Raw genomic sequence first — 121,896 nt, forward strand, 5'->3', positions numbered from 1 at the left:
CTGAAATGGTATAGGGTTTCCTGCCTGAGCAGGGGGTTGGACTAGATGACCTCCCTTCCAACATCATCATCATTATTATTATTATTATTATTATTATTATTATTATTATTATTATTGTTGTTGTTGTTGTTGTTGTTGTTGTTGTTGTTGTTATTGTTATTGTTATTGTTGTTGTTGTTGTTGTTGTTGTTGTTGTTATTCGCACAGTCAGCCAGATGTTCAGACTGGATTTGGCATTTTTGTCTACCTATCGAATCCTTACCAAGGCCCTGGGATAGGCAGATGTGGATGTTTGATGGTATTACAGATATTGTTGCAGGATGGAAGCAGTTCCTAGTAAGGCCACCTTTTGCAGTTGACTAATGGCGAATTTGTCAATGCCAGTGGTGTTCAAGTGGTGCTCCAGTTGTTTTGGGATTGCACCCAAGGCGCCTATAACTATTGGTACTACCCTTGCTTGCCTTTGCCACAGTCTTTCTATTTCTATTTGTAGGTCTTTGTATTTTATTATCTTCTCCAGTTCTTTCTCGTCTGTTCTGCCATCTCCAGGCACTGCCACATCCACTATCCAGATTTTTTTGTCTTTCTTATCGACAATTGTTAACTCTGGGGTGTTATGTTGCAGGTGCTTGTCTGTTTGAATTCTGAAGTCCCAGAGCAATTTAACTTTATCATTTTCTATTACTTTCTCTATTTTATGATCTCACTAGTTCTTGCTTACAGGCAAATGATATTTCTTGCAGATCTTCCAATGCACCAGGTCCTTGGTAAGGATTCGATAGGTAGACAAAAATGCCAAATCCAGTCTGAACATCTGGCTAACTGTGCAAACAACAACAACAACAACAACAACAACAACAACAACAACAATAATAATAATAATAATAATAATAATAATAATAATAATAATAATAATAATAATGTTGGAAGGGAGGTCATCTAGTCCAACCCCCTGCTCAGGCAGGAAACCCTATACCATTTCAGACAAATGGCTGTCCAATTTCTTCTTAAAGACTTCCAGTGTTGGAACATTCACAGCTTCTGGAGGCAGGTTATTCCACTGATTAATTGTTCTAGCTGTCAGGAAGTTTCTCCTTAGTTCTAGATTGCTTCTTTCTTTGGTTAGTTTTCATCCATTGCTTCTTGTCTTGCCTACAGGTGCTTTGGAGACTAGCTTGACTCCCTCTTCTTTGTGGCAACCCCTGAGATATTGGAACACTGCTATCATGTCCCCCCTTGTTGCTACTTTGTCATGCTGCTGCTTGTAGTCAGTCTGTGCGATCTTCTTGCAGCAGCTTACCAGATAGTCCACTGTTTCTTCAGCTTCTTTGCATAGGCGCCACTTACTGTCTGTTGCTGTCTTCTCAGTTTTGACTTTGTGTGCATTTGTCCTTAAGGCTTGGTCTTGTGCAGCCAGAATTAATCCCTCAGTCTCTTTCTTCAACTTTCCTGCTGTTAGCCATTGCCGGGTCTTGTTATTATCTGCTTTCCAGCTATTTTTTTTAATGTACTGGCCATGTAATGCTTTGTCTTCTCATGCCTCTATTCTGTTCTTCATTTGGTCTTTCTTGTAGGCCAGTTTGGTCTCTCCAGTAGTCAGTAAGCCTTCCTGATATACTAATTTCAGTGCATCTTCATCATTGTCCTTCAGATATTCTTCCAAAGCCATTTTTTCTTTTTCAACCATCTGATGTACTTGCAGCATTCCATGTCCATCTATTTGCCTTGGTAGATAGAGTCTGTCAATGTCACTGCATGGATGAAGGGCATGATTCATTGTCATTATTTTTCTGGTCTTCCTATCCATTGCTTTTAGTTCTGCTTGAGTCCAGTCCACTATTCCAGCTGGGTATCTAATGACTGGAATTGCCCAGGTGTTGATTGCCTTCACGATATTTCCTCCATTGAGTTTGGACTTTAAGGTCTTCTTCACTCTCTTGATGTATTCACCTGTAATCTTGTTCTTGACTTCATTGTGCTTGATGTTGTCAGCTTGAAAGATACCCAAGTATTTGTAGTAATCTTCCTCATCCAGACTCTTAATGTTAATTCCTTGGGGCATCTTTATTCCTTCAGTTTTCACTATTTTTCCTTGTTTGAGAGTAAGTGTGGCACATTTGTCCAAGCCAAACTCCATTGCAATATCTTGGCTATATATACGGACAGTGTTCAGCAGGGATTCTATTTCAGATGATGTTTTTCCATACAGCTTCAGATCATCCATGTAAAGGTGGTGGGATAGTCTGGCAGATGTTTTTGATGTTTGGGAGCCATGTCCTGAGTTATTCAGTATTGTTGACAGAGGAAACAGTGCAATAACAAATAGTAGTGGTGATAATGAATCTCTTGATATTAACCTCTCCCAGTCTTTCACCATTGACCTGCAACTGTGTCTTCAATTGTGCCATCGATCTTTGCACAAATTTTCTGATGTTTCTACTGATTCCTGTTATTTCTAGGCACTTGATTATCCAGTCATGTGGCAGAGAGTCAAATGCCTTTTTGTAGTCAATCCATGCCACATTCAGGTTGGTCTTCCTTTTCTTGCAGTTTTCCAAGATCATTTTGTCTATTAGGAGTTGATCTGGTTCCTCTGCTATTGGGGTGGTTTCCTTTCTGTTCAGGTGGAAAGAGATTGTTTTCAACTAGATGCTGTTGTACTGCATCAGCTACCACACCAGTTAGCAATTTGAAAGTTGTTGGTAAGCAGGTAATTGGCCTGTAGTTGCCTGGTGTTGCCCCTTTTGCTGGATTTTTCATTATTAGGTAGGTTTTCCCAGTTGTTAGCCACTTTTCAATTTCTCCTCCTTGTAATATATTGTTGAACTGCTTGGCAAGGAGTGGGTATATAACAGTTAAATGTTTCAACCAAAACCCATGCAGTTCATCTTCACCTGGTGCTGACCAATTTTTTTATCTTCCTTGCTCTTTTTTCTACCATTTTTGTTGTTATTACTAGTTCTTTCATTTCAACTTCTGTTTTATTTGCATCTACCTCTTTTAACTAAGCTGCATCCTTGTTGTGTTTCTTTGGGTTATCACATATCTGCTTCCAGAACTGCACTGCTTCTTCCTTGAAAGGTACTGACTGATTTCTCTATTGATGGATTGGTAGAAACATTTCTGATTGGATTGAAATTGGAGGTTCTGCCTATAATTTGCAATTCAAGCTTTATATCTACTGATTTTCCTGGCTATAGCTGCTGCTTTATTATTTCCAGTGGTTCCTTGATCTTCCTTGTTTCTAAGTGGTATTTCTTGATTAGGTATTCTTTGGTCTTCTTGTTCTTCAGCTTCTTTTCTTTCATCTGTTCTAGCTTGCTTGCATGTAATCTTAACTTGCTGATCTTATTTTCTAGTCTAACCTTCCATTTTTGTGGTGTACTGTTTGTTTGTTTTTCTTCTTTGTTGATTTTGCATCCCAGGTATTCAGTTATAACTGCAGCTGTGCTGTACATTGGTTGGTTTGTTTCTTGCAGTGAATTGGTGCTTATACTTGATATTGCAGTATTTGCATCTTTTAATGCTTGTGCTAGCTGTTTCTTTGGAACAAGCTTCAATGCAGGCAGCCCTATTCTGTTGTTTTTGTGCTTTTCTAGATGTTCAGTTATTCTTTGTTTCAATTCTTTTATTTCTTTAGTTAGAGGGCTTAGTTCTTCCTGAGAAAGAGGTGCCTGGTTTCCAAATGAGAACAGTTGTATATCTCTGCTGGATTTCTTCTCTGCCAACTCCCCCTTGCTTGCCTCTACATTCTGAATTACATCTGGCAAGGCTTTGATTTCTCTGCCCTGGGTAAACCTTTGCAGTTCGTCCAATTCTGTTTCTGTGAATACTTTATTTCATATTATAAATTGGCGTTGATCTGCTAGTCTCTGTTCTGTTATTTCTGATTCTGGATGTTGTTCTTTCCAGAACTGGTGCATTCATTTTAGATATCCTCTTCTTGTTGGACTTAATCTGTAATAACAGATCATTATTTCTTTGTTTTCAATCACTGTGTATTTGCGACGGGTAAACACCTTTTCTTCCAATAGTTCTGCAGCTGCTGGCCCTGGTTGCTCAGCCAACAGTCCTGAGTCCTGTAACCCATTTTTCACCAGATATCCAGGAATTCCAATATCTAGTGCGGACCTTGTTAACCCGGGTGACATCCGAGCCGGTATGGCATTCTGAAATTTACGTCTCACCATATTTTTTATGGGAGAGACACTCTTTGTCTGACCCGCTGATGAGACCTGTCCAGTATGGTTGAACCTCTGGCATAGCTCTCATCTTCCTCACTGGGGGATGATGATGATGATGATGATTCTCTTACTATCCTATTTCTTCAAAATCCAACTTTTGCTTTCATGCAGGAAATATTATTGTTTGCATGATTCTATAGGGACTTTTTTGGGAGGAAAAACTATCATGTTTGCTAGTAGCTAGTGGGATCCATGAGCCATAATTTAATTTTCTTTTGAAGATATTTATATTAGAAGCTTTCACATTAATTAAGTTTATAACATAAGGGAAAAAATGTAACTTTGTTTTGTCTTGAAGTTCTTTTTGTGTTTTTGGATCATTCTGAATTTGAAAATGCTTACTTTACAAAAATCATTAAAACATCATTAGTTAAATAGGAAGCTAAAAAGCAACAAATTAATAAAAGCAAATATAAATATAAATAGCATTCTTGAAAAAAAACATTTTAAACATCCATATTCAATATTAATTCCTAAAACGATACAATGAAGTCTTGGAAAAAATTTTCTTAATATAATGGTGACCAAATTTTCTGAATTATTCTTTATTGTAGAGACTTATAAAGCATTGTTGTACTGTTATCTTCATGACCAAAGTAGCTTCTTATTTTTAAGTATCTATATTCCAATAAAAGATTATAATTTTATGTTTCCAGTGTCTTACACCTTTTGAGTATCTGAGAAAGTACTTATCACACTTATTGTTTTAGCTGCATGGTGATGCACTTTCTGCAATATTGCTGTTCATATGGGATTATTAAAAGCCTCTTGAGAAGTTTGTATGTTTGTGCCATAAATGTAATCGTACTGTCACTATTTGATGTTCAATCCCTGTCTAAAAATCCATAACATTTTTTTTCTTTTAATACCATGCCATAGCATGAACTATTTTCTACATTGTTGTAGATATTATACCTTTTGGTCTCATTTATCTCATAAATGGCAACTTTACCTAAGTGGTGAGAAATCTGGAAAGAAGAAAACACTCATAGAGACTCTACCTTAATCAATTTACTATAAATGAAACTGGGAAATTCTTCTTAAGAATTTCTAGGAATCTATATTAATCCCTGACAAGCACTAAACATACCTTACTGAAGTCTCTGTTGCTCTTGACTCCTTAATCTTGTCCAGTTGCATGAGGTTTGACAATACAGGTAGCAATCACAATTGAGACTGGCAACTTGATTGTTAAGCAAAGCCGTTGCTAAGCAAAACCTGCAACTGTGCTTAAAATCTTACTTCAGGTTTCCTAATAGTCACTAAATGAGTACATACTAATTTGCTAACAAAAAAGTTCTTGCAAGTAATCACTCTCTCTCTCTCTCTCTCTCTCACAGACACAATCTCAATTGCAGAACTAAACCCTAGAAACTTAATTAAATAGCTGGTTAAGGAGTTTATGGATTATGTAGCATTAGTGGAAAAAAGATGGTCTGTATGTCATGAAATCAGTAAAACATTGACAACTTTTGTGTAATATGGGTATATTAATATATTAAAATAAGAATACATTAATGTACTAATTCTTCAAGGATCATGGCAGATAAACTGAAATAAAAAAATAACAGATTAAATGATCGTCACATACTATATTTAGCCTTTTAGGAATCAAGACACAATTTATAATATTTCTACTTTTATTACCACTTAAAAGGTAAAGGTAAAGGTTCCCCCGCACAAGCGTGCTAGTTGTTTCCAACTCTAGGGGCCGGTGCTCATCTCCGTTTCAAAGCCAAAGAGCCAGCGCTTGTCCAAGGACGTCTCCATGGTCATGTGGCCGGCATGACTAGACACCAAAGGCTCAGGAGCGCTGTTACCTTCCCACCATAGTGGTCTCTAGTTTTCTACTCACATTTTTATGTGCTTTCGAACTGCTAGGTTGGCAGAAGCTGGGACGAATAACAGGCGCTCACTCTGTTACGCGGCACTCAGGATTTGACCTACTAAACTGCCGACCTTCTGATCGACAAGCTCAGTGTCCTAACCCACTGAGCCACTGCATCCCTCTTTTTATTACCACTTACTTATTACTAATTACTAAATTTATTGCTAATAAGTCTAATCACACTTGGCCAAATAAAGTATTATATTCTATTCTTTAAAAACTTTATTTACTGTTTTTTAAAATAATCAAAATAATTATTTCCTGTCCATGTTTCTGGATTAGGTAATCATTTTTAATAAGGTGGATAAAAATTATATTCAACATGTGTCCATCTTGACTGGCACTTAAGTTGTTTTGAGAAGTAGAAATATCCATAAAAAACTTGTTCTTCTAGCTAGCCCATAAGGTAATTCATACATTTCTGGACGTTTTAGGATCACCCACTATATTGCATAACATCCAGTGGTTCCTTAAACCTCCATCCTGATCTCCAAGATTGACAGTGAACTTTAATAACCATGTTTTGTGATCACTTTTTCTCTTCCATTATTTTCCATTTTCACTTGAATAGTATGCTATTCTTCTACTACAATAACAATGCTTTCTGTATAGTCTTCAGGGATTAAATTGTTTCACTTTTGCTTTTTATTCATTTTTAAATTGAATGGGTTGTTGACTCATTTCTCCTTCCATAATTCTTTTTTTTTGGTGTGTGTGTGTGTGTGATAATAACTTACTTGCTTTCTTTAAGGCTTTTTTCAAGTCAGTGAAGGTTATTCTTAAAAAATGTGCTTTGAAATACTGCACAATGTTATATAGTGCAGTTCTATCCTTGAATTGCAACTGCTGCATGAACAGATTACTATTAAATAAATCCTTTTATGTCACTAGAATATAAAAATAGGCTGGCATAATAAATTTATAGGCATGAAGATACGGAAAATATAGAATAAATGTAATGGAATTTGGATGTAGGTGCTTACAGAAGGATTATGACTTAGTCAAAATTGTATGTGCATTCTTGATTAAGTCCATCTCCAAAATCCATTCTTGTAAATAAATTGGGGAAGTTGAGTTGCACTTTTAATGTGAAATTTTTGTCTGGATATTTGGATTGCTCTTTCCTTTAGGGCAGGGGTGTCAAACTCAATTTCATTAAGGGCCGCATCAGCATTGCAGTTGCCCTCAAGGGGCCAGGTGAGTATGGCCAGGGTGGGCGTGGCCTACTGGGTGGGTGTGGCTAGACTGTGTATGGCCTACTGGGTGGGCGTGGCTAGAGTGCGTATGGCCTACTGGGTGGGCGTGGCCAGCTCTACATCGTTCGCATCAAGGGTGCCTATGGGGGCCTTGGCAGGAGTGGGACAGATCTGAGGGTCTCTGGCAGAAGGAGGATCTCTGGGCCAGGGCCAAGGCAGTGGGGGCCGTTCCCTCACTGTTTCCAGGATGGCTTCGCAGGCCACATGAAACCACTTCGCAGGCCGGATCCGGCCCCCGGGCCTTGTGTTTGACATGTCTGCTTTAGGGATATAATTAAAAATTAACTCCAACACTGGAAGTTTTTAAAGAGACTGGACAGCAATTTATCCGAAATGGTATAGGGTTTCATGCCTGAGCAGGGGGTTGGATTAGATGACCTCCAACGTCCCTTCCAACTATTATTATTATTATTATTATTATTATTATTATTATTATTATTATTATTATTATTATTATTATTAATAATAATAATAATAATAATAATAATAATTTATTGGTAGGGATTCTACACAACTCAAATGTCCTACATAGACTGTATAATGGACTTTTTTTTATCTACACAAAGAATTTTATTTGATGAACCTTTCACTTGTATATCTATAGAGCTTTACATTACTGGTCTTGATATATATATACAAGCAACAGCTATGCCCTTTGTGGAGTGGGCTTTGCATACTGACGATCAGTACCACTCATGATATGGTAAATTACTAGCTCTTGAATTACTTGGAATTCTGGTAATCCTAATTTGGTATTGGGACAATTCTCTAAAAATATGTTGTATTGCAACAGAAGTAATATTACTTCACATTAATTTTTGCAAGTTTATTATGCCATTAGTAATATTTGTCCTAATATTTCATTGTATGTTAATTTATTCCTTGCCTTATTGTCAACTTGTTTTTAATGCCGTGACACATTTATTCTGGGAAATGGCAGAACAGAGATGTTATATAATATTTTAAACTCAGAACAGTCAACTTAAATATAGGTGTTATATGGGAAAAGGCCCCAGAAGGAAAATTCATACTAAATCAAGCTAAAATATGGTGTTCATAAAAATATTTGCATAATGATACAATTCAAAAATCAGGAAAATACAGTTTTCTTTCTTAACAGCTGTCACCATTTGCTATTTTTCCATTGACTCACCTGAAACTTTTACTAAGGCTTCTACTACTGAACTGTTTACTGTTGTTAACTGCATGCTTTTTTCAGTGAAAACTAGCTTTCTTGATTCTTCTTCAAACTTCTTCTAACCTATATTGGGAATCAGGATGTTTCATCTTTTAATAAAATGGTACAGAATGATGTTTCATTATATCTATTGAAAATAACCCTCTTTCTACTCTTAACCTAATATTCTTTCTACTGATAATTTAAAAGGATTTTTGCTTCCTAATCTTTAGGAACAATGCATTTTCTATCCATGAGTTCAGAAAGTATAACTGACAAATGGCATCTGTGACAATCATCCACCCCTTTTTTTTAACCAATAAGCGTATATACTCTTACTGTGATTTAAAAAGTGGATATGAATAAATTTGTTTTCTAGTTTTGTGGCACTTCATTTCATGGCTCTGATTTCCTGTCAGCCACTGACCTCCCGATGAAACTACAATATCAGCCTTCTTTGGCTCATTTTTGCTATAATTTCCAACAACTTCCCATTTTTACATCTTTTTTTAAACTATAGGTCTTTCAGGCTAAATTCTTTCAGTTTAGAAATACCCAATCTGAAGATAACTCAAAACTGCTCATTTAATTGAAAACACAATAGATTTAGGTTAACTTCATAATCTATTCTAAACCATGTATCTTACCCTTAATTAATCATGTATTTAAATTGTGTACCAAGTCCTACCCAACATTTCTTTACTTTGGTATATGAACATCCCAGTGGGCTCCGTGGTTTTCTGCGGAGCTCCGGGAGATGAAGCGTCAGAGACGGGGCCTAGAGAGCTGTTGGAGATCCAGCCAGTCTGAATCTGACCGATTGCAACTAAGAACCTTTACCAGGTCTTACCTCGCGGCGATGAGGACAGCGAGTCTAACCACTTCACTGTCCTCATCGCGTCCGCAGATAATCGCCCAGCTGCCCTGTTTAGGGTGACCCGCTCCCTCCTCAATCAGGAGGTGAGGGGGGATCCCTTGCAGGCTATTTTGAACAACTATTGGCAGGAGGGCAGAGGTCGGCCTCGAGGCCTCTTGTTTGTGGAGTCACTCAGGGGTCGGTCCTCTTAACTCTCCTGTTCAACATCTATATGAAACCGCTGGGCTAGATCATTCATGGTTTTGGAGTGGGGTATCATCAGTATGCTGATGATACCCAGCTTTTCATCTCTACCCCAAACCACCCCAGTGATGCCCTCGATGTGATGTCCCGTTGCCTGGAGGCGGTTCGGGTCTGGATGGGGAGGAACAGGCTTCGGCTTAAGCCCGACAAGACTGAGTGGTTGTACGTACCGGCATCTCGGGAAATTCAGTTCATTCCATCTTTAATTATGGGGGGTGAGGTGTTACTCCCCATACATAGGGCTTGCAACTTGGGTATCCTCCTTGACTCACAGCTCAGTCTGGAAGACCACGTAGGAGCTGTGGCCAGGGGGGCTTTTGCCCAGGTTCGCCTGGTGCGCCAGTTGCGGCCCTATCTGGACCGGGATGCCCTGCGTACAGTCACCCATGCGCTCGTGACCTCTCAGATAGACTACTGCAATGCTCTCTACATGGGGCTGCCCTTGAGGACCACTCAGAGGCTTCAACTGGTGCAGAATGCGGCCGTGTGAGTTGTGATAGGGGTTTCCCGATACTCCCATGTAACACCTCTTCTCCGCGAGCTGCATTGGCTTCCAGTTGCCCTCCGGGTGAGATTCAAGGTGCTGGTGATGACCTATAAAGCCCTAAATGGCATGGGTCCGGATTACTTACGGGAGCACCTGCTGCCGGCGTCAACTTCCCTTCGTCTTGTGCGCTCCCACAGAGAGGGCCTCCTCAGGGTGCCGTCGGTCAGGGACTGCTGGCTGGCGGCCCCCAGGGGGAGAGCAATCTCTGTGGGCGTGCCAGCCCTTTGGAATCAATTGCCTGTTGAGCTCCAGATGGCTTCCGACCTTCGCTCTTTCCGCCGTGATCTGAAGACCTGGTTGTTTGAACAGGCCGGCCTGGACTAAGGGGTTGGATTTATTTTTAACTATTTATTGTTAGGGCTAAATTAATTTAATTTTACTTTTAATTTTTGTACGTTGTATTTTATTGCCCTGTACACCGCCCTGAGTCCTTTGGGAGAAGGGCGGTATAGAAATTCAATAAATAATAATAATATTCTTTTTCTGGAAAGAAATCAGATTGTGCATACAATTGCTTTAAAGGTAGCATATGAAGCAGCTTTATTCTTCAGAGAGATAATTTTAGAAGTTTGCTGCATCTTGAGATCAATTTGATTAAGTTATTTTTTTCTAACATTCCATATTTTAGTAGTTCTCTCAAACACTAACAGATATTCCAGAGGAATGAGGCAAACACAACAGGAGTAATACTTTCAATTCACATATCAGTTTATACCATGGTTGTCCAATCTTTTGGCTTGCCTGAGCCACATAAGGAATTGCCCTGAGCCACATACAAACTATATACTATAGTTAATGTATATCAATAATAAACTTCATTTTTTTTACTATCTTGTGAAGCTGCATTACTAGCTGTCCAGGGCTGCATGTGGCCCATGGGCCACAGGTTGGACACCCCTGAATAATACGGTTGATTTATACCGTTGAGCTTTGTCTTTTATCTTCAGTTCTCTGATTTATTTCCCTAAAATCTGCATCTATTCAGTACTTAACTGATTTGGGTTTTTTGTGGTTTAACTTTTTATTAGTTGCATTCTTAATTTTTACACTGATAATGGGATTCTGCAAATGATGTGTGTTATGCAAACATTGCATTGGGGAGGAGTTTGCATATTTTATAATTTTGATTAATCCTCAGATTCTTACAGAAGCCCACAACAATGATTCCCTCATGCTGAATAATCTATTCTTCACATTCCTTAACAGTAGATTTGGATTTTTGGGTTATATAATTTCTTTTCTTAGACTTTTAGCTTTTCTGCTTTTTACTTCTGTTTGTCTCCAAGTTTTCAGTTCAATATCTTCCTCCTCTTGGAATTCATATCTCATATCTAATTTTTAGCATTTACTTTTATATATTCTTTTGGAACTTTTTTTCTTGTTCACTTGTAATTGTTGGATCTTCAGATTAGAACTGCAGTGTAAATTATATTTTTCAACACAGATTTCCTTCATTTGAATATTTAGAACTAAAATGAATTTTTTTTAGAGTTTTGTTTCTTACTAATTAAATTTCATGTTTTCTTTATCCTTCTGTCCCTCGCCCTGGTAATATGGCTTTGTAAAAAAAATTATCTCCTTCTTTGACAGCATAGTTATTCTAGCAGACAGCCATAATGCTCTGGATATAATTTACCTTGATTTCAGGAAACCTTTAACAAGATTTCAAATGTGTCAGACCAGATCAAGAAGATTCCACAGGGAAGAATAAAACTACTTTTTGAGGTAGGCTACAACAGAATCTGGCAAGTCTGATTGTGCTTTACCGACCTTCCCTCTTACATCACAGTCAATTAGGGAGAACCCTGCCTAAATCTATTCTAAATACTACCAAGTTTCCAAGATCTTAAAGGAATGTTTCAGTCTCCTTTGTTAATTTCTTGATTTTGTCCATTTCCCTCCAGGACATACCATGGGTTCTCTACTACACAATGATGTTATTATTAATAAGCTGTAGACAAAATAGGTAAGATGTGGTTTAAAATGCACCACAGTGAGTCCACAACTAGCTAATAGCACTCAAAGAGTAAGCATAAATGGCTTTACATCCAGCTGCAGAATATTTATCTTTATGCTTCTTCTGGGATCTGGATGATGGGTCTCCTTATCAAACTTATAGTTTGCAGAAAATTGGGAGATCTGGCCAAAACCTAGGATCAGATAGCAATATTGCAACCATTCTGGACATGTTGGAGGATTGGGCTCATATGAATAGGATGTCATTTAACAAGGGGAAATATCAGTGAGAAAAAAATGAAGGACATGCATATAAGAGGGATTCATCATGATCATCATTTTAGCTATTATCTATCCACTGCAGGATGAAGGCCTCTTCCATATGTTTCCAAACAATATGATCCCGAGTTTTCTTTTGCCAATTGGGCCCACAATGCTTGCTGATGTCGTCCATCCATCTTGTTTTAGGTCTCTTTTGTGGACGCTTTTTATCAAGTGGGATCCATACTATGACTGCCATAAGAAGGATTAGTGGCCTGAAAATGCTATCTCAAAAAAGATGTGGTGCGGTCATTGACAACAAGATGAATGAGATATCTGCCAGAATTGTTAATGGTTAACATAAATCTAGCTGAATTAAAAGAACTGTATCAGAAAAATACAAAGTTAACATTCCCCTATATTTGACAGTGGAGAACACTGTAAATTCCATGTACCAGTTTTCAAGAAAGATATTGACAGGTTAGAGAGAGGGCAGCAAAACTGATGCAAGAACTTCAGAACGTACCTTGTGATAACAAGCTGAAAAATTCTTAGTGTAGAGAAAGGACGACTTGAGGTGACATACAACAGTCATGTTCAAGCACATAAAGGAAATTACAAGAAAGATTATCAAGAACTACTTATTTCCCATAGCCACAGAAACTAGGACCAAAAATAAGAGATGTAAGTTGTACTAGATTTGTTTAAAGAAAATGACACCTGTACAAAGTATAACAGCCTACCTAGATAGGCAGGCAGGGATTCCATCTCTGGAGAATTTTAAAAGTCTGAACAATCACCTCTCATAGGACTTTTAATTGGTTCTGCTGCACATTGCAAAGAGTTGGACTAGATTATCATGGTGGACTTATTCAGTCTATTCTATGATTCTACCCAATCTGCAACCAGGGACTAACTTCCTGACAAACCAGCCCTCCAATGCTTCAAGCATGGAGAAATGGGACATTTCAAGAAAGACTTGAAGGGAAGGTCTGAGATAACAAAATTTAGTCTAAAACTCATGGATCAGAAAAAAAACCACTACCAATAAAGACTTGTATTTAGAATTAATATATATGAAGTGAATAGATGTATCATAGATACACATCCAGCTGTGGCTTGAGGGAATTCTGGAGCTCCAATGTAGAACCAGGGATTTTGAAAAGTAAATTAAATAGCTCTAGAAAATATTGCTAACAAAAACTCCTTATAGGAGTTGATAAAATACTGTTAGAAGTGTTTTGAAGCACTACTTATAGTTTGTAAGCAGTTATGGAAAACAGTGTTGACCAAACAACTGGAACAGACTAATTTATATAGTTCAAGAGTCAAAGGCACTTCTAAAGAATGCTCAGCTACTAAATAATTGCACATATATAAACAATATATGGAATAAGAACCATTAGCAATAAAAGATTTCAGAGAAAGCAGAGGTACCCATGATCACATTGCAAATTTCCACAGGGTAATGGTAAAAATAGTACATTTTAAAAAGGTAAAAGAGGATTTAAAATATATTTATTTTTTCTGTATTGATTACACTAAAAATTTTAATTGCAGGAGTTGCAGTCTATAATGTATTGTAAATTATCCTTTAAAACAGATGTTATCAGACTACAGCACTTCATCTATATGTATGTTGATTAGGAAGCAATAGAACAGAACATGGAACAATAATTTAAGATTGTGATGAACTGTGTTGAAGTAATGTCTTATTGAAGGTCAAAGTAGAAGTTACAAAAGATGCTCTTAAAGCTCAGTATTTTTAAAATAGGGTCATGCCAACTGTTGAGAGTTAGTTGGTGTAATGCTTAAACTCAGAGACCATGAGTTCTAGTCCTGCCTTAGGCAGAAATCTAGGTGGGTGACTGGGTCAATCATTCTCTCTCAGACCTAAAACATCAAACCAATTCCCAAAATGATACCAAGAAAACTGAAAGAACATGTCCAGGCAGTTTTTAAGACTGACTTGAAGGCAAACAAAGTTAGCTATTATTACCAATCCAGAACAAATACATGAAGAAGTAATGGAAGAAAGAGATGACTTTAGAGCCTTGGTGGAGCAGTGGGCTAATGCCTCCTTAAGTAACACCAGCTGCCTGCAATTAGTGCAGGTTCGCATCCCACCAGGCTCAAGGTTGACTCAGCCTTCCATCCTTCCGAGGTAGGTAAAATGAGGACCCAGATTGTTGGGGGCAATAAGCTGACTTTGTAATAATGCCGCTGGGGGGGGCTAATAAGCCCTAATAAGCAGGCATATACATAGAATGAAGGCTATTGCTAAGCACACTGGTTTGTGCTTTAAATTGTAAGCCGCCCTGAGTCTTCGGAGAAGGGCGGGATATAAATGGGATTAAAATAAAAATAAAATAAAATAAAATCTTCCTGGGCTCAAAAATTGCTGCAATGGAGACTATAACCATGAAACAGAGTGACATCTACTTTTTGGAGAGAAAGACCATTAGAAATCTACTCAAAAAACATACTGAGAGCAATGATTTCTAAAGATATGGTCTTTCCGGTTATAAACCTGAAATCTGAAAAAAATACACATTGATGCCTTTGTAGTGATGCTGGGGAAAACTGCTGAGAGGATTTTTTTTTCCAATAGCATGGTGAATACATCATTAGAATGATTAGATTACAATATAGAATAAAATAGAATGGAATAGAATAATAACTTTATTGTCACTTACAATGTACACTAATCGGCATACATTAAAATGAAATTTCATTGCACACATATATAAGCTGATAGTGAAACTAAGGCTTTTTTATTCATATTACAGAAGCAAGAATTTTTGGAGTAGACTGATGTGTGGAAAAATTAAAGGCAATTTAGAGATGCTGCAGTTGTAATTTGTGCACTATTTTAATTTTCATTGGGAAAGAAACCCAGATTTAAACATGTCAGCTTATGAACTGGAGAATGTGATAGAGATGCCTGATATTATAAAAAAATAAATTACTTGCTTAGTATTAGCAGTCAGTGTGGAACTAAAATGTTATCACCACATACATGGGGCCTAAGACATTAATTTAAATACAACTCCTAGCCTAGGGTATATAGTGTTGTAACTGATGTCCTGTGAAAGGGAACCATACCCGATTCTAGAATTTTATTATTTACTGAAGGTTTTCCAAACTCAGGATATTATATTTAGTACACCTGTCTGTTATTCTCACAACAAATACCAAAGGTGTGAAAGGTGAAAAATAGACCGGCACAGGGAGCTTATCCCCAACAGTGACTTAGCTTTGAGATTCTTCTATTTTAATCAATGCTGAAAGCATATTACTGCAGAGGTCCCCAACCTTTTGGGCACCATGGACCGGTTCTGAGAAAGGTTTTTCCATGGACAGGATTGTGCGAGGTTTTGTGTGCTGTCTGCATCCCACAGATGGGGTTTTGCTTGTTTGTGCAGACCAGTTGCTGGCATGCCGCAGCCCGGTACTGGTCCATGGACCAGAGGTTGGGGACCCCTGTATTATTGGACTTGCTGTATTTTTAGTTGGAAAATAAATCTATCCCTCCTGTATTGAGTAGAAACAGAAAATACATGTCCTTCGATTAACAAACTGCTATTCTGAGGATTGCACAATGTGGTCACATTTTTTTATTTTATTTTTTATTTTAATCCCATTTATATCCCGCCCTTCTCCGAAGACTCAGGGCGGCTTACAATCTAAAGCACAATGTGCTTAGCATTCTTACACAAGTCTTACAACAAAACATTCTTACACAAGTCTTACAACAAAACAAAAATGAGGAAGCAGCCTATCCGCCTCTTGAAATACACCTGTAGGGAGTCCAGGATCGTTATTTACATGTTCAGAAATGTCACTTTGGAAAACATTCCCCAAGTGATTGCGAAATAGGAACTGCAACATATTACAGCTTGGCGGTGGGGGGGGGGAGTTGTCCCCAACTTCAACTCTAAACGTGGTGCAAAACTACGGCCGCCGTGTCTCTGCTTTCCAAACGGCCAGAATGAGCGTGCGCGCGTTAAGTACAGCAGCTTCCTCCTTCCACCGTGTAAAAAAAAGTCCCCCCTCCCCCTTTCCCCGGATGTCTCAGAATCAGTTCGCGGTTCATGCAAGGCCGCTCTCTCGGAAGTTGGGCCCCGAGATCCCGGCGGTGGCGGCTCCACCGCCGTTTCCAGCCGCTCCGGCAGGACAAAGCTCGGCGAGAAAGAGACGCGAATCCTGCCGCGAGCGAAACAGGCAGGCGGCAGGCCTCGTTTCCCACCGGAGCCCCGACGGGAGCGAGTCTTCGGTCGGGGAAGCAGTTCTTAGGCCAGCCTCCCGCGTCTGCCTTCCCGCTTGTCCCGTAGCCGCTGCCGGGCGGCGGCGGCGGGGTCACGACGGCAGTGGTGGGGTCAGAGGGTAAAGGTCGCTCCCCCAGCATCCTCCGTGCGGGGTGCTCAGCCATCTTGGATCCTCGGGACAAGAAAATTCATGCGGTGAGTTCGGCCCTATTATTCTTCCCCCGCTACCACCTCCTCTGCCGCGGCCCAACTACGAATCTGTCCGGGAATCCGCGGTCGGTCGGGGAAGGGCTTCGGTTGGGTCCGGTGCGGTTTGGGCTCCTTGCGGTCTGTCTCATCCCCTCGGTTTCCGTTTGCTTTTGTCTCTGTGAGGGAGCGAGGGGGGGGGGAAGAGATGTGTGAGGGAAATAGGAGGGGGAGGAACACGTCGCGGCGGTGGCGCGACGCTTAGCAGGGGAGTGCAGGAGCCCCGAGGCCCAGCCCGCTTGCCTCCTCCCGCTTTTCCTTCCTCGGCGCTCGGAGCAAGGGGGGAGGCCCCGCCGCGGAAGGCAGCACAGGGGAGCCGCGCTCTTCGGGCTGTGGTCCCGCTTTGGCTGCTGCTCCGGCCCCCCCAGCTGCGTTTCCCGCCACAAGCCGCCTCTCGTCTGCATCGCTTGCGGAGGCAGCAGCGCTCGGCCTACTTGTATCTCGCCTTGCCCTTTATGCCTCCGGGGTGCGAGCGCTGTGCGGGGTCCGCGTCGGGGCATCGCGTTCCCCCTGATGCCTGAAACTCGGGGTAAGAAACAGATAATGCAGAATCTTATGTGAGTTTGTGTGTGTGGTGTGTGTGTGTGGCGTGTGCGTGTGAGAGAGAAAGAGAGAGAGAGAGAGTTGGTTCGTAGGTGGACTATTACTTTCAGGGCCTGCTTTCCCGGTGAAGAAGGCCCGTAACTCGTTGCCCTTAGACCCTGTTGCCTCAAGAACTTCGTCGGACAGCTGTAAAAAAATCTCTTTCCGGCCCAGCGATGTTTGCAGGACAACTTCTAGTTAATCGGTTTCGCTTTTTTTTTTTAATTCGGGACGAGGTGTTGAAGGTCTTGTTTTGGTTTGAAAGCGTTCGTTCTGCAATAAGCACTGCAGCTCCTCGGTGATAAGCTGATACTGGGAGTATGCTTAAATGGGCAAATTTAATATATTTTCTCGCTTGCTGCAAAATGCAAAGCGATCCTTTGTTTGCATTGTTGTTGCATATAGGGACGTGATCAGACTTGTCACATTTTAGGGAACAGGAGTTAGGTTTTGGTGAGACAGATTGTTCAGTGCATCCTCTCAGGTTAAAACGTGATGTAATCATTTTCTTATGTGGCAGGTAAGTAAAGGTTAATACCCTGTATATAACAGAAATTTACTCTACATTGCAGTTCTATGAACAACTGAACGTATTACTGTATTTTATACGAGCTTCATCCACTCTTTCCCTGCTTTTTAAATAATAAGGTGCCTTTTAAAATTAAAATTAGCATGTGTCATGTAGTGTTCTTGGTATCAGTTTTTGCCTCTTAAACTTGGAAAGTTTTCAAGAGTGTCAAAATATCCTACCTAGACAACTACTTTAATGCCGTGCACATTTTTTTTTTGCTTTTGGGGGAAGACACTATTGTTGCAAATGAAGAAGTGCATTGCAGTTCACAAAACCTTGTAACCTGTAAATGTAAAGTGTAGAATTCTGAAGTGCCTGTAGGAGCTTGCTGTATTCTTAACAGCAATTTGTTTTATTGTTTAATTTCCAGGAAGTGTGAGGTGTAAGTAATACTAAATATGAATTGCTTTATGGTTTGTAAATATTTAGCAAAGCATTTGTAAGGAATGTAGTTATCTCTTCTTTAGTTGCTCAAAATCTCCCCTCCCCCCAATAGCTAAACCACAAACAGGGTTTCCCTGTCAAACTGAAAAACTGATTAAAAATCACAACACCAGTTTTTAAAACTTTGTTCAGTTCTGGTAGTATGTAGTGGATTTGGGAATGATGGTAAATAATTTGGAATCTATTTTTTAATCTTTGAACATACAGCTTGAGAAAATCTATTTTTAGGACAGGTACAGAGGCTCTGTGGTTACTGTTTTTCAGCTGTAAGGTATAAGGGTTTTCAGAATCTGAACTAAACAGTTAAGAACCCTTCCTTAGACTTCTAATAGTTTAAAAGCAGTTTAAAAGCAGTTTAGCTGTTAATGTACTAGACAAGAAAATGAGAAAATGGGAGCCCAATCCTGCCTTAGGCATGGAACCTGGCTGGGTGACTTTGAGCACTGTTTCTCAAATCAATTCACCTCACATAGTTGTGAGGAAAATGGAAAGGAGGATTGTATATTCTGCCTTGAGTTGAACAAAATAAAGCCAGGATGGAAATCTAACCAATCTTTATTAATTGTATAGCTTCAATGGCAGTTCAGCAATATTTTTATTTCTTACAAATCTGTAATAAGAATTACTGTTTACATGGATGAAGATATAATTAAATAAGAATTTAAAAATATGTAAAGCTCATAATTTTAAACAACACATGAAAAACTATCAACATAACATTGCAGAAAATTATTAGTGAATATCAACTATTGATTAGGCTGTTCTTACATTTTAAAATTTTTATACTGTAAACATAGATTTTTCTTTGAGGCTTTTCTGTAGATTGAGTACATGGTTTTTTCCCCAGCAAGTTTTACCTTGAAGAATCTATAGTCAGAATTCATTATCTTTCTGCTTACTGTGATACTGGAGTGCAATGTATTGTCTGTTACTGTGTGCTACATTTTATAAAATTAGTCTGTTGGAAATATGAGGAATGGTTTAATACTGTACAAAGATTGATTAGTATTTTAAATGTTTTGTGTTAATACTGATAGAACACTCAAATCATTAAGTTTTTTGTTAAATACAGGCTCTTGCTAAGACATAATGTATAGTAGATTGTTTTTGGTTTTCTGTGTTATTTATTCATTTATCTAATTTATACAACTGCCCATCTCACAAACGAGACTGGCCAGTGTACAACAAAACAAATATCTAAAACCTTTATCATTAAATAATTAAACAATATTTAAAAACTATATAAGACCAGAGCTAAAGCATTAATAATAAAGACATGTTAATAATAATAAAGCCACTTCACTAGTTTATCAGTCAGTCCCCTGGTGTCCCAGATCTGCTAACATAACCATCTTTGGAGATCTTTAGAAGCTCAGAAGAGATGGGAACATTATCACTCCAGGGTGAGAAGATTCCACAACATGGACCGCTGTTATGTGTAAACTATACTTTTTCTTTGTATGTTGCTTGAATCTAGCCAGTTGTGATTAATTTGACAAATCTTAACTTAAGTGTGATAAGTGGTCCAACATAAAAAGTATGTTGCATAATATAATGTTGCTGAAATAAAAACTACTACTCTCATTTGTACCCATTTGTAATATGGCTCTCAGTGTCAGTGGCCCTCTAAATGTTAATGTAACTTTGAGACACCAAATAGTTGTTTCCCCTGCAATAGGGTACGAAGATGCAGTTAGTATAACTGACTTTATTTGAACTGTTCAGATACATATTTTTTTAATGAAACTTGAATATATTAACTAACTCACATACCATGGTACTCTGGTTTGTTTTAACCATGCATATTGCAGGTTGTGAATCTAAGCAGTAAGAGGTTTGCTTAATGAAACACAACATAAATGCATTTCTCTGTGCACTCCTCTGTTATATTGACATTTAACTATTGAATATTACAAACAAATTAACATGACTTGGTTTGTTTGGCGTATGAAGCTCTTTTTTGTTTCATTTTTCTGTTTGCAAATAATGAGCAAAGAGTATGGACTTATTCACACCACAGCTTGTTAAAGCAGGATTCTGTGATATTTTGATAAATTCCTCACAATATTTTCTAAAATTCCTATTGTATTTTTTTCTTTTTTAAAAAAGGATTTAAGGCAGTTTAGTATCTAATAACTATTATTTCTAATACATAGATTGCTACATTCTGTAAACAACATGTTTACAATCAGTACAGTTATGTGTACTGTATATACATTTGGCACTCCTACTATGTGGTTTATATACAATTTTTAATGTGGCTCAAATTTTGTAAATATAAGTTGGAAACAGTACATGTTCTCCAGATTCTCAGGCATTCTGACTTGCTTAGGATGTTCTACAATACATTTGATGTGATAGAGATAATTTTGAGTATAAAACAGATAAGGCTATTTGAATATTGGGATTAAAAAATTGGGAAATATCAAAAATTAACATAATTAAAGAAGAATATCTTGATTTTTTAAATTGCTTCTCTCTTAGTTGCATTTGCCAGAGTGCGTTAGCTGATCAAGTATATTGCATTTTTTGAGTTTTAAAGAATTAGTACAGGAAAGCCTGGAGGAACATTGTCCATAGGGTCGCGATGGGTCGGACACGACTTCGCAACTAACAACAACAACACAATCCTATATAGGTGGTTAAATGGAACTTAGTTTCAAGTAATTCAGTCTAGGATTGTAGTCTGAGGTACTGGTTAACAAATCTTACAACATTTACTTTATTGATGAGTTTCTGAAGAAATATTATTAAACTTCATGATTAGGTATTCTGTACTGATTCTAGATTTGCAGGTAGTTGAAAAATATGTGAACTGATGTTTGCACATAATCAGGTGCATATGTAGTTTCCCTATTTAAAAGATTAATGTTGAAAACTTTTATCTACATGTTAATAATCTAGTTTACAAAGCTCTGGCAGATCCTGTGGTAACTACATTATACACGTATCCTGCTTTTATAGTTCAAATCTTCCTTTTTACTTATTAAAATATTCATATTTTATCTGGTAATATTTCAATACTAAAAATCAGTATTTTTCAGAAAGCTAACCTAAAATTAAGCACAGCTACATTTTAAAAAAAGAAGAAATGTATCTTTAAGTTTATTCACTCTTTTTAAAAAAATACTGTAAATCTGGGCATTTTATTTAAATTGATTGATTTAATTTATTAAAGTTTATTATACTTTCTACAGGAATTGTTTGAAAGGTGGCCATGATGAAGGGATGTCCTTTCTAAACTAAAAAAAATTGTAGGGGCTGGATACTATTTGATGAGAACTTTTTTCAGTAGGTTAAATGATTGCCTTATCTTGGCTGGGAGATTAGTTGCCACAGGACACAATCAGCCTAGCCTTTTTTTCACTTCCTGTGATTTGAAGTAATCACTAGGAAGAAGCTTTTGTGTGTGTGTGTGTGTGTGTGTAACCATTTGCTGATCAAGTCATTGTAAATTATAGAAAAGCAGCTAGTAAAGATAGCTGACAACCCTGCTTATATCCAAGAAAGTACCGTTTCCCAAAAAGTATAGCCTACCCCAAAAATAAGCCCTAGCTTGATTTTTGGGGTGGGCCTAATATAAGCCCTACCCCAAAAATAAGCCCTACTTTTGGGGTGAGGCACACAACAAAAATCAAGCTAGGGTGGGGGGGTGGATCTGCCCCACGTGCCCCGCACCCACTTACCTCGCAGCCAGGCCTCTCTCGCTGTCCACTTCTTCTGCAGCCAGGCCTGCATTTCTCAGTCACAGGCCTTTCCGGAAGGCCTCTGCAGCTGAGAACCAAGCTATGGAAGGCTGCAGTGGCATTCCAGAAAGCCTGACTCTGAAATGCAGGCCGGAATGCAGCTGCAGAATGAAGCTGCTCCTTCGGCTGCAGAAGAAGTGGGCCGGCTGGGCAGGGCGGTCGGTGGCAGAGATGAGTATAAAAGACACCCCCCCTGAAAATAAGACCTAGTGCCTCTTTTGGAGGCAATAAAAAGACCCTGTCTTACTGTCGGGGAAACATGGTATATGACAGCGATGGCGAACCTTTTAGAGACTGAGTGCCCAGACCACAACCCAAAACCCACTTATTTATCGCAAAGTGCCAGGGCCGCATAAGCATTGTGATGCCCTCAGGGGGAGCATGGGGGCTTGGCCCACTGGGTGGGTGTGGCTGCGGTTGTCACGGCAGACTGGGTGGGCATGGCTGGGGTGGGCATGGCCACCTCAATGATGCTTATGGGGGGACGCCTGTGGGGACCAGGCAGGGTTGGGGGAGATCCAGGGGGTCTCTGGTGGGTGGGGTGGTGGGCAGGAGGCCCAGCATAGATGGAGGGAGGCATGCAATCCTAGCCGGGACTGGGGGCTTATGGCGCCAATGGGGATCCGGCCTTCCCTGCTCGGGGTGGCCTTTGGCTTCCTGGGTGTGGGCGTGCTCTACCGCCTCTACTTGGGCTTGCCAGCCGGCCGCTTTTTCTCCTTTGTGCTGGGTGGGGCTGCCGCTCTGGGCAGCAGCCCAATGGACCTGCACAAGCTGCTGGCAGCAGCGGCGCGCATGCCCACAGAGAGGGCTCTGAGTGCCACCTCTGGCACACGTGCCATAGGTTTGCCACCACTGGTATATTTTTTATTTATTTATTTTAATTCCATTTATATCCCGCCCTTCTCCAAAGACTCAGGGCGGCTTACAAGCTTAGCAGTAGCCTTCATTCTATGTATATGCCTGCTTATTAGGGCTTTCATACACCCCCCAAGCGGCATTATTACAAAGTCAGCTTAATTGCCCCCAACAATCTGGGTCCTCATTTTACCTACCTCGGAAGGATGGAAGGCTGAGTCAACACAGATTTGAGTACAACACAGATTTGGTGCTGTAGATTTTATTGTAAATCATCCAAAGAGTGCTGTTGGGTTGTTAAAATTTTAATTAATTAAAAATAGCACTTTTTGTAAATTACATGAGACCTTGAATTAAGAATAGATTCAACAAAAATAGTTAAATAAATCTGCTAATTTAGTGAAAGGTAGTTGTTATGAACAGTAGTTAGGAAAGCGTTTGATTTGTTGAGACATTTCTCATAGAAATAAACTAATTGCTTATTTATATTTGTTTCTGATTAATATTATCAATAGGGTTTGGTTTTAGAGCACCTTATTCAACCCTGATTCTTTGAAGGAGCTACATTTTTTCCCAGGATAAAATGACTGATCTCCACAGGCTACTGCACAATATTGAGAAATTTAAAACTTAAAAGTTTAAATAAGTGCTACATTTGTGTCCCCACACACTAGAACATATTTTTGGAGTTGAAACTGATGTATTGCAGAATCTTGTTGAATATATCTATGAACGTATGCCCAGTAAATATGAACCTTGACTTCATAGAGCGATATAGAAAATTCTTATATAAGTATGTATAAATTATATAGCAGCTTAAAAATCTTCATTTTTCTATATTTCTACACAGTTCTACACACATCTACAGTTTAACATTGATTTGTAATATTAACATGTTTGAGCCAAGTGTATATATATTTCAGGTAGTGATATGTAAGAATATCCTTAGCTTTCATATTAAAATTGATTGTACTTAAATGTGTTTATCTTTGGAATCCTGTGACCTGCTGTTTCTAAAGAAGTATTCAGATACATAACCTCAAATTGATAGGAATTCAAAATTAATGTTAGAAAGTATTACTTCACAGAAAGAGTAGTGGACTGCTGGGTCTTTTTCTGCTGTCAGTTTTCTGTGTTTATGTTCTGGGCTAAAAGTGATGTAAACCATTATTATAAACAGGAAACTTGAAACTATAGGTAAAGTAAAGGTTCCCCCGCACATGCGTGCTAGTCGTTTCCAACTCTAGGGGCCGGTGCTCATGTCCATTTCAAAGCCGAAGAGCCAGCGCTTGTCCGAGGACGACTCTGAGGTCATGTGGCCGGCATGACTAGACGCCAAAGGTGCACGGAACGCTGTTACCTTCCCACCGTAGTGTTCCCTATTTTTCTACTTGCATTTTTACCTGCTTTCGAACTGCTAGGTTGGCAGAAGCTGGGACGAGTAACAGGCGCTCACTCTGTTACGCGGCACTCGGGATTCGACCCGCCAAACTGCCGACCTTCTGATTGACAAGCTCAGCGTCCTAACCCACTGAGCCACCGCGTCCCTCCTTGAAACTATAGTTGAAAATATAATGTTTCATCTATAGAAACAAGTACATTTTCCAAGAAAGTAAATACTATCCCTTTTAAGGATTTCTCAGTAAATATTTGAAATATGAGAATAAGGAGGGAAGTATTCTCATTTTTTATTTGAGGCCCAAAGTGCAAAAAATAAAAGAAAAAAAAAACACTTCCGAAGAGTAAAATACTTAGTGGCTTTTAAAATTACATAACTTTTATATTGCTGCAGATATCTTTGAAGATTTAGATCTAAAGCAGAAATGGTACCCAAATGCTATGGTAATTCTGTCACTGGATCTATTAAATAACATTTGTAAAAGTTGGAAAAAAGTAATTAATAAAATTGCCAATTATAAACATGTTTAGATTCTACAAGTGCAATCTGGAAATCTGCCAAATGTTCAGTAATGTGATAAAGCACATGTGTAGCAGAATCTCTTCTTGCTTTTCATTTTTAGGTACTTATATCTTTTTCATCTAATGGAGGAATTCAAAGATAAAATTTATGTGATCAAAAGATTAAAAAATCATGCAGGAAACATTCTGAAGGTGATTCTTAGCAGAAATTTAAAATTGAAAATGTATTAAACTCATTAAATCTGACCAGACTAGAAATTTTTATTTACGTTTATTTATTTAGTTTTTAATAAGTAAATTTTGCTTGCTGGAATGAAGTGGTATAATAATAAAGTCAGCTAATTTTACATATAATTATTGGGGTAGTTGTTGAATTAAATGAAAATCCATTTAATAATAATACAAATTGTAAATGAATATCTGGATTTCCTCCTTTTATGTTTGACTGCCTCATTACCTCTAATAAAAATTTTCTTTATGTTACATTCCCAATAACATCAAATTTAATTTCCTTGTCTTTCTCATTTCCGTGTGTAACAGAACACCCGCATCTATCAGTTCTGGTCTTGAGCAGATTTCTTCATTTGGTTCTATTTGATAATCTCTCTTCTTCAGTGAAATTTAAATAGATAGGGAAATAGTATTTTAGTGTGCAGTTATTAAGAATCTTCTAATTTTGCTGTTTTGTCATCTTAATGTACAGAAAGAATGGAAAAAGCTATAAAATAATAAAAGCATGTTACCTACAAGAAGTCCTTCAGTTTAGTATTTTAACACTTTATTAAACTGTGACCACACAAAATAATATTGATTGGTCTTGTATTACATTGATAGACAACTAATTCATAAAAAAATAAAATGAACACGCACCAGAGATTCAGGATGTAAACCTGGGATTGCAAATTATTTTTCCAACATTGAAGAGTAATCATGTTTCTGTGCTTTATAAGCCAGTAATTATTCATATGGTAAAGTTTTTAATACCGTGTTTCCCGAAAATAAAACCGGGTCTTATATTAATTTTTGTTCCAAAAGATGTATTAGGGCTTATATTTGGGGAAACACGGTATATAATTTAAATATACTTTCATTTATTTAAACTGTATCAATCACTTTAAGACCATATTAACAAATTTTAATCAAATTTCAAATCAGAATAGGGTCATTATAAGACAAGCCCATATTATGAGAAAGTCCTTCCTTAACCATTTTATACTTTTGCATAATGAAATTAATAAGTCCTTTTAAAACATTTTCTGATATGGCTAATCAATGAAAAAATAGTTGAATTAGACTCCTCTCTAGTTCATAAAGAACATTTTTAATAATTTAAAGGTATTTAGCCATAGATTTGTTAATATGTATATTCTAACTCTTTATTAAGGATTACCTGCAAATAATACATGTAGTTTTCAGTTTATGATTGGTGACTTAAAAACCATTCAAAGTTACAATGGACTTGGAAGTTAAGACTGCTGCCCCACTGCCACAGTCACATGATCACATTTCAAGTGCTTGGCAACTGATGACTGATTGTAATGCTCTGGTCATGTGACTGAATTTTGTGATGATGTTTGCTGTTTTCTGGCAGAACATGCCATTAGATAAGCTGGATTTGGACTTTCAGCCATGATTCTCTTAATGACTATGGTGACTTGCTTAACAAGCATTATAAAATGGTCATAAAATCAAGTCAGCTCAAGGGGTCTCTCGACTTATGACCAAAATTCCAGGTTCAATTGTTAATTGTCAGTTATTATCTATACATACAATCACCGTATTCTTCAGAATCATACTAATAATAATTTTAAATTTTGCTACTGCATTAAGACCGAATTGTGAAATCAAGGTATGATAAATTCAATAATAAAGATCTGGTTTAAAATTTTATGCAATCCAAATTCCTCTTGTAATAAATCATATGGTTAACCAATAATGGTAATAAGCTCATAATACAGATTTATATGGTTAATTATCCTGGACTTTCTTCTCCCCAGTGCTGTTTTCAGGCTCTGGCTGTCCCAAGGGATAGTTTTATCTTGTGAGCAAAGGTCAAAATTACACTTCTGTCCCAATAGCTGCTAAATGTACCTTGTAGCCTTTTATGTACAGTAGAAATCCAATACTGTAGAGTTGTGACTAAATGTAGAGCCAAGACCCTCCCATGTTGTCAAAGGGGATGCATAATAACTTTGTAATTATTCTTTTTTTTTAACCTGATCAGTTATCTTCCATAAAGAGATAGAAAACAGCATTCTAAACTGCTTTATAGAATTTTGTTCCCATTTATCTAGAGAGAAAAAGACTATAATGTTTTTGCAACACAAGAGAATCTTACTTTACTTTCTAAGGTAGGCATGTCAAACTGCCGGCCCACGGGCTGGATGCATCATACTGAAACTGCACCCACCCCATTGCCGGCAATGGGGAAAAAGTTGCGATACGTCGTGCGACGTCATGTGACGTTGCGAGTTTGACATGCCTGTTCTAAGGTAATGCTGATGTGCCTTTTTTTTCTCACTCAGACTTTTTGAACCCACCTTTGCTCAAAAACAAGGTCCAAACTATGACTGCACATGTAACCTAAGGCAACCCCATGGTTGCCATGGACAACATAAACCCACTACTGAAGCAAATCCTGGAGACTGGGATATGAAAATTAAAGTAATCCAATATGAATAATCTTCAAGGGCAGCCACATGTGGAACAAATTATAATAGTCCAGCTGTGAGTTGACAAGGACATAAGTGACCATGTCAAACCTGGCCCATAAAATGTAATTGTGCAAAGGCTCTCCACAAGTTAGCTGAGTCCAGAAGAACTCCCAGGATTGTGACTCCTCCATCAAGAGTGGAAGTATTTCCAGCTGCGTCCATTTTTCTAGGTTTTAGCTAGAATATATTTTCCAACACCCAGGTTCTGATTGTCCCCAAACAACAGATCAGGGCCACTGTTGCAATACTGTTTGGCTTAAGGTGGAAATAAATAATTGAGTATCATCTGTATACTGATGATATTTCACCTCATGCTGATGGACCTCTCCAGGCAGCTTCATGTACAGCAAGAAAAGTGCCAATCCTTCTAGCATCCAATATTAAAGCTCTTGTGAACCCAGCATCTCTCCCTAAATTAAAATGAACCCTCAGATAGGAAGAATATGACTCTAAGATAATGCACATCCCTCCAATCCTTTCTACTGTAAAAGGTTTTCAAGGCCAGCAATATATTTTTATTTATATATGACAAATGTAGCTTTGTAATCATAGCATCTTTTAGAGATAGTTGTAGGTATACTGTATTCAGCAATGAAGGAATCTGTTTCATTAGTTTGAAGTTATGATAAATTCCTAAGATTTCTATTATACAGATTAGCACAAACTAGTAAATTTTGAAGGGCTTTTGTAACACAGATACATGTAGCATCTGTTCTGTGGATCCTCCTTTATAGGTCTTCATTTTTCCCCTCTTCCATTGTTTTTGATATATTGAGATAATAGAATCACAGTCAACCTTGTACTTCAGAAGCAAGCTGAGTCTTCCTCCTATCAGAAAAAATCCTGGTCTCTTGAATTTTGCAAAATAAGTGATGAGATTCCTCCAGATATTTTTTGCTGATGCTCATATTTTTTTGGTGGTTCTGGAGTAATTTGTGTATTTTTTAGCATTTTTTTTTCAAAATAAGGAATAGGCAGATTTTAGAAACAAAGCTTAAATTTTCAAACATAAGGATGTACAGAAGGAAAATATTACAAAAGATATAACATTTTTGTAATATATTCTCATTGAATATTTTTTCAGTTCCTGAGTTTTTGTTTATTTGTGTTTTTGAATATGACTGTGTTATAGATGAAGACCTATTTTTAAGCCCAGCACTTTGTTTCACAGTGGCCACCCATGCGCTTCTCGTATGCTCAAAAGGAGGAGATGGAGACATACTTTTCTACTGTTCCATTACAGTTAATACTTAGAAGTGTAAGATAAGATTGAGGCTGAGCTCTGTCAAATCATGATTTTACTAGTTCTCTTTTAAAACCAATGGTCTTCACTGTGTGGTAATGTTTGCAACAGATTGGTTATACTCTGTAAATAGATGCTTTCTTTCTCTTTTCTAAATCTTACAGCTTTGTTGGGTAGCCCTATTCCTAGTCTTTTGAAAATAGAAAAACTTTTTCTCTTTTTACATTGTCTACCCCAAATATGATTTAATACTTTTCTATTATGTCTCCATTTGGTCCCGTCCCCCCCCCCCCGGTAGAGTCTCAAACATTTTTTTTCTAGAAAGAAGTATTTGAAGCCATGATCATTTTGATTGGCCACTTGCCTTTTTTTCCAGCTGTGTTGCATCTTTTTCCAAATGTGACCAGAAGAATTAATACAGGACAAACCATGTGTTTGTAAAAGAGCATTATAAAATTGGCATTTTTATTTTCTGTAACATTTCTACTAATCCTAATCATGGGATTTCTCCCCCCCCCCAATAACATTGATTTACGTTAAACTTTATGTTTTGTATTTATTTCTTGTAATTTGTTTCAGAGGAATATAAAAGTTTTACAACCTGTCAGCAAAATCAATTAAATGTCAATTCTAAATTCTTTTAAAATAACATACCTTGTTTAGTTTGATTACATGACCTTGTTCAGATCATATAGCAACTAGAGATAACTCAGAACATTCCCCCTAAATACTTATTACAGTGTCTTAAATATAATTCCACCCTGTTTTGATGTCCTAATATTCTTACCATACTATAACTGTATTACATAATGCTAGTCTATGTCACATTGTTTACAGCACTATGATTTTCTCTGAAGCTAAGATGACAACAGAGATGAAAACAATAAAATGCTCCATTTTAAGCTTGCTTGTGGACCTCATGTTCATGGCCAGTTCCTAAAATTAGTTTAATAATTCCAAAAACTGTTTGGAGATTCACTTAAAAATGTTCCTCAAGAATTAGTTATTAGGTGACTTATTAATTATATTAGAACAAGGTAATTTATTCTAGATTATTTTACAATTTAAAGAAAATGAAACTTCTTGAATCTTAATTTTATTATATGCAGTTGTATATGCAATTATTATTATTATTATTATTATTATTATTATTATTATTATTATTATTATTATTAATTATTATTACTATTATTATTACTATTATTATTATTATTACATTTTTATCCTATCTCTTTTATATATAACTCAACGTTCCCTACAACAGCTCTGTGAGGTAGCTTGGGCTAAAAGAGAATGACTGGCTCAAAGTCACCTAGCTGGTTTTCATGCCTAAGGAAGGTCTAGAACAGGGGTGTCAAACTCAATTAATTGAGGGCTGCATCAGCATTGTGGTTGCCCTCAGAGGGTCAGGGGGGCATGGCTGGCATGGGCGTGACCTACCGGGTGGGCATGGCTGGCATGGACATGGCCTGCTGGGTGGGCGTGGCCAGCTTAATGCCACTTGCGTCAGGGGCACCTGTGCGGGGCTTGACAGGACTGGGGCAGATCCAAGGATCTCCAGCAGAGGGGGAGACTAGGGTCCACTGGAGGAGCCTCACTGAGCCTCAGGCCGTGCAGGGGGCCCCTGGATGTTGGCATGGACTGCCCAGAGCCTTGGGTAGCAGAGGTCAAGTGCCCAGCCTGACCCTTGAGCTTCCACGGCACCAGGACCCCACAGCCCTGCCTAGCCTAGCCACACTTCCCTGAGGGGGCGCCCAGCTGCGCTTACCTCCTCCTCAAGGCTGCTACTGCTGTGCTTGCTCTCCTTGGCCAGGTTGCTCATGGTGGGTGCAGAAGGGCAAAGTGCGTCGGTCAGAGGGAGGCCCATGCCTTCTCCATCCGAGGAGACCTGGCTTTGTAACCAAAGCATCCTTAGCAATAGGATGAGAGACCACCAGGGGATGGCGAAAGGGCAGCAGGGCTGCTGGTGGCCAAGTGCTAAGGCAGGACTTCCCTCAGACCTTCCCTCCCTCCCTCCCTCCCTCTCCTTCCTTCCTTCCTTCCTCCCTCCCTCCCTCCCTCCTCTCTCCTTCCTTCCTTCCTTCCTTCCTTCCTTCCTTCCTTCCTTCCTTCCTTCCTTCCTTCCTTCCTTCCTTTCCCTATCTCCTTCCTTCCTTCCCTTTCTTCCTGTTTCCCTCCCCTCCTTCCTTCCCTCTCTCTTTCCCTCTCTGTGCCCAGGAAGGGACGAGGGGAAGGGGAGAGGTTGGCAGCACTTTTCTCAAAGAATAAGAGTTGGAAGAGATGCTTGAGATCTTTAGTCCAAGCCCCTGCTCAAGCAGGGGACCTGTACCATTTCAGACAATGGAATATCCAGTCTCTACTTAAAAGCTTTCAGTGATGGAGCATCCACAACCTTTTCACTGGTTAGTTGTTTTCATAAGTCCTTAGTTCTAGACTGGTTTTCTTCTTGATTAGTTTCCATCTATTATTGCCTTCTGATGCTTTGGAAAGTAGGTTGACCCCTTCTTCTCTGTGGCAGCCATCAAATATTAGAACATTGCTATCATGTCACCACCCCTAGTCCTTTTCACTAAGCTAGACACACCCAATTCCCACAAACATTTGTCATAAGTTTTAGCCTCCAGCCCCCTAAACATCTATGTTTACCATCAATTTAGACCAGATGGTCCCCCTGGTTTGGTTTATAGAACAGTGGCCAGGAGCAGAGCCTTCTCAGAGACAGCACCCCAATTATAGAACTTTCTTCCAAGGAAAATATGAACAGTGCATCACCCGTTTAGAGGCAGTTCCAAACACTGTTCAGCCAGGCGTATGTAGAACAACACCAACCTTTATGGTCAAACAGCACTAAGTAAATTACTACTAATCTTCTTTCTTAAAATACACACTTTTAATATTGTTTTAAGCAGTGCTAGTGATGCTTTACAATAGCTGTGTCTTTGAGAGTTTTCTTGTAAACCACCCTGGATTTCTCAGAAATGTAATTTTGAATTAGATGTTGATTTAATAAATTAGGCAGAAGAAACAAATGTTTAAATACATCTAAGTCCCACAGACCTACTGCCTCCTAGGCGCATACTGCAGAGAAAGCATTGTATTTCTAGCCAGCATAATCACAGGATGATGGGAACTGTGGTCCATGCACCCAAAAGACATTAGTTTGGGTAAGGCTGTGTTAAATTATAAAAGAGTGATGAGGGGAAGTAGGAGCAAGAGTTGATTTGACCTTTTAATTTCAATTCACACCAATTCTTAACTTCCCATTCAATCCAAAGAGTTCTATTATTGCCTGAATTTTAGGGGAGGAGAGGCGGCAAGAATAGACCACAAAGTTTGCTCTCTCGCCTGCCCAGAGAGAGAGAGAGAGAGAGAGAGAGAGAGAGAGAGAGAGAGAGAGAGAGAGAGAGAGAGATCCCCTTTTTGTAAGTTTGCCTACTCTGCAACACTCCCAGTTCTCCACATTTTTGCTTCCCTGCTGGCTCAATCTCTCTCTCTCTCTCTCTCTCTCTCTCTCTCTCTCTCTCTCTCTCTCTCTCTCTCTCTCTCTCTCTCACACACACACACACACACACACACACACACACACACAAACTCTCCCAGCTTTCTCCCCCTTCTCATCCTTTTCCTCAAGCTGCACCTGAACGGAGTGGGAGGAAGTTAAGAAAAAGGGGGAAGCTCCCCTTTTTTGTAAACCTTGGCTTCCTCCTCCTCTTCCCCCCCCTTCTCTCTCTCTGTCTCTCTCTCTCTTTCACACATACACACACACAGAGAGAGAAACCCTTCCTGCTTTCTCCTCCTCACCCTTTCTCTCTAGCTGCCATAGAGGTTCACAGGTTGCTGGGTGCTAGCAGTTCCAGGCTGCGGCTCTGCATGATTGCTGCTTTCCCCTGCCCTACCACATGGCAGAGAGGGCGACTGGGAGCCGGTCCCACACACCCCACACCCACTTACCTTACAGCCAGGCTTCTCTCGCCGGCCCACTTCTTCTTCTGCGGCATCTTCTGTAGCCAGGCCTGCATTTCTCAGTTTCTCTGCAGCTGAGAACCGAGCTATGGATTCAATCCATAGCTCGGTTCTCAGCTGCAGATTCAATCCATAGCTCGGTTCTGCAAGACCTCTGTAGCCAAGAACTGAACTATCTATTCAATCTGTAGCATGGTACTCAGCTGCAAAATGCAGGCTGGAATGCAGCTGCAGAATGGAGCTGCTCCTTCGGCCCCAGAAGTGGACTGACTGGGCTGGGCTGTTGATGCTGGTAAAAGACACCCCTGGTGCCTCTTTTGGAGGCAAAAAAAAAAGTCCCGGTTTCATTATCGGGGAAACATGGTAGTACAACCTTTAACATTGTTTATAAATGGAAAGTTAAAAAGAGAAAAATTGAGAAAGTAAATTATCCAGTATAGGTCATCCTCGACTTAAAACAGTTCATCCATTCAGTTACAATAGGACTGAAAAAAGTGCTGTACAACTGTTGCACCATCCCCATGGTCATGAGATCAGAATTCGGACACTTGGCAACTGACTCATATTTATGACAGTTGCAGTGTCCCAGGGTCATGTGATCACCTTTCGTGACCTTCTGACAAGCAAAATCAATAGGGAAGCCAAATTCACTTAATTACCAAGTTACTATCTTAACAACTTCAGTGATTCACTTAACAACTATGACAAGAAAGATCACAAAATGTGGCAAAATTCACTTAACAAATGTCTCACTTAGCAACAGAAATTTTGGGGTCAGTTGAGGTCATAGGTCAAGGACTACCTGCATTAAATATTTTTGCACTTTATGTATTTATAAATTATGGCAGCACGTATAAACTTATTCCTCAGTGATACTGTAAGTTTGGAGAATAGCTTTTTTTAACAGTGACAGTACACCCTAAACAACACATTTAGAAGTCTGAGAGTTCTTTAAATTAGATTATAAGAAAAAAAAAGTACAGTTAACCTTTGGTGATTAAATTTGGAACAGAGACTGATAAAGACAAATTCATAGATAGCATATTTTTTGAATTGTTACAGTGTTTTGAGTTGTACTTTCAGAGTTCCTATAACAAATAAATTGGTCTTTAGTTTTTTTAGTTTGATGTTTGATTTTTTTTAATAAAATAAAACTTACTGTATTTGATAATGTTGTGAATTCACACAACTTTACTAATAACTCAATCTACTTCATTTACAGGAAGTATCCATCAAAGCTTGCTTGCTTCAACAGACAAAAAAATTAATGGGCAAAATTACGGTTTTTAGGTAGGTAGATATTTTCCTAGTGTGTGTTAGGTGATTCTTTTAGGAAGATTTTTAACTGATTGATAAAGTATTTCTTTGCTAAATATTTGAAGAAGTTTAGGAATAATAAGATAAATATGTTGTATATTTATTTCTTGTGTTAAATATATGTATGGTTGAAAAAATAACGTCTAAATAGGAATGTAGCTCCTGAAATAGATTTAATGTAAGGCCACAATACTAAAATTTAGCTCTCTTTAAACTGAATTGGCAATATCTTATTTGCTGCTGTTTGCATTCTCAATAAATCATACGTAGCAATTGTAATATTTATAATAATTTTAACTTACAGCATTATTTGTACAATATATTAAAAAGCTTAAACTTTCCCAAATGCCCATTTTTCAAGATAATGAATATTTATTTTAATCTTAACATTTATTTGTGTAGTCATATTTGCTAAAATTCCTGAGTTGTTGATTCCTTTATTCCAGGGGAGTTGGTAAATTGTGAAATCAGTATTAAAATTTTTAAAAAAGTCTCCCCCCCCCCTATATATTTTGTCCAATAGAACAGCAGCTTCATATTGCACATCATAGTTGGTCAGGGAAGAGTGATTGGGAATGGAAATTAACATTTCAGTTGTGCAATACTAGTTTTTCTTCTTTAATTGGAAATATAGAAATGGACATTTTCCCTACATTGATCATGAGCACATTGTATTTAATCTGGATCTGTAACTTCTTCTGAGGGAGTCATGATGTATAAACATTTTTTCCTCCAAAGCAGTCCAGACTTGTCAGCATTTTCCAGAAATATCCTGGCTTTTAAATGTAGTTGTATCACCTACTTACGCTACTTAGCCAACATACGCTGGATCATGGAGAAAGCTAGAGAGTTCCAGAAAAACATCTACTTCTGCTTCATTGACTATGCTAAAGCCTTTGATTGTGTGGATCATAACAAACTGTGGCAAGTTCTTAAAGAGATGGGAGTACCAGAACATCTTATTTGTCTCTTGAGAAACCTATATGCGGGCCAAGAAGCAACAGCGAGAGCTGGACACGGAACCACTGATTGGTTCCAAATTGGGAAAGGTGTCCGGCAAGGCTGTATACTGTCGCCTTGCCTATTTAACTTATATGCAGAGCACATCATGAGAAAGGCAGGGCTAGAGGAGTCAAAAGTTGGAATTAAGATTGCTGGAAGAAATATCAACAACCTAAGATATGCAGATGATACCACTCTAATGGCAGAAAGTGAAGAGGAACTGAAGAGTCTCTTGTTGCGAGTGAAGAAGGAGAGTGCAAAAGTTGGGTTGAAACTAAACATTAAAAAAACCAAGATCATGGCATCCGGCCCTCTCAATTCCTGGCAAATAGATGGGGAAGAAATGGAGGTAGAGACAGATTTTATTTTCCTGGGCTCCAAGATCACTGCAGATGGGGACTGTAGTCAAGAAATTAAAAGACGCTTGCTCCTCGGGAGGAAAGCCATGGCAAATCTAGACAGCACACTAAAAAGCAGAGACATCACCCTGTCAACAAAAGTGCGTATAGTCAAGGCTATGGTCTTCCCAGTTGCAATGTATGGCAGTGAAAGTTGGACCATAAGAAAGGCTGAGCGCAAAAGAATTGAGGCCTTTGAACTCTGGTGCTGGAGAAGACTCCTGCGAGTCCCTTGGACTGCAAGGCGATCAAACCGGTCAGTCCTAGAGGAGATCAACCCTGACTGCTCTTTAGAAGGCCAGATCCTGAAGCTAAAACTCAAATACTTTGGCCACCTAATGAGGAGGAAGGACTCACTGGAGAAGAGCCTAATGCTGGGAAAGATTGAGGGCAATAGAAGAAGGGGACGACAGAGAATGAGGTGGCTGGATGGAGTCACTGAAGCAGTAGGCGTAAGCTTAAATGGACTCCAGAAGATGGTAGAGGACAGGAAAGTCTGGAGGAACATTGTCCATAGGGTCGCGATGGGTCGGACACGACTTCGCAACTAACAACAACAACAACAACATCACCTACTTTATATAGTACCTTGAAAGAAGCATTGTCTTGGTTGGCAAGTCCAGTGTTAGAGAAGCTACTTCCAAAGTGGTTACTTGTTTTTACTGGACCTTTAATCCTTGACTGAATGACTTAGATAAACTGGAGAATTATGGAGAAAGAAAATCTTGCATCTGGAGTTTCTGTTGGCTGTTTCATTCATAATTATCTTGCCAGGCTGTCTTATAGTCCAGGGCCATGGTGGCGAACCTATGGCACACATGCCAGAGGTGGCCTTCAGATGGGTTTTATAAAACCTTTTCGCTTTAGGCGTCCGCCACCGTGTACAAAAATAAATAAATGGTGATGTCCATTTTGCGGTATGAGTTCATGGTGACCTAACCCTAACCATAAGTGGAATTTTCCTCCAATGGGATTTTCCCATGTATTTTACCAGGAAACATAGATAGGGCAGCTTAGAAAAGTAAGTGCCCTCCTAACCATACCCAAGCACTCCGGGTTTGTTGGCGATGTCCATTTTCCTGTATGGGTTCATGGTGACCTAACCCTAACCCTAAGTGGAATTTTCCTCCAGTGGGCCATGCCCACTTGGCACCCGATGATACTTAAGTGGGTTTTAGGTCGCAGTTTGGGCACTCAGTCTCTGAAAGGTTTGCCATGATTGGTCCAGGGCTTTTCAACCTTTTCACAGTTTGTACCACTTTTAGGACATGACAATATTCGAGTACCACCAGTGCTTAGCAAGATGTCAAAAACTTGATGACTAAAACAAAAAAGGGAGGGATTTTGGGTTTTACTGATTAGATTCATTTGTTGTTATAGAAATAGCTAGTTTATAATATTATGGAAAAGTAAAAAGTTGAGGTTCAGTGTTAATGCTTCCTTCAACTGCAACAGAGGAAGTCTGTTCTTTTCCCCTGCTTCCCCTCACTTTCTCCCCCTTTTTCCTCCCCACTGTGTCCTAATATTTGCTTTTGTATTTTTTGTTTTATTCTATAATCTAATATTATAAACTGTAGAAAAAAGTAAAAAAGTACCATTTTTAATTTCTTTGGTGGCTGTTGGTTTGCTGAATCACTTTCCCTTTGCACTGACAAATGTATGATGAAATTATCCATGTTTATTAATATGCACCACTACCAGCTAGCTCAGGGGTCTTCAAACTTGGCATTTTTAAGACTTATGGACTTCAACTCCCTGAATTCCTCAGCCATCATGGCTAGTTGAGGAATTCTGGGAGTTTAAGTCCACAGGTTTAAAGTTGCTAAGTTTGTAGACCCTTGAGCTAGCTTGTCAGCTCTTCTTCCTCTCTTCCTTCTGAGTGTAGTAAGAATGCGCACCTTCCCCCCCGCCCCCAATCCCTTCCCTGTACCCTTAAAGACACAGGAATCAAATGCAAAGCAAGAAAGGCTCACAAAATAAAGAAACACATAAACTCTTTTTTCTTCTTCTTTAAGCTGCTTCAGGCGTGTCATGTGTCACAATGTTGCAACCGAGACTGAAAGGCAATTGTGAAAAGCTTTAGATTTAAATTAAGCCTGTTTACCTTCAAAGAAAACTTTCTAAAAGCCATAGACCAGGCATGTGAAACTTGTGATGTCACGTGACGTATTGTGACTTTTTCCACATTGCCGGCAATGGGGCGGGCATGGTTTCAGTATATTTGACATGCCTGCTATAGACAGACCCAATTAAAGGGGGTAAAATTAATTAACATTTGTTTAAAGGGATTAAACCTTTCCCTGTTGTCTTTTTTCCCCTTTCCCGCCCAAACCACCTCCTTTTTTAGCCTTTCCTCCCCCCCCCCTTTTCTTCAGTTCACCTCCAGCTTCAAGCTGTTTTCGGAAGCGCCAATCAGCTGGAGCCCTGTCTGCTCCTGGGGCTTCTGCCGAGCCCAGACAGTCCTGTAGCTGCAGCTACCTCTCCCTCAGACTTGGGTAGCTTCAGCTCATTCCCCCCCCTACACTTCTAGGATGGTCACGTACCACCTGCCACGTGGCAAAGTACCACAGGTGATAAGCGTACCACCAGTTGAAAAGCCCTGTTATAGTTTACGTGTTGTTTGATAAATCCATCTTTGTAACTAGATTTGAGGGTTTAGCTGGTAACTTACCAATATTGAAGCTGAAGATTCTTCTAGCTATAGTCACCGGGATATTTAATGCAGCAGCATCATAGGCCTGAAAGCTGGGAAATAAAATTATGATCATCCATGTTGGCTCTTTCAATCACTCTGGGTCTCTGATCTGGACAAATATGAATTCAGAATATGTAATTTGATTGTATGCATTTATTACATTATTTGGGCAGCACTAACTGAAGAGCAACATTTGGCAATTAAAGATATTTCCACTATAGCAAAGATTATAAAGAAAACAAAAATTGAAATAATTAAATAAAACTAGTATTGGCATCGTCGCATGGTTATGGCATTCTTTGTCTACTAGCACATGATTAATTATAGTTTTCAGGTACCGTATATACTTGAGTATAAGCCGACTCGAGTATAAGCCGAGACCCCCAATTTCACCCCCAAAAACTGGAAAAAGTTATTGACTCGAGTATAAGCCGATCCGCCGTTCTGCAAGCCTCTGCCGCCAGCAGAGGCTCGATCCGCCATTTTGCAAGCCTGAATACACAGGAATACCCTGTGTGGCCGCGGCTCGTCGGCAGGTCTCCGTTCCTCCTGCCGACCTTTGGGGAGGTTTGGGCGCCTCCCCAAACCTCCCCAAACGTCGGCAGGTCTCCGTTCCTCCTGCCGACCTTTGGGGAGGTTTGGGCGCCTCCCCAAACCTCCCCAAACCTCCGCAGGTCTCCGTTCCTCCTGCCGACCTTTGGGGAGGTTTGGGCGCCTCCCCAAACCTCCCCAAACCTCGGCAGGTCTCCGTTCCTCCTGCCGACCTTTGGGGAGGTTTGGGCGCCTCCCCAAACCTCGGCAGGTCTCCGTTCCTCCTGCCGACCTTTGGGGAGGTTTGGGCGCCTCCCCAAACCTCGGCAGGTCTCCGTTCCTCCGCGCAGACCTGCCGACCTTTGGGGAGGTTTGGGCGCCTCCCCAAACCTCGGCAGGTCTCCGTTCCTCCTGCCGACCTTTGGGGAGGTTTGGGCGCCTCCCCAAACCTCCCCAAACCTCGGCAGGTCTCCGTTCCTCCTGCCGACCTTTGGGGAGGTTTGGGCGCCTCCCCAAACCTCGGCAGGTCTCCGTTCCTCCTGCCGACCTTTGGGGAGGTTTGGGCGCCTCCCCAAACCTCGGCAGGTCTCCGTTCCTCCTGCCGACCTTTGGGGAGGTTTGGGCGCCTCCCCAAACCTCCCCAAACCTCGGCAGGTCTCCGTTCCTCCTGCCGACCTTTGGGGAGGTTTGGGCGCCTCCCCAAACCTCCCCAAACCTCGGCAGGTCTCCGTTCCTCCTGCCGACCTTTGGGGAGGTTTGGGCGCCTCCCCAAACCTCGGCAGGTCTCCGTTCCTCCGCGCAGACCTGCCGACCTTTGGGGAGGTTTGGGCGCCTCCCCAAACGTCCCCAAACCTCGGCAGGTCTCCGTTCCTGTTTGGGGAGGTTTGGGCGCCTCCCCAAACCTCCCCAGGTCTCCATTCCTCCGCGCAGACCTGCCGACGTTTGGGGAGGTTTGGGCGCCTCCCCAAACCTCCCCAAACCTCGGCAGGTCTCCGTTCCTGTTTGGGGAGGTTTGGACGCCTCCCCAAACCTCCCCAAACCTCGGCAGGTCTCCGTTCCTCCGCGCAGACCTGCCGACCTTTGGGGAGGTTTGGGCGCCTCCCCAAACGTCCCCAAACCTCGGCAGGTCTCCGTTCCTGTTTGGGGAGGTTTGGGCGCCTCCCCAAACCTCCCCAAACCTCGGCAGGTCTCCGTTCCTCCGCGCAGACCTGCCGACCTTTGGGGAGGTTTGGGCGCCTCCCCAAACGTCCCCAAACCTCGGCAGGTCTCCGTTCCTGTTTGGGGAGGTTTGGGCGCCTCCCCAAACCTCCCCAAACCTCGGCAGGTCTCCGTTCCTCCGCGCAGACCTGCCGACCTTTGGGGAGGTTTGGGCGCCTCCCCAAACGTCCCCAAACCTCGGCAGGTCTCCGTTCCTGTTTGGAGAGGTTTGGGCGCCTCCCCAAACCTCGGCAGGTCTCCGTTCCTCCGCGCAGACCTGCCGACCTTTGGGGAGGTTTGGGCGCCTCCCCAAACGTCCCCAAACCTCGGCAGGTCTCCGTTCCTGTTTGGGGAGGTTTGGGCGCCTCCCCAAACCTCCCCAAACCTCGGCAGGTCTCCGTTCCTCCGCGCAGACCTGCCGACCTTTGGGGAGGTTTGGGCGCCTCCCCAAACGTCCCCAAACCTCGGCAGGTCTCCGTTCCTGTTTGGGGAGGTTTGGGCGCCTCCCCAAACCTCCCCAAACCTCGGCAGGTCTCCGTTCCTCCGCGCAGACCTGCCGACCTTTGGGGAGGTTTGGGCGCCTCCCCAAACCTCCCCAAACCTCGGCAGGTCTCCGTTCCTGTTTGGGGAGGTTTGGGCGCCTCCCCAAACCTCCCCAAATCTCGGCAGGTCTCCGTTCCTCCGCGCAGACCTGCCGACGTTTGGGGAGGTTTGGGGAGGCGCCCAAACCTCCCCAAAGGTCGGCAGGAAGAACGGAGACCTGCCGAGGTTTGGGGAGGTTTGGGGAGGCGCCCAAACCTCCCCAAACGTCGGCAGGTCTGCGCGGAGGAACGGAGACCTGCCGAGGTTTGGGGAGGTTTGGGGAGGCGCCCAAACCTCCCCAAACGTCGGCAGGTCTGCGCGGAGGAACGGAGACCTGCCGAGGTTTGGGGAGGTTTGGGGAGGCGCCCAAACCTCCCCAAACAGGAACGGAGACCTGCCGAGGTTTGGGGACGTTTGGGGAGGCGCCCAAACCTCCCCAAAGGTCGGCAGGTCTGCGCGGAGGAACGGAGACCTGCCGAGGTTTGGGGAGGTTTGGGGAGGCGCCCAAACCTCCCCAAACAGGAACGGAGACCTGCCGAGGTTTGGGGACGTTTGGGGAGGCGCCCAAACCTCCCCAAAGGTCGGCAGGTCTGCGCGGAGGAACGGAGACCTGCCGAGGTTTGGGGAGGTTTGGGGAGGCGCCCAAACCTCCCCAAACAGGAACGGAGACCTGCCGAGGTTTGGGGACGTTTGGGGAGGCGCCCAAACCTCCCCAAAGGTCGGCAGGTCTGCGCGGAGGAACGGAGACCTGCCGAGGTTTGGGGAGGCGCCCAAACCTCCCCAAACAGGAACGGAGACCTGCCGAGGTTTGGGGAGGTTTGGGGAGGCGCCCAAACCTCCCCAAAGGTCGGCAGGTCTGCGCGGAGGAACGGAGACCTGCCGAGGTTTGGGGAGGTTTGGGGAGGCGCCCAAACCTCCCCAAACAGGAACGGAGACCTGCCGAGGTTTGGGGACGTTTGGGGAGGCGCCCAAACCTCCCCAAAGGTCGGCAGGTCTGCGCGGAGGAACGGAGACCTGCCGAGGTTTGGGGAGGTTTGGGGAGGCGCCCAAACCTCCCCAAACAGGAACGGAGACCTGCCGAGGTTTGGGGAGGTTTGGGGAGGCGCCCAAACCTCCCCAAACGTCGGCAGGTCTGCGCGGAGGAACGGAGACCTGCCGAGGTTTGGGGAGGTTTGGGGAGGCGCCCAAACCTCCCCAAACAGGAACGGAGACCTGCCGAGGTTTGGGGACGTTTGGGGAGGCGCCCAAACCTCCCCAAAGGTCGGCAGGTCTGCGCGGAGGAACGGAGACCTGCCGAGGTTTGGGGAGGCGCCCAAACCTCCCCAAACAGGAACGGAGACCTGCCGAGGTTTGGGGAGGTTTGGGGAGGCGCCCAAACCTCCCCAAAGGTCGGCAGGTCTGCGCGGAGGAACGGAGACCTGCCGAGGTTTGGGGAGGTTTGGGGAGGCGCCCAAACCTCCCCAAACAGGAACGGAGACCTGCCGAGGTTTGGGGACGTTTGGGGAGGCGCCCAAACCTCCCCAAAGGTCGGCAGGTCTGCGCGGAGGAACGGAGACCTGCCGAGGTTTGGGGAGGTTTGGGGAGGCGCCCAAACCTCCCCAAACAGGAACGGAGACCTGCCGAGGTTTGGGGACGTTTGGGGAGGCGCCCAAACCTCCCCAAAGGTCGGCAGGTCTGCGCGGAGGAACGGAGACCTGCCGAGGTTTGGGGAGGCGCCCAAACCTCCCCAAACAGGAACGGAGACCTGCCGAGGTTTGGGGAGGTTTGGGGAGGCGCCCAAACCTCCCCAAAGGTCGGCAGGTCTGCGCGGAGGAACGGAGACCTGCCGAGGTTTGGGGAGGTTTGGGGAGGCGCCCAAACCTCCCCAAACAGGAACGGAGACCTGCCGAGGTTTGGGGACGTTTGGGGAGGCGCCCAAACCTCCCCAAAGGTCGGCAGGTCTGCGCGGAGGAACGGAGACCTGCCGAGGTTTGGGGAGGTTTGGGGAGGCGCCCAAACCTCCCCAAACAGGAACGGAGACCTGCCGAGGTTTGGGGAGGTTTGGGGAGGCGCCCAAACCTCCCCAAACGTCGGCAGGTCTGCGCGGAGGAACGGAGACCTGCCGAGGTTTGGGGAGGTTTGGGGAGGCGCCCAAACCTCCCCAAACAGGAACGGAGACCTGCCGAGGTTTGGGGACGTTTGGGGAGGCGCCCAAACCTCCCCAAAGGTCGGCAGGTCTGCGCGGAGGAACGGAGACCTGCCGAGGTTTGGGGAGGCGCCCAAACCTCCCCAAAGGTCGGCAGGAGGAACGGAGACCTGCCGAGGTTTGGGGAGGTTTGGGGAGGCGCCCAAACCTCCCCAAAGGTCGGCAGGAGGAACGGAGACCTGCCGAGGTTTGGGGAGGTTTGGGGAGGCGCCCAAACCTCCCCAAAGGTCGGCAGGAGGAACGGAGACCTGCCGAGGTTTGGGGAGGCGCCCAAACCTCCCCAAAGGTCGGCAGGAGGAACGGAGACCTGGGGAGGTTTGGGGAGGCGCCCAAACCTCCCCAAAGGTCGGCAGGAGGAACGGAGACCTGCCGAGGTTTGGGGAGGCGCCCAAACCTCCCCAAAGGTCGGCAGGAGGAACGGAGACCTGCCGAGGTTTGGGGAGGTTTGGGGAGGCGCCCAAACCTCCCCAAAGGTCGGCAGGAGGAACGGAGACCTGCCGAGGTTTGGGGAGGTTTGGGGAGGCGCCCAAACCTCCCCAAACGTCGGCAGGTCTGCGCGGAGGAACGGAGACCTGCCGAGGTTTGGGGAGGTGCCCAAACCTCCCCAAACGTCGGCAAGTCTCCGTTCCTCCGCGCCCTGCCTGCCTGCTTCTTTCCGCTGCGGAAAGAAGCAGGCAGGCAAGGCGCGGAGTTTGGGGAGGTGCGCGCGCACCTCCCCAAACCTCCCCAAACTTCGGCAGGTCTCGGACGGCGGTGGCTTGGGAGAGGTGCGGGCGATCCCGGAAGCACCAAAGCCTCGGCCGCGCACAAGTCCTCGGTAAGTTTTTTTGTTGACTGGAGTATAAGCCGAAGTGGAATTTTTCAGCCCAAAAAGTGGGCTGAAAAATTCGGCTTATACTCAAGTATATACGGTAATTTTCAAACACAGATCAATGTGCAGCATATTGCCTAGTCCATCCTCTTAGTGGTGAGGGTGTGAGTCACAACAAAATGCAAACATTGGATTGTAAAAATTTTAATTGATAAAAGTCTGACATTGAGATTGATACAGGATTTTGGGGTCAATGTATTTGAGCTTTTCTGGCTAATATTTGGGGACTGTAGTTGAAATGTTAATAACATGTTACGGACATTCTCACAAAACAATTGCTGTGATGGGATGAAAGTCATATAATGCCTTTTTACCAGAAAATTAATAAGATTATGCCCCATCATTTCCTTGATTCTTTTCTTAAAAACAAGTTTTATTAATTTTCTAATTTTACATCCAAATATTTATGAAGCAATGTGGTGATTGGATAGTCAAAAGTCCAATAACAAAATCTTTTTGTACATAGCTCAGGGCACGTCAACAAAAATTCCAATTCCCTTAGTCACAACATCAAAATCAAATTAATATATTTCTGGTTGTGACACTGTCAGAGCAATTATCAATACATTTTCACATATACTTATCCATGTCCTGTTTTTAAGTTTTATCTAATTTAAATACAGTGCTTCAAATTAGCCTATAGTATCTAAAAAACTTAATTTTCGGGTGACCCACATTTCCCCTATTTCATTATATAGTAATTATCATAACTGAAATATGTTCATTTAAGTGCATTCTTGTTTTATTTCAAAAGCATATTCTATTTGTCATCTTTGTAATTCATCAATGATTAACAAAATATCTTTTTATATACATGTTTTATTGATTTTTTAATATTTACACATACATGTATTTGTGAAGCAATATGTTGGTTGGGTAGTCAAAATAACAAAATAACAAATAAGTTGTAAATAGTTCAGGTTGCATCAACAGGGATTCCCTCTCTGATTCCCTTAATTATCACATAGTCAAAATAGTCAAGTTAATACATTTCTAGTTGTAACCCCGTCAATTAACAAAATTTTCAATATATTTTCACTAATACATATCAATATCCTGAATTTAAATTTTATCTAATTGCAATAGAATATTCTAGAATAGCCTATAATGTACGAAAGAAAGCTTAATTTTGGGGTAACCCACAGTTCGCTATTTCAATAAAGAATAATTCTCTTGTCTACAAAACTTACATTGTTCATTACAAAACATTCTTATGTTTTACCGTTAAAATCTAGTTTTCATCTTAACAAATCACCAATTATTAGAAAGATATTTTTTGTCTTAACCGGTTGACTCAGCCTTCCATCCTTCCGAGGTAGGTAAAATGAGGACCCAGATTGTTGGGGGCAATTAAGCTGACTTTGTAATAATGCCGCTTGGGGTGTGTGTGAAAGCCCTAATAAGCAGGCATATACATAGAATGAAGGCTACTGCTAAGCTTGTAAGCCACCCTGAGTCTTCGGAGAAGGGCGGGATACAAATGGAATTAAAATAAATAAATTATTAAAATACTATCTTTTGTATATAAAATTCTAGATTCTATAATATAGTTCAAAAGTAACAACTAATATATTCTATAAGTTGTCTTAACCATACATCAATTGTTAAAATGCTATCTTTCAATATATCATTCCAAATTCTATAATATAATTTAGAATTATATTCTAAAAGATTACTTTTGTTTTACCTTACAGATCTGCAACCTAAATGTAAAATATTTTTTAGAGATTCCCCTTAATCCATTGAAAGGTATTTTATCTTTAGGAATCCCAAAAAAGAAACAAGCTCAGTTTTTTAAATCTAACTCTTGCCTTCCTTTTGTGCCAATCAGGTTTCCCTTTTGGCGTATTTAAATTCTCAAATGTATCTCCCTTTCTTCCTATACCCCTTATTTGAAACCAGGGAGAGTATCCAAATGTCAGTTTTGCAAAGAAAGTGTCCCCTTTGTAACCATTGAAGTTTTGCTTTAATAATTCAGTTTTTGATGATTGATGTAATATAGTTGTCATTAAATCAGGCACGTCTTTTTCTTCTTCCAATTCCATCTGGATTAGGTAGAAAGTAGTAGCTGGTGTGATGGTTGTCATTTGATTAGTTGAATTCTCAATAAATTATATTTGAAGGCCTTTAGTGTCTTCACTCTTAATATTGCTTTCTTCAGGTGCTATTGCTTTTTGAGTTGAAAGCTTTGTAGTTGACATTGAAGTTTGGACTTTAAGATTCTCTGTAGGTTGCATTTGTTGTTCTTTGAAGTCTCCTATTTTAGTGTTAGTTTCCACTTCTTCTATTTGCTCTTGGATTATTATTTCCTCATTTAAGGTCAGAATTTGATTTGGTGGCTTTAAGTTGTCAGATTTTTCTTGCAGTTTGGCTTTAATTTGCTCTGTCATTGCCAAAATCGTGTCCAGTATCAGTTTATAATCAAGTGGTGGGATATATTCATCCATTTCATTGTTGTTTGCAGCTAAATCTTCCATGGAGGCTATTTTAATAATAGTCAAAGATTATCCACCTCCAAGAGTTGTTTTCAGTGCCAGGTGTTCCCACACTTATCTTTAAAAGTAATGTCAAGGACAGCTCTGTTATTCAGTCAGCTCTCACAACAGGAGAAAAATTTACTTGCTGTACCAGGTTTCGCCACAAGATGTCATCAATAGCATATAAAATGCAATGTAAAAATTTTCTTTTTTCCAAATTAATATAAAACTTTTGTAGCATTAGTCCAATTTTTTTCTTTAATTCACAGCTTAGAGAGGAAATAGGGTAGTAGATCCCCACCAAAAAACTAGGAGCTTTTTAGTAAATACAGATAAAATTACTTAATTTCTTTGCTGAATTAAGTTTTTAAGGTTTGTTCCCAAAGTAGATATTTGCCCTTTTTTCAAAAAGTGGGGAAAGAAATTTTCAGGAAAGTCCCACAGGAAAATAGTTAAGGGAGTAAGAAAGGTAAAGTCTCACCCAGGTCCTCCAGATTGCTTCTTAGTGCTAGATAGTGCTTTTGGCTTTCGGTAGGGAGCGCCTTAATGATCGGCCATCTTTATGGCTGGTCTCTTCTTCGGGCCAAAGGAGTTGTCCTGGATTCAAGCGGAGGGCTGCTGCCCTTCCGCAATCACAGAGAAGGCCTCCTCTCGGTAGTCGCCCCTCCAGGGCGATTTTCGACCCTTTTCAGGGTCCTCCAAAAAAGAAAGAACGGACGGCAGGAAGTGGACTGTTCCTGCGTATCCGGAAGCGCCACACGCACAAACCGGAAGCCAATGATTAACAAAATATCTTTTGTATCATTCCAAGTTTTATAATATAATTCAAAGTTATGTTCTAGTAGCTAATTTTCATTCCCTTAGAAATCTAGGTCCTAAATATAAAATCAGTTTATATCTTTTAACAGTTCCCCTTGGCCCATTAAAAGATTTTAAGCTTTATTATTACAAATCCCAACGTTAAGAAAAAAAATCCATTTTTTAAATCTAACTCTAGCTTTCTTTTTTGTGCCACGCAGGCTTCCATATCACTGCTCTTAACTTTTGAAATGTCTCTCCCTTTCTTCCTACATACGTTGTTTGAATCCAGGGATACCATCCAGTTGTCAATTTTTCAAAGAGAGCGATCCCTTTATAGTCATTGAATTGTCGCTCTAATAGCTCAAATCTCCATGTTTGGTGTAGTATAGTTGTCATTAATTCAGTCTGGTCTTCTTCCAATCCCATATGATGCCTTTTTACCAGAAAATTAATAAGATTATGCCCCATCGTTTTCTTGATTCTTGTTGGATGCTTTTAAAATTCATTTTGGGGTGCAGCAGGAGATTAGAGTTCAAGTATTAAACTGGGCCACAGGCTCGTCATAGCTGTCTTTTAAAAATGCCTCAAATGTCTTTGGGGATCCAGTCATATTCTTGAAAATAATGTAAAAAAGTATTCTTTGTGTTTGTGCTTTGCAGCACGGTAGTTTCCTTCTTACTTTTAAAATAAAAGAATATAAGTCAAATCAAGTAGGTGCAGAGATGGAGATGACTTTGGTTGGGTTTCAGGATCCAGCTGACAGGTTCATTTGCCTTTCTCTCTTCCCATAGTTTCTAAGGAATCAGTACCAATTCCAGGACTGTATTATCTAGTTTAGTTCAGGATTTAATTGTCATCATGACTAGTGTCTTTTCACTGAACTGATAGGTATTGGTGTATTGATATGTCTTTAATATGGTTGGATAATTTTTACTGATATTTAGGTTTTCAGGGACTTTTACTGTTTACAAAGGTTGATAATCTGTTTATATCTAATCTGGAATTAAAAGATTGCTGAAGGCTATGACAGCTTTGCTCACCAATACAATTAATAGATTTGTTGAAATCTTAGTTTTTCTCTAGAATGAAGAGAGTTTTTCCATTGAACAGAGTATATATAAATGCACTTACAGTTACAGTTCATAAAAAATAAGAATAAAATTCTGTAATATACACAACTAATTAAAAACAATCAAGCAGTAATACAGAGAGGCATTTCAGGGGTAAAACCCTGCTAAATCCCAAATGCAAGGATAAAAAGCTAAATTTCATCTAGATTCTAGAAGAGAATGTTACTATTGAAGGGAATTTCAAGGCCAGGGTAGCAAAACAAAAGAGTGACATATTTCTTCCAGCTGTGAGACATAGGGATGCCTACATTGAAGAGCTTAACTTCTGGGTCGGTTCATCTTCAAGTAAACTGTTAAACATCACTGCTAGCACTATGAAGTCAAACTGATAGTCTTTGTGAGCTAATAGAGAATTTTAAACCAGTGCTATATAGTTCCTGAAGAGTGTTCTAGAAATAGCTTCACAGCTGCATTCTGTATTTCTTACAATTTTCAAATAATTTTCAAGGACAAATGTACGTAGAATGTATTAGTACAAGAATCCAAAACATGACCATCCCTGTCAAGGGAAGTTTGCTGAATGTATTCCAGACAATGTATGTCACCTAGAGTAATAAAGATACATTCAGAAATTTTACTCAGTCTGTACACTTATTCATTCAGAGAGATTGCATATCTGTTCAAAGACAAAGGCCCTTTAATTTTCCAGACCCATAAACTACAAGTTCACAATGCCTCTACCATTTTAGGATTCAGCTTCATTTGATTGACCACCTAATCATACAACTATTGTCTAGTTTTATTATTTGCAGGATTATTTGTTATTTGTCTATTTGCACTGTAAAGTACGTTTGAGAAAATATTGGGTTCATAGGGTTAAAAAAATAAAAGCCAGCCCAAAACAACATACAAAAATTGGTAGGTTAAAAATAATTTTCACTTAAAAAATTACCTTTGACTGTAAGGATTAAATTTATAAAAATAAGATATAGGTGAGTCTCGATTAGTGTGGTTAATAAATCCCTCAAAATGGTCACTATTGAAATTTGCACTATTCAAAGTAATATTTCTATGGAAAATACGGTAATTGGTTCCAGCTTGTTAAAAATAAGCAATGAAAAGTTTTAGGCATAATTTTTTATATGTATATTAATGAAATTTTACAGTAAAGGATACCAATAATGTACTTACAATTTAAACATATGGTTAACAAAGTAGTTACAGAAAGCCAAAGTAAAATAAATACATTCTACTGTAGTTAGGGCAAAAGGAGAAAGGGATGGTAGAGTATGAGATGATTAGATAGTATCATTGACACAATGAATATGAATTTGAGCAAAGTGAAGGAGAAAGTGGAGGACAGGGAGGCCTGGTGTGCTGTGGTCCATGGGGTCGCAGAGTCAGACATAACCTAGCAACTGAACAGTAAACTGCAGTCAGGCATTCTAACTTTTTATCCTATTTTAGTGTTCCTAACAACACGTTCTTGTTCAATATATCAGATTTTTGCTCTAATGTTCTAGGCTTCTTTTTAAAAAATTGTATTGTTTTCCTCTGAAAGAATCTTCTCCAATTTGCACATATGAAGATTAGCAGTGTCCAAAATCCCAAACCCGACTGTGCACGTGCTAGCCTCTCATTAACTGAATTTTTATTAAATATACTTTGTGTTCCCCTTCTTCCCATCATTCAACAATATTTATTACTGTTAGGTTTTTTTCTTTATTATTTTAATGTGTGGTAGCTTTAATGTTTGTAAGCTATCCAAACATGTCTCTCGTCAAAATGGGGGGGGCGTAAATGAAGGAAAGGAGGAGAGTGACCTGGTATCAATTTATAATTTGCACTAAATCAGATATTGTATTATTTGGATTCACATTAAACATGACCTGACTTAGGTAGCTGAGTACGTAAGCTACCTTAATGTAGCTTAAACATTATTTGAAGAGAAACAAAAGCAAAGTACATAACAAGGAAAATACTTTCTTCCCTTCAAGTAAGGTTATTCCTACAAATGATAGTGGTTTCTTATTGTATCTATATCAGGTTTCTACCAGATTTGAATTCTCACTATAAGTTTTGAAAGACCCCATAAGTAAATATGCATATTTGGTTATTGAGCTGGTTGTAAATTATCTGAACAAATTGTCTAAATTAGAAGAGTAGATTGAATAAAACTTGGAGATCACAAAGCCTGATTAAAGGATTAACAAAATATAACTCTTAGAATTAAAGCTATAATTGATCAGATTTTTGTATATAAACCATACACTATTTTTACTTATAGCACTTTTCAGATACTGTACAACTGCATAGTGGCTACCTTATAAAGCAAATTTTACAGTGAGGGAAAAATCTATTTGGTCTCCTGCTGATTTTGTACATTTGCCCACTGACAAAGAAATGATCTTTCTATAACTTTAATGGTAGATTTATTTTAACTATGAGAGACAGAATAACAACAAAAAAATCCAGGAAAACACATTTCAAAAAAGTTAATGAAATTTTACAGTAAAGGATACTGTTGATTTGCATTTTAATGAGTGAAATAAATATTTCATCCCCTATCAATCAGCAAGATTTCTGGCTCCCAGGTGTATTTTATACAGGTAACGAGGTGAGATTAGGAGCACTCTCTTAAAGGGAATGCTCCTAATCTCAGCTTGTTACCTATAAAAAAGACACCTGTCCACAGAAGCAATCAATCAGATTCCAAACTCTCCACCATGGCCAAGACCAAAGAGCTGTCCAAGGTTGTCAGTGTTCTGTCCCAGCCTATGTACATCCTTGTTAAATGCACAAGGACAAAACCCCTTTTGACAAGTAGACTGGAGACTCAGAAGAAAAGAAAAAACCCCTTTTAATATTGGTAACAAATCTGCCAAATGATCCAAAAACTAAGGCAACAAAACACAATCCAAATGGAGAAAATTGTCTACATGAAACACAATGCACAACAGAATTATTCACCGGCAATACCAACAGAACGTGATCCCATGAAGAACTTTGCAACAGTTGTCTTCAGCAACCAGCACCACCCACACATTCCCTTTTTGTAATTCAGTCCTCAAGGTGTGGCTTCTCAATGCCTTCTCCCCCTCCCCCAGAGTCGCCCCACTGCTCCCTCTGGCCTACTCTCCTGGCCTATCTTTGTTTGTGGGCATCCCTCATGTCCTCCAGCTGTGCATCCTCCGAGTCCGACCCAGCCTCCCCACCCTGTTGCGTCTCATCCTGAGCACAAGCGGAAGGGCCAGGCTCCTCACTGGAATGTAAGTCTTGGAGCTCATCAGAGCCTTCCTCTGACTCCGATGGCTCCCCAGGCCCCCCTCCTCCTCAGATTCCCCGGACTCAGTTCCGGGATCACAGGCTGGCACGGAATCACAACACTATCCCGCAGGGCCCTTCCCCCGGTTCTGCCAGTACAGATGCAGTCAGGATGGGAATTGTTCATGGAAGGCAGTCACCACGGCAGGAGCTTGAACGGCGGTTGCATTCTCCCAGGTGAACTCCTCTGGTCCGTAGCCTTTCCACTCGATCAGGTACTGAAAGCAACCTTTCAGCCAACGGGAGTCCCAAATGCTGGCGGCCTTGTACTCGGGAGCACTGTCTCCGTCACCTTCCGGTGGGGGAGGTTCAGCTCGGAGTGGACATGCCAGTTGCTCAGGAACCAACAGAGACTGGTGAAAGACCGGATATACCTGTAGGGAATGTGGCAGAGTTAAGCAATAGACGACCAAATTGATGATAGCCTCAATTGGGAACAGTCCTAGATATCAGTGGTCTTAATTTCTTGGCTGGCCAGGTTGACGGTAGGTTCCTGATGGACAGCCATACCCGATCTCCCACCATTAGTGGAGGCGTATCCCGCCTCGACCAATCAGCAAACCTTTTGTAGTCGGCCTTGGCCTTCTCTGTCACCGCACCAATCGATGGATCACCTGTAACTCTGCCATGTAGTTGTTCGCTGCTGGCACCGATGAGTCTAGCGGGGAAAGAGAAAAACCGGGGGTGATATCCCACATAGACCAAGAACGGTGTCATCTTTGTGAAGGTATGCTGCAAGTTGTTGAATGCAAACTCAGCTACCACCAGATAGTCTGCCCAATTGTTTTGCTGCTGATTTACATAGCAGCGCAGATATTGCTTGAGGATTCCGATGACTTTCTCGGTCCCGCCATCAGTTCGGAGATGATGCACAGACGAGAGGCAGATCTTGACATCCAACACATCCATCAACTCCTGCCAGAAACGTGCTGTAAATTGAGCCCCTCTATCTGACATGACCCTATCAGGGAGGCCGTGCAGCTGGAACACCTGCTGGATGAACACGGGCTGATGGCACGCCATGGCACGGGATGAAATGTGCCATCTTAGTCAGCATATCCACCACCACGAACACTGTCGTGAATCCAGAGGATGTGGGTAAGTCCATCAGGAAGTCCATGGACTTCCTGATGGACCTTTGGGCGTTGGCAAGGGCTTTTGGGCGTTGGCAAGGGCTGCAATAATCCAGGCAGGGTCCCCATCACTGACTTGGTGTGCCTACACTGGGTACAGTACATGATATAGGCCTGGACATCGGGTCAGACTCGGTGCCACCAGAAGGTACAGGAGACCAAGTTCAGGGTCTTGAGCATGCCAAAATGCCCTTCTGCCAGATTATCATGACACTGGCAGAGCATGAGAACCCTGAGTGGCCCTCTCGGAACATAGAGCTGGTCACGATAGTGGAGAAGTCCATCTGTGACTGTCCATGGGGAATTGGGCCCCACCTCCTCCTTTCGCTGAGCCACCCACACATTCTACTGCTGAGCCTCCTGAATCCGAGCCCGTACCTCTATCGGTTCCTAGAACGCAGCAAAAGACTCAACAGGGAGCACTGTCCTGGGCAGAAGCATGTCTTCTGCTCGGGAATATTTGATCTTCCAGGACAGAGTATCTGCTCTTTGGTTGTGACCGCTGGGTATGTACATTACATGGAAATTGAACCTCACACAAAAAAGAGACCACCAAATTTGGCATTGGTTCAATTTCCGAGCAGTCTGCAGGCTTTCCAAATTTTTATGGTCCATCCGGACCTCGATTTGATGCGCCCCAAGATGATGCCTCCAAGCCTCGAACGCCACTTTGATGGCCAGTAGCTCCTTCTCCCAGATGGTGTAATTGCGCTCCACCAGATTCAGTTTCTGTGAGTAGTAAGCGCAAGGGAAGAGGGCACTGCCGGGTGTCATTGCCTGGAGTAACACCGCCCCAATGGCAGTGTCGAAGGCATCTGCCTCCATGACAAACAGCTGTTGCGGGTCAGGATGTTTCAAGATGGGCTCCTTCATGAAGGCTTTCTTCACAGCCTGGAAAGCCCGTTGTTCTGGAGCATCCCACTGAAACCAAGTCTTTTCTGCAGGAGCCAAGTGAGGGGGGCTGTCATGGTAGCAAAACCGGGGATAAAAGCCCGATAGTAGTTGGCGAACCCAAGAAGTTGCTGGACATCCTTCATACGACATGGGGGTTGCCAACTCTGCCGAGACTCGATCTTACTCAGCTCCATGGCAATGCCCTCAGGAGAAATGCGGTAACCCAGGAAATCGATGGTCGTCTGGTAGAACTGGCACTTCTCCAGTTTGGCATACAACCATTGTACTTGTGCCCGTACCGAGTACCAAACGCCATCTTCCACTTATCACCCGACTGCACCCTGATGAGGTTGTAGGCTCCTCTCAAGTCTAACTTCGTAAAGATCTTTGCCTCCCAGAGCCAGTTCAGGGATGAGGGGCAGTGGGTATCGATTGTGCACTGTGATAGCATTTAATTTCCTGTAATCACAGCACAGTCTCAATTCGCCAGACTTCTTTTTGACAAAAAGTACGGGTGCAGACACTGGCGAGGACGAGGGCCGAATGAAACCCTGAGCCAAATTCTTGCCCAGAAAGTCCCACAACGTGGCCAACTCAGGGTCTGACATGGAATATAAACACCTTACTGGGAGGGACTAAATCGATGGGGCAGTCATAGGGCCTGTGCGGAGGCAATTGATCCACCTCAGTGTCGCTGAGCACATCAGCATAATTTGCCAGTTCGGAGGGCAAGGAGACCCGTGGGGGACCCTCCACCTGGCCAGCACAGATTTGTCGGGTGTGGTTCATGCAATGTAAGCTTGGGAAGGTGACCAAATTCTGTGACCAATAAATCCGTGGGTCATGCATCCATAGCCATGCCAGTCCCAAGACCATGGGGAAATGCAGGTCTGAGGTAATATAGAACTGGATGGCCTCATGTGAACTGATGGCCATACATAACGGTTGTGTGGCGGCCTTAATTGGGCCATACAGGAGCACTCGACCATCAATGGTCTCCACTAACATCGGTGGTTCCACCGGGCACTGGGGAACCGCCTATTTATTTATTTATTTATTTATTTATTTATTTATTTATTTATTTATTTATTTATTTGATTTATATACCGCCCTTTCCCGAAGGACTCAGGGCGGTTTACAGGATATTTAAAAGAAAATCAATACAAAAGTTAAAACAATTTAAAAAAGATTATTTATTTATTTTTTTATTTTAATTCCATTTATATCCCGCCCTTCTCCGAAGACTCAGGGCGGCTTACAAGCTTAGCAGTAATGAAATGAAATGAAATGAAACCCTGAGAGAAAATAAAAACCCCAGTTAAAATTAAAATTAAAAATTCTCAGCCTGGGCCAGAGAGCTCGAAGAGCCAGGTCTTCAGGTCCCGGCGGAATGAACGGAGGTCGGGGGCAGTCCTAAGCTCCGCGGGCAGCTGGTTCCAAAGGGCAGGCGTGCCCACTGAGAAGGCCCTACCCCTGGGTGTTACCCGCCGGCGGCACCCTGAGAAGACCACAAATGCTGCATCCATAAAGTTTGTGGCGGCACCAGTGTCAATCAATACATGGGCGGGAATCCCCTTGGGCAACCTGAGGAGAATATCAGATGCCATGCAGGTCCGTGGGCAGCATCTGAAGGGCGTTACCCAAAACGCCCTTCAGGTCGGTTTCGGGCCATTTCCTGACAGATGAGCAGGTTGCTTTTTCGGGCAAGCTCGGTTACAGACACCCATCCTTGCTTCTTGGAGCAGAAAGCAGCAAAATGCCCATGGTCCCCACTCCAGATCTTAATTCCATAGAAAATCTGTTTAGGGAGCTGAAGGTTCGAGCTGCCAAATGTCAGCCTCAAAACTTTAATGACTTGGAGAGGATCTGCAAAGAGGAGTGGGACAAAATCCTTCCTGAGATGTGTGCAAACCTGGTGGCCAACTACAAGAAACGTCTGACCTCTGTGATTGCCAGCAAGGGTTTTGCCATCAAATACTAAGTCATGTTTTGCGAAGGGGTCAAATACTTATTTCACTCATTAAAATGCAAATATTTTTTTGTTATTCTGTCTCTCACTGTTAAAATAAACCTACCATTAAAATTATAGACTGATCACTTCTTTGCAGTGGTCAAATGCACAAAATCAGCAGGGGATCAAATATTTTTTTCCCTTCACTGTACATATATTAAATTACAATTTTGGGCCCACTAATTGCATTCTTTATATATTATTCAGATGTATAAGGTAAAACAGATCAACTATTTTACATTAAGTGCATTGGATTCACAATCCATACGTTTTCTTAGAAACATGATCCAGGTTTAATTCTGTTTGCAGATGTAAGTCTAGTTACTATTATGGTAAAAATGTATTTTTTTCTGCCACTAATTGAAAATATCCATTTGTCATATAAGAATCTTGTACACATTATAGATCGTAAAAAGATAGATAAATAAGTTATAGTACTCAATCAACTCATACAACTTGGTTCAATAACATCTGTAATATTTCTGACTTTATACGTGGAATTAACATAATGTAGCATTCTTTGTTTTAAGAATTACTGGTCTCAGCAGTCTTAATGGTTGGACAAAGTGGTGGGCTCGACTAACAACTAAGCCATAGGTTTCTATCTGCTGTCATAAAATGCTATTGTGTTCTGTTGATGAAAATATTAAATGCCACTGAAGAGGCCTTGGTTGAAGGGTACCCTCAGCCAAAGAAACTGAGTGAGTGTGTGTGAGCTAGTTATTATGTCACAACCCAGCCTACTAATAGGAATAGCACTGGGGGAAAATTGGAGAACAGAGCACTATATGATGCCTTGAATTTCCAAAGGAAGGTGGGTAGTAAATCTAATAAATCAGATAAGTATCAAGGCTGAATACATGAGAGCAGTTGGAGCTTGTTTTTAATTCAGATATCTGAATAAAATATCATATAATTTTTCCTACCTTGACATTAGTTGTGATTGTTCCCAAATTATAAGCAATAGGAAAGAGTTACCTGTTACAGAATGTTCCCTCTGGCTTAATATATACAGGACAGTACTTTAGTTGTTTCCGATTTTCATCCCTGCCATTAAAGATTTCTCCTCATTACTTTGGCCAGTTAGAATAAAGGAGAAGATAATCCCTGTGGTCTTAAGCATTTCCTTTTGTAGGCAATAATTACATTTGTGCAGTGGGATGTGGTAATCATAAAGTGAAAACATTAGTTAAATGCATTGGAGGAAGATGGGATATGGTTTTCTATAAAATGGAAGTTAAGAAACAATACCTTCAATTAAACTCAATGTCATAGTGACTATGCACAAAAGGAGCCATCCTATTGTAGGCTTGGCTCCATGATTTGGTTTTTCTGATTGTGGTACTACAGAGATGTATATATTAACATATAGCCTTCTTGGCAAACTGGCAAAACTTTGCACACATATATATCTCCATTACTCATCAGCAAAGTAGATGCGATAATTACCTTCAGTAGTATGTTATAAGAACGTAAGATGATTAGAATTCTTTATACATGTATATATGTTATGTTTATTGTCTAATAACCTAGGTTCTCTGAAAAATATATAGTTCTGCAATATAAACGCAATACAGAGAAGCTGTTAAAAAGTAGTAAAAATCCAGCAACCAACCAAATATTAAAAGTAACAAAATGCACAAATAGCCTAGTAACTGCTTATGATGGGTTTTTTTAAAAATGCATACAAGTATGAGTACTTTTAAAAACTGTAGCTAAAGAATTAAATTGCTTCTTATTGTAAAATTTGGCTTTGAAAGAAACTTATAGACAGTTCTAATCTGAAGTTCAGAATCACAAAGCTTTGAACTTCCTTTCTCCTCTGTTATGATCCCCAGCAATTTTTCATGAGGTTTTGCTTCTAGTTTCAATTTAGCTATGGTTTATCGCTCATGTTTAAAACTGGAACAGTGTTAATGTAACTATAATTTAAGGGGGGGGAAAGCCTGAATCATGAAGTCTGAAGTTGCTTATCTTCATTATAATTAAAACTAATTTCTAGAAAGGTGAAATGAGCAAATCTGATTAGTTGAACATAAAACAAGTCCTTGTGGGTGTTACACTGGTACAGAGTTCAAAAACGGAAAGTTTGTTCCTATAATGTTAAGACATACAGAAATACATTACGTCAGACCAAATGTGCCTAAATGTGTACAAATATAATCTATGCAACTTGAATACCTAGGATTTTTTATTCTATAAATAATTAAAGGGAACAATGCTGTATATTATCATCTAGGTGACAAACAGCATGTTTGGTGCTTCAAGAAAGAAGTTTGTAGAGGGGGTCGACAGTGACTACCATGATGAAAATATGTACTACAGCCAGTCATCGATGTTCCCACATCGATCAGAAAAAGATGTAAGTTTTTTGTGCATATTACATTTAATTTTAAAATTTAGGCTTAATGAGAGTAGGTTTTTGTAATATACAGAATTACACTCCACACATACACAAACAAACATAATTACTTTTACTCAATACCACACACTTTACAGAATGGTGGTGCAGTAGTTATAATGCATTATTGCAGGCTGACTCTGCTACTGCCAGGAGTATGATTGACTCAGCCTTCCTTCGTTCAATAAAATGGTCTGTAAAATGAGGGCCCAGATTGCTAGGGACAATATGCTGACTTGTAAACTGCTTAGAGAGTGCTGTAAAGCACTGTGAAGCAATATATAAGTCTAAATGCTATTGCTAAGTGCCATAGTTACTGCTCTTACTCTTATAATAGCAGAACACTCTGCAAGTTTGTAAAAATATAGCATGGTTGTATTACTGAAGATACTATGTTCTCAGTTACTGGATAACTTTCCTCAGTGGCTTTCCTCAGATACAAGGAAGAAGGGGGATGGAGTTTTGAGTCAAATGCTCTCCAGTGGTAGTCCTACAAATAGGACTGCAAACAACATCTCGATTTCCTTTCCTTCTGTACCACTTTAGGAAGTAACAATTGGCAATAGTACAAAATTCAACTTAAGATATCTAAAACATCTAAAGGTAGGACTTGTATTATCTGTGTGTAAAATTAATCAGTTTGTCAATCTAAGGATTTTTACAGTACAGGTAGTCCTTGACTTAAGACAACAATTGAGCCCCAAATTTTTGTGCTAAGCTAAATATTTGTCAAGTGAATTTTCCCCATTTTATGTCATTTTTTGTCACAGTTGTTAAGTGAATCACTGCAGTTTTTAAGTTAGGGTTGTTGCTTCTCCATGACTTTGCTTGTCAGAAAGTCATAAAAGAGGAACACATGACCTTGGGACACTGCAACTGTCATAAATATGAGTCAGTTGGTAGGCACCTGAATTTTGATCACATGAACCATGGGGATCACTACAAGTAAGTGTGAAAAATGGTCATAAGACACATTTTTAGTGCTGATGTAACCTTGAACAGTCACTAAATAAACTCGTAAGTCGAGGACTACCTGTATTAAAAATTTTCAGTTACTTGAACTGATGATTTGAGGCCTGAAGCCAAACTTATAATAGCCTTTCTCTCAGCGCGTATGTAGCTGGCTGGCCATCATTCTTTCTATTACTTTGCTCAAGAAAGTGATATTTATAACAGGATACTAGTTGTTCACATCGTGAATATTCAGGGAACCCCAAGGACAGAACAAACTGCAGTTTCTTTCACAACAGTGGTCATATAATGAACAAAATTCCATTAAATAACAAGGGATTTTATTTTATTTTTTTGTATCCTACTTTTATTATTTTTACAAATAACTCAAGGCAGCAAACATATCAAACATTCCTTCCTCCTGTTTTCCCCACAATAACAACCCTGTGAAGTGAGTTGGACTGAGAGAAAATGAGGTCACCCAGCTTTTATGGCTACCATACTCCTTGGTTTAATTTAAAGTCCCTCCTTGTCACATAATACCGTAATACTAATGTTTAACAAATTGCAGTGCTTATCTTTAAAGTGTTTAATATTTCATAACCACTATATTTTATCGTTGACTAATTTGTTTTACATTTGATTTCCAACTTAGATGCTGGCATCACCATCAACATCAGGTCAGCTGTCTCAGTTTGGGGCAAGTTTATATGGGCAACAAAGTAAGGAATCTATTTTTATAATAGGCCAATGGTTGTATGTGTTTGCAAGTTACCTTAAATTAGATTCATTTAATGTGGCCTTTTTTCTATTGATATAGTTTTTAAAGCTGTTCAAAGTATTTAAAAAAAGATAAAGAGTCTTTGGAGGTCCTGCAGAGCTGCTTTGAAAGCTGTCTTCAGTTATCTACATATGTATCATAGTCAGCTGCTTTGCTTTGTCAGCAAAACTGTTCTTGTGTGCACACATGCAGACAACTGGAAACAAGTTTCAGAGCAGATGCAGAAGTGTTCCAAAAACCACTACTACTTTTGTGCTTTGAAGACAGGTATTTTGCTTGTTAGCATGTTTGGCAAAACACCTCTTTTAATTGCTTTGTACATCCTTAATAATTTCAGCATAACTGCATCTTAAAATTTGATGCAAACCTTTTTCCTATAATATGCTTGCAAGCCGTTGTTTCATTTGAGGGCATTAAAAAAGAACAATTCATAAATATCTTTTTTAATTTTAGCACTTCTACAGAAAATTCAGTTCATATTAGATTTCTATCACTTAAGTTACTGGAGAATAAATAATACTGGATTATGTTTTAGACCTCATCTAACTTGCTATTTCAATTTATGTCAACAATATTTCACAAAAAACCTTATATCTGACAGTAGTTTTTTTCTATAAATGAATAGCAAACATTTATTAGTTCAAAGGGAATGTTATTCATGAATCATATTCTAGGAAGAACAATATCCTCTTGGATTTTAAATAAAAAAACATCAGTACCTAGGGTATTATTTTGCTGGCCCCTTCCTTATAATAAAATGACTCAGAAATGTTTCCAGATATGGGTAAATTACTTCTGCTTCTGTTTAAGAATTTCTGTTTACATTATTAAGTCTGCAACTATCCTACGTGGCTCTCTAATTGAACTGTGAGACTGAAGGTTTTCTTCATTAGAGTTGAAGTGACATATCCAAATGACTCTATTTATATGCTTATATTGCAGTTCTTGACTAGGGTGCTTTAGGAATCCTTACAATTCCAAAATGCCAGTTAAGTGGGTCCTCAGAATGCCTTGTTTCTCTTTTTCATGTCCATGTGTAGAGAGCATGGTAATATATTTTAGAAATTGCCTTTTTTTCTCAGACCTGTGAACTCCATGGAAGACTAGCAGAGAATAGAAAGTCTTGTCAGAACATTCAAGGGGAAATTATGATTTTGACATACAAAGTGATAGCTCTAAGAATTTTACAACAAAGAATATTCATATCCCTAGCAGCTGAACTTAACATCCAAAGATGTTGGGGAGCTGAACTCTCAGATACAGATGAATTAATGTGTCCCTTTAGACCAGGGATTCCCCAACCCCCGGTCCATGGACTGGTACCAGGCCACAGCACACCAGCAACCTGGCTGCACAAAGAAGCAAAGCCTCATCCATGGGATGCAGTCAGCACACAAAACCACGCCCCCTCCGGTCCACGGAAAAACCTCTCCACACGTAACCAGTCCCTGGTGCCCAAAAGGTTGGGAACTTGTGCTTTAGACAACATTGTTGGCAGTGTTCTCATTTATAGAGATGGTAATATGCATAACATTTTTTCATTATACCAAATAACTAACACACACACACACACACAAAATATGTATATATGTATATGCATGTATATGTGTATATGTATATTAAAATTTCAAGACAAATAGTGATGGCTTTAGTCCTTTCCATCTCAGCATTGATAAACATTTCATCTTATTTATCTTTTGTTGTATGCTGCTTCATATTGGTATAAATATCTATAGTCTTACCTTAAATAGTACTTTATAGTTGACTTAAAATAGAGCATAAAATCCAGTTCTCAATTCTTTGTCCTGTTACAAAGGAATTGCTTATATTAGGATGAGCAGTATTTAGATGTTTCTATTTACTACTGTCTATAATATTTTCATGTGATCTTCTTTCTGTCTTACACTCAAGGGTGCCCATCCATGGACATAAATAGACATCTTTCATATATTTAAATACATAAAAAACTGAAAGAAGGAATATGTTTTTAAATATTTTAAGAAAGCAGTTTATATATTTCTGTAACTTGATTAATATGAATAGTTTGATTTGTTACATAAATTAAAATGTAGTTTTGGATCACAAATGTATATTGCCTTGTCTATTATTTTTCTGCCTCCAAAAAAGCAGACTATATGTTACATAAGCTACTAAATCTCAGATGCCACCAGGAAACTTCCATTTGGCCTTTGTAAATTGAGATTTTAAAACATAGCTTGCATCAAAACTAAACGTTTATATTTGTGACCAAAACACAGCACTGTCCTACTCATATTACTCAGGAGAACATAGGGGAAGAGGAATTTCACATCTGTTTCTCTTCCTTTCTCTTTGTTTCTTCCCATCTTATAATTCCCATTGCCTTCCCCCTCTCCAGAAGCTCCCTGAAGAATTATTTTAAGGGGAAAATAGAAAAAAACCATTATGCCAGCAATATCCATTCCACTTGCAGATGGACACCATTGAATTAATTAATAGTACAAAATAATACATTTGATGCAAGTCTACTGTCATTGTTTAGTAAGTTGGCATAGATTTCAGCTGTGACTGTTATTGGAGTGTAAGTGTCATATCTACTAATGTTGGAAATGCAAACTTGTATTGTACTCTGCAAACTATCCTTATCTTTACCAATTGATTGTTGATAATTGATAATCAACAATTAATTAAACAATGTTTAAACTGTATGAAGCAGATTATTGACTAAGAAATTTAGAGAATTCCTCCAGACATAGAAACTATTTAGCTTGGATTTGTTTATTTTTAAAAAATATTTTTGATTCTCAAGTGTTTCTGGGGAAAAAATCACTAAACTACATATTTAATCCATAATTCTCCTACTCGAAAATCCTTTCATTTAATAAAAAATAAAGTTTGGAAATAGAAAACAGTGAATTTAAAATCTGTTTTCATAAAATGGTGGTCTGCTTGTTTAATTTTTTTCTGATATTAAGATATTTGATTGTTAAAGCAAACTGATAAGATTATACCTTAATTCTCTCCATTCCCCTTCTTCTGCTTTTTCCCAATAGGTGCACTAGGCCTTCCAATGAGGGGGATAAGCAACAATACCCCTCAGTTAAATCGCAGCTTATCACAAGGCACTCAGTTACCAAGCCACGTAACACCAACAACAGGGGTACCAACAATGTCACTTCACACGCCTCCATCTCCGAGCAGGTATTTATTGATAACAAATACTTCTCCAGGACATTTTTTATTATACTGTTTTATTTCCTTAGAAGTAGTTTGCATTCTAGTTATTTTTGAAATAATGAACCAGGTGTTTGTTTCCTGGATTGTTGCTTCTGCATTGCAAACGTGTAGGGTAAAAACTTCTAATGCAGTATTGATTCTACTATAGAAAATAATGTATACATTCTGTTGAGGTAGATAGGTGGATACCTTTTAGGAAAATTTTGCAGCATTGATAAAATAGTTGCTTGGTGAGTGAGCAGCTCTATAAATTTAATAAGTAAAATACATTCTATATAGCAGACAAAAGTGTTATTGCTAGCATTATTTGATATTCTCTAATTCTTTAGGATTCCAAATTCAAGTAGGAATTGTAATTTTGTGCATTAGCCTAGGGCAGGGGTAGGCAACCTTGGCTCTTTTATGACTCATGGACTTCAACTCATAGAATTCCTGAATTGTGGGAGTTGAAGTCCATGAGTCATAAAAGAACCAAGGTTGCCTACCCCTGGCCTAGGGGTTCTCAGACTTTTTTGAATTTCAGCAGCCCTGGCAGTTCCCTACCAGAAGCTTAGGGCCCTGCAGTGAACTTATTAACAATTTATTAACAGTTCTCTTAATTAAATAATAAAATATCCCAGTGAGTTTGCTGCAGCATCCTGGGGCACCATAGGGCACAATCTGGGAACTGCAGTATTAGCCTATTAAGCCCATATTGATTTTTCTAAGTCAGTATAGAGCTTTCCTGGAAAATAAGAATCTTGAGCACTATTTTTTTAATGTACAAGCCTAATTGAACTTGGGAATTGTGTGAATCTAAAATTTCAAAAACACTACCAATCACGTTGATACAAATGAAAAACATGGACAGCTGGTGGTCTTCATTATAAGATAACTCATTTCATGTCTATATAAAATGTCCACTTAGAAACAAATTGGCCCGGACAAAGTGAAAATAATGATATGCTGACATACGTCTTGTTGTATCATATTTTTCAGGGGTATATTGCCTATGAATCCTAGAAATATGATGAACCACTCTCAGGTTGGTCAGGGCATTGGAATTCCCAGCAGGACAAACAGCATGAGCAGTTCAGGTTTAGGCAGTCCTAATCGAAGTTCACCCAGCATAATCTGTATGCCAAAGCAACAACCCTCTCGACAACCTTTTACTGTGAACAGGTAAGATAAGTATATCCCATTTTATATGAGGGGCACTCAATCACACAAAGAGCTTCCCTTTTCATTCCTCTTGCATTCCTATGCACACTACTTTTCTGATAAAGAAGTGGACCATATTTCAAGATTTACAGCAGGCAGGAACATTGCATTTTTTAATGGTTGTTTCATCACTGGAATGATATAATATCCTTAGTTCTGAGCAAAGTCCTCATGTTTTACAAATTAATCTTTCCAAATTATTTTGCTATGTCATATGTGACTTTTGAAGCCTGTTTTGGATTAGATTCTCTATTATTATTTTTTTCAATCTGAGCTTTAAAAGTTGTGGGGGGAAAAAGCAAATATTATATAGGAATTCATTATTATATAGGAATTTCTTCTTTTAAATCCCTTAAGTAACAGGCAGATTTTTCCTGCCTTATATTGACTCAGTATATCAGTCTTTGTTACTTGTTGACTGAAAATAGCAACTATTAACATTTGTTTAGGAAAATATCTGTTTCTAAGAAACAGGTGAATGGTGGGTGTTAGAGTTACTCTTGTTTCTTAATACTTTTACCAAGAGTTTCTAATAAGTTGGGAACTTACCAATTGGAGATCCATTTTCAATTAAAGTAATTAAATTAATATTTGTGTTGCATCTGATCTGTTATGGATGACAAGCATAGGTGGTACAAGTAAACCAGTGGTATATTCCTCTTGAATTGTTTTTTATATAAAAAAGAAAGGGCTAAATGAAAAAAAATAAACAGTTGGTGACAGTGAGAAACAGGAAGAAAGATAAAGTGGAAATAGCATTATGCTTATGAATTATATGAGATGTGACATTAAGCAAGTATCTTCATTGTTTGCAAACCATGTGGAGATTGTGGTACACAAGATGATATGTACTGTTGTAACTTCCTGAAGTGGTTTTGGATTTCTTTGATTCTTAAAGGCTTGTGGGGCTGATCATGCTTTACATATCTTCAGAGCTGCATTTTACCTTCAGTTCTGTTTTGTAACAGATCAGCATTATCAGCCCAACATTTTTTTATAACAGCTTGTTTCAAACAATGGTCTTGGAATACATAGAGTGTTAATTTTTAAATGTTTTATATCCAATTCATTTTATATTTCTTGGCATCTTTTGGTGCATAAACATAACAATGTGTAGCTATGTCCTATTAGGAGATCATAGTGGTGAGATTATAATTCCGGGATAACATTTATGGGCCGACTCTTCCATCAGGCTCTTATCTGTGTTTAGGATATAGTCATTAAATGTTCATATCAGCCTATTTCCAGTTTAGAAAAGAGAGTTTAATTTCCATTTGGAGTCAGTAACTCACTTCCTATTTTAGCCAGAGTGTTTATTCACAAATGAGAAGCAATTGCTTCCAATCATATGTTGTTGTTGTTAGTTGCAAAGTTGTGTCTGACCCATCACGACCCCATGGACAATGTTCTAGGCCTTCCTGTCCTCTACCATCTTCTGGAGTCCATTTAAGCTCACGCCTACTGCTTCAGTGACTCCATCCAGCCACCTCATTCTCTGTCATCCCCTTCTTCTATTGCCCTCAATCTTTCCCAGCATTAGGTTCTTCCCCAGTGAGTCCTTCCTTCTCATTAGGTGGACAAAGTATTTGATCAAGACAAGCTATTCTTTTATGTTATGTTTAAACTAATTCATTCAGGAGGAGTGAACATATAAAAAACAGACAACACGAGTAACATGCTAGTTTTCTATAATTTTTTCATCTGCAAGTCAAAATAAGGTGATCTATATTTATTTAGAGGATTATTTAGAGAATATATGTAAACTTTCTTTACTCTTCTGTTTTTGTTTATCTTAGCATGTCTGGATTTGGAATGAACAGGAATCAGGCATTTGGAATGAATAACTCTTTATCAAGTAATATTTTTAATGGAACAGGTAAGCGTATTTTAAATCTTCATTCTTTAGAGTTTCATTTGGTAGCTTATTTTGTGTGTATTTTATGTTCCTTTCCCAGTATTTGTATAGATGTTCATGGTCTTCAGTAGACTTCATTTTCATAAGTGAAAGAGGAGATTCTTCCAGTTTCTCCAAAGCCCCTTGTGTCCTTTGCTCTCCAGTTTTAATTATGAACCAAATCCACTAATTTGTATGTGGTCATAGATGTTCAGTATCTGCAAAGAAGATACTGAAAGAAGCAGAACGTAACAGTGCTGGAATCACAGGCTTTTTAGATTTATTTATTAGATAAATATATAACTCCCAATACATTTGATTATGTTACTGAGCAGTAATAATACAATAATAAAACCAAAACCAAATTCAGATTACAATTAAAACCTACAATTTAAGCAAAAAAAGTGTCTGCTTATTCCCAGCCAGTAGATATTCTCACACTAGTCAGAAACAGAGAGGCCTAGAGTGTATGTCTTGTAGTTTTTGGATTACAATTATTTGTTGGTTTTCATAGATTTGGAAGGGATAATTGAGGTCATTTATTCCTATGCCTGCTTAGAGCAGGATCTGCTAAAGCATTTCAGACAGATGCTTATCCTGCCTCCAGCGAGGAGGACATACAACTTCTTGGGGCAACTATTCCACTGGTTCACAGTTCTTACTGCCAGGAAATTTCTCATAATATTTAATCTGAGACTCATTTCCAGTACTTTCAAGTCATTGATTCAGATCCTGTCTGAATATGGGATAACAGATTTCCTCTTGAGGAACCTGAAGACTGCTATTATGTGCTTCAGTCTTCCCTTCTGTGGGCTAAACATGCACAGTTTTTTTTAACTGTTCCTCATAGGGCTTGGTACTTTCATCATCTTAGTGTCCTCTGATGCACTCCCATACATCAGTCTTTTTTAAAAAAACACTGTGATGCCCAGAACTACGCAAAATACAGTAGTGTACTTCTGATCTGGACTACATGCTCTTTCTAATACATTCCAAAATAGCATTTACCTTTTCAGCCACACTTCATCACACAGTTAGCTTATGTAAAATGTCTATTAGGTCTTTTTCACATGAACTTTCCCATCTTACATTTTTGTGCCTTTCTCAGACGCAAGTTTTTACATTTCTTCCTGTTAAATTTCATCCTGTTTATTTCTTAATCCAGTGTTCAAACCTGTTTAGATCTTCTCTTTCTCTTCTGAAGTATTAGCCATTCCTCCCAGTTTTGTGATATCTAAAATTTTGATCATCATTCCCTCAGTTTCATCTAGGTCATTATTAAAAAATGTTGAAAAGCACATTGTCCAGCACAGAGCCCATTTGATACTACTTCCAATCTAATATGGACATAATGAAGGCCTAATTTCCCTTCTGAAAGAAGACACATATAAAATATGAGCTAAGATGTTCTGCCTTCTCTCCATCATCAATTTATCTCTTTCTGCTCATAGCAGACCTTACTTTGCCTTTTTGTTTCCGATGTATAACTCATTCCCTTTTTGTTGTTTGAAGTATTTACTTGCAAGCCTCAATTCATTCTGCACTTTAGCGTTTCTGTCACATTCCCTACAGTTTCTGGTGACTGCCTTGTATCCTTCCTTACTGCCATTCCTTCCACTTTCTATCCATATTCCTTTTTCTTTTCAACATTTACAAAGCATAAATGTATCCACATGTTCTCTTAAGATGTCTCCAGTTTTTCCTTCTGGTACAAATTGTTTGTAATTGTGCCTTCGGTATCTTGTTTAGTAGGATTTCCCATTCTTTCCAGACACTTTTCTCTTCAGGATTTCAAGCCTGATCCCTCCTACCTTCCGTCTGAATTCAAGAAATCCAGTATACAAGTCTGACTCTTCTCTATTCCTCCTCCCCTTGATATCATGAACTCAAGGATAACATGGCCATTTTCTCTCAAAGTTCCTGTCACCTTCACTTCTTCAATTCCTCCCTGTTGGTAAGGATTATGTCTGGGATATCATACCCCTTTGTTCTTTATACCATCTTCTGACAAGTGAAGTTGGCAGCAAGATAGGACAGGGATTTGTTGGACCTCTGATTCTTGGCATAGCTAGATTTCTAGCGGATATAAGCATATTTTAACTCCCCTGTTTTCCTTCTGATGTGCATCTTTTCTGTTCACCTGCTTACACAGAAGGCAATACCTTTCAAGCTTGTTTTAGAGGGCTAAAACGCTACTTACTTTTTCCTTCCCTCTCCTTTACCCCTTGTCTTCTTTCTCCCAAGCTACAAGTATCGTAACTTGGAAGAAATGGAATATAATTATCACGTTTCTACAGAATTGTCTATTTATGATATGTATGCATGGTTCTACAAATACATTATTGGACATGTATAAACTTGAAAACAACATGTATTTTCTTTTAGATGGCAGTGAAAATGTTACTGGACTGGATCTTTCAGATTTTCCAGCACTAGCAGACAGAAATAGAAGGGAAGGAAGTGGAAATCCAACTCCATTAATAAACCCTCTAGCTGGAAGGGCACCCTATGGTGAGTGTGAATCTGGTATCTTTGCAAAATTGATCATATGATATCTTAGGCATTAGAAACAGCTCTAATGTTGAACTTAAACTTTGGCCTCATGTTGTTATTACTTAATCTGCCTTTTGCCTGAAAAATGAAGGTTCCTAAAAGAAAATTGTAGGTTTTTCAGCTGCCGCCCAAAATCTGTTTGCTGATAGTAAACACATAGAACTGAGTGGAATTTTGAACAGACACGAATAAAATGGTGAGGGTTTATTTTAGTGTCTATTCTTTTCAATTTTTCTCGAAATTTTCTATAACCCAATTATTTATTTGATTTATACGGTTTCCCATCATATGTGTGACTGGGTAGCACCCAACTTTTAAATAAATAAAAATATATACATTTCTAAAATGTATCGAAAATAAAACATAAAACTGTCAGAGAATCATAAAAATCCTTCAACACAACCAGGACATGGGCTCTGTCACATACCTGGTGCCTCAGGTTTGAACAATGTCTTCAGGCCTTACAAAAGGCCAGCAGGGTGGAGGCAACTTAATCTCATAAGGAATGATGCTCCAGAGGTCAGATGCCATGGCATAAAAAGATCTTTTTCAAGATCTTGCTGTCTGACACTTCTTGGCCGATGGTGCCCATAGCATGTCTCTTCTGCCAGAATGTAGGACACGTAGAAAGAAGAAATGGTTTGGTAAATGACTCATCCCCAAGCCATCTGTGGCTTTAAAGGTGACCCCAGCACCTAGAAAACTAATTCGGTATAGTAGTTAAGGCACAAGGCTAGAAACCAGAAGACTGAGTTCTGTTTCCACCTTAGACCCAAAACCAGCTGAGTGACTTTGAGGCAGTCATTCTCTCTCAGCCCTAGGAAGGAGGCAATGGCAAACCACTTCTGAAATTGTGCCAAAAAAATTGCAGGGACTTGTTAGAGAGACAGTAGGAGTCAAATCTAGATGTTCTTGTTATCATGGCATAGCTATATTGACTAGTGGTGATAAAAGTAGGAGCCCGGAATAGATAAGATCCTATTGTAAAGCATATGAAATACTAAAAGGTAAATATAAATAGTTTTTCTTTTTCTCCTCAAGGAACAGTAACAGAAGGCAAAGACTTAGAATCAGGAACAAGCTAATTTCAGAATAACAATCACACAGTCCTCTGAATTTACAAAGGTTCAGCATGAGGGGACTAGGCTAATATAGCCATTTTGTCCAGCTCTACCTTGTATAACCCATATGCATGCATAAACTATACTTTTGGTCTTAGATATGCTTAGTTTTAGTAGTTCAACTATTTTCTTACAATTTTATGCCTATATTTAGTTATTATAAATCATTAGTACAATTTGTAATATTACAAATGATTTGAGTATATTTGAGTAAAAATGTAACAAAAAACCCATTTTGAAAAATAATTAACTGCTAGTGCTTTTTAAAACCTAATTCATACATTTACATTAATTGTATATTTTTCTTTAAAAATAATCTTGTTAGCTTCATAGCTAAAGATTATAATAATGTTTTTGACTGTTTAAAGAAATAAAAAACTGAATAAAGAGTCAATCTATGCGTCTAAATTCAATATTGTTTCTACAAATAGAAGGTTTGAAATGGATATTACATTTTCTACATTTGTTAAAATAAAATCATGCTAGTGAAAATTTTAACTATCAAATTGTACATTTTATTTACTCAATTTCTCTCTTTAATTTACAAATATTTTGAGGCTTTCAACATGAAAATTAAAATTATAATAATAAAATAATACAAATAAATTGAAATAAAATGAAAATGAAAACTATTACAATTTAAACAATTCAGTGTGGTGTATTTATCTTCCAATATAGTTGGGATGGTAACAAAACCAGCAAATGAGCAAACCCAGGACTTTTCAATACACAATGAAGATTTTCCAGCATTACCAGGCTCCAACTACAAAGATCCAACATCAAGTAATGATGACAGTAAACCTGTAAGTTTGCCTTAATTTAAAGAGAGAACAATTCACACGCACGCGCACACACATGTATGTATCTATGTATTTATCTTTAAGAAGGTAGTTAGATCTTGGGTGAGAGCCTTAGCCATGAAAGCCGGCTGTGTGACTTTGGGCCACTGACACTGTCTCAGCCCAACCCACCTCAGAGGGTTGTTGTGGAGAAAATAGGAGGAGGAAGGTGTGTTGGACCTGTTTGCTGCCTTGAGTTATTTGTAAAAATAATGGTGATGGGAAATTAATTAATAAATAAACTAGTCCTTCTTGTCCATCCATATCAAATAACAGAAGTAATTAGCAAAATTGGGGACAACATTCTTCAAATTCAGTGCTATATTTGCTAATGGAAATTTGCTCAATTTCCATTTGCTTCATTTCTGGTTAAAGGGAAGCAGTCAGAGAAATACTTTAGGATAGCAATTCTCGTAGTATGGACTGGGAACTTCTGGGGGTCTCCAAGACCCTTTTGGAGATCTGCAAAGTCAAATAAATATATTAATATTTTTCAATTTTAAGTTCTAATACAGTACTGTTAATAGATATAACCCATGTAAATCTAAGGTCTTTGGAGTCCTCAATCATACTTAAGAATTTAAAGGGGTTAGTCATAGTCTCTTCTGTTTGGCATGTCTACCTTAGCTGTGCATCGCTTTGCACAGAACCTAGATTAGAAACCTATACGTCAAATGGTTGTACACTTTAATATTGGGAGGACTGAAGTTTATTTTCGTTAAAACCATTAGTGATCCCAGACAGTATTTTTTATCTACTGTCTTGCTTGAATTGTACATAATGGACAAGCTGTTTGTTACTAATGTATTGATACATGGATGATCTCACTTCACAAGTCTATATAAATATACAAACATAAGGGAGAGAAATTCTTGGAGGGTGCTCTTTTGTAAACACCAGATAACTAAATTAGCTGGTCATGTATTTTTTAAAATATTTTTATACTGATTTTTTTTCTTTATACCACTTAAGAATTTGAATACATCAGGCAAAACATCGTCTAGTGCAGATGGTCCAAAATTTCCAGGAGATAAAAGTTCAACAACGCAAAACAATAACCAGCAGAAAAAGGGGATTCAGGTGTTACCTGATGGTATGTTTGTTAAACTTGCTGGGTTTTTTTGACTAATGTTTCAGAAGACACTGGTTCTCTATTATTACTAATACTCTTGATTTATGTTTCTGTAGGTCGGGTTACCAACATTCCACAAGGGATGGTGACAGACCAGTTTGGAATGATTGGTTTGTTAACATTCATCAGGGCAGCAGAGACAGACCCTGGCATGGTACATCTTGCATTAGGAAGTGACTTGACAACTTTAGGTCTCAATCTCAATTCTCCCGAGTAAGTGTTTTCAAATTAATATAATTATTTAATGTAAATTCCTAGCTATAGTATCTTTGAATAGCCACACTTCCAAAATATGTACTAAAGTAAACTAAAAATGTAATTATTGTAAAATATGCATTTATGCAGTTCAGCTTCAGGATGTTAATATGTAATTCAACAAGATTTTAATAAATCAGGAATAATAATAATCATAAAAATAATTTTAACACATCAGAAAAACCACAAATTTATGATATATCTGCAACTGTTGACAGTATATTTATTTTATTTTTTTTATTTTAATTCCATTTATATCCCGCCCTTCTCCGAAGACTCAGGGCGGCTTACAAGCTTAGCAATAGCCTTCATTCTATGTATATGCCTGTTATTAGGGCTTTCACACACACCCCAAGCGGCATTATTACAAAGTCAGCTTAATTGCCCCCAACAATCTGGGTCCTCATTTTACCTACCTCGGAAGGATGGAAGGCTGAGTCAACCTTGAGCCTGGTGGGATGCGAACCTGCACTAATTGCAGGCAGCTGGTGTTACTTAAGGAGGCATTAGCCCACTGCTCCACATCTTTCATATTTAGTTTTAATATTTGTTTTATTGGTTTACACTAAATTTCATGTTACTTATCAGATAACTATGAATTGCCTAACCATATTGATATATGGAAAAAAACAGTTAATATAGTTAAATAAACTCTTCTGGAATGGAAAAGTAGTCAGTCTTATATCATATTCCTATCAGGGTGAATAATAATGACTTTTTTAAAAAAAATATAAATCGATTTTTTATTTAAATCAGATTTTTTTATCAAATTTATTTTAATGAAATGCTTTTGGAGTAAAAATCTATCTAAATATAGCTTTCTATTTAAGATACATTAATAATTTAGTTTATTCAGCATGAAATGGAGCTTAGTTATGTAGCATGAGGCTGTATATTCTGCAATATTTACATTTTTGGTAAACTCGTTCAATGAATCCAAGCTTTGCAAGCTGAGATGACATGCAGTGCATTGATGCATTCACACAATTTCACAGTAACTATGAGATAAATCGTAAAACAAAGTTCAGGGATATTCTTTTATCCCATTGTTTTGCAAATCTATGTAGACTATAAACTCTATGATTTGAAGACAAATGCATCTGTACCAGGCTCTAAGTGTTTTAATTAAGTAAAAGAATTTGAGTAGTTCTCCAACTATCGTGTTTCCCCGAAAGTAAGACTCGGTCTTATATTATTTTTCCCTCCAAAAGAGGCATTAGGTCTTATTTTTGGGGATATCTTATATTTTTTGTGCTTTCTTCGTGCATTGCCCCACAGATTATCCACCTGGTGGCAGCCTCCCCCACCACCAACTCTCCCATGGCTTGCACTGTGACCGGGCAGCACATGCCTCCCCTGCCGCCTCCTTCCCCCACCCCTCCTTCGCCACCACTGGAGAAAACGGGGAGGGGAGTGGCTCTGCGCATCGATGCAGAGCAGAGAAGAGCACTTGCTTGCCGCCTGCATCGCCCCATGTCTCCCTTCTCCCTTCTGGAAATGGCAGCCCCGTTTCCTGCTGCTTCTCCCAGCCCTGCTGTAGAGTTTGGTGCACCATCGCCCAGCTCCTCTCTTTTCCCAAAAGCAGTTCTTAATTAACCTGCTTTCCAGCTCTGGTGCATTTATCTCCCGCTGCAGGGAAACAGAGTTTGTGGGACTAAAAAAGTTCAGTCAGACCTTCCAACTTCTCGCGAGATCTCCCCTCCCCCAAGAAGTTGGAAGATCTGACTGAACTTTTTTTAGTCCCACAAACTCCGGTCATGGTGCAAGTCACAGGAGAGTTGGTGGAGTAGGAGTAGGAGGCTGCTGCCGGGCAGATCATCTATTGGGCAAAGCACGAAGAAAGCCCCTGCAGCGGTGCACAGCGGCAACAGAGCCTTTCTCTGTTACCCTCCTCTGGCTCCAAAACAGCGGAAGGGGACCGGGCCTATCCCACCCAACCTCTGTAGCATGAAGTGAAAGGGAAGGTCGCTGAGCAAGGAGTGGCCTGGCTGGGGGGGGGGCATGAAATAAGCAGGTGTGGGGCAGCTCCATCCCCTCCCCCACCTGCCTTTCCTCGTTGTGGCGGCAGCAACGCGACACACACTCTCCTGCCCCATTGTGGCAGTGAGATGGGACGGAGTGGGCTGGGTCCTAACTAGGACTTATTTTGGGGGTAGAGTTTATATTAGGCCCACCCCAAAAAATCAGGGTAGGTCTTATTTTTGAGGTATGTCTAATTTTCGGGGAAACGGTATGTGTGATTAACCTATTAATCTAAAATCGGTTCTGATATGGCTGTTTTACCAACCTGACAGCTTATTATTCTAAATAGGAAACCTTCATTTTGTTTCCAATAATAATATTAATGATTCTAATTACCAGCAAGAATTGAGTCCTTACATTTAAAGAGCACCTGTCATTTCAGGTCCATCATGGCAGTGCCTGTTAATGGGCATCCACTCACCTGCAGCCTGCCCTGTCCCTCACCTTGTTGTGTCATTGCCACATCACCAGTAGTCCCATTAAAGTGAATGGGACTGTCGGTGAGTCAACAGCAAGTCAGAGGAGGAGCCGCTGCAGGACAGAGATGAAAGAGATTTAAATTATGATTTAAATCGAGTTGATTTAAATCAAGCCTTTTTACTAGTGATTTAAATCATGATTTAAATTGACTTGATTTAAATCAAATCCACCCCAATTCCTACACAAATAGCAATAGCACTTAGACTTATATACCACTTCACAGTGCTTTACAGCCCTCTCTAAGTGGTTTATAGAGTCAGCATATTGCCCCCAACAATCTGGATTTAGCTGAATGACCTTGGAAGAATGGAAGGCTGAGTCAACCTTGAGCTGGTGAGAATCAAACTGATGGAGGTTAGCAGAATTAGCCTGCAATACTGCATTCTAACCACTGTTTTCATTAATTTGAGAAAAGAGTGCTTATACAATCCAATTTACATATAATGGAAAGTTTATGCTCCACAAGTCACATGTACTTTCTGAAATCTCCAACTTTGTGCAATTGATGTTTAATGGTTAACTGACCAATAGTACAAGTTTTCTGCAGGTTGGAGTCCAGAGAAGCTAAAAAAAATGCCTTTGCATTTCTCAAAACTCCATTAAATGGACAGATTAGGGGAAGCTGGGAATTCAACCACAGTAATATTGCTTTGCATCTTTATTACATTTTCTGTGATTTTCAGCCATGTAATTCCTGATCACAGAAAGGTTGTTAAATCCCCAAACGTAAAATCAAAATATTTGGTGGGGAACTTAGAAATCATCTAGCTTAACTTTCTACTCAATGCATTATGTATTTAGCATATGGTGATTTTACAGAAAGCCGAGAGTCTACTGCAGGGGTGTCAAACTGCCAGCCCATGGGCCAGTATGCATCGCAATGAAACCGCACCCACCCCATTGCCGGCAATGGGGAAAAAGCTCCGATACGTTGCGCGACATCATATGACGTCGCGAGTTTGACATGTCTGGTCTACTGCATCAGAGACAGTAGATGTTCGGCAGTCAATGGGATTCGGAAGCAGCTACCAAAACACTTCCATGTCTTGAGGTATTAGCTGGGAGATGCCCAAATGGAAGCTTGCCTCCCACTAAAGTAGTACCTGTTCATCTATTTGCATTTTTACATGCTTTTGAACTGCTAGGTGGGCAGAAGCTGGAGCAAGTGTCGGGAGCTCACCCTGCTCTGCAGTACACAGATCCTGAATTTGGGCTTGCCATTAGTCAATCCCCCATTCTAACCACAGAGCAACCGTGCCCCCCTACTCAGTGCATAATCCACTGGAACGTTTTTAAACAATTGATTATGTAGTCTCTAAAGATCTGTAGGGAAAAAGAAATCACCAAGTCACTAGCTGACAACATATTCAGTCAGGAAGTTATTTGTAATATTACATCTAAGTTGTAGTTTTCACCCTCTGGTTCTGGTCATCGTAGCTTTGTATGATCTACAAACATGCTAAGTATCTTCTCATCTCTTTTATCCAAGTTAATTGATAGAAACGTTGAATAGTACAGGACCCAAGCAATAGCCCTGTAGCATTGGAGACTTTCTTCGAAGTTAAAACGAAGCTATTAATGGGCGCTTTCTGTGTATCAGCCAATTGTGAACCCAGCAAAAATTATTGTGCCCGATAAAATTGTCAAAGGCTTTGCACATGTATGGTATGCTTGCAGCATTCCTTTGATCCAGTTAAGTTTATATCAGATCAATAAACACAAATTTCATTCATATTTTGATAGTTAATGCAAGCATATACATTTTTCAAATATTGAAATATTAATTCAGTTAGAATCAAAACAATATGACATATGATTAATGACACACATCAAAAACTAATGTGACAAAAGAAATGTTATATTTTGTTGATATTTGAATGTTAACGATTGACTGCTGCAACAGTGGAAAAATGCAATGACCATTAATAACAAAACAGTAACACAGTGAAACATCCAACTTTATTTTTTCAAAAAATGAAAGAGTCAAATGACATTTAATTGTTGTTGTTGTTAGCTGCGAAGTCGTGTCCGACCCATCGCGACCCTATGGACAACATTCCTCCAGGCCTTCCTGTCTTCTACCATCTTCTGGAGTCCATTTAAGCTCACGCCTACTGCTTCAGTGACTCCATCCAGCCACCTCATTCTCTGTCGTCCCCTTCTTCTATTGCCCTCGATCTTTCCCAGCATTAGGCTCTTCTCCAGTGAGTCCTTCCTTCTCATTAGGTGGCCAAAGTATTTGAGTTTTAGCTTCAGGATCTGGCCTTCTAAAGAGCAGTCAGGATTGATCTCCTCTAGGACTGACCGGTTTGATCGCCTTGCAGTCCAAGGGACTCGCAGGAGTCTTCTCCAGCACCATAGTTCAAAGGCCTCAATTCTTTGGCGCTCAGCCTTTCTTATGGTCCAACTTTCACTGCCATACATTGCAACTGGGAAGACCATAGCCTTGACTATACGCACTTTTGTTGACAGGGTGATGTCTCTGCTTTTTAGTGTGCTGTCTAGATTTGCCATGGCTTTCCTCCCCAGGAGCAAGCGTCTTTTAATTTCTTGGCTACAGTCCCCATCTGCAGTGATCTTGGAGCCCAGGAAAACAAAATCTGTCACTACCTCCATTTCTTCCCCATCTATTTGCCAGGAATTGAGAGGGCCACTTGCCATGATCTTGGTTTTCTTAATGTTAAGTTTCAACCCAAGTTTAGCACTCTCCTTCTTCACCCGCAACAAGAGGCTCTTTAGTTCTTCTTCACTTTCTGCCATTAGAGTGGTGTCATCTGCGTATCTTAGGTTGTTGATATTTCTTCCGGCAATCTTAATTCCAACTTTTGATTCATCTAGCCCTGCCTTTCTCATGATGTGCTCTGCATATAAGTTAAATAGGCAGGGCGACAGTATACAGCCTTGCCGGACTCCTTTCCCAATTTTGAACCAATCAGTGGTTCCGTGTCCAGTTCTCACTGTTGCTTCTTGACCCGCATATAGGTTTCTCAAGAGACAAATAAGATGGTCTGGTACTCCCATCTCTTTAAGAACTATATATGACATTTAATAATTCAAAGTAAATCAAGTTGCATTATTTGTGATTATTATGATTGCCAAAAGTTGGCATTATGTTGTATTGAGGCAAATGACATAATGGCATCATTTCTTCAATGACAACATTACACCAAAATGTAGAATTATATTTAATTGCTCCATCTGGGTTACTTTGGATCCAACAAAATTACTTATCAATAAAGTATTAGTAATATTGATAAGAGAAGATTACAGTATATAGAAATTAGTGAAAATAATTAAAACGTTTTGGCATATCTTTGTATACTGAGCATTAGGTTCTAATTTAATGTTATGTAAATATTGCTATAATATCCTATATTGTTTAAAATCATCACAGATTTCTTCTAGTACTAGATATTTTTAAACGTTTTCTCACTTTTTCTAATCAGTGTTTTGTGTTTATTTTATTGTATTATCTAATTCTTGGTATTAATCTAGATCCAGATAATCTATTGAAGCTAGATGGTGTGTAAATCAGCCTCTGTTTTTGTATTTGAAATAGCATTTTGAGAAGGAATAATCTTTCACAGTTAAGTATCTTTTTTTTCTGTACAGAAATCTTTACCCCAAATTTGCATCACCGTGGGCTTCTTCACCCTGTCGACCTCAAGACATAGGTAAGGTTGATCGATTAATATATCGATATTTAACTTACTATACTCTTAATATTCTTGAAAATCAGTATCATGGATTAAGAATTAAAACACGTCTCATTCCCTTATCCAGACTTCCATGTTCCTTCTGAATACTTAACAAATATTCACATTAGGGATAAGGTGAGTATATTTTATGGTCCCTTAACAGAATACAATAGAACTAAATAAAAATTCTCAGGCTGTTATATTTTTGACAATCAGTATATATAGTGGTATTAACATCAGGTCGCTTGAATAAAGTGTCATTCTACAGTAATATTAATTTAATGAGCTATTTTTCAGATGAAGTTATAAAAAATGCTTTAAAAATCTATATAATTGCTAAATATTATTCCTTCTGAAACACATTTCTATATTATAGTATGCATTTTATATTTTAGAAAAGTTTCTTTAAAATATAAGGTATCTTAATAAATAGTTTTACATTTTTTAAAAGTTTTACTAAATAAAATCACTACATTTGTTCTCAGTTTATATTTTGGGAGGATAGGTGAACATTTTTATCAACATAATAAATTCTACTTTAACAGTATAATCAATCCATATATTGTACAGTTTGGGTATTTCCTCTGAAAAAGTGTTACTGTGTTTTGGAAATGTGCATGTATATAAAAAATGGCAGTCTGATGGAGTGCTCAAAACAATTTTATTTGCAGATTTATTTTATCAAAAGCCAGAATTCTAATTACATACAGACAGAATACAGAATTATAAGCATATGATAGAAAACAAATTCTGAAGTAAATTTTTCCTAATTCTTCACTCAGTTCTCCTAAATAGGTAACGTATGGTAGGATACTTCACACTCTTAATGACTGTATTATTGTCCTACAAGAAAAACATATACTTGGACAGTGGTTTATAATCCACATTCTCTTAGATCCTGTTCAAATATAATACAAGTATGGAGGCTGCTAGTCACCTCTACTTAGTTATGCCTGACAGAAGAATAGCTAAACAGACTGGGAAGTCGTTACCATTGGTTTGTCTGTCATTATATCAGTACTAAGAGGTTTGGTTTCAATCTCCTATCAAGAATTTTAAGTTGTGTGTATGGTCATAATTCTGGCTTATTGAGAAATAGTACTTCTGGTTTAGGTTTAATGCTAAACCATTCTTACTGGATGTAGGTACCAGAATAAGCATTTGGGGAAATTTAGGGAAGCCAATTAAAAATTCTGGCAGCTGTTCTGTCTCTTACCAACTACATGGATGTATATGTGTAACATCAAAGAATTAATTCATTTCTAAGATCTTTATTTTTAAATCATCTCTTACTAATATAAATAAAACTTACATTGGATTTTGAAAGTCTTTTTTTTCCTTTTCAGTTGGCTGCAATAAAGCTTGGTCGCTATGGGGAAGATCTACTCTTTTATCTCTATTATATGAATGGAGGAGATGTATTACAACTATTAGCAGCAGTAGAGCTGTATGTCATTTTTAGTGAATTTTATAAGAAAATATATGGTTTTTAAAATGATGAATATCTTCCATTTTAACAACCAGTTACTGTAGTATGCCATCTGAAGGGGAAGTTTAAGCAACAACTATTCAATTTTTTTTAAAGCTTCCACTTGTAGACTTTCTTCTCTCATGCTTTACATGGTGCAGAACTCTTATATCAGGAGTATGGAATCTTTTAGATTAGTAAACATGCCTGGAGTTTCAAAAAGATTATTATGGATAATTGCAAAAAATGACTACTATTCAGCAGGCTTCTCTATTTATAAATGGTCAGTTTTGATAAGTGTTTCTTTTTTGTATAAAATTCCCAAATACTGTAAGGCAAGCAGCTCCACTTTGAATACGTAAATATTTCCTTCAGTTAATCTACCATTTAATTTAGGTTATGTGCTGCAAGGAAAATTACAGTATAAAAATATTTTTATAAGCTATGTGCACATAAAAGCACATATTTAATATAGGCAAAGGTATTTTGTTAATTACAATTTTATTTTTTAACAAATTTAAATCAGTCCAGCTAATAGAATCTTCTTTTTCCTGATTGGATGACAAAAGATTTAACCGAGACTGGAGATACCACAAAGAAGAGAGAGTATGGATTACCAGAGCACCAGGCATGGAGCCAACAATGAAAACTAATACATATGAGAGAGGAACATACTATTTCTTTGACTGTCTTAACTGGAGAAAAGTAGCGAAGGTATATTTATATATATATGTATTTAGATCTTTAAAATGCATGTTCTTTATTACTATCATAGGGTTGTTTCATTACAAATTCTTATTCGCGAGTATGAAATCTTTTGGATTAGTAAACTTGCTTGAAGTTTAGAAAATACATGGGTAATTGCAAAATATTACTGCTGTTCAGTGGGCTTCTTTATTTATTGAAACTTAAAAATTCGTACCAGGTGAATGAAGGTGACATGTGGCAGAAGAAAAATGTTTTAAATTTATTTAATGTCAGTTGCCTTGGGTGAGTTTCCATTAATTGTGTTTTATTTCAACTGTAACTGATCTTTTATTTCTGTGGGTCAGAAACATGTCCTGAGTCCCTAGTAAATGAAGCTTGTTTTTTTGTTTTCAATTTGCTTTGGGGTTTTTTTAAAATTAAACAGATACTGGATGAGCAGATTCAGCTGAGGTAATAGAAGCTTTGTGTTGTGAAGTTATCAGGGATTGATTTGCACCTGTGAGCCCTGAAGAACTAAAGAGGATCTATTTAGCTTCCTCTGCTATTAGCTTCCACTTATAGATTAGTTTCTTGCTGTATGTAGGAAGGTGAGAAAATGCTAGGTAAATGCATCCTTGAGTGAAGGAGTGGTACCTCCCACTTGAAAGAGGGGATGATATCTCAAGAAACCATAGCTCGACCTAGCAATTTTAGACCACGATTGACCATTCTCTTTTTAGGGACATTTATTAAAAGTGGTTGAGCCATAGTTACAAAGAACCTGGCTATATCAAATCAACTGATTTCAGTCAGGATTCTTTCAGTCAGGATTCAAGCCAGACTGCCATGTGAGATTGAAACCATATTGCTTACTCTCATTGATTGTTGTTGGTGGGATCAGGATACAGGGATTTGACTTGCCTTGATAGGCCTCTCAGCAGCTTTTGGTATCATTTATCATGCCCTTCACTGGGTATCCTCCTTCCTACAGTGAGGGGAAAAATATTTGATCCCCTGCTGATTTTGTACATTTGCCCACTGACAAAGAAATGATCAGTCTATAATTTTAATGGTAGGTTTATTTTAACAGTGAGAGACAGAATAACAACAAAAAATCCAGAAGAACACATTTCAAAAAAAGTTATAAATTGATATTGATAATATGCCATGATGTGTCTCCACCTCAGCCAGGCAAGTGATGTAGTGACCGAAGGCTCTGACCCAGTGCTTGAGGATTGTTAGGGAAAAATAGGAGGAAAAATAGTCTTGGACTAAATCCTACAAAGAGAGAATGTTTATGACTGAAACTGACTGAATATAGAAATAGTTCATCTTTTATTCTGGATTGCCTTTGATAGAACTGGCTTGCAAGTTGGTGGGCCTCTTGGAGTCATAACTTCTAGTTGAACATACGGATTTTATGGCCAGGAGAAACTGCACATTTTTATCTTGTTTACTAATTATGGTCTCTCCTCGATTAGTAGTCCTCATGTTCTTGCCACTTAGTCACCAGCTGGATTATTGCAATTTACTGTAGATGGAGCTACCTTGAAAACAGTTTTGGTTTAGGTAGTTATAAGTGCCCATGCCACAGCAGTATTGTGGAAGCTGTGTTGCTATCAGTTACTTTCTGGATGAAAGTTAATACGCTGAATTGTCACAAAGCCTTATATTGCTTAAGGCCTAGGATATCTCTGAACTGAATTTGCTGTTCTGGCAATATCTGGGAGAAAGAGAACGCCATCTTCAGGGACTTTGGATTTCAGCCTTCTTGATGAAGGCGTCCTTTCTTCTAAGGAATACTGGTCCACTGCTTCCTTAGTACATTTTTGGAGAATTGTAAAAAACATGGCTCTTTGAAAACAATTTGGAAATTAATAAGGTCACACTACTACTAAATAATGATCAGTTGGATTGAATTATTGTAATTGCATCAATTTAATTCTGTTTTTAATTTTATTACTTACTACTATATGCCATTCAGTTTCTAGAAATACAAAGGCATATAAGTTGTGCTAATAAAATGAATAAATTGTCCTTATGTGTAAGTACTTACTTGTGTGTAAGTAATAGAAATGTAGTATTGCCAATGGGAGAAAATTAGTAATATTCTTGAAACAGCCTAATAGTGAAAACCATTTTACTTAATTACCATTCAGAGATATGCCTCTTAATAGGGTGATATTCAACTATAATTAGCACCTTTCTCTGCTTCTTCAAGTATGACTCAAGATAAATGTTTTACAGTACTTTTAGGGGGAAAGATGGAATTGATTTTGTTCTTTGCATAATGAATGTGCAAAAACAATACTGCAAATAGTTACTTGCAGAATATGTACCATTCACTACTTGTTGACTGATCTGACACAAGACTCACTGAACATAGGAAGGAATTCTTTTTTGTGAACCTGAGATTTTTTCAAAAATAAATCTTACCAGAGCCAATTAGCTTTTAGCAAGGACTCCACAGTTCAACCCTAAGCTACAGATATTATCTACTATTGAAAATCATCCCTGATTCCGAAGTAAAGAGAGAAATGTTTGCATTCTTCTGTCTAATTTCTAGCAGTTAGTATTTTTATTAATTGTTTTCTTTCTAGGTATTTTTAAAAGTGTTGATTGGAGTTATAAATACAATTCTGTGAAAAATAGTCATCCATCTTGGATTTTATAAATGGTTGCATATCTGCTGCTAAATATTATCCAAGCTTCATAGGGGATTATTGTTAAGTAAAGGTTGTTTGCTATTGATTTTTTTATTTCATAAATAACATAATCCAATATGCATTGCAAATATGAAAAGTAATTGTCTCCCTGGTTCAGTCAATTCAGTTACACTTTGCAGAAATGAAATACTGTAGTCTATAATAAAAATATCATAGCTGTCAAGCATGGAAGTGGACCTGCCGTGGTTTGAGTATGTTTTACTGCCTTAGAATTTGAAGAATTTATTATTACAGAAAGCTTAAAATTTGGTCAGAATTCCACAAAGAATTCTGTCCATCAGCTGAAGACTTGGTGGGTCATGTAAAACAGGAGTCCCCAACCCCTGGGCTGTGGCCCACTACTGAGCGTGCCCTGTTTGAAACCGGGCTTCGGGAGAAATGGGCAAGTGTGCTTGCAGAGCTCCACTCATGCAGATGGTGGGCAAGTGCGTGCACAAACACAAAACTCCACTCATATGAGCGGAAGGACCTTGCACTCATGAAGCTCCATTCGTGCGAGTGGAGAGTGCTTGCACTAACACACACAGCTCCATTCATGTGAATGGAGCGATGCTCATGAGCGCCCTCTGCTCTCACAAGTGGAGCTTTGCGCGTGAGCACAAGAGCCCTCTCCTCAGGTGCCCTCCACTCACGCGCAAACCTCCATTCATGTGAGTGGAGGGCATGTGCAGACCACTTGCACAAATGGAGCTGTGTGCATGTGCATGCACCTGCCACTAACAACCCCCCCCCCCCCAGTGTTGGGCCAGGCTGCCAAGGGAGGGCAGTGATCCCTAATGAATAAGCAAGGCTACAATGGAATGGAATAAGAGAATAAATTCAGTGGGTTGGAATGGTGAAGTCAAAATCCAGACCTCAGCCTCATAGAAATACAGTGACACAATCTGAAATGGGACTTCATGCTAGAAAACTCTCATGTCACTAATTTAAAATATTTCTCTATTTAAAAAAAATAAAAAACAGGCCAATAGGATATAGTGATGTGAGAAACTGATCACCAATTGCAGGAAGTAATATTTACAGCTAAAGATGGTACAACCAGTTAGTTAATATAAGGGTGTGATTACTTTTCATACTGTCACATATCATGTTGGATTGTCTTATTCTTGAAATAAGCTCCAAACATTTACTTCTTTATAGGACCCACATTAAATTCTGATAACATTCATTGGCAAAAATATGCAGAAAATCTGACAGGAAACAAATACATTCTTACAGAATTGTATTTTGACAATACTAACACGAATCTTTCCGATTTGAATTCTTCATTTTTAAAAACTTAATCTAGCTGCAGTTAGATTTCATCTAATTGGTATAAAATAAATGTAAGATATATTGCAAACTTTGGGAAATGGTGACTTTTTAAAATTAAATTTAATTTCTAAAAGGCTGTCCTAAGGGAAAGTTTATTTTATTTTATTTGAAAGAAACAGTGTTTCCTTTTGGTTAAATGTGCAAAATCATTAATTCCAATGACCTGTTGGCTGATAGTAGAATAATTGCCTTTGTTTGGGTTTGTAGGAGTTCCATCTGGAATATGATAAACTAGAAGAACGGCCTCATCTGCCATCCACTTTCAACTACAACCCTGCTCAGCAAGCCTTCTGAAGACTTCCCTCTTGTCTTGGGGTATGGCTGTCTCAGCACAATACTCAACATAACTGCAAAACTGAAGTGGCTCAGGCATCCCGGTTTTAATTCCTTTTGAGGATCTGGCAATTGGTTCATGCAAAAGGGTCACCATTTGAAGTCCTGCCTTACTAATTATGTGCTGCCCAACAACTAAATTTATAATTTGTTTTCCTTTAGTTTGTGCAGGGTCGGATTTTTTTTTATATTATTTTTATTTTTTTTTGCCAGCAGACAAGCTTGGGTCTGTAAAGACAAGCAAGTACACTGACAAAAGTTTACTAGTTTCCAAAATGTAAAAAAAGGAAAAAAAAGAAACAAAATAGACAATAAAATTTGCATTGTTCATTGTAGCACTCTTGGTAATAAAAAAAATGTTTGTGCATTTTTATGTGAAGATCCTTCTCGTATTTCATTTGGAAAGATGAGCAAGGTCTGCTTCCTTCATTTTACTTCCCCTTCAGTTTTTGAAAAGGCAGTTTTCGCCAACTTAATGCAAGAATATCTGTTTAGAAGAAAGATATTGCCACAACTTATGGTTCATTTCCAAAGTTGTGTGTTAACTGAGCTTCATCTTTCCAGAATGAGCAAAACACTGTCCAGTCTTTGTTACGATTTTGTAATAAATGTGTACATTTTTTTTAAATTTTTGGACATCACATGAATAAAGGTATGTATGTACGAATGTGTATATATTATATATATGACATCTATTTTGGAAAATGTTTGCCCTGCTGTACCTCATTTTTAGGAGGTGTGCATGGATGCAATATATGAAAACGGGACATTCTGGAACTGCTGGTCAGGGGACATCTATGTCGCCCTGTGCACTAAAGGGCCAGATTTCAGCAGCCAAGGACATCCATACCCAAGTGAATGTGATGGGACTTAACGAAGTGAACTGAGACAATTCACTCTGGCTGTTTGAACAGCAGCGTTTCATAGGAAGAGAAAAAAAAAGATCAATCTTGTATTTTCTGACCACATAAAGGCTTCTTCTCTTTGTAATAAAGTAGAAAAGCTCTCCTCACTGCAGTGTTGACTTTGATTTGAAATTGTGATATCATTTCTTCAACAATGAAAATATATAAAAAGTTGAAGTATTAAAAATGCAAAGCTATAAGATGATTGTGGCACTTAATATGAAGAGTAGTTTTGCTACAGACATTTCATGAATAAGAGTTGCATACGTTTCCACTGTGGCCTAAATGCTCGATTAAACATTGTCATGTCCAAACAGATTAGCATAATAAAATAATGTATGTTAAGCAGTTGGGATGGATTAGCTGGGCAATCAAGGGAGGTCCAAAAATTCACATTGAAATAACTTTGTGTCGGTATGTTGTTTTAAACTTTTGAGAGGAGAAGAACCATTTCATTTGATGCTTCATTTTTTTCCCCTGGAGGTTCAAAACCAAACCATGAATACATTCTATTTGTGAAAGGCACTGTAACGATATTATTTAGACTATGGGTAGAGGAAAGTGTATATCCCTTTACTGTTGCAAATTTAAGTCAGCTATTATATTGCAATCAGATCTTAAAAGTTGGTGCAATTTAGCTGAAATTACCAAAGTAAGAAAATACAGCAGAATAATGTCAGTGAAATGTTTAATTTTAATTTTTTTTCTATGTAGTGTAAAAGAAAATTGTTGGATTTTTTAAAAAAAAACTTTGGGAAATCAGCCTCTAGTATTATATTTCTATATCAGGTGTACAGCAAATAAAATTCTACATTTTATATGTATTTTGGGTTAACTGGCAGACATAAAAATATAAAAACGATAACTGTCATTTTATTATTTAAAGCAAAGCACTTCCTCAGTCTGAGCACAGTTATTTCTGGTAACATATATCATGCAAATACTTTGTTGCTCCATTATTTAAATACATTTACTATTTACAAGTTTTTCAAAAGTAATGACCGAAAATATTCAAAATTTCATATTTACAACCTTGACCTAGAAACATGATAAGTCAGCAAAATTCTGTTAATACAGCTGTGATCTCTTAAATTGATTTTTACATTGTATGCTTTGTAGTCAAGTGCTATTTAAAATTAAAGCTATGGGATGATTGCAGGACAAGTTCATGCCCAACTAAGCAATGTATCTTAATTAAGAATGTTGCTGTTTCAAAAGGCCATGGCTTTTTAAAAAAGAAATACAACTTTAGATGCACTTTATTGTGGTCTAATTTGCAATATTGTACATTTACAAACCTTTTGGTTAAATAAAACAAGAACAGGATCCATTATATGTTAATGCTAACAAAATAAAGCATTACATGCTGTCAATTAAAATTCTACCTAGATTGTCATTAATATGGAGTCAGGAATTGATAGTGGTGAATTACCAAACAACCATGCACTTCAACTTATTACATGTGATCTACTTAACATTGAATTTCATATTTTGTGAATAATATGTATGTATGAGAAAAATAGTATTTACTGACCTGTGTTCTAGCAATCTTTTATGAAAATTTCAGAAAAGACTAGGTTTTTGCATGAAAAATACAATTAAAATTGGAAGCATTCTATAAAGCCATATTAATTAAACTAATCCTTTTTTACTGAAGTAAGAGAGTGTTTACAATCTGTTTATTCTTGAATAGCTCTAATAGCATTAGTAGGCTATACTGAAACTGCATCTTACAGCAAATAAGTAATAATTCCATAGTTATTTCCATGGCTCCTTAACTTTATAAGGGTTAATATTTCTTTAATAATTTATTGCATTTGTATCCCTTGGACTGAGAAAGCAATGTAAGGCAGCTTACATCATAAAAACATAGGTTAAAAACCTGATACCTAAATAAAACACAAATCTACCATAATACATTAGGCACAGAGGTTGCAATTCATTACTCAATGACACTTCAGAACAGGTTTGTCTTTAATAGCTTCCAGAAGGCTGCCAAAGAAGGCATCAGCCTAATTTCCAGAAGAAGACTGGAATATGAGGGTTCTAAGCAAAAATGTTACCTGCACTCTTGTCTCTTCATGTATTTGAGGCATCATTAAAAGATGGTGGAAGAATGTGTGCAAAGGGTAAGTTCGGTAGGCTGTTTCTGTGTGAAGGAAGATGGTTCTTCCCTTGCTGCCATGGTTATATGTTAAAACCATCACTTTGAATTGCACCAGGAAACATACTGGTAACCACTGTGGTCACCATAGAATAAATGTAAGAATATAGATAATTTGATTTGCTAAGCTAGGACCTGATACATTTTATATCAGTTGCAGTTTCTGAGCAGTTTTCAGAGTCATCCCCATATAGGCTGCATTGCAGTAATCCAAGTAAGTAGTGGTAATGATGGTTAATATCATTCTTTAATATAATTTCACTTGTTGAAATACCTCAAGTAAGTTTTTAAAAATATATATTCTCAGATTAGTAAATAATTTTATTTCCAATTTATTGTAACATTCTCTTGTGTTTTTATTTCATTCTGCATGTAAGCATCTTTCACAAGATACAAATATTTTTCAGCAGGAAAACTATGTAGTCTGTTTTTTAATCTGATGCAAAAGAGTCACTATACCAGGGATCTTCAAACTTCCCCTTTTATGACTTGTGGACTTCAACTCCCAGAATTCCTCAGCCAGCATGCCTGGCTGAGGAATTCTGGGAGTTGAAGTCCACAAGTCATAAAAAGGCCAAGTTTGAAGACCCCTGCTGTATACACTAGCTTGCCAGTGACATTGTCTAGGGAGGTGCATTTAATTCCACGGCTCTAAAGAAATCCTATAGTTACTTTATATTGCTCTATCCTTGCAATCTCTTTTTTATTGTTATCCTCACATTTATGCAGCATACAGGAATGGATGTCATTTTTCTCTTTAAAGGGAATTACACAGCATTTTGCAAGTTGGTTTTTCTTAATCAACTTTTTCCAAGGAAATATTTTAGTTGGCATATCTTCAGGATAGAACTGCTGAGATACTCACATAGCCTCATTAAATTGTGTATTTTAGTTTACAGTGCTTTCTAATAGAGACAATAATTTCAAGACTTTAAAAAATATTGCATGTGTATGTTTTGAGAAATATTCATGTGCCTTCCTATATTTTTAATTAATGTAGAGGAGTCCAGCCCAGTGTTTGGAGGTCAGAACCAGAATATAGCGAAAAAACCTGGTTCAGAAAACACCTGTTTTTTTTCTCTTTCAAAATCAAAATAGCAAGGGAAAGAAGTTAATTCTTCCTCCTCAATTTGGGATGAATCTGGAAATTGGCAGTTACAAACAAATTTGATTGTTTGGTAGGTTGCTTGTTAGTGATCGTATAGTGAAGAAACTTCTTGGATGAGAAGCGAAATGCCTTCAAAGAAAAACAAGAAAGTACAGTTGTCTCGTGAAAAAGCACCTTTGGGATCTGCATGAGTTAATTCCATTTGAGTTTGGAGGCATATCTCCCAGAAGTAGTTTTGATTATGGCTAAGATCTGAGATTATAGTTGGGTCAAAATAGGAAGTGAGCTTGTCTCTTGCTCTAGATTGTTGTCTTTCTACAACAGTTATTTTTTGTGGTAGTTTGGATAGGTATTGGGTGGGTAAATGTTAAAATGGGACACGGTGGCTCAGTGGGTTACGATGCTGAGCTTGTCGATCAGAAGGTCAGCGGTTTGGTGGGTCGAGCGCCTGTTACTCGTCCCAGCTTCTGCCAACCTAGCAGTTCGAAAGCACGTAAAAATGCAAGTAGAAAATAGGGACCACTACGGTGGGAAGGTAACAGCGTTCTGTGCACCTCTGGCATCTAGTCATGCCGGCCACATGACCACGGAGACGTCCTCGGACAAGCGCTGGCTCTTCGGCTTTGAAACGGAGATGAGCACCGGCCCCTAGAGTTGGAAACGACTAGCACACATGTGCGGGAAAACCTTTACCTTTACCTATGTTGTTAAAACATATGTTGGGATAGATAAATCAGAAGGTTTGTGTCTCTCAGTTTTGTATGTATGGTCATTTATTACAGTTCGTTCTTACCCTCCCCCATTCTCTGAAAAACACGTTACTGCCATATTTATACAGTATTTCTTGCATTTCATTGGCTAGAGACTGATCCTTCTAATCTACATGTTCCCTTATTTTATCCTGATGTTAGCAGCCCTGTAAATGGTGGTTAGTTACTGCACCAAATAACTGTTACCATGTGAGCTCCATTCTCAATTTAGTGTTGATCTTAGTGTTTTCTACTCTGTTCATCATTTTAAACAATGGAAAGGACAGAGTGGGTCTTGGTGCTATCTACTCGCTGCAGGACAGCTTGCCACAGGACAAGAGTTACACTAATACAGAAGAAATGGAATAGAATAATTAAAGAAAGGATGCAGAAGGAGAAACAAAATGAAATATGAATGATAAAAATTAAATGGTTGAATGGTTGGTTGTCCCGCAGTGAGTTAGTCACAGTGAGTTGGTCGTGGCGAGTTGTCCCATTCTCGTACAGAAAAGCACACGGGCAGATTTGTTCCTATTTATAAAAGAGATATGACATCTGCTGTTGGTAGTATCCAGTGACAAATATACATTACTGTAGATCAATTGATGAATTATCTATCATCTAAGATGTAAAAATTGTGGAATTGCAACTGCATAATGCTATTACATTTTAGCTTATTTTCAAGAGAAAATGCTAGCAGAGTCCAACACAGTCACATTTATGTCAGAAAAGATTTTTTTAAAATGATTGAAAAAAGGCCAAATTTTTAGATTGTCTGGAAGTTACCACAGTAACACAAGGTCAGTTGGAAGGTATTCCACAGTGTAAGAAAGGATGTTAAGTTTGTAAGAGACCTAGCTCTCAAGTATTTTTAAAGAGGTTATAAATGTTAGGCCCTTACCCAAGAAAATCAGTCCTAACGAAGAACAAAGCATTGACAGAAAAGTATCACAGTGGAATGCAAAACAAGAAGCATATGGCCAAAAAAGAAGGAAACAATGAGAAACGTATAATTTCAAGAAGAAAACCAATCAGGAAAATAGGTGGACTGTAAAATAATAAAAGAAGTGAAAGAGAGGCTTAAGGATGATGTAGAAATTGCATCAATTAATAGAGATAGGCCATGCTGATTTTGCTCAGGGAGAAAATTAAAACGATTAAAAGAAATTCAGGAAACAAGTTATCCTTCATTACCATTAAGCGGAATAATATTCAGAAAATGGGTTTAAAAGGGGATTGGATGGAGGGCAAAATTATCAAGAGCGGAGCAAGGCAGTTCTCCAAATTATTGTATCAGTTATACAAGCAACAATAGAAGGACATGGATCTTAACAAAAGGCTTGGTAAGAAGCCAGCTGTTAGATTATTATGCTTGACTTAAAACAGGATTATTTATATTCTACACTGAACATGTTTTATCAATGGAATCACACCTGCTTTTTGCACTTAAAACTATAGAGTCACATTCATGTCTCTGTCATTTTATAATAAATGAAAAGGCTGTATGCAATAAACAATGTTTTGAAAGTGTTTCCTCATAATTTCACTTAGCTATTTGGTGATTATATTCTCTGAATTCTTAAAGTACTCATGAGGCAATGCAAAATACTATATTTCAGTATTTGTTTTTCTTAAAAAAAAGTTTGAATCAGAACAGCAATTTTGAGATAAAAACCAATTTTGAGTAAAATTACCTGAACAATATCAAACCTTATTGATTTATCATTTTTTTTCAAACAGAAGATTTTCTGTATTACATTCAAAACCTCAATAATGTATTTGGTAAATCTCATAGAGATTTATTGCAGTAAAACATCTGCAATTGCTATGGATCACATAGCAAGTATAACTGGGGTAATGGGGAACAAAATATTTTATACAGGAGTAAATACAGATAGTCCTCAACATAAGACCACAACAGAGCCCAGAATTTTGGTCATAAGTTGTTGCAGTCATAAGTTGAGATACCACGTGAGTAGACTTGATTTTTTTTAACCATTTTTATGGTTGGTTGTAAAGCAAGTCACTGCGGTTGTTATGCAAATCACACAGTTCTTAAGTGAACCATCTGATCTTTCATTCAGCCTTTTCAGTAGATGGGTTTCTTTTTTTTCTGCTGGAAAATGGCAAAAAACCCCACAACCCATTGCAAATCCCAGTCATGTGACTGCGGAACATTGCAACCTGTCATAAATCCAAGTTGGTATCTGAAATGTGATCATATGACTGGGGCATCCTAAGCTGAGGATGAGTTATAATTAGCTTTTTAAAATTCTGTCATGACTGAATATTCATTAAAGAACCAGCCATAAGTTATAATGTTGCCTTTTGGGTAGAACATGCTAAGAATTGCTGTAGTTGATGGAAAAAATTCTCCAGTACATTTGGAAACAGGGTTTAATTCTAACTTGTTTCTGGTCAATTAGCATAAATCAATTATCTCATTGATTTATGTGGGACTTAAACATACTTCATTTCTCTGGACTCCACTTATAGAGAGTGTCATAAGACAGATATAAGATCAATGTTTTCATGAAGAGTGGCATTCTAAAACTGTTTTTAAATATTTCTCAAAGCAGAACAGTTTTAATTGATCATAATAAAACCAGCAAAAACCTGAAGTTTTCTATAACTTACAGTATGTAACCTGCAAACGTAAAATAGTTGTTCCACAATATAAAATCTTAAAATTTGTGGAGTTGACCTAAAGAACATGTTTCTTAAAACAAGATATTCACACTCATGTTGTGAGTGGAATAGGAATGTATGGAAGACATGTTAGGTAACCAACAGTCCTACTCAATTCAAAAATGGCAGATGCTGGGGATTGTCAGGGAAAATGGAATAGGAAGCCCTTTGAAAATTTCTGCCTGCACAATTTGTATACACCCATTTGTATTAGTTTGGTGTGGTGCAGGGTCTTCAAATTTGGCCCTTTTCTGACTTGTGGACTTTAACTCCCAGAATTTCTCAGCCAGTGTGCCTGGTATAGTGGTTAAGTCTTCGGGAGTAGAAGCCTACAGACTGAGTTTTAGTCCTGCCTTAGGAATGAAGCCAAGTGGGTGACTTTGGGCCAGTCACTCTATTTCAGCTGTGGTAAGCAGCAAAAGCAAGCCACTTCTGTAATCTTGCCAAGGAAACTCCAGGGACTTGTACAGGCAGTTTTTCAGCTTATTATAAACACTTTGTATTTATAAAAGATTCTTTGGATCAAATCAATTTCCTTATGGTACTTTTCTGCTATAGAGGTTTATTCATTTAAATCTGGAGGAACCTGCTGGGTAATTTACTGAATTCAGTAGGACTTCAGATAAAGTATTATAGTAATGCTATGCATTATTACAGAGCTTTCCATAGTTATACTGTCTGGATGGTAATATTGGCATATTGTAATGCTACCAAAATTATTTTCACTTATTTGATTTCAGAGGGATTCAATCACCCCATCACTCCACTCCAACTGTCCCAAATCCTAATGAGATGACACACGAGTATATAAAGTCTATAGCTCACATTCCAGATGCATTGCTATCTGGTCTTTTAGAGACCAGTTAGGTGATGATACACTACCTGTTAGAAGTAGACAAGGACCGATGATCTAATAGAAGATTGAGAAGGCTCTAGGAAGACCTGCATATGAAGAAGTATATCAGTGAAGCTATATTACTTTTTCTGCTTGTGTTGAAGATTGAAGACATGGATTTTGATGGTGTAAACATTGTATCAATACTAAGGGGCTGAATAAAATAAGAAACAATAACACTTCTTTTCACGGATCATTTATGGGTACCTTGGATTTCTGTGCCATCCCTGGAATATCAAAAGGACAAAACATTCACAGGTAAAATGAGGGATTGCTATAGCAGTACATATAAAAGCATTCATATCTCAGAATAGGATCCCTGAATGTTTTTGAAATGTAGAATGCTCTGCTATTATTACAGGTGGCATTTACTCTTTACTCAAGTAAGGGCATGGTCTCTTTCCTTAATCCAGTCAATTATAGCAAATAACTATACAAAGAACAGAATAAATACATAGGATGATTTTTTTATTGTTAGATTTCTATCTTGACATTTTTTTTATAAAGTGAGCATACCAATTACTCCTTCCTTTTCCTATTTTCCCCACAACAAAAACTCCATGCGATGCGTTGGACTGAGAGTCATTGGCCCAATGTCACCCAGCTAGTTTTCATACCTAATGGAGATATTTCCTGATTTCTAGGCCAGCACTTTAATCAGAAAGACCAAGACACAACTTACATTCACCACCGTGCATAAAAGTTTGAGAAGGAGCTGGCTATATTTACCAATGATTCATATATCATCTAACAGTGTCCCTACTCAAACAGTTCTAACCAACCAAAGCAAACTGCCTTGAATATAGATATAGTATATTTGGAATGGGCCCATTTAAATTTAGTGGAAAAGGGGTTTGTATCTTATAGAAAAGAATATGCAAATCTCTAAACCCAAACAATGGTAATACTGCAAGTCTCTTATGTGTTTGTACATACTGCTGCAGTTTTATTAATACTGCATAATGGTTTCACTGGAAATTCTAATACTCATTAATATCCTTGTCACTGGCTCAATTTTAAAAATAATATTTTAATTAAGCTAAAATACTTTTGGCACTTTCTTCTTTAAATAAAAAAATAGTCTTGTAGGTTAAAAATGGTTTTAAACAAGAATGTAGATGTTAAAATGCAAGATTAAGAAATAACATTTTAGATCATTATTTGGCAACATACTGCTGGAAAGAGTTAATTTTAAAACAAGCAGTTCATGCAGGAAAGTATTTTACCACAAATACAAATGTATATTTTAAAATATATTACAAATAGCAATATATCAAATATCTACTTTTAATTCTTTTCAATTCACTTATGTTGGATGCTTAATGTTTTGTATAGTTTTTGAAAGATTTCAATTTCTGAGCATTAATGTGTGCTCATCCATGTATCAATATTGTACACTATACAAATGATGCTAAATTTGAAGAGACTGAACTTGATTTAGTAAGACTTAATACAATTTATCTGCAAAGCACCTTTCTGGAAATAGGCTTAGAAAACTGAGATCAAAGCTCTTTAGTGTAATTGATTGATACATTGTTGAGTGATTTGTTTTTTTTAATCACTTTGAATTGTTTAAATCACTTTGTTTTTTTTAAAAAATGATTCTTTTTCTTTCAGTATTGGAAAAGCAAATTACACTCAATCAAAGAGTTTAACACCTTGACTTCCAGTTTGCCAATGTCAGCCGACATGGACGTCTGGAGGACGGCTCCCGTCTTCCACGTCCAGTTTTGCATCGCGGGGGTGGTGATCCTAAAAGGGCCAAAGAGCTGCCTTGGAGGGGCGACCAGACAGAAGGGGCTTTTGTAGAAATGTGGGGGAGCCGCAACCCCCCATTAGTGCCTGCATTCCCTTTGTACCGGTGGACGAAAGACTGGCCATAGTAATATGGCCAGTTACTAGGCTGCAGACAGCCGAAGTCAAACTTACCATCAGGCAACATTAAAGCAGTGTGGAAGAGACGGGGGGGGGGGGTAAGATTCCTCTCTTATACCTTAATCTTCTTTTCACCTAAATAAGCTGCTAAGTACCTTTCCCCCCTGTGGAGAGGGAGGGGGGAATTCAACCCTCCCTTCAAATAAGCGGCGAGCAAGCCCAGGGGTGTTTTTTTTTAAAAGTTGAAAAAAGAAACGGACTAAAAGAAAAGAATTTTCAAAGTACTTGGGGGACACCCAGTGGCTAAACCTGAAATTGCAATCTGACTTTCTCTTTAAAAAAATCAAGAAAATATTCAAGAAAAACAAGATAAGATTAACCTTGAACACCAGATGTGAAACTTCACTATGGAAGAGTTTAAAAAACAAATCCATGCTATGTGGGAAATATCTTACCAAACGTATCAGTTCCTTTCTACAGCTGGTGATGAAATAAGAGCTTTTGGAAAAGAATTAGAAAGCATCTCAAGGAAACAAACTCAAACTGTGACTATAACCAGTGCTTTTTTTGTAAAAGAAAAAGGTGCCGGAACTCACACATGTCATACAACCCTCCCTGCATACCCTACAAGGTTCCATCCAAAAAAGGTGCCGGAACTCCGTTCTGAGCGTTCTACGACAAAAAAAAGCCCTGACTATAACTAATATTTTATTGGGACAGACCTTAACAGAAGAAATTGAACAATCAAATACATTGGCAGAAGATTTAAATATTCAACAAATACAGACTGTTGAAGATTATTATGGAAAACAGGTGAAAAAATTTATTCAGACCAGGACAATTATATCAAGAGGTGAAAATAATGAGAAGATTTGGAGCTCTTAACAGACTCCTCAATTCCACAAAAGTGGGGACTGGAGGGCCACTTCAATATGATATAACAACACAAGAAAGCTTTGATGACCTTGAGGCAAAGAAGCGAAAAATGACATGGCAAAGGAAGAAAGCAAGAATAAGATTGAAGAAATATGGACATTTTTAAGAGGTCTGAAATAGATAATACCAAAATAGACAGGATTGTATTTGGATTACAAGAGATTGTTTTGATGAGTAGATAAAATACTGACTAATTAAAAAATTAAAAAATAAAAATAAAATACAGATGTATGAATACTAACATTGAAATATTGAGTTCTTTAAATGATATGGATTAAGATGTATATGTTAAAAATGATAGAATGTAACTAATATACAGTACATGGATGTAGTGACATGAGAGGATGTATTAAATATTGAAACGGAAGAAATTTTGGTTATTTTTTAGTATGTGGAAACTATGTATGAGAAACAAGAATATTATATTGTCCTCCCCCTCTTTCTCCTTTCAATTCGTATTCTAATGACTACTATTCTAATATTGTACTAATATTGATATGGAAATGAGATAAATAAGTGTATTACATTATTAGGTATTGGAGAAAATTGTGTAAAGGGAAAGGAGGTTATTTAGCAATATGAAAAAGAAATTTTAAACATTTAATTTTAATATCAATGTAAAATTAAAGCTAGAAAAATATATGTTGTTTGATGTTTTAAAGATGAAATGTTAACATATAAAATATACTAAAGTATTGATAAATATAAGAAAACTATTAAATGACTGATGGATAGCAATGAGAAGTATGTTAATTTAGATAAGAGATAGTATGTATTAAAGGAAAAAAAGAGAGGAAGTATTGGTTACAACAATTTGGAGATTTGTAATAATATGTATTTGTCTGAAATGGAACTATTGTAACCCAGACACCACGTTGCTTTTTAAAGATAATATTGGAATATTGGAAAACTAATAAAAAATGAAATTAAAAAAAATAATTCTTATTTGCTTAAACAAACAAAAAACAACAACAAAGAGTTTAACACTTTGCAACTTGTGGATTCTCTAATACTGACCCTTTAAAAAAAAAGTCTTCTGAATGTATACCAAAGGAATTGACTTTCAGATTTTTTTTTAAAAAAATGTTTTATTGTTAAATACTTAAACGTGCTGAATTAGAAACATGGCGGCCCAAGTTAAAGTCTGATATTATTGGGATGATTTTGCACCAACCATTGAATCACTGAACACTTAAAACATGAATGTGCAATTTTTATGTGAACTTATTTCTGTGAATAACCTTTGAGTGGTATGCTGAGTGGAATCCAGGAGGGATTTTTTTTTCACTTCATTGACAACTGCATTAATTAATAATTAATTTCCAATCATGTATTTAATAGCATTCTTGTCCCTTTTTGAAATTGCAGTTTGGCAGAAGGTACATATTAATAAATAAATGACAATTTTAATTGAGATACATCTGATTCCCATACCTGACTATTTATCAAACCTATCAACAACAGCTAACATAAGCAGTTTATTTTACTCTTTTGCAATTTTTCATAACAGTAAGAGTGTATAATGATGTGTGCATTGAAACCATTATTTTCACTGACTACATTCTGACATTGTTCCTCTCTGCTCCTCTCTTGATCATTCTTGAGTTGTTCTTTCTTGCTATTGTCGAACTCCTGCAGAGTATTTCATAGAATCTTTAAGCTGGAAGGTGACAGTTCAAACCATGAATTTAACTCCACTATTCAGTGCAGAAAGACAAACTGGATTCCCAGAAAATCTCTATCCAGCTTCTGCTTGAATACATGCAGCACCACCAGCTTGATAATTGATCTCATGTTCAAGCTATTCTTATGCTTAGTTTTTTTTCTAACATTTAACCAGAATCTGCTTTCCTACAACAGAGGGCGTTCTCTGTGGGTGTGCCTGACCTTTGGAACCGTTTACCGGTTGAGCTCCAGATGGCTCCCGACCTTCGCTCCTTCCGACGTGATCTCAAAACCTATTTGTTTGAACAAGCCGGCCTGGTCTGATGGGTTTGGGTTTTAATTATTGTTTTAATGTAATTTATTTTTACATTTGGGCACTAAGGTTTAATTGGTTTTTAATTTTGTATTTTGGTTATTTTGGTATTTATGGCCCTGTTCACCGCCCTGAGTCCTTCGGGAGAAGGGCGGTATACAAATTAAATTAAATAAATAAATAAATAAAATAAACTCAAAACCATTATTCTGCCTTCTAAACTGACAGAAGTTTTCACCTTTTGTGCAGCACTCCATTAGGTAGGCCAGATAACTTGCATCAAATAATTGTTTCCTCTGCAAAGCAGTCGATTAATTCATAGGAGAGAAGAAAATTATGAGATGCGTAGAGAAATTCTAATACAAATACTGAGGTTTATGTACTTGTATCAGACATTAGGATGCAAGTACAGGTAGTCTTGTTTAGTGTCTGCCTCATTTAGTGACCTTTTGCAGTTAGTTTACCACTAATCCTGACATTTACAATTTTACAAGTCTTTAAAGCAAAGGATAGCTAAAGTAAGATCATAAGCACAGTTGCAGTTTCACTCAGCAAATGTTTTACTTAAGAACAAAGTTGCTCTTTCCAGCTGTGATATCTAAATAAAGACTACCTGTATATAAATATGGCACATACCCGATGACACCACTGTATCATAGTTTTGCCTCTTTGTTATAGATGCTGTTGGATTGTTTTATGAATTAGAATAGGAGGAAGCTGATCTGCAATTCTTGCTATAATTTTGAAAGTCATCTCCTATCAATTAATGCCCAAATACAACCTTTTCCTTTTGCAGGACTGTTGCTCATGAAAGCAGAAAGAAGGGAGATGAAGGAATGACTGCAACCTTTTAAGGTAGGCTGGAGCTGTTGTTGATCAGAGTGATGCTGAAGAGGAAGAAACTCAGAGACTTCCAAGCTGCCTCTTGCTTTTTGTTCCTATTTCTTTCCCCAACATCCATCCCTCTTGCCAAGTCACTCTTTCTCTGTACCCTCAGCATAAAAGGAAGATGTGTACTGAAAAAAGAATGAATATTGTGAGTGAGGAAGAGAAAAAGGGTTGGAAACAAAAACAATGCATAAGGGAGAAAGGCAATAGGAGGCAGATTGTGCTCAGGTTTGACAATGCTATTGCGATTACAGAAAAGCATGAGAAACACAGTCCACTCCATAACTGCATGGCATTATGTGGGACACTCTATCAAATTGGCCTATCCCTTCAGGAGAGCTTTTCTGGATCAGACCAATGCCCAAGAGTGGAATCCAGCAGTGCTCAAACAAATGTATCAGGAACAAATGTATCAAAAGCATCAACAGAAGAGCAAAAGCATCCTTATTCCCTAGCACAGGGGTAGGCAACCTCGGCTCTTTTATGACTCATGGACTTCAACTCCCAGAATTCCTGAGTCAGCTAGCAGGTGGAATTTAAGCTAGGTTGCTTGTAGTCCAGGGTAAAGATAAAAGTTTCCCTATCAGTCATGTCCAATTCTAGGGCACGGTGCTCATCTGGGTTTCTTGGCCAAGGGAGCCAGCCTTGTCTGAAGACAATTTCTGTGGCCAGCATGGCTACACGCCAAAGCCACAAAGAACGCTATTGCCTTCCGTAGCGGTCCCTATTAATCTACTTGCATTTGCATGTTTTTGAACTGCTAGATGGGAAGGAGCTGGGGCAAGTAATCTCAGGTCTCAAACCTGGGCTGTCACCAGCTCAGCTTCTTTAATTGCTGAGCCATCGTGCCCCTTTGTAATCCAAGAGTGGTGGGTTTTTAACAGACTAATCTTCCAGGAATTTGTCTAGTTCCTTGTGAAAACAGTTTCCATTCATCTCCTCTGATGGCAGCACTTGCCACCGTTTAATTAGCCGTTTAATTAGCCGTTGTGTAAAGAAGTACTTGATGGGCTTTGAATATTCTTGCTTTTCTTTTTAAACGATTAGCCTATATTTTCACTGGGTTGCGGAGTGATAATTGAAGGGGAAAAAAACAGTGATTCAGGGAAGGGATGGCATAAAAGCTAATATGAAATAATCAAAGTAATACAAGAGAGCCATTTTGTTTTAATTTATATGAAACAAAGGATTTATCTTCCAAAGAAATGCAAGCTTCAAAGGAAATAGGTTTTTATATGAGCATAAAAAAGGCTGAAAGGTTACTTTCTTTCACCCTGACTATACTGCTCTGTTGATACCATGCCCTTTGAATTTTTTTAAAAAAATCCATCTTAAAGCCTATCTTGAGCTACCATCGCTCGTTTAATTGTATTCACTTATTGTTAGAACTGTATTTGGGGGAATCCAGAGCTGAGTGCTGACACTTCAAGCTACTGTAAATTTCAGTAACAGGTGATGTATCTTTTTAAACATACATTGTGAAATATACACAGCAATTGTAGCAGTTAGCTGAATTCATAGGGTAGGAGGTTTATAAAGTGGCCAGTTCCTATAATAGACTGAGTACCTTTATTGTTTTTCATCTGTAACTACCAATGATACTCAACTTTATCATTCGTAGTTACAGATGAAGAATGCTCATTCTCTGTAGGCCCCTTTCATTCATCTGCTTTGTTAAAAACGATGGCTCTATTTCCATTTCATGTAATGATTATTGATTATGGGCCATCAAGTCACTGTCAATTCTTAAGAATCAGATTTTCCCCGGGAGGGTCTGTTCCATAACAGGCCCTTTTAAGTATTTGGTCCACGGTAGGCACAACATTGCTGTAAGTGAGTCCATCTCCTCTGCTACTGCTTTTCCTCTGGTCTTTCATTCCGCTTTTCCCAGATTAGAGCCTTTGCTACAGAGCTGGATCTTCGCTTAACGTGTCTCTGGAGCGGGATAACTTGAGCCTGTCCATTTGTGCCCGCTGATAAATGGGGGTCCGGTGATTTATGACTCCGTTCCTCTTGCAAGCAGCCCAAATGGGCAGGCATAAACTCGTCGACGTCTAGTACATTTGTTCTGATCTCTTCTGCGGATTCGGGTGTGAGGCAGAGGCAGCTCAGCCGGCAGGCGGGAAAATATATATATATATATATATATAACGCGCGTCTCTCAGAGGCTTAGCCCGCCCCGCTTCCTTCACTCCAAAACAGCCGCGCTGCCGGCGGGCACGTGCAGCCCCGCTTTTCCAGCTCTCACGTGGCGGCGGCCCTGCCCCATTCGGGGTTGCGGGACCCTCCCTTTCGCGGCTCCTGACCCAAACAAGCAATCAAGTGCTTCTTCCGGAGCTTAAATCGCCGGGGCAGATAATCCTGAGCCAAGCTGTTCTCTTGGCGGACGTCGGAAGCCTTGGCCGGAGAGTCGCGCCCCGCCAGCGGATCCCTCGGCTCACCCTCTCGGCTTCGTCAATGGCTTGCCCCACGAGGCGATCAGTGGGAGGGAGCAGAAGATCAAGGTCGGAGCCCGCTCAGCCCCGCGCCTCGGCTAAGAAGCTTACCTCGTGGCAGATGTCGACAGGCTCCCGGCCAGCTCCGATCACTCGGTGGGAGGAGAGGGAGGCCGAGAGCCGGAAAGCCCCCTTGCCTCGCTAGGAAGGAGGTGCAGCCAGGGGCCGTTTCCTTGGCGATTCGCACCCTGCCTTGACTTTTTCTCTCCCCACCCTCCCGCCCGCCCGCCTCGCAAAGCGGATCTGCGCGCCAGCTGCTGGCTGGCATCGCTTCCCGGGCCGCCTTCCAGCCGGAGCGAGCCCTGCAGGTGGGATCGGCCACTGACGAGTGGCCGGAGTTTCTTCCACGGGCGCTCCAGCTCTTTCCTTCCTCTGCTGGTTTTCCTCTGTCTCCCGGTGGGCGGAAAGCCACCTCCAGCATTGCTGCTCTTGCTTTCAGTCTCTCTCGCCCTCCCCAATCACGCCCCCCCTCCCCGCTCGGCTGCTTTCCATGCGCTTAGGCGGGGCGATGGCCAAGATCCGAGTGTCTTACGAATACACCGAAGCTGAAGACAAAACCATCCGGCTGGGCTTGTTCCTCATCGTTTCTGCTATCTTGTCACTTTTCATCTTGGGTTTCTGTTGGCTCAACCCGGCCCTGCAGGACTTGCAAGGCAAGGCGGCGAACTGCACCGTGCTGTCGGTGCAACGGATCAGCGAGGTTTTCGAGTGCACGTTCACGTGTGGCGCCGACTGCAAGGGCACCTCCCTGTACCCCTGCCTCCAGATCTACGTCAACAACTCCGAATCCAACGGCCGGGCGCTCCTGCACCCGGACGAGCATCAGCTCCTCACCAACCCAAAGGTAAAAAAAGCACCGGCCGGTTTCCGGGCAAATGTCAGGGGATGCCACTTTATTTTTAGGGCAGCTCAGAACCGGGGTTAGGGAAGCAGGGCTGGAGAGAAAACGGGCGAAATTTCTGCTGGAAAGCTGATCTTGGGCAAAGGTCGGAATGAAAGACCTGGCGCTATTTGGGAGGCAGACAGCTCGGCCCGCCAAGGTATCTGAGGGTGCAGAAGCTGCCAGGATGGTATCTATGGACCCTGTATAGGAGGGCTGGACTGTTGGACTCAGGTGGAGCGTCCTTTAGTTCAGAGGAGCCAACTCCTGGCACCGAACCCTCGAATTTAGGAACTCTCGCTAGAATAGGTGATGAACCACTTTTAGCTCTGTAGTGAAGGCTGAGCAGAGCCCAGATTCAAAGGGGTTACTTTGGGATTATAACTGACTGTAACCAGGAATAAAGACAAACTGTTACTATATGCAGCTGGAATGGTGTTAATAGGCCAGGTCACTGCTTATGACATCACAGAAAATCAGTTCAAGTTAATAAAGTTCATTTGGGCACCAAGTGTCAGAACTTAACCTTCCTCCCTTGCCATTTACCTTTCTTCCAGCCTTTGGATAAGCACTCCTCCGGTTAGGAGAGGCAGCAAGCAAAGGGGAAGTAGAGGCTCTTTTTACTCTCCAAACAAATCTGTGCTTCTCTTCTTATCCACTGTGCAGTCCCCCTTCTGACATCACTGGCATGATCTTGGGATCTGACACAAGGATTTAGGTTGGACATGGCTTGTAGAGAGGAAAGCCAGTTTAAAAGATCTGGACTCATTCATTTCTCAAAGCAGAATGCAGAGGACAATGATAGAGAATCTGCAGCAGACTACAATGGCATTACACTAGCCCCATCCACTATCCTATGTACTGTGGCTTGTTGCTACTTAAGGGGAGAAGTCCTTAAGTAGCAACAAGCTACTTCAATCTACGTCATCATGAGAACTGAGACTTGCCTGCCTCAGATATGATTTGCAGACACAACAAAGCTACCAAAACAAATTGTTGGGGCATATCTGTGAGGAGAAAGTGGGGAAAATCTCTTAGATTAACTATTCTCCAAGAGCATCTGTTGCTTGCTAACTGCCATTCTCCTCAGGCTATAATGCATGGAACAATCTAGAAATGAGAAACTGAAAAGTGTGTTCCTTGTTACAAGAAAGAGGATGTCCCATCAGTCACAGGGTGATTGATCATAAAAGAGAAGAAACTATCCCATCCAAATAGGATATGTTGATTTGCCTAGAACTCAGGCATTCACAAAATGCTGCAATAAAAAATACAAATTTATTTACTTATACATATATTTACTCTAAATTAAGTAAAGAGAAAATAATAGGCTTTGTCCAAGGGTAGGTATCCTGTAACTGAGGGCTTTTGGTCTCATTCTGTCATCACTGCCAAGAATCATTAGCATAATTTTGAGGCAGGAATCCCATGAACTTTCCTAAAAGTGGATAGAAATGATTAATCACCATACACTCCTATTGGTAGAAGAAAGTATTTTGGCTTGCAAGAGATGCTTTATTAAGCTATCTAATTTTGAACTGAACAAAATGAACATGTTTGGGCAAAACTGGTTATTTTTTGTGATATACTACCCAAATGGGCCCAAGTTGATTGCTATTAATTTTACTGTTAGTGGAGAATCAAGCAGGTCGCATGGGCATGACCAAGTCTACACCTTCTCTATTTTACTAAAAAGAATTACGTGAAAGTATTGACTCTTCAAGACTGTGACTTGGAATTTAAAGGAGGAAAAGCATGAATGTATGAATACAAGGAAAGAAAGGAAGACAGATATGTTGCCTGTAATTAAGATCAAGGGAAGGATATAATAGGTCTGAATGAAGGTGGTTTAATTTTTTGGAATAGACTAGTAATGGTAAAGTTTTAGTTATAAATGAAAGGGCTGAATTATACGCTGTAAATTATGAATTGGTGTCATCTAGATTGTTGTCTAAATTCTTACCTTGGTTACAAATGCATGTTGTGCCTCAGGGAATGATATCAATAGAAGAAACAAATTAATTTTGGCAAACAGTCTGTAGTCAGGGAAAACCTTTTTTCTGGCAGGTGACATGAGAAGAACAAGACAGGAAAGTGCAGAAAAGAATGAATTGTGAGTATAATTTATTTGATTGTTTATGTTGTAAGATTAAGAGGAATAGTGAAGAGTATAGTGATGATGAGAGGGTTTGAATGGAGGACAGTGTATTATTTTGAAGTGTCAAGAGTAAGTCTAGGAAAAAATGGACATCAAAGGAATGGAAAGTAGAGAAAAGTACTAGAGAATGAAAACTAGGGATGCCTGCTGAGCATGATTATGGTAGCATATTATAAAGGTCCCACAGACACTGTTGAATTGGGTATTCTTACAATTATAACTAATAAAATAACTAAATAATACATGTGTGATAATAAATAGAATGCTTAGTGAATGGTACCATACTAAATAGGGAGTAAGACAGGGATGTGTGGTTTTCAGAATCATGTATAGGAAATTATTGATAATTAGGAGTGTTTGTTAATAAGGTGAAAATGAAAAAAAATTAGAGGTATAAATACTGATGGAAAGATGGTGGATAGTCTTCAAGATGCTCAAATAAGTTTTATTTTGATGTCTTACATGGTTGCCCTTTTTTCAAGGACTTAATTTCTTCTTCTGCCTGGTACAACAGAATCATCTCAAGACCACATAACAAAATTCTACATAAAGTCTACTTTTAGCAAAATATTTTTGTCTAAGAATTATGTTGTGCTGGTAGTTTAAATCCAATTCACATGGACACTTTTACCTTTGATATTATTTAACAAATAATAATCTTAAATTTCTTCTAGCAAAGTTGTTCTTTTCTGATCTATAGCAGAGGAAGAAAAGATTATTTTGTGTTTTAGATATTTCTGTGCTAGAGATAACGCTTTTTTCTTCCTGTGCCTGGTGAAGTTCTTTATGTTGCCAAGTTAAATATGTAAAATCTGAAAGGCTCAAAAATATGTTGTATTATGAGTTAAAGCTTGAGAGATGAGAACTGAAGGTCAAGGCTTCCTTTTGCATTATGAAAAAGGATCCCAAACAAAAAGAATGGAAAAGTTAACAAGTGCCTCTTGGAACTCATTCCTTAGAATTACATTTATCAAGTAGTTCTGGCCGCCAAATAGTGGCTTAAGAGGTGCATGAGTTGATTTTGAAGTTTTAAGAAAAAAGGCAAGGAATAAAAGGTTTCAAAAGGCAGCACTGATAGAAAATAAACTGTAAGAGTTTTCACATGCATGAACAAAGCAATATCTGCTAAAAAAAGAGATGAGCAATTCCTAGCCATATGAGACCCTAAAATTCTCTAGTGCAAATCTAAGCAATTCCCATTGTGTTCACCCAGTTTTTGGCAAGGACTTGGAGGTATTGAAAGGCTTCTTTAAAAACTTATATCTATATTTTAAAGTGTGCATAGCTGTTCCTCCCTTCCTGTATTTGGAGGAAAGGATTTTAAAAAGATTCTTTGAAACTGCCTTGTCCACTTTTCTGTTCCATTTGTTTCTACTTATTGAGTTCACCTCAAAAACAAAGGCATCCAAAGGCCAGGTGCAACCCTTAAACTGAAAATAGTTACCTTTTCCTGTGTTACACAGAAATAGTCGTCCTGTTGGCTTGTGCTGCGCTAATTAATTGGATGAGGCTAACTATAGAATAGAGGCTATATTTGTTTAAATAAAGGTCAAATAAAGGTCAAATAAAGGTCTAATTTAATTAGACAAAACCTAGAAAAAATAACTGCTAGATATATATTCTGATTATTATTTTGTAATCATGTTGTTATCTGTATACTCCCTTCTGTTATTTCCACATATGAAAGCTTAGGATTGCAGTCTAAACTCAAAATAATATATAACCCAAAGCTATAGTATTGCTTTTGTTTCACATTGGAAGTTTCTATTGAGGTGGTTAGGTTACTATTTTTCATGAATGTGTTAATAAGTACATACACTATTAGTTAACTTTTAATGATGGCAAGGAATAACAAATTCCCCCCCCCCCCAGATGTACAGTATATTTCTGGGGACAATCTAGTCACGTCCATATAAGAATTTGTTTCAGGGGCTAGAATAAGCCTCACATCACAGCATGTAACACTGAATTGTGGAGGGGCAAATAGTTCCAAGTTCTGGAGGATTTGATGCTTTGTCAGAATTCTTTCATATAGAACTTTTCACATATAGTCAGCCTATATTGAAAGTTATTAGAATTATAGCTTTGTTGACTATCAGAAACAACTTTGGGCTACTAAACCAGATATAATAACTGTAACCTTGATCATTCTGCTTCCTAAACAAGGATGCATTCCAGTTGGTCACTATAACTGTCCACTGAAAGGTACTGTGTTTGAAATGCTAGTGGTATCGGTAATGTGAACTTTATTTCATAGTTAGATGCATAATAGTTCATTTATTCATTAAAAATTCGCTCACTTTTCATTGTGTAAAAACAAATCCCAAGGTGAGATTCATTTACACTTGCAAGTCAAGTGAGAGACATGCATATGTGAATCAGCTACCCATTTCTCTAAATATGCCATTAATCATCAGTAATGTTTTCTCTAATCTGATTTTCTCCAAATATGTTCAGCTCACATAGTGCGGGATTAGGGAAAATGGAAGGCCACTAATCTAGTAGGTCAGTGTTTCTCAACCTTGGCAACTTTACGATGTATGGACTTCAATTCCCAGAATTTCCCAGCCAGCAACGTGAAATTCTGGGAGTTGAAGTCCACACATGGTAAAGTTGCCAAGGTTGAGAAGTACTGTAGTATGTTATTCAGCTGGATAGATTTTTTTTAAAAAATGAATGATTTGAATTGTTATTGGTATCTTTATCTGACAACTTAAAAATGTACTAAAATTATTCTCACCCTTTATTCTTCAGTGGAGTTATCTACCATCTCTTAAATTAATACTGTAGCACAATGTGTACCTACACAGAACACCAAATTAACTGCTTTTTGAAATCTTTCCAAAACACTGCTTGGAGCAATAAAAATATCTTCCAGTTTCTATAGTATCATAGTCTGATTCAACATCATAACTCTAGTCATATAGTCCTGCAAGCATCACAGAATTATAGTCTTATTTCCTGAGCTTTGCATCATTGGACTCTTGTCATTGGTACAAAGTCCTCAATATATATTACTTGTTAAAAAAATAAGCTACATAGTATAGAATACATTTCCTAAAAGAGGGTTTTTTTAATAAAAAAATCAATAGGATTAAAGAAGCTTCAGTTCTGAAGAGAAATTAAAATAACCATTGTGACTTTCGCATATGAATATGCCTGAGATGCACAGGTTTGAAGTCTTGGGAAGTACAAGGGTAAAATTCAAAAAGGGTTGAACATCTTTTGCTTTTGCATTGATTTTCATTTTTATTGTTTTCATTTACTGTAAAATATTTCACCTTTCTGGGTTGGGGGAAGAACCTCCAGTTTTACAGGGGAAGACACATTCATCAAAGTAGAGAATGTTTTGGTATAGTGCTTAATATATAATATGGTATAAGCACTACAAATGTTTATCAGCACTGAATCCTGGTCCATGTGGTTACAGTCAACTGGGCATTGGTTTTGCTAAACAGCCACAGGTGCTATCTCCAAAAGAGCACAAAATGTATTTTTATTCCATTGAGAGTTGGAGTGGAAGTGTGGGGACCAGAGAAAGAAGCTTCCAGGCAGCTGTCTGCTATGAAATTATGTAGTATTTCACTGCCTTGTCTATCTGTGACTTTGTGTGCTGTTTCCAGAATGTTCAATCTCCTGAGTGGTAAGAATCTCAACCTGAAAAATAGAAAGGAAGAGACATTCTGGAGTGCTCTTTGCTGATGAGCTCCTGAAAAACCTCTGCGTTCTATTTTTATTTGGATTACTCATCTTTATCAGTAATTCTCAATGATGAGACAGTGAAGTTCTTAGAGAAATTATTGTGATAATTATAATTAATGGTGAGCTAACAGATAAGCTGAGTATTAAATCTATAGGTTTGTGCCATGTGTGGTTTGTTTTTTGCATCGCCATCCCAACTTTCTATTTCTTAGGCACACTGAGAGATGGTGACTATCCCAAAATGGTAGCAGATTGGTTTCCTAGTCTTAGCCCCTCAGGGCTGCTAATTTCCTGTTTGTCTCAGTCAGAAAATAGCCAGAATGATAATGCCAGACTTCACTGTGTTGCTTGATTATATTTCATAAGATAACGGTTAGATTTAATGCACATTCTGGATCTGGATCTGGATCTAATTTTGATTAGAAATAAAAATGGCATCATTTATATTTATATATTTGTAACAGCTAGAGATAAGGGATGCAGTGGCTCAGTGGGTTAGGACGCTGAGCTTGTTGATCAGAAGGTCGGCAGTTTGGCGGGTCGAATCCCAAGTGCCGCGTAACAGAGTGAGCGCCTGTTAGTTGTCCCAGCTTCTGCCAACCTAGCAGTTCGAAAGCACGTAAAAATGCAAGTGGAAAAATAGGGACCACTACGGTGGGAAGGTAACAGCGTTCCATGCGCCTTTGGCATCTAGTCATGCCGGCCACATGACCACGGAGATGTCCTCGGACAAGCGCTGGCTCTTCGGCTTTGAAACAGAGATGAGCACCGGCCCCTAGAGTTGGAAACAACTAGCACACATGTGCGGGGGAACCTTTACCTTTACCTTTTTAACAGCTAGAGACTGAGCCTGTAGGTTGAAAGATTGTGGGGCTCAACCTTCCTCTCTCAGAAATCCACTATGTTTCACATTACCAGGATTACTTTCCTCCTTTAAGTGCAGCTTCTTGATAATTACTGTAGCAACCACCTATATGTTTAGGGGATGGCTTTATCTTCTAATCTCTTCTTAATCCTAAAATACAGGACAAATAGGGATCCCTGAACACATACTAGTTAATAGACCAGGAATAATAATGATAGTAATGATTGTGTTAATAATAATGAAAAAGGAAATTGAAATCTGTAGCTTCTTTGTACCTCTGAGCCAGGTGACCACAGAAAACTGTTTCCCCTTCCTTTTTGTGGATGGAGGCAGAAAAGCACATGGTAAAATAAAAAAAATGTATTAAAATAAAAATAAGAACAATAGAAAACATCTTATAATCTTAGGTAGTCAAACTATCAAAACCTTCACAAGCAAGTAAATAAGGCGCCGAGCAGCATAAAATCACATCAGTCTCCAATAAAAAGAAGCAAGAAGACTGGTCACAGATCCACAGGAAAATTTTTAGCTCAAAGCTTGAAGTAGAATTTAACCCAAAACTGGAGTTTGAACTGCATTTCGACAAAAAAAGTAACTAGAGACGGTTACCAGAGTCATCAAGATGCCAGAGATAATAAATCTGTTTAAAACAAAAACAAACCAACAATTCTGATTACAAGTCCTCTACTGGAAATCTTTGCCTTTGAAGCAAAAGAGTTCTCCAGCACTCTTTTTCTTGAAACATTTGTTCTTCCTAACCAATAGGAAGGCTGATTTACATATTGTCAGGCATGACTCACTGAGAAACAATGATGTTCCTGTTTGGGAAGATTTGTGTATCTGGAGAATGAATTGTTGGAGGGGAAAGAAAGCCTGTCTCTGGGATTGCCTACCTGAGGCAGATTCTGGACTGAATGGGAAGCTTCCCTAGTGAATACAATATTATTTTATATCAGCCATGTAGGGAAATGCTAGCAAAGCCTATTCATCAAATGTACAGGTAGCCCTCAACTTACAACAGTTTGCTTAGTGACTGTTTGAAGTTACAGCAGCAGTGAAAAAAGTGATTTATGACCATTTTTCACACTTATGACCATTGCAGCATCCCCATGGCCATGTGATTTACATTCAGGTGCTTGGCAACTGACTCACATTTATGACGGTTGCAATGTCTGGGGGTCACCTTTTGTGACCTTCTGACAAGCAAAGTCAATGGGGAAACAGATTCATTTAACAACCATGTTACTAATTAACTGCAGTGATTCACTTAACAACTGTGGCAAGAAAAGCCATAAAATAGGACAAAACTCACTTAACAAATTTCTCACTTAGCAACATAAATTTTGGGTTCAGTTGTGGTCGTAAGTTGAAGACTACATGTATTGCATACACTCAAGACACAACATAGTACGGGAAGTAACTACTAAGCTTTTGTCCTTATTTTTATGAGTTTCTCATAAAAATTCTGTTTGTGCCTAGAAAGGCTTTAGTTTCACTAGTGGAGCTCTTCTTATGTTCTTTACAGATTTATTCTATTGTGTCACACCCTTTTTTATGTAACTGGAGGCTGGAGATGTGCACAGGGAGAGATGGAGAAAATTCAGTTCCTTTCAATAGGAGAATTTCAGTATTCAGTGACCATTCTCGAGTAGTAATATTCACAACACCAGTATTCATTTAAATCTCTCACTTGTCTTTTGCTGAATTTCTGAGCCATATGGTTTAAATTTAATTATGAAAACTGTTAAGGAAGAGCCAAGTTAAAATGCTGCATACTAAAAAGATACCATTTAATGACCTTTTATTTCCACAGTGTTCATACATCCCCCCCTGTGAACGGGAAAATGAGAAGAACTCTGATATTGTAATGCACTGGCAGGTTTATTGGGAAGATGAAGTAGGTTCTCAGCCTTTCACTTGCTACTTTAATCAGCACCTCAGGTAAGTATTATCGCACATCTATGAGTTCATTTTTAAGGGACGCGGTGGCTCAGTGGGTTAGGACGCTGAGCTTGTCGATCAGAAGGTCGGCAGTTTGGCGGGTCAAATCCCGAGTGCCGTGTAACAGAGTGAGCGCCTGTTACTCGTCCCAGCTTCTGCCAACCTAGCAGTTCGAAAGCACGTAAAAATGCAAATAGAAAAATAGGGACCACTCCAGTGGGAAGGTAACAGCGTTCCGTGCGCCTTTGGCGTCTAGTCATGCCGGCCACATGACCACGGAGACGTCATCGGACAAGCGCTGGCTCTTCGGCTTTGAAACGGAGATGAGCACCGGCCCCTAGAGTTGGAAACGACTAGCACGCATGTGCGGGGGAACCTTTACCTTTACCTATGAGTTCATTTGTATATATTATCTCCACTCTCACTGTCTTTTTGGTACCTTTGCTTGTTGTGCACAAAATTTGAAGATAGAGTTGAGCTAAATCAGGGATCAGGTCTAAATACAACCTTGTCTCCTTGGAAGTCAAACTGATAAATTTTGCATAGATGAAGGTTTATTCCTGGTTGCTATCCTGAGTGTAGGACATTCTCCCCCCCCCCCGTATAAAATTTGATTGGCTCCTGACCTTTGAGAACAGAACTTTGTAGTAAAAACAAACAAATAACCATTTGTCTTCCAGACTTATTAAAATACTTCTACTAGTAGCAACAATAATGAAAACAGGAAAGTTCTTATATTCCTTATTGGCCAGGAAGTTATAATGAAGAGCAGAATGTTGCTAATGTAAAACAAAGATGACAAACAGAACAGAACAGAATAACAGAGTTAGAAGGGACCTTGGGGGTTTTCTAGTCCAACCACCTGCTCGAGCAGGAGACCCTATACAGGTAGTCTTCAACTTACAACAGTTCGTTTAGTGACTGTTCGAAGTTACAACAGCTCTGAAAAAAGTGACTTATGACCATTTTTCACACTTATGACAGTTGCAGCATCCCCATAGTCACATAATCAAAATTCAGATGCTTGGCATCTGAATCATATTCATGTCGGTTGCAGTGTGCCGGGGTCATGTGACCATCGTTTGCAATTTTCTGATAAGCAAAGTCAATGAGGAAGCCAAATTCACCTAACCGTGTTACTAATTTAACAATTGCAGTGATTCACTTTGGAACCGTGGCAAGAAACGTCATAAAATGGTGCAAAACGTAACTTAACAAATATTTTACTTAGCAATAGAAATTTTGGGCTCAGTTGTGGTCATACATTGAGGACTACCTATACCATTTTTTTTGCAGCTGACTATTGTGCAATTATAGGTCCTAGCCACAGGGCTTAAGGAGGGGGTCCAAACCATAATCTTAGCTGATTACAGCATACACTCCTTGGAATAAGTATACCATTCATCTGGAATAAATAGTAAATCCCTAGGATGAAATTTAGATTAAGATTCATGGTCTTCTGACTCCAACTAAGAGTATAAACATACCGTGGAAACATCAGGCAGAATACAAAATTAATAAATCATGATCGTCATTATCATCATCTATGCTGTTTTCTCATAACATTGCTTTCATCGTTTGAAGATTTTGGAAAAATCCGGCAACTCACCAGGAATTGATGAAGGTGTTTCTGCTCATCTTGAATAACACAAAGACAGTAACCTTTTTACAGGCATAAATGTGGCTAATTCATTCTTCTCAATATTTTGTTAGCTTTTGTCTTTCCTGGTTTTAACTTTAGGTAAAGATTTGTAATGTTAAAAAAGGGAGGAAACATCCTGCTGCTGGGTAAAACATCAACTTCTAACCAACACTTTATTTATTTAGAAAGTTCCTGTGCTCCAATTAGACTTTCCCAGAATAAAATGGTCAACTGCAAGTCTGGAAAGAGGAAATGCAGAACAAAGGAGAAATGTTTGAGTTTCCTCCTTTAAAATGTCTGCATTTCTGTAAATGGGTTTGCCATCTGCACTGCTGCTCCTGAAGTGATGACCTGGGATGGGAATGGTGGAGGAAGTGTCCATGAAGAAGAGGAAGAATCTAGAGAGGGTTGATAAGTGCAGGGTGCACCATATGCACAAGAGACTGTTGACAGCAGATAGGTGAGAGGGGCTTGACTGAAGAATATGCAAAGGAGACGTCCAGAGAACGCCAAATGAATATTTGGAAAGAAATCATTGTAAGGAGCTTGGCTGTGGCTGCAGTAATAGCATCTGGAAAATGTGGTAGCCAAAGAGACTCAGTTACAGCATTAGAAGCAGCAAGCGAGAGTTAGATGATTCTAGAATTGGTGCCGCATTATGACTGCTTCAATTTGCAGAAGTGCAACTATTAATTGACTTCATGAGTCAACTGGTCCTCCAGTTGCTCTGAAAATTGAAAAAAAAAATCGACTGTGTATTAAAAGGACCTGACGTGGCTTACTCTTTTGTGTTACATTGTTCAAACATTGGTTTGGGACCATTCGGAGACAGAAGAGACATGAGAGAATGACCCTCTTGTGATATCCAGATAATAGAATTACAGCGCCACCTAAAAGGAACCATATGCTGCGAAGTAGGAAGTTAAAATTCTGAGTCTAATTGTGGGTTCAGTAATTTGCGGTGGTAATGGATCATCATCTGTTGATTTGGTTTCAGAAGCTTTTTGAACACTGTCTGAAAAACTGTAGAATGGCCAACAGGATTTGGTGCAGCCGTTTGGTGACGTTTTAGAAAGCCTCAGAAACATTGTGACAGTGCTGTTCGAAGAATCGTGTGAGCAGCCTTGGGAAGAAGGCCTAACCTGGCCAGCATCTGCCTTACATAGGGTTAGGCTGGGTACATCTCATCAGCAATAGGAGAAAGATAGCAAAAGTCATTTGGGGCAGCAATGCTGATAGGCAGCAAGGCAGCAGGGTGAGTGGAATGTAGGGCAGCAAGGGTAAGAAGGGATGGTTGGGGTTTTGTGCTATGCTTATCATAGATGAGGCTTGAGGTGATACTGCTCAGTGGCACTGGGGCTGAAGTAGAAGCCTGGGGGTTGATGGTGGCTGGATGAAATTACTGAAAGCTTTGGGCCTCTCCTTCAGCTCCAGCACTGCCACTGCTGCTGAGGAGTGCCACACTGCAGGATAATAGAAGGATGGGGTGGGGGGCAGTTGAAGAGCCCTGGCAGTTGTAAGTGTGAGCAGGCTGCCAAGTGCCTGAATTTTGATCATGTGACTATGGGGGCATTGCAAGAGCTGTAACTTCAAGGACCAGGCATAAATACCATTCATTCATTGCCGCTGCAACTTCATATGGTTGCTGAACAAATTGGGTCATAACTCCAGGACAACCTGTAATGGTACTCCCTGTGACTTCTTATGGAAGTGACAGTTGGACTTTGAAGAAGCAGGATAGGAAGAATATTGCATTGGAGAAGACTCCTGAGAATACCAAGGACAGCCAAGAAATCAAACAAATGGATCATCTAGCAAATCAACCGAGAATTGTCACTCAAGGCTCAAATTATCCTGCTTTGAACATGATTTCCTAGAGAAAGCTGTAATGCTGGGAAAGATGGAAGGAAAGAGAAGAAGAGGATGGCTAGCAGCAAGGAGGAAGAACTCAGTTACAGTGAGTATGCAACGTTGGAAAACCTGAAATATCAGATTAGGAATAGACCACCACAGTAAAACTCTATTTGGTTGTTAAGAATCAATGCTGACTTGATGGCACCTAATCAATCAATCAATCAGAAGAGCTGAACTTTATGAAACTTTATTCTTTTTAATAACATTTGCTAGTCAGAAAAGGTATTACCAGAGTCTTGATTTTTGCCACTACAGACTAACATAGGTGGCCTCCCACTGGCTAGCTCTTTTGTGACAGTGCCTACAACATAATCTCAACATGCAAACTAGGCCCACTGTTGCTTTCCTACTCCTATCCTGAGACTGAGACTCACAAAGAGATCCAGGAGAACCTTTCACATGACCAAAACCTCCATTGTGCCTGGGTCATAAGATCTGCCAAATAATAACATTATTTCAGCTCTTCTTGTTTGGATTTAGCTTTTTCCTGAAATAATTCTCAGTATACAGTACACTTTGATGCTTTTATATTGATTTATCTGTTTCTCCAAAAAAACTCCTGAACCCCTTCAGGAATATTCCTTTTCAAAAGCAACAGCCAACAAGAATGCAATGCTGAGAGATGATCTGCAACAAATACTTGGCTGTAGAGCTGGCTTATTGCCTTGGTCTTAATTACTTTGTGATCTCAATGTTGGAATTGATTGCATAGGCTTCCGGTTAGTTCAGCCTTGAACCCCTTGAACTAAACTCATGAACTAAATTCTGCTGGCAATGACATTTTAGCCTTTTGCCTCTGGCATGTTTCCCTTTACTAAACAATAACTTATAAAAGGGAAGCAGGAGAAAATTCATAATTGAAAATATGCTAGACATAGTTGAGTTGGAAAGTTAAACTGTCTTTGGGGAGTTAGTGGGTGGCAAATACAGCCTCATCAGATTGTCAGGAAATAGTCATTTTGTGACTGACCATTTTTGCAACTATTCTGTGGATGGGCAACCAGACTATAAGTACACTCACAGCAGATGCAGAATTCAGCAGCAACCCTATAGTTCAAAAAGATTGGAGACTTCACCATAGGTAGCACGGCCTCTTGGCACAGATTTCATAGGAGGAGGGAGAACTCTTCACAGAGACTTTTGTTGTTAGTTGCGAAGTCGTGTCCAACCCATCGCGACCCTATGGACAATGTTCCTCCAGGCCTTCCTGTCCTCTACCATCTTCTGGAGTCCATCTAGGCTCACGCCTACTGCTTCAGTGACTCCATCCAGCCACCTCATTCTCTGTCGTCCCCTTCTTCTATTGCCCTCGATCTTTCCCAGCATTAGGCTCTTCTCCAGTGAGTCCTTCCTTCTCATTAGGTGGCCAAAGTATTTGAGTTTTAGCTTCAGGATCTGGCCTTCTAAAGAGCAGTCAGGGTTGATCTCCTCTAGGACTGACCGGTTTGATCGCCTTGCAGTCCAAGGGACTCGCAGGAGTCTTCTCCAGCACCATAGTTCAAAGGCCTCAATTCTTTGGCGCTCAGCCTTTCTTATGGTCCAGCTTTCACTGCCATACATTGCAATCACAGAGACTTACTTACAATGAAATGTGTTCTCACCCTTACTGATACTCATGCCATACAGTATATATTTACCTCTGTATACATATAGACTTGTATTGTATCTCTCTATCTCATTCTCTGCAACAATATAGTTCGGCAGATATGTATCCCTTCACTCATTGTGCCAAATTAACTCTACTGTTTATTTTCCATTGTGACTTGGCAACTGTACCATGGCTGACTGATATCTTTTATTCTATGTCAGGATAAATGCTGTGTCCAAATATTTGTTTAGAGTTTACTAAATGAAAGAATGCAATAGATAATAACCATCTGCAGAGCACTATGTTGCTCTTCAGAGTCATCCATCTTACGATAATTGCTTTGTTGCAGCAAAGGAACCCTTTATAATAAGGGCTTTTAGAGAGTAGAACGTTCTACTTTTAGAGAATAGAACATCTGCCAACCTTTATTTTGTCATCTTAGTTGGCTGTTTTCTCTTTTGAGTTGCAACCAACTGCTGAATCCAAATGCAGACAGAGGGCCTCTGGTGAAAAGATCACAAAGCCTCTTTAACTTGGGTGTCTCTCTACATGTATTGTTGATTAAAGAAGTGAGCAGATTATAAAAGATAAACTGAAAGCAGCAAGATTAATATGCATTCCTTCCATCCTTAAGTCAACCAGGAAAGCTATATCAGCATAAATTGCATAGGTCTCTCAGTCAGTTGAGCTTCATGTGCCTCAGGAACAAGGCTGGCAAGTGATACTGACCTCACAGCTTTAACATGGAAATGTTTCAAAGCAGTGATTGGTTGATTCCTTGACTATTTTTTCTTTCATCTTGTATCCAGCACCATCTGCCACAAGAAAAACAACCATCAATTTGTCTTCGTAACATGGCAGGGCAGAGTTGAGGGTCCCTGGACATATACTTGAAATGGAAAGTTTAATTAACTATGTTCTGAGTGAATACAGAGCTACTGGAATTTTTGTCTGGGGAATGCTAGTCTTTCAGAAGATCGATATTCCCATGTCCAGAAATATTTGTCTAACAGGTTGGTGGGGTGGAAGAGGGAATGAGCTTACAGGAACAGCAGCAGAGCTCCCTCCTACTTTATCCCATGGCTCAACTATGCTCTATTGATTTGTTAGATATTAATAAAAACTACTGCTAGTGCTAAAAATAAATAACTATTGCTAGTGCTTGTACTATTTCCAGAAGAAATAGCCTGGCTAACAAGTTGGTGGGGTTAAGGAAGATACAGGATGGAGCAGGAGTAGGTTTGCAAGCACATAATCATAGCTTCCGTCAGCTTCATTTCGTGTACATACTTTGTTTGCCCGACAGTCAAGATTTTTATTGATTTACAAATTATAAGAATGTTACGAGCCCTTCTATTCTTGTTTTTGGAATTGCTTCCTGCTCTTCTAGCTCAGAAATATCCTTATGTCTTCTTGCATTCACTGCATGTTTAAGATCTCCCCATGGTTTTTCAATAATCTTCAGGTTTGTAGACTATGAAGGCAACTATAAATGATTTTCTTCCCCCCCCTAGAAGTACTTAATTTGGAAGCACGTTTCTGAAATATCCATCCTTTTTAGGATTCAGTTTCTAAACAGCTTAGAAATGTTTATTGTATTTAAGAAGTATATTGTATTTACCTTTGTACTTTGTTAGGAACTGTGCATACATGTTGCAATTTGCACTGTGTTCAGTGGGTGCTAGTTGGTATAATGCAGTGGAAGCTACTGCATATGTAGCAGTGATATTTCTGAAATAGTTTGCTTTTAATCTGTGTATGTGTAAAAGATAAGGAACTAAATTAAAAAAAACAAGTGAGCATTTTTATTTCATGAACTGTATACAATAGCAATAGCACTTAGACTTATAACCACTTCGTAGTGCTTTACAGCACTCTCTAAGTGGTTTATAGAGTCAACATATTGCCCCCAACAATCTGGATCCTCATTTTACTGACCTCAGAAGGTGGAAGGTAGAGTCAATCTTGAACCTATCAGGATTGAACTCCTGGCAGTGTGTAGACTCAGCCTGCAATACTGTGTTCTAACCACTGTACCACCAGGGCTCCAAAACATATCAATATATCCAGGGCTTTTTTTCTAAAAAAAAAATGGTGCCGGAACTCAGAGGTGCTGTCACTGGGAACGATGCCGGTGTCTGTAAGAACCCCCTCTTGCTATGGCGTCGCCACCTGTCCTTTGCACCCCCGCTCCTGTGGCTTGGAGCCAGAGGCCACGGGCATTCTCCTCCCCACATCCGCCGTGGGGATTCCCCTCCCTGCAGTTGCCACGCCGCAGCCCATGCTGAGCCCCCACCTGGAATTTCTCCGAACCCCGACCCAGAGCTATCTTCCTCGTGGCAGTGGTCTACGGCACTGAAGAGCTGACGGCCTCCAGCACCGTCCCTGACACCAGCTGAAGACACCCCAGCCACGGAGCGCTGCATCGGGCCACCCGGCATCTCCAGCGCCAAACAGCTGATGGCCTCTGGCCTCGGCACTCATTCACTTACTGCCCCGTCGCTTCCAAACACAGTAAGTGAGTGAGCAAGTGGTGTTTGGAAGCATTTAGAAGCGACGGGGCAGTGAGTGAGTGAATGAACAAATGGCATTTGGAAGCGTTTAGAAGCAACGGGGCAGTAAGTGAGTGTGTGAACGAGCAAATGGCGTTTGGAAGCGACAGGGCAGTAAGTGAGCGAGCGAGCTTTTGAAAGAGACGGAGTGAGTGGGGGAGAGACTGAACAAGGTGCCTTTGAAAGAGATGGAGGAGTGAGTGAGAGCGACTGGAGGCTTTTGTGAGCAAAGTGTAAGTGAGTGGGGGGCTTTTGCGAGCAAAGGGTGAGAGAAAAAGGGAAAAGTGAGGGGGAGGAGGGAGAAAAAAGGCACTGACTTCTGACTTCCTCTGTTGCAGGAGTAGAAGGAAGCATTAACATTGAACCTCAACTTTTTACTTTTCTATAACATTATAAACTAGCCATTTCTATAATAGCATTTTCAAAATAGAAGACATTATGGGTGAGTGTGTGAGTGAGAGAAAGAGATGAGATTCTTAACTGAAATGTACAGTCAACATTATCAGGAAGTACACAGAAGATTTATCCCTTTTCTCCCCAGTTTGTGATGCAGACTGAAAAAAAAATCCTATGTGTCGCTAAGAGGCTTACATATAAAAAAAGTTTCCATCAGAGCCTATAGGAAGTTTAAAAAAACATTTTAAGGTATTTTTATACAGTTCATAGCTGCAGAGAAGGCTTTCCAGCACAGTGATTCTAGGAAAATTAAGACATCCTGCTTACATAGACCTGTAATTAACAAACGAAGAGCTAAAGATACAGCTGTTTGGACTCATTTACAAGTAGTCCTTCATTTACGACCACAATTGAACCCAAAATTTCTGTTGCTAAGTGAAACATTTGTTAAGTGAGTTTTGCCCCATTTTACGACCTTTCTTGCCACATTTATTAAGTGAATCACTGCAGGTGTTAAGTTAGTAACACGGTTGTTAAATCAATCTGGCTTCCCCATTGACTGTGCTTGTCAGAAGGTCGCAAAAGATGATCACATGACCCAGGACACTGCAACGTCATAAATATGAGTCAGTTGCCAAGCATCTGAATTTTGATCAAGTAACCCTAGGGCTATTTCAATGGTCATAAGTGTGAAAAACGGTCATAAGTCTCTTTTTCAGTGCTATTGTAACTTCGAATGGTCACTAAATGAACTGTTGTAAGTCGAGGACTACCTGTATCATCAAGGGCACTGTTTTTTCAGAGTTTGTATCCAAACTTTGGAGCACCCTTTTGTTTGGAGGAATGGAGAATCACTAACAATTTTCAAGGTGGAAAATCTAATGCGTAAGGTAAAAATAAAATTGGCCAAGGGATATGGGTTAAAGTCCTTTGCTTGGAATGATGCTCACACACTTATTAAAGGATAAGTTGGGATGTGCAGAAAATTTGGTAGCATCTGAGAAACTTCTGGTAAACTTCTCATATTTTTTAAAATTTCTGTTTTTACTTTAGATTGTTTATCCCACCTTTATTACTGTTTTATTAATAACTCAAGATGGCCAACATATCTAATACTCCTTCCTCCTTCTATTTTTCCCACAACAACCTTGTGAGGTGGGTTGGACTGAAAGAGAGGGACTGGCCCAAAGTCACCCAGCTGACTGTTGTGTCTACGGAAGGACTAGAACTCACAGCCTCCTGGTGATTGGCTGAAAATCAGCCAGCCAGCTTTTATGCCTAAGGCGGGGCTAAAACTCACACTCTCTTAGTGATTGGCCCAAAGTCAGACAGCAGTCTCTGGCAGTTTTCCTTTTTTTCACAATACAATAGCCTCTCATTATAATAATTGAGAGTCAGGGTTGCTAGCAATTGTAAGGGCTGAAGTTAATTTAAAGGGATTTGATAAAGTAAATCATAGTCTCCTTTTTGATAAAGTGGAAAAAATGGGCTTAATAGCCCCACCGTGCATGGATTCACAGTTGACTTTAGAGTCATCCTGGTGAGATAGTCAGCATATAAATTTAATAAATAACATTTTTTTTCAAATGCCCCTATCAGGAATTGAATTTGAATGAAGTTTCAGATTCTGTGCTGATGGTACTAAGCTTCCAAAGATCTAGCATGGGATAAATGAATTCTTCCGAATAAAAATAACTTCCTGCCTTTTTCTAATCATCATTTCTTCCCTACAGCAATTTGAAAAGTAAAACAAAGTGAAACAAACCACTACTCCCTCCATGCAGGGAAAATTTCCTTGAGTCATACTTGGATATCCTATTTGCAAATAATATTTTACTTACCTAGTTGAGATGGTGTAGTTGGGGAGCAAGGAGGAGTGCAAAGTTCCTGCCTTCGCTGCAACTTGTCTGTGCAACATTTGCTGGCAGGGTCTTTTGGCAAGCTCAGCAGCAATTCCGATTGGCTTTTGAAAGCCAATAGCATAGCTGATTCAGGAATTCTGGGATTTGAAGTCCATGAGTCATAAAAGAGCAAAGCCTGCAATAGGCTTAAGCCAATAGCAGCACAGCTTGTGCAAAAGCTTTTTTTTTTCAAAAAAAAGGTGCTGGAATGCCGTTCTGAGTGTTCTATGAGAAAAAAAGCCCTGAATATATACAACAACATATCAAGATTAATTATATTTAATTTAGTTTCTTCCCCTCAAATCTGATTTTTGTAAAAAATTAGAGAAATCACAACAGTACATTGTTTCTGATGATGTTGGAAACAACATATATTTTATGGTTCATGGATGTTTGATTCTAACTCTCCACCAATAATTCTGCTGTCTTTCCTATTACAGACCAGATGATGTATTGCTACAACGTACACATGATGAATCTGTTCTTTTGCACTGCTTCCTTTGGCCAGTGGTCACATTCCTGGTTGGAGTCCTAATTGTGGTCTTGACCATCTGTGCAAAGAGCTTGGCTGTCAAGGCAGAAACTATGAAGAAGAGGAAACATTCCTAAATGAAGGACACTCTTCAAGAAAGGATGAGAGAATGCCAAATGTGACTGACTATCACTTCTCTGGTGTTCCCAGCAATGCCCATTCCCAGTGTACTGCCAACTGCTGGTCTTGCTGATGCCTAGGTGACCATGCTCTGACATGTTAACTAGTTGTTTCTGCCATTATGAAAGCAAGTGTGTCTCTTCCACTAAATGATCCTAAGATGTATCAAACCTTCATTCAAACTTAATGAAATCGAAGTATCTGATGGAGTGGAGGACAAAGTGTAAAAACCCAAATTGTGGTTGACTTCATCTTATTAAATTTATCTTTCTTAATGCTATTATTTAGTCTTGAATATTTATTACTTCCTTTCTCATAGACTGTATTACTCAAATATTAAAAAGTGGTTGTTTTTATTAACATGTGTCCTTCTTTTGTGGGAATGATTTGCTTTAAGGTCAAAGACGAAATACCACAAAATATCAGTTTTACTGAGTATTCTTAAAATTAACTATTTAAAACTC

The 121,896-nt window shown here is 39.2% G+C and overlaps 2 protein-coding genes across 10 annotated transcripts; both read left to right on the top strand.

Moving 5' to 3' along the window:
* Nucleotides 1–15,260: 15,260 nt before the first annotated feature.
* On the top strand, nt 15,261–97,150 carry CNOT2 (CCR4-NOT transcription complex subunit 2). Of its 9 annotated transcripts, XR_014026883.1 has the most exons (19): nt 15,261–16,912; nt 34,224–34,291; nt 57,729–57,851; nt 59,497–59,563; nt 62,655–62,802; nt 63,817–63,999; nt 65,835–65,914; nt 68,318–68,443; nt 70,285–70,409; nt 71,418–71,538; nt 71,634–71,790; nt 77,947–78,008; nt 78,118–78,167; nt 79,379–79,479; nt 80,070–80,214; nt 84,435–84,542; nt 87,447–87,594; nt 92,915–93,327; nt 94,687–97,150. XR_014026883.1 is itself a non-coding variant. In XM_081330962.1 (17 exons), exons 3-16 carry the CDS (start codon nt 57,741–57,743, stop codon nt 84,519–84,521), a joined length of 1,563 nt encoding a protein of 520 aa, XP_081187088.1. In that variant the 5' UTR covers nt 15,261–16,912; nt 34,224–34,291; nt 57,729–57,740; the 3' UTR covers nt 84,522–84,542; nt 94,687–97,150. The 9 variants fall into 9 exon arrangements, 7 of the variants coding, with proteins under 7 accessions (XP_081187088.1, XP_081187087.1, XP_081187082.1 ...); XR_014026884.1 differs by lacking the exon at nt 87,447–87,594; XM_081330962.1 differs by lacking the exons at nt 87,447–87,594; nt 92,915–93,327.
* Nucleotides 97,151–101,043: 3,893 nt separating this feature from the next.
* KCNMB4 (potassium calcium-activated channel subfamily M regulatory beta subunit 4) lies at nt 101,044–121,677 on the top strand. Its single transcript, XM_081330351.1, has 3 exons — nt 101,044–102,085; nt 110,660–110,787; nt 121,221–121,677. Exons 1-3 carry the CDS (start codon nt 101,732–101,734, stop codon nt 121,387–121,389), a joined length of 651 nt encoding a protein of 216 aa, XP_081186477.1. The 5' UTR covers nt 101,044–101,731; the 3' UTR covers nt 121,390–121,677.
* Nucleotides 121,678–121,896: the final 219 nt, after the last annotated feature.

This window comes from Vipera berus (assembly GCF_964194415.1).
Source record: "Vipera berus genome assembly, chromosome: 6".
In the NCBI taxonomy this organism is placed as follows: domain Eukaryota; kingdom Metazoa; phylum Chordata; class Lepidosauria; order Squamata; family Viperidae; genus Vipera; species Vipera berus.

Bases quoted from the DNA above. Each gene is read 5' to 3' on its own strand.
- CNOT2 (XM_081330962.1), top strand. From the start codon at position 57,741: ATGTTTGGTGCTTCAAGAAAGAAGTTTGTAGAGGGGGTCGACAGTGAC. The intron at 57,852-59,496 runs GTAAGTTTTTTG...TTTCCAACTTAG, and splicing joins CACATCGATCAGAAAAAGAT to ATGCTGGCATCACCATCAAC. The intron at 65,915-68,317 runs GTAAGCGTATTT...ATTTTCTTTTAG, and splicing joins TAATATTTTTAATGGAACAG to ATGGCAGTGAAAATGTTACT.
- KCNMB4 (XM_081330351.1), top strand. From the start codon at position 101,732: ATGCGCTTAGGCGGGGCGATGGCCAAGATCCGAGTGTCTTACGAATAC. The intron at 102,086-110,659 runs GTAAAAAAAGCA...TTATTTCCACAG, and splicing joins AGCTCCTCACCAACCCAAAG to TGTTCATACATCCCCCCCTG. The intron at 110,788-121,220 runs GTAAGTATTATC...TTCCTATTACAG, and splicing joins TACTTTAATCAGCACCTCAG to ACCAGATGATGTATTGCTAC.